This window comes from Elaeis guineensis, chromosome 1 (assembly GCF_000442705.2).
Source record: "Elaeis guineensis isolate ETL-2024a chromosome 1, EG11, whole genome shotgun sequence".
In the NCBI taxonomy this organism is placed as follows: Eukaryota; Viridiplantae; Streptophyta; class Magnoliopsida; order Arecales; family Arecaceae; genus Elaeis; species Elaeis guineensis.
In genome coordinates, this window is record NC_025993.2 from 110063560 (window position 1) to 110207738 (window position 144179).

The window sequence follows — 144179 nt, forward strand, 5'->3', positions numbered from 1 at the left end:
TCGATATACCTCGATAATGTAGAAACACAATTCAATCGTGAAGAGCGCAATGTAGATAGGGAGTGGGCCAATATTGAATCTATATTATCTATTTTTAAGATTAATGTTCATCCCATTGGTGGAAGAAAGTACAAACATATGGATATAAAAGAGCGTGACCTGATGCATTTCTATGTACTAAATAATTACGAAGAAATCTATCATTTTATAGAAAAGTGCATTTACATAATCAACACCATATACTTTTCATAAGATAAAATAAATAATAAGCATGCATTTATTGAAGAGAGTATAGAGATATATTATTACGACAAAGTAATAGAGATATTGAAAAACGATGTCGAAGGAAGATCCCAACTTGGTTTAGACAACATGTAAGCACGATAGCAATTTTATTCAACTTTTTATTACATGTAATATATGCAGATGATTTATCGTAATTTATACATATGCTGCAGCATATAATGTCACTGCAAGAAAAAAAAATTTTATGATGAAATTATTTACGATAAAAATATTTTCATCGTAAATAATAAATATTTATAATGAAAAATAAAATTTATCATAAATAATAAAATATTTATGATGAAAATAATTTTTCATCACCAATATATTTATATTAGCAATAAAAAATTAATTTTATCATAAATAATTATTATTTATGATGATAATTTTCATCGTAAATAATGAAATATTTATTTTAATTTTAAATTTTTAAATATTTTTGATGAAAATATTTTCATCATAAATAATTTAAGTATTTATAAGAAAAATATTTTTTTATCAAAAATAACATTATTCTCAATAAAAAAATTTATCGCTAATATTTAAAAAAAAAATTAAAAATTATTTATGATAAAAATTTTTCATCATAAATAATCAAGTATTTATTTTTCATCATAAATACTCAATTATTTAAGATAAAATACTTTTATTACTAATATTTTATAAAAAAAATTTAAAAATTTAAAAATTATAGATTATTTATGATAAAAATATTACATCATAAATAATTGATTATTTATGATGAAAAATCTTTCCATCGTAAATACTCTATTAGTTACAATAAAAAATTTTCATCGCTAATATTAAAAAAAATAAAAAATTTAAATATTATAGATTATTTATGATGAAAATATTACATCATAAATAATTAAATATTTATGATGAAAAATATTTTTATCATAAATACCTAATTATTTATAATAAAAAATTTTCATCATTAGTATTTGAAAAAAAAATAAAAAATTTTAAAAATTTAAAAATTATAAATTATTTATGATAAAAATATTATATCATAAATAATTAGGTATTTACGATGAAAATATTTTTTCATCATAAATACTCAATTATTTATGTTAAAAAAATTTCATCATTAATATTTAAAAAAAATAAAAAATTTAAAAATTATAGATTATTAGTGATAAAAAATTATTTTCTCATCATAAATATTGAATTATTTATGATAAAAAAATTTTCATCATCAATATTTTGAAAAAAAAAAATTTAAAAAATATAAAAATTACAGTGAATTTATGATGAAAATATTTTATGGCAAATAATTTAGTATTTGCGGTGGAAAGATTTTTTCATTGCAAATACTAGTTATTTATGATGAAATAATTTTCATTCCTGATATTTAAAAAAATTTAAAAATTTAAAAAATATAGATTATTTATGATGAAATTATTACATCATAAATAATTAGATATTTATAATGAAATTTTTTTCATCATAAATATTCAATTATTTATAATAAAAAAATTTCATCGCTAATATTTAAAAAATTAAAAACATTAAAAATTTAAAAATTATAGATTATTAATGATAAAAAATTATTTTTTCATCACAAATATTCAACTATTTATGATAAAAAAAATTTCATCATCAATACTTTTTAAAAAAAAATTAAAAAAATATAAAAATTATAGACTATTTAGAATAAAAATATTTCATCATAAATAATTTAGTATTTATGATGAAAAAGATTTTTCATCATAAATACTAGTTATTTATGATGAAAAAAATTTTATCCTTAATATTTGAAAAAAAAGTTTAAAAATTTAAAAATTATAAATTATTTATGATAAAAATATTACATCATAAATAATTAGGTATTTGTGATGAAAATCTTTTTTTATCGTAAATACACAATTATTTACGATAAAAACTTTTCATCGCTAATATTTGAAGAAAATAAAAAACTTTAAAAATTTAAAAATTATAAATTATTAGCGATAAAAAAAAATTTTCATCGTAAATAGTCAATTATTTACAATAAAAATATTTTCATCGTTAATAATTTAAAAAAAATTAAAAATATAAAAATTATAGATTATTTATAATAAAAATTTTACATCATAAATAACTTAGTTTTTGTGATAAAAATTAATTTTTCATCCTAAATAATTGATTATTTTTGATGAAAAATAATTTTCATCGTAAATACTTCATTATTTACGATGAAATAATTTTATCTCTAATAATTAAAAAATCAAAATTTTAAAAAAATAACTTTCAATACTAAAAAATTAAACTCAAGGAATTTGAGATGATGTAACAAAATTCTTCACCTACAACCGAATCAACCATCTTTAAGATCCAAGAGCAAACCGCCTCAGAAAATTAAATACAAAAAATTTGATTCAGAAAAAATATCAACTTTCAACTATATAAAGAATAAAATTTTATCAACTATTCGATGGACTAAATTATATTATTTACTTCTAAACCATCTCAAAAAAGTTTGGCCAATAATTTCTTATGACAATAAAATCCTATAACATCTTTAAAAGAAAAATATAACTTCTTGAATGCTGTCCTTAATTTGCGGCAGATGATGCACCACAGTAGTCCGATTTTTGGAACCACCAATTGATATCGATTCTCTATCAAAAAAATCAGACTCTATATAGAAATTAAGGCCAACAAATCACCTAAAGATCCTCCTTTTGCATCGGATCTTAAGGGTTTTAGCTGCTCAGATTAAATTTGAGTTTGAATGTCCATTCAAATCTTTCGATCAACTCATGATAGTGTTGCCATCAAAAAAGTAAATCTAATTAATTAGATTTTTTAATTATAAATAAAATTTGATTGGAGTAAAATATCAGAGAACTTGCCTTACTTTTGTAATCAAGGAGAATCAAATTGATCCATATAATGGTTGTCTCATATTTATCTCATTCTTCTGCACAGATCTACAATCTTCATAAATTTTGATTGGTATGAACATATCCCAAGGCTGCTAGAATTTATGAATATACCTGAGAAGGTACTTTTAGTGGAGAAATATTTTTTTATAGAAATTATTTGCGATGAAATTTAAATTTATGTTGCTAATAAGATTATTAACGACGAAATCTTTCGTCGCCAATATTTTTTTTGATAATTTTTTTAGAGAGAAAATTATTTTAGTGAAAAACTTTTTTTAAAATTATTAGCGATCAAAATAAAATTTTTATTGCTAATAAACTTTTTAATGACAAACATATTTTTCATCGTCAATAATTTTTTTTAATTTTTATTGTGGGTATTTTTTTGATAAAAAATATTGATAATAAATATAATTTTTCATTGCTAATAAAGTTATTAATGATGAAAATTTTGTCACTAATAATTTTTAGAGAAAAAATTTTTTGTGGGGATTTTGTTTCTTGACATAAATTATTAGCGACGAAAATCATATTTTCGTCGCAAATAATTTTTTTGGGGGAAAAATTTTTTTGGGGAGAATTTTTTTTTTGATGAAAATTATTGACGATGAAAAAAAATTTCTATCGTTAATAATTGTATTAGCTACAAAAATTTTCATCGCTAATAATTTTCATCAACTCAACGTCCCATCGCGCCAAACCTACTTCCCCCCTCCCCTCTCTCCTCTCTCCTCTCTTCCCTCTTCTTTCCCTGAACTCTCTCATCTCTCCTCTCCTCTCTCTCCCTCTCCCCTCTCCCTCTCTATGCTCTCCCCCCTCTCTTCCCACCAGTGAGATGTCGCTGCCGCCGTCCGTCGTTCGCACCACCATTGCCATTGCCATTGCCGTCGTCATCCACCGGAGGTAAAGTTCTTCAAACCCCTATTTTTTTGTGTTGATCGGGCCATCGAGGGGTGGAGGGGGTTGCGTGGGGAGGGGGGCGGCGGCGCCACAAGGCCGAGGAGGGGGTCGGACGGCGGGGAGGTGGTCGGGGGGCAGTCGGGGGTGAGACGGGGACGGGGAGGGGAGGGGGGCGACTAGCGATGCCACGGGGCCAGGGAGGGGGTCGGGGGGCAAAGACCCCACCGACAGTGCCATGGGGCCAGGGAGGGGTTCGGGGGCTGGAGACGGGGTCGGGGAGGGGGCAGCTGACGGTCAGGGGCGAAACGAGGGTGGGAAGGGGTCCATGGGCGGCCGGAGGCGAGACGGGGGCGGGGAGGGGGCCGTCGGTGCCACCAATCCGGGGAGGGGGTCGGTCGAGGGAGATGGTGCCGAGGAGGGGGCTGCAGGCAGCTGACGACGGCGAGGAGGGAGGAAGGAAAGAGAAAGAGGAGGGGGAAAAGAAAGAAAAAAATAAAAAAATAAAAAAAATAAAAAAGTAAAAAATAAAATATTAATTAAATATTTTATTATTTGATTAATAAAAATAAAATCTGAATCATGATTCGAATTGGATCGAGATTGGAATTCGGGTCGAGATCTCGATTCGGATTGAGATCCAGATCGGGATCTGATCCGGACGGCGTAGGGTCTGTGACAGTGCCAGCACCGTAGGAGCAGGGGCTATGGGGGCGGTGTCGGGTGTGTGACGGCACCGATGCCGGTACTGTAGGATCGGGGGTCGCAAGGGCCGAGTCCGGACAGCACAGGGTGTGTGACGGTGCCGGCATCGTGGGTGTAGGGGCCATGGGAGGCCGAGTCCGAAGCTCGTTTAAGAAAAAAATTATTTAGAAAAAAAATATTTTTAAGTAAATAATATTTTTAAAAAAATAAAAAATTATAAAATAAAATTTTGATAAAAAATATTTTAGAAAAAAATAAAAAACCATCGAATCCTCGGGATTAAGTTTTGTGTTATTATTTTGTATTAATATTATTTTGCATGCTCAACTGCTTATAGTTTATTTTATATTTGTTGTATAAATTTATTTTATATTTATTTCATGCTCAACTACTTATAGTTTTTATTATTATTATTTAATATTATATTCATTTATATGTCAAGAATTGCAGGTATGGCATCAGAAGACAGATGACGACGTTCGCATTTGCTGTCTACCTCAAAGGTCGAGGCGCCTTCACCGATTTCTACTACCGCACCAGTTTTATCATCAAAGGGTCCTACACTGGCAGGTCCCGATGAGACAGATCCGAATGATATTATTATTATTATTATATAATAAAATTTAATTTTTTATTTAGATAGCTATCATATTAATGATTTATTTATTATTATTTTAGATCAGTCTTCACGGGTAGTGAGGCGAGGGCGAGGTCCATCAAAGAATCTCGCTCTAGAGTGTTAGAGATGCAAGCATCCAGAACAGCATCTCCGTATTGAGATCCACCCAACTACACTAGGCCCATTAGGAGATGGTGCGAGCTGTGGCAGACCGAGCTGGACATCATATGCCGCAGCTATGCCCCCGTGATGTTTTTCGATTAGTATCACGTTGTACCAGCTTAGAGAGAGATTTTCTACACTCACTTACAGGTAAAATAAATTATACTGTAAATATTTAATTAGTATGGTATTCTTCTAATATTTGTTATTGACAGAGTATTTTTGATATTATTGATTTTGAGGAGGATCGTGTGCGGCGAGCCATAGACGCTCATTTATCTTTGCATTTCAAGGATTATTGCCATCGCATCCATCAGCATTGGTACCATATGATGCAGAATCATGGAGAGGAGGCAGCACGGCAATGGCCCTATGACAGCATCACTATGGATGATTGAACTGTCATATATTGGCATTACGAGGATCCAGCATATTAGATTACACATCCAAACTTTTTTTTTAAGTTTAATGATTAAATTATTTATTCTTAAATCAAATTTATTATCTACTCATTTGACTGATAACTGTACAGAAAAGATGTGTCAAGAACGCTGCGAATCGAACGAGATAGACCATACCGTATTGTAGGGGTTTGATGTCGTTCACTCATCATATGGAGCAGATGGTAAGTAATTTTTAATTAATATATAATTCTCTAGCTATTTAAAAAAAAATTAATTAATTATTCTCAAATTGCAGAGAGATGCTCAGAGTGGTGAGCTTCCTGATAGGATCGATATCTACCAACGGACCCACCAACAACGGTCAAGAGAGTGGATGACGGGGAGCCAGGAGCTCTTTGTAAGTTTTTTTAATTATTTTTTCATTCACAGTCTGATTTTTATTATAAAATTAAAATAACTATAACTTTAATTTTCAAAACTGTATGATAGACATGAGATCCCAACCTACCCCTGAGGGCTCGATCGCACCCACAGATGACAAGATCTGTGATCAGGTGTTAGGGGTCTAGGGTATGGGATCACTGCTCCCTCATCCTCACACTCATTTAGGACTGACATCCATGCGGCCTACGATGCTCGACTAACGGAGGTGCAGAGGCAAACTATTGAGAATCGACAGCGAGCTCATGAGTTGACTGCACGTATCGACGAGTATCAGTGATTTCAAATCCAAATGATAGAGCGGATGGCACAGATGGAGCAGACAATACAGCTGATAAAGCAGCAGCAAGCCAGTCCGAGCTCTTTCGAGTACTCTTCTTCTCCAGCTCGTTCTCCTTCTGCAGATGCCGATACCTGACTGTCTCTTTATGTAGTTTTTTATTTTTATTTCAAATATCTTATAATTTTAATTTAATATAATAAAATAATAAAATAATAAAATTTATTTATAGATTTATTATGTAAATTTTTATTTTTAATTTTTATTTTTAATTTATAAAAAAATATTATAAATATAAATTAAAAATATATATTCATAAATTATTTTAAAAAAATATGTGTAAATTATTAGCGATGGAATTATTTCTGATGAAATATTGATCTCCAAAAATATTTTACTATGATAAAAAATTGATTTAAATAAAATTTTTAATAAATTTAAAAATATTAAAATTTTATATAAAATTAATAATGATGAAAATATTTTTATCATAAATAATTGATATTTATTAGCAATGAAAATTTATGTCAAAAATTATTGTATTTATGATGTAAGCTTTACGTCATTAATATTATTTAAATTTGATTTTTAAAAAATTTAATATTAAATTAATAGTGATGAAAATATTTTTATCACTATTAATTACATTTGCGATGAAACATTTACATCGCTAATATTTTTATAAATTAGCGATGAAAAATTTTTATTACAAAAAATCATATTTGCGATGAAAATTTTTTATCGCTAAAAGATTTTAAAAATTTAATTTTCTTAAAAAATTTTAATTAAATTAATAGTGATGAAAATATTTTCATCGTTATTAATCTATTATTTATTAGTGATGTTAAATTTTATCATAAATATTCTTTTTTATGATTAAAATTTTTCATCATAAATAGTTTTCAAAAAAATAATTTTTTTTAACAATAAAATTTTTTTTATCGTAAATAATTGATTATTCATGATAAAATTTTTTCATCATAAAATATTATCAATGATGCGATTATTTACGATAAAATATTAGTGATAAAAATTTTATCGCTAATAATTATTAATGATGAAAATAGATTATTAGCGATGAAAATTTTTCATTGCTAATAATCTGTTTTGTTGTAGTGTGTTAATGTATCATAACAAAGAAGATGGTGCAACTGAGGAACTATATGACTTGACTTGCCATCTCGATTCTAGGGTTTCATGTTATAGCTCATATATTGTTGGTGGTATGAGATTTTATACAAGGGATCTTGATATGCAGAGGCAGACACAAAATAGTATACTTTTGATGTTGGAAATCGATGAAGATAATGATATTGAATATTATGGTATTTTAACAGACGTTATACAGTTAAGATATGGGTCAAAATGATTTGTTTACCTATTTAAATGTCAATGATGGGATATTAGCAATAATAGGATTAGTGTTCATAAAGATGCATACTTCACAAGTGTCAACTTTGCGAGAACATGGTACCAATCCGATCGTTTCATACTCGCTATCAAGCAAAACAAGTAATATACCTAAAGAATATAAGATATAAAGGCGAATGATATATTTTATAAAGGATTGCACCAAGAGATGTTTATAACATAAATATTCATTCTAAGATAGAAACAAATAAAGATTTCTTTCAAGAGGAACAGAATACAGCTGACTTAGGATATATAGTACAGCACCGATATTGGAAGCATATCTCCTTTGATTAGGGATGACGTGCAACTTGATAATGTTGATGTCAGTGAATTAAATCTGAACATGTCGAAGGATGATGATGACAATGATAACAACTTCATAAATGATGGTGAGGAAGATTATATATTGGTGGATTATAATGATGAAGATGTTGATAATCCTCCTAATGAAGATATAGACATTGAATAATAATATGTAATTTTTCAAAAAAAATTATATATTTTATATTTTATATATCATTTAGTATCGATATATTTTTTTATCCTTATTATACTATCTTTAATATATTGTTTGATACAGGCATGGCATCAGGAGGATGACCGCACAAGATGGGCCCATGCGGAGATGAGGCAGTCACAACATCTCCTGCGAAGACAGATTGATTTTATATAATATTATTTTTTATATTTAATTTATTTTTATTTTTTTATCATGTATAAATAATTGATTTTAAGCTATGCCACCATAAGGACCATCTGAGTGGAGAGGGCCACATGGAGATGTTAGTACATCTCCATCTGAGCAACAGTCGACTCATCCAGAGGCAGACACATCATCTCCTATCATGACAGATTGATTTTATATATTATAATTTTTTATATTTAATTTATTTTAATTTTTAATCATATATAAATAACTGATTTTATGCTACGCGATCAGGAGGACCATCTGACGGAAGGGATCCATATGAAGATGTCGGTACCTTCTCATCTTAGCATGTGACTACCAAGGCAGGCACATCATCTTCTGTCATGACAGATTGATTTTATATATTATAATTTTTTATATTCAATTTACTTTAAGTTTTTTATCATATATAAATAACTAATTTTAAACTTTTATTTTGCTGTAGCTGATCCTGTCATTAGGTGGACTCATGGAGTCGTCAGAAATGAGAAGCTAGAGGAGTAGAGGAGGGCACATCCCAAGGAAAGGATGAGGGTTGTCATCCCACCAAGATATGTCATGCCAGTTCAGTGCCACATCAGTAATCTGTATGTATACGAAGTTGGCATCATTATTTGAGCATACACTTTCCTAACGATGTTCGATTAGTGGAAAATTTTGAGGCCACAGAAGCAGATCCTCTTTGACCATTTATCAACAACTAAATATAAATTATATTATATTTTTTAAATATAGATCATTTTATTTATTTTATATTTAATTAGATAAGTACTTAATTTTTATTTTTTTAAAATCTTATATGTTGTATATTATTTGTGCAGCACGACTTTGAGATCGAAGAGATTGATACCCCACGCGTGCGGGAGGCTAGCCTTAGGCATATGGGGAGATTGCTTAAGGGATTCAGATATGATCTCGATAGCTACTGGAAGGAGGTCTCCAATACATGTGGGGCGGCGGCAGCGGCACGTGAGACATCCCGCAGGAATTTTCACACCCCGACTGGGATCTCCTCTGTAATAAGTATGAAGACCCTGCATATTGGGTATAACTATTATATATAATAAAAATATGAATTATCGAATGGATGTGCTATAATATGTTTACTAATATCTTGAATGCATTTGCTTATTAGGTCTTTTGCGAAAAGAATGCACAGAATCGATCGAGGCTCACAGTGATGCATTGTGGCAGATCGAAGTCATTTGTATAGCATTAGTATGAGCTGGTAAGTATATATATATATATATCTTTAATAAATTTTTAGAATATGTGTGTATCTGTGTACTTATATTCATAAATTTTAGAGAGACATCGAGATAGGATAGCTGTCCGAATGGATTGACATCTACCAAAGGACCCATCGTCGGGTGATGGGGGAGTAGCTTCCTGGGACTAAAGAGAGGCATGTAAGTATCAATTGATTAAGTTCTATGTTTCAATTTCAGTACAAAGTTTATACTTTTGATTATATTTATTTTTTCTTTAATTAGGAGTGGATGATGGAGATACGATCCCAGCCCACCGCTGAGGGCTCCACCCCATCCACAGATGATGATATCTGTGATGAGGTGCTTGATAGGAAACTCAGTTATATTACGAAATTGAGATATGCGGTTGCGGCCCCCAGCTCCTCTAGAGCATCATATGTTTCTTGTGATGCTCATCTCCGTGAGGTGAGAAGGAGACATGAGGAGGAGATGCATCGAGCTGAGGAGTGTCGTAGATCTCAAGAGGATATGGTGGTCCTACAGCGTGATAATATTGAGCTTAGGTCCTAGCTTGCAGCATTTGAGACGAAGCTCGATGAGTTAGTTCACCGCATGCCTCCCCCATCGCCTCCCGACATCCCTGCTGATACCTATGATGATGACTCCAACGATGATGATATTGGATGTCCTCCTATGATCGGTATTATTTTATATTATTTTTAATCTATATATTTTCATCATTTAGTAAATAAATTATAACTTAATTTTTTAATCTATTGCAGGCCTATGATACGGCTTGGCATGTAGAGTTTTATTTTGTATGGATGTATATATTTTATATGATATTTTATACGGTTGTATATATACTTATTTTGTTACATGTGTGGTTGTAAAAATGAATACAATATTTTGATATATATATATATATATTGTGTTATTGTTAAAGTGAAATAAATTTGATTCCGGCATATGTGTGAACGAAGAAGGTAGTATACATTATATATGTTTGTTTGTGTACAGGTTTACAAAAAAAATTATAAAAAATTATCATGAAAGTAATTTTTTTTATAAAAAGGATAATTAGCGATGCAAGAGAACCATAGGTAAAAATCTTTAATGATGTTAATTAGCATCGGTAAATAAAATGTAACGTCGCCAAAGGACATGCTGAGATGCCGGGTGTGCCACCGTTAGTGATGCTATAAAATATTTACCAACGCTAATTAACATCGCTAAATGGCGATGCAAAATAAACATAGGTAAAGGTCTTTAGCGACGCTAATAATCATCGATAAATATTCATTTGCATCGCCAAAAAATATATCGAGATGCCGAGCGTGCCACCATCAGCGACACTAACTACAATTACCGACGTTAATTAGCATCGTTATTTTGCCTACACTTAGTTTGCATCACTAAATATAATATTAGCAATGAAAAATAAGCGTAAGTAAAATAAGCGTTGCTAAATGACGATATTAGCTCTCCAATTCCGGCACACCCTTTTGTAACGCTACTTAATATTTTTCGATGCTAAACTAGTGTCGCTAATCACATTTGATGACGTAAAATTAACATTACAAAAAATACATTTGGCGATGCTTAATAAGTGTAGATAAGCTACAATTTTTTCGACAAAATTTTTGTATCGCTAAATATATATTTGCCGATGCTTTTTAAGCATAGCTAAATTGACTATTGCCGACACTTTTTTTTTACAAAGATAAATGTAACTAACTATGCTTTAGCTAAGCATCGATAAAACCAAATATTTGCCAACGTTAAAAAATAAGTATCAGCAAATGGAATCAATGACCCTCTTATTTGCCGACGATTTTTACATCTGTAGTTATTTTTTGCAATACTTTTTTTAGATTTAGCTATGTTTTATTTGTGCAGCTAATTATCTTATCTCTTGTAGTTCTTTCATTTGTTCATATCTTCAAAAATTTCCTCCCTGACATGCTCTGTATAATAAATCTTAGCTCTTACCTTTTAACTAAAGACCGCCTAGCCGATTATGTTTCTGAGAAAATAAATTCTTAGTAATGTACAAGCCCTTTAACATCTACTTGCAAAACAAAATTCGTGTGAAAGCCCCAGTGGCATGGTAGTTTGGAAGACAAAATTCATATATTTCACAGAGTCGTTGAAATCTTTACCTCTTTATACAAATAAATCTAGTTTCCAACATACATCAAAGCAAATCCTCTATGCTTAATACACAAAACTTCATAGATTTTAAACTGTATATAAGCCCTTGAAGTTTAACATCTAATTGGATTTTGTGGAGATCCTTCAAATACAACAAATTGGCAAAACTTCTCTCTTTATTGCATCTCAATTTTTTCTTCTTCTTAGAAAGAAACACTTGCTTGATTATATTTATGGGAAAATCCTCATATTTCATTATCCAGCATTATAAACAACAAGTTATAGAACAAGACTCAAACTCAAACCAAATTTATGTGGAAAACCTAAGAGAATAGGTATGCAGTGAAGAAACCCCTATGTTCCACATAGAACCGCTTAAGTTGTAGCATTCATTATACCCTTTATTTTTAACATCTAAAACTACCTAAATGTTGCAAATTTTTAAATTAAGCCTTTTAATGTCTTCACATGTACCCAAAACTTGAGCTGTACCTCCACCCGCTTAGGGCCTGTTTTGTTTGGTGTAATCAGGCTGTCTAAGTGGGCTCAGCTGGAGCCCACATTATGGACGTTGCTTGGGCTCACCCTGTGCTTCGGGTTATTTCCGCCTCAATTGGACCACCAAGGAACTCACTTTAGCTCTACTTCAGGCAACAAAAACACTTGAAGCAAGCTCCTCTAGGTTGAACTGAGTTTGGATACTCATTTATCGGCAACCAAGCTAGCCTTCATCTTGACAAAATGCATTAGTGATGTCAAACTCGTATTTTGGATAATCTAAACTAGATCTTAGCCCATGCTTATCCTCAAGTTTATGGGTTTAGATCCCATAATAGTATTGTGGAGTGCATGGATTGTTTAAAGCTGTTTGTGACTAATGCACATGAGGCTTGCCTAATTAATACAGATCAAGCTTGGTCTATAGATAGTTTTTCTTTGATCCTATATAAACACTCAAAATCTTTTCAATGAATAACCGATGTGGGATTAAATATATACCCGCATGGATCTTCATATATTTTTTCTATTTAAGCCCGGCATCCTTGTCAAACTAAGAATTTTTCATACATCTATTCATAAATACGATAGCCAGTCCATAATCAATCCAATAAACCAATACTGTAATATCTTCTACTTCACATAAGTTATAGACCGGATCTGCTCTAATATCATTTATAATAATCTAAGATCTTATCCAAATAATATCTTTTGACTAATCTTTGAATGAGATTCCAAATTATCACATTTTCTATCCAATCTTTCAAAATTTAATGACTAAAAGAGGGGGGAAAAAATCATATATAACTATGATCTAAAACCATAGAAACGGTCAAGGTCAAAAAAGCACTTACGGGCATCTGTTTTTGTGAAAGACGACACACATCTTAATTTATAATCGGGTTTTTGAGCTCTCCAGACCTTGCTTAATTGGTATATTTCTTTATTGACTCAGATCAATCGGGGAGTTCCTCCTTTCGCAAAGTACGTAAATGAATATTAAAAAAAGAAGTCATTCGAACAAGTTTCAATAACATGATGGATTCACTCCAAGATACAGGTTAAATCTCCCATCTGTTTGATACCCCTTCCTCCACATTCATGCTGGAGGCATCGTAGTCAGGGAACTGCACTTCTAGACGGCACAACTCGTTCAGTTCAATTAAAACCAACAATTCATTCTACCACCAGTTCAACGAGCTATTAAACGCCTGAAAAAATTCTATACCATCCAATCACATCAAAGCATGCAGCCATCATTTCCTAACATGAATTTAATACTTATAATTTATTTTTTTATTTAAATTTTTAAATGATAAAAATATATCTTTTTTAAATTATAACATCCAATAAAAATATTATGACATTCTATATCAGCATTATGACATCCTACATTAAAATCATGACTTTCCGTAAAAAATTATCATAAATTTTTTTATAGATAATTTTGATGAAAATATTTTTATCACATAAAAATTTTATAAATTTTTCGATAACAAAAATATCCGAACATACTGTAAAAAAATTATGATATTTTATATTAAAATTCATAATTTCAACAAAAAAAATATCATAGTTTTTCAGAAGAAAAGAAATATTTTCGTGATTCCAAATTTTAAACAAAAAAATAAAACTACAAAAATTAAATATATATTAAAAAATGATCCAATCAGTCGAAGCGGTATACTCCACATCGAATTTTCTACACGGCGGGCAATGTACAAGGAATTTCTCTAAAGACCTGAGTGAATATTCTAACAAGCTATTTTTAAGACCTTAACTCTATTGAATAGGTACTGCATGCTTATGTTTACTTGTTAATTAACCCTTAATGACTAGAAGCTTCCAAATTACAGAATCATGCTAAGAAAGTAGGGTAAATTTCACATTCCACTGATACAAATTACAACACTTAAAACTCCAATGGCTACAATTTTCTCAGGTGAGTTTCACAGACATGATGTTTTGCAGCAATGGCATCCTGGCAGATAATTTTCATGTTTGTGAGCTTGCAGTAACATGGTCTCTTTTGTCTTTCCATCATTATGAAGTTTCAAGCCCCCAAATATGTGGGGCAAGCTGGATGGTTATGCTGATGGCATGCCCCAGCAATAGCATCCTCGAAGATCATTTTCGCTTCAGTGAGCTTGCAGTAACACACGGTTCCTCTTTTCCTTCTCAATCCCCCCAAATATTTGGGGCAAGGCTCGATGGTTATGTTTGTGGTCCATGAAGCTTTAATAATTCCTGGCAAGACAGTAACAGTATCAGTGATGGCTTTCGTTATATGAGTAAAACACAATGAATGGACACTGATGAAAGTAGGCTACCATATGTATATAATCAATGCTTGACGCTAACAAAACATAGGGCAACTTCAGCTTGGGCTTGGAGCTCTTCCAAGGCTTGTACAAGTTTCTCCCTGCTGATTGATGTTTCACAGCCTTCCTTAAGCAATTTCCTTAACCTTCACACATTTTTAAGGAGCACCGAGAAAGGAACACTCGTCAAATAACTGATATAATTCAAAATAAAGCAAATGAATCATAGGAAAAATAAAACTATCATTTGGAGGATCAAAAACATGGCAAGCACGACTCAAGGGGGGAAGGGGGGGATGCATGTACAAGATCATTTCAATGAACCACGTTCTCGTAGTTTGAAAAACAGCATGGAATTAATTCTTAAAAACAGCATTACATGGCTTCTAAATATTTTGTACAGGTTGGACATACTAATACACTGACAGAGGCAAAACTTGAGAAAAGGATATCATGGCATGACAATTTACACTAACATGTCAGGTGCACTGCATATAGCAGGGTGCTGGAAATAGCTATGACATGAAGTTTGGAATGCCCTGATCTACAAAATACATACACTGATACCAGGCAGGAACTCTAAGATGAGTGTCCCCAGATTGTATGCCATTAGTTGATACCTCCATTAAATACTGTCTATATCTAGAGTTTAGCCTGAATCTGAGGCCCCCTCTTCCAAGAGCATCTTCAGCTCACTGGAATTGTTTGAGCCACCGAAAACATTTCAAAATTTAATGCCACATGTAAAGATCATTAAGTCTTATTCATCTGCCCATCAACCAATATTAAGACCAATGCAGTTAACTCACAGTTAGAGTTGTTATTAGTTTTCCTCTCCTTCAGAAAATTACGATTGCATAAACACTCTAGTGGCACATACCAGTTCATCCAATGTAGGTCCCCTGGTTCTCTCTCTTACTCTCTATCCTAATAAAAATCAATGTTAAAGGGGAAAAACAGAAAACCTTTGTTAAGTCTTCTGTGAACTAATTCTCACTGCATCCTCAACTCTATGCATCACGTCACTAAACTTGAGCTCCAACTACTTGGTACTGGTTTTACAAAATTCCAGCCATTAGCTTCTAGAAACTTCCACTGGTCCAACTTGAGCTTTAACCGCACCTCACTTTCATATATCAACTCTATTATATAATAAAAACAGCAAATGTGGCTTTTTAGATATTAACAAGCCATGCATAAGCAACAGGTGAATAAATACAAGGGCTTACAGCTGAGTTCTAGAAGGCTACTACCACTAGATATTCCATCTTCATATGCCTTTTTTAACATTGTCAGTATACATATCAATATGACTGATATCACAAGGTCCAGGTCCAACAATTAGGTATAGTTTTACCAACAACATATCTGGAAGCAATTCAATCTAAAGATGCAAACACATCACTAGAACACAGACCCAACTTGATAATTTACATGGTACAAAGCTAGATCTTTTGAATCATGTCTAAGTCAAAAGCTCAGTCCTGATATGTCAGTGGCTTAGGGACCAAGGTCCATAATATTGGACTTGACTTGGTCAACTTATTCAGCTCAAATATAGCAACATACTTGTTCAACAAAATTCCAGTGGCCTAAAACTTTTGAGTCAAATTATGGGCATGGACCAGCCATTAGTGCCACAAAGAAACGAAAGAAAAAGAGATCACATTGAAGAAGAAAGTAAAATATGATGATGATGATAATGATGATGATGATTGATGATGATGCTACTCACCCTTGAACCATGGCAGTATTTCCATGACCAGTACAAACTATAAACATAGCATTATCAGGTAATGCTTGGTAGAGTTTTCTGATTTTAATATCTATGCCACTTAGAATATCCTTCGATTCAGAACTGATTCTACCATGCTTTGTTTCTTTCCTGGATGATTTCTTCTTACATGTCAGTAATGATAACACCTCTGCAACTTGAGATTTCAATTTCTCTGCATCTTGTGCTTGAGCCTTCAAATAAGAAATCAACCCTGAAAATCGGGTCCAGATAAAACTCACTTTTTCATTCCTTACCTACAATAACAGATGAATTTTATAGAAACAACTGATGAGACATCCAACAATCACTGAAGCAAATTATTTCAGAGAGTTATATTGTCAACCTCTTTTATAGCCCTGGAAAGAGCCTCATCATCTGAAAAAACTGGAATTGTATTGCATGAATCATCAGAATATCTCTTGAGGATGGATACATCATCAATGAGAGAGCAGGTTTTGCCACTTTGATGCAAAACTGAGACCAGTTTGCTTCGCATAAATTTTGGAGGGGAGCCAAATTCTGGTCCTGGTGCAGCAGAAGTTTTTTGAGGTCAAATATTAATAAAATTGTCTTATACTATTAAAGCAACACCAGCGTCCAAATTGCATTCATGATTCATGAGAAAAGAGTATTCCATTTACAAAAGAACAAAAGCTTTTAAGGCTATACTCACGTAAGAATAAGCATATCAGACAGCAAATATAAGAATAGTTGCTGCAATAATATTTTCTCATTTTTAGCTTTGTTTTAGTTGTGCGGATACTCAACTTTAATGTCTCAGATGTTAGAACCTGTAAAAGCTGATGATGCATTTACATGACTAGCGAACGGTAGAACATTTCCATTAATAGGTGGCTTTAATTCCGTGCGATCAATTTTCCTTTGCTTAAAAAGAGATTCCATGTGTTTCTTGAAATGCTGAAACCTATGCTCATTTATACTAGGGCTACATGTTGACCCCCATCAAAAATTACCTGAAATACAGTGCTTGAACAGATCATTTAAAGGATATACGACAAGCTGACATGGAATGCAAGGATTTTCACCAACACATGGGCCACTTGGAACAGATCATTAAGGTTGTTTTGGAACAGGTACTGGGGGCACAAATTTTGCAGTTCGGTCCCTTGATCAATGTACTGGGAACAACATTAAATGCAAGCTTCCACATAAAACTTAGTAGTCATGAGCTTTGAATATCTATGCCATTAATTGTCCTGAAGGAGTAACAAATGATCCTCTGCTGTACTGGAATTTGAAACGCGATCATTACCTGATGCTATCCCATGTAATTCTCAAAATATACCCCTTAATTTTGAGCAATCCATGTAGCATTGTCTATATTCCAGGCAACAGAAAATTGGAGATTAACTATTGTTATTAACAAAAACAAGGATAATTTAGGTAGGGTTAAAGTTGTGTTATATTATGTGCTCTGGCTGCCAAAGAGATGGAAATGTGACACTTATATATGAAAAATGAAAAAGCTTTACAAAGCTCAACCAATGCTAGGCATCTCATAATTATTTAAGCAATGCTACCAATCTAAGACATCAAACTACTCCTTGTAGTCAATGTTTTTACCACATGAGAGAGATAATTATATGAAAATAACAAATAAGTGAAAACCTCATATCTACTCTAAGCATTGTCAACCTGCTCATGCACTAAGTTCAAAAGGTAACCTGTGACAGACTTGCCTAGGCCCTTCCTGAAAAGTCATATGCCACATATTGCAAATTGCTCTTACACATGCAAACAACTGTTGCATACTTAACAAAGATGCAGATATTACTTAAATAGTATATGAGAAAATGTACTACACCTCTTCATTTGTATAATATGATGCATGAGCACTAACAAACAGATGTCTTGTTCATGGAAATTGCAAAATTGAAACATATACAATTTCAGAAGAAGCTGAGATACAATAACTTTGACAAAATCTCCAACAGTCTTTCTACATTTGCTCGGTAGTGTTCAAAAGAGCAGCTATTACATAATCCTGCAATATCCCTATATGGGTGGGGACATACATTGAAGAATTTGAATCAATTAATGCCAGGAAGCAGAGAAAGATAGGAGGAATCACAAACACAAGCCAGTTGACACGGAAGTCTCAAAATTTTATATATTGCCAATCACCTTTAAAGTGGTAAACCACGAATGTAACCCCCCAACTCATTGATAATAAAAGGGCCCAACCTTACCCCCCTCATAAATAAATAAATAAAATCATGTCTGTGTCAACTTATGGTGTATCCCATGGATACCACAACCAAGAACCTAGAGAACTGTCAAATTACTGTGAAATGACAGGACACAAACATCAGAAAATAGTGCAAACTTTAGGGCCCAACCTCACCCCAGTACCAAAATAAATGAAATCATAACTGTGTCAACCTATGGTGTATCCCATGGACATCACAACCAAGAATCTAGAAAGCTGTCAAAATTATTGTGTAAATGGTAGGACGCAAACCCCAGAATATGGTGCAAACTTTACCATGTCTAATCTTCAGCAGGGCTAGTTCCATTGCGGCTCTTGCATCTTCAATACTGTCATGCCCATTTCCTGACACTTGGATCTGCCGGGAAAGAAATTTCCTAGACAAGACCCGTAAAGCTGTCTTGTAACCACGGGGGTGCTTGTACAAAACAGCAGTATCAATCACCAAATCATGACATGTTTTCAATGCTAAAAGGTCGTTCTCCAGGGAATGACCTACAAGAATTGTTTCTTTGTGAACAAGCTCAAGAAATTCTTCCTGAAAACATAAATCCGGACTACCATCAAACAAACCTGTTTAAAACTTATAATTAAGTTTTTGTCTAGAAGAAGAATACAAGCATGCAGGCATGCATACATCATGCTTGGTAGACAAGCCAGACATATAAGAAACAATTTACCATTTATATATTACAGTAAAAAAGGTCACCTCCAAAATATTAAACAAGAACAAAAAAACAAGTTATTGTACCTGAATATCCTTGAGTGTTGTTGTGACACCATTTAGTATTTCACAGGTAATTCCACTATACCTGCATATCCCAAAATATTGACTTTTACACGAAAAAGATTGATATAAGCCATTAGCAAGATATGTTATAACTATAACTATAAAGATCTCAAGCTCAAATTCTCATGGTTTTATTGACCATATTTACCATGAAAATTAAACCATATCTAAAAGCCAGCCACAAACTATAAGGTTTTCCATGTGGCATGAGATCAAAAGCGCACAGACTCAGATGTCCCTTTACAAAGGCATGAGCTGCCAGTAAATTTTACATAATTAATATGGATGACCCAGATTGAAGGGTGGTGATACAATGCTGCAATATCTAATAATTCCTAAATATCATTTTTTTTCTATTAATTCAATCATCAAAAATAGCAATCCATATGTTGAAAATGCATCAATCTTAAAGTCCTTTCACTTGCAAACACATGGTTCAGACTCTATGATTAAAAGTCACTAGGATAAAAAAAATTATGGTGTATATAGTTTGCCCTAATAAATCCTATGACATGCAGGATTCTTCCTCTTTTTTGCAATGAAATGACAAAAGACACAAATCCTATGATATGAAAGGTCCACATGCGTAACTTATCTACAAAATGATATTCAAAGCAAGCAATTAAGCCAGCATGCATAAATATATTAACACAAAGGAAATTAAGTTCAACTTAAGTGTAAATGCTTCATTTCCTAAAATATGTGCATATGCAGAAGCAAATTTGTTTACCATAATTCATTGTAATCATGAACTATTCTTTTATCATGACAGAATAATTCAGGCAGTTCACAGATTAGGTAAGGAATATAACTATTGGCAGCTGATAAGTTCCATGTTATAGACTTCATGATTCAAAAATAAATGTAATATGCACCTGGTATTATAGTCAAGGATGGCATTGGAAGGCTTAACTAATTTGTCTAGCACAACCTGGAGTGAGAAAAGTAAATCAGTTTCAGTAAGTAAATAGTAAACATTTGGAGAAATTGCTTAAATTCAAAGAATACAGCCAGTCAGAGAATAACACATGCAATGTACTATGTTAGATGAGAAACATACAAGGCCCAATAACACTTGATCATTCGCAGACAATTATAATCATCCAGAGTGAAAACCATTCCGTGATGAACATACATCCAGAGTGGAAGGATCCAGACCATTTAAAAATAAAGAATACCAAGCATACAATACTTGTGAATAAACTGCATTTTTATAAACCGGTAAAAAAAGTGCCAATATTTTGCACTTCAAAAACTTTCTTATAGTTCTAGTGGATTTAGGTTATATGCTATCATTCATACATCATAACTTTACTTGCTACCAGTCACCAGCTAATTCAAAGTCTTTTTTTTTTCAACTTTTTTCATAATCCATGAAGTTGGGTATAATAGCTTCTGAAAGACTTGCCCATTTTTAACAGCTCGAAGATTCAACACATATACTATGGAAGCAAAATATCAGTGGGAGTCTGAAATTAAGGAAAATGTTTGGTAGGTTATATCCACATCATATTCATTTAACATAGTCAACAATATGCATGTGTTGATAATGTGCCTGAGAATTTCATATATTATAGCAGAAATCTTTGACTCCATGTGATGGCTTGCAAACATTGAGCACCTACCACACTTAGAAGATTCAGATATTTTCAAATGATGTAAAAGATCAAATAGCTCATTAAAAGGACAACAACCGGGATAGTCACTCTCTGATATATTAGAATTTCTTTTTCTCATTATTTCAGAAGACTAAAATAGTTCTCCCAGAAGATGAATTGTTCTATAGCAAAGGGCTGATGCTATTAGAGGGCAGGCATTAGTGCAACGGTAAGGTTGCTCTATTGTGACTTAGGTGTCATGGGTTTAAAACACAGAAACAATCTTACCGTAAGTGGGGAAAGTCTGTGTACATTTGACCCTCCCCAAATTCTGCAATGGTGGAAGCACGTGCATTGGGACACTCTTTTTAATGGGTTACTGCTATTAAACTATTCAAGTGTATTTATGCTGCATAGACCCTTTAGACATGTGCCACAAAGAAGAAAATGCAAATTAGAAGCCAGCAGATTGAAAAGGGAATTATTTGGGTTCTTCTCTTTATTCTCCCAAGGACCATTTTACATTTAGAAGCTAAGCGGATCATGGTAGATAACATGGGAGTAAAAAATGTACTGAATGCTTAAGAAACAAATGCAACTGGGAGGGGATGATGACAATGCAAAATAAAAGAAATATTATTTAGTAGTTAAAGCAGCCTAGAAACATCATGATGCCTGCATGGAAAGTAGCACAAGAAGATGAACTTAGATTGGTACGCACTGGAAGAGGAGATGAATTCGTTTAACTCATCTAGGAGAAAAAATGGAGTAACTTTATGAAGATGAATCATTCTTGTTGAGGACTACGTTGATGAAAATATTGTGATTCAGTGGAAATATTTAGGCAGAACCATCGAATCAGGCTTTCTTAAGCAGTTAATGTAGAGTGGACAAGAGGAACATCTGCTGCTTGTGAAAACTAAGATTTCGCCCATTTGAGATGAAGGGTAACATTCTACTCATGTCCAAGTTCAAGCTGTCAAATTTTATTCCTAAAAGAGAATCCTTATCTCATTTTTTCTTCCATGTCGTTACACCCATAAATATAAAAATTGTAAAGAAAATGACTTGAAAAAGTAATAAATTATTCTTCTCATAGAAGTTTTGAGCAAATAGTTTGCAGGAAGCATATATGGTATACACCAATATAACAGTTTTTAGGATATTTTCTTGATGACATAAAGAAATGGGATTACCTCTCCTGCAACATCAACCAATGTCACCCTTGTAAGTTCCAGTCCCTCAACAGTCACACACTGATAAAATTTAGAAAACAAAATCAGGAAACAAGAATAAGACATCTAAAAAAATTTGCTAGGGCTCAAGCATTCCAAGAATCATATCAAGAGAAGCCAACAAATAGTGATTTCAACAATGCTCACAAAAATGTCCATTGGCAATGCATATACAATGCTTAGATGTAGTTTCTTGGTGCCACTGGTCATTTTTCTGTTCTCAATGCAAGTTGCAAATATTGCATATACAAAATATGTTCAAGGATATGTTCCATTCACAAAATTTGGTAAACATGGCATTCCCTTCATTGATATTAATAGTAAAAAAGCAGAATAGTCAGTTGCAATTTTTGAATCTTATCAAATTCAAGCTCCAGAATGATGCCTACATTTGGTGACAAGTATTAATTTATGCATACGTTTATAAAGGGTCAAAATAAAACATGAGCTCATGTGTTTGAGCCATCTACAATGTGAATACTCAATCAGAAATATTTAAAAATCTTAAACTCAAACAACTTAGAATAAAATGGTGTTTTCATTTGGTTGGGCCCTTCATTATACCAGTGCTTTACAAATGTCGCTTGGTAATTTGTAATGACCCTAAATCTGGCCAGTATCCTTAACCTAGCCAATGCTAATCCAAGCACTTGAGGGTTTGTCATAATGCATAAAACATCGGTTTATGATTACTAAACCTACTCTATTGGCTGTGATATCTCATTTCTTTTTACACACTACCTTCTATCATCTTTTTTCGATTTGAATCCATATAAAGGTAATCAAACTTCTGGATCCTTCTTATTTCCAACAATATTGTTAGCAATAGTTTGATAATGTAAGTCAAGGATGCCATTCAGTGTGTACCTGTCATATTCAAGATGATTTAATCTACCTTACATGTAACTGAACCACTGTCCTTATCAATGTAGTATTGCACTTATTCTATCATTTTATCTTTAGGGATACATGTTATTGAATTAATCCAAAGTAGGCTTTGATTCAAATACCCTGGCTTGATAATTGAGAGCTTATCTGTGGTTGGCACCATATATTTAACCCATGAAAGGGTGTTAAAACACACTGATGACCTGTGTTCATTGACTGACATTAATAGCTACATCATACCAAAATTTTAGTTCTCTAGGTGTTTTTAATTAACATCATGGCAAAATGCAGCTCTAAAGGAGAGAAGATAATTTAATTAACAAATTGCAATGCAATTATATGAGACAGAATGCAGCTCTAAAGGATGTTATCGGTAGGCATCAGAGAAATAACTATCTGAATTTAACACTCGATGTTTTTATCTGCAGTTCTATCACCTCATGCTCCAAAATCTTAAGAGTTCTAATAATTGTGACACCTCTCCATGAAAGTCAAAAGAGTTCCAACGCATTGATGCCTTACCATCTCACAGTCAAGTGCAAGAATTTCATAGGGTGAACACCCTAAAGGGGCAGGAACAGTGGAGACAAAACCTGCAGCAAAGGGTAACCATAAAACTTTGAACTCAAAAACTGGACGAAGGAGAGGGGAAAACAAGCTATTAAGTATTATGCAAAGCAGAAAGCCACCTGGTTGACTGAAACAATAGCCATTATCCTCTAGCTCCTGTTTGGAAAGTGTGTAGTATGAAATAGGGAATGGTAGTTCCTTCTGATTTTTCAAAGAAAATGGTTTTTCTAAACCAGAATCACATCAATAATGATATTAGATTGTACATGAATTTCCAAATCAGCATGAAATGGATATAAGAAAGATATGCAAATAAGTGAATCTTCTTTTGCAATATCACTGACCTTGTTTTGAAGATTCATTGAGCATCTGGGAATCCAAATCAATCTCCTCATGTTTTCTTTTCATTTTGCATGTTAGGAGCGCATCGACTGTGTGCATCTCATCTGACACACAACTAGCAGAACACATACAAAAACCCATTAACAAGAAATTGCCAAAGCAGATGCGTGATATAAGTTGAACTATCCTGCAAACTTCATGAAGCATCGATGCTTTAACAAACAACATACCGTAAAGCACAAAACTTATTGCTTTGCAACAGTGATAACAAAAACTATTATTTCATTACAAACCTTAGCGCTAGAACTGGCTTAGGAGTACCACAACTTTCTCTTAGACCAGTAAGTTTGCTGGACTCTGACATGTACAAGTTAGCATCCAAGCCTGGAACATAGAGCAGGATGACTTTTCGTATAAGTGGCTTGTTCTGAGAATCACAAAGACACTAATCAGTGTTGGTATAAACATTCTTGTAAATAGAAAGTGATCTCAATAAAAGTCAGACAGCTGTGTGCAACTACATAGAGCTGTACAATATTTGAAATATAAAAAAAATTAAGGGTAGAATAAGTTTTTCTATAGTGGTATCTTGCACATAAGCAAAAAGTTTCCAATCCAGATTAAGGCAAACAGAATAAAAAGCAAAAAGTAAAATCAAACTGTACGAAGCATCTGATTCTAGTTTTGCTTAATACATAGCTATTTCATGTCATCCTGACTTTCAAGGTTCCTTTTTAGTGTCATTCACTACATATTAAAAGAAAAATGAAAATTTTTAGTGTAAAATTCGCATCATGGTTGTATTAAATTATTAATGTGCCTAATTAAGGAAAGATCTCATTAGACCTAGAAATGGTAAGTCAAATGGGAGATAGGAAAACGTGTTAAGAATTCACACAGTCATGAGGATGGATAACTATATCATGTTGATAGTGTCAAACCAAGAATTGAATGTTGCCTCTGCTTTTCATATTTCTAGATATGTTCGACCACCACTTTCAAATTGTGAACCTCATATAGCCCATAATTCTTCCATTCCCACTACTTGCTCCTAAGGTCCAGCCAACAAACTGGCACTTGGATTCATGTCGATAGAAGTGACTGCAGAATGACAAGGTCTACATTTTATGCTCTATATGATGAATTTTGGTTAAAAGAGCTGCTTAGCTGAATCAACAATGACATCCTTGCCTTCACCATGCATCACCTGCTCCATTCAAATTAAAGATTAAAGCAGGTAGTACCTGACACATGAACTCCCTAAGCTTGGAACAGATATTGTCATAGATCCACTATGTAATATCTGACTACTTTATCGACTGGAAAATGCTCATGTTCATCAATCAAGAATGCACGTGAAGAAAAACAACAGCGTCAAAACAGGTAGCACAAAACAAGAATGCATTGATGAATCATGTCACTAAAGGAACAACAAGCCAACTATGGCAGCATCCCAAACATGGCATAACCTAAGAAAAAGAATTTGAGATAGTTATCAGTTATGAACAACATAAAGTATGAGTATTAAATTCTTAATATTTAGAATATATATTTTGGAACATAGGTACTAGATTCAAGAGAAGGAAAAGGAACGAACACTCATACTTTGACAAAAACCCAAGATGGCATGAGACCATCACCCATGACCCATGTAACAAGTCCTTGAATATCCTGCTTCACAGAGTAAACACCAATCAAACGTTCAATATAAGCAGAAAAAATAAAAACTGGATAGTGCAAAATGGACCTGCAAATTTAATACTGAATCAGCTCCAGGAGTCTTAAAAATAACATCTGCTTTTCCCTGCATGGAACATGAAGTTTTTAGCAAGATAACCACTCTCAGAAGTCAAAAATAATCTACCATAAGGCAGACACAATGAAATGATACACAACAGAGTGCAGTTTGTTCTATAAAGAGCCTTCTAACTCAGGAAGTCCATGCCTTTTTCCCCATCAAAATGGGATAAGATGCAGCAGAGCTCAAAGTTATAAAGACCTTATGGAAGGACTGAGTAAACTTTTATGATCAGCTATCAACATCAAGGATTCTAGTCCCGGTGGGATGTCCCGTGGGACACAGGGAGGGGATACCATCCCATGTGTCGGGATAGGGCATCCCGTTAACGTCCCAGCGTCCTAATCGAGACATATTGGGGCATCCCTTGTCCCAGATGTCGGAACGAGCTGGGACGGTGGTATTTCCCGTTCTATGGAAAAACTGGAACAGCCCCATCCTACGGGATTTAAAACCTTAATTAGCATGATGTCGACCTCCTTTAAAAAAGTCATTAATCAAGGCAACTTTGGACATGAATGTGGCCTATCATTGAACCAAGAAGGTCAGTTGGTGGATAGACAGACCCTTCTCACTAGTTGTAAACTGATGCAACTAGGAAGCAACCCTCCAGAGTCCAGAATCCCCTGGACAAGGGAACGGTCTAGACATAGAGGAAACATGACAACTCTTTATATATTTGAACATAATTCATCTCTGGGGCAACACTTCAATGGAACCCAAAACACAATCCTTCCTGTAGATTTGCAAAAACATACATTCTCTGGTCCACAGTTTACGGCTCATGATTTACCAAAACCTTTTGAGAGAGAAATATGGAGAACCTGTTCCCCAAGGGCTTGCCCTTGGAGGAGATCTACGGTCCAAATCCAGCATATTGCTCAAAAATAAAAATAAAAATAAAAACTTGTTCCAACTTTAGGAACCCTCTTCCTTAGTACAGTTAAACTTTTCATAATTTAACAAGAATCCAATAGAATGCATGTCCATGGCAAGACCATCGATTTTTTCACATCAAACCTTGATTCTAGAATCTAAAAAATCGGCTATTCTTGCTGATATACAATATGGACTCTACTTCGTTTCCTAAATACCATCCCTGCCATTGTTTATGAAACAGTGATGAAGACGATTAGCTGCAACCTCTCTGTTGACTTAGCCGCAACTTCCATCAGTTAGTTAATCACGATTTAGCTAATTGGGAACCATTTCCACGGATGCCTCAAAAGATCTCCAAAGAAACATTTTTATTGATGTAATTTCTTAAAGTCGGATGACTGAAAGCATCCGAGAATCTTGTCGTTGTTCATATCAAAAGAAACATCCAAGAGGGCTTATAAGCGCTCTCTGGTGCTCGTCCCACGAACTCGTTTCTATCTCACAGCATTTTGCTCTACCAACTAAACAAAAGAGACAACTCCAAACCCTTTTACCACCAAGAAAAGGAAATAGAAAGGAGCACGAACGAAACCCTAATTTTTCCACTAGGGTAAAGCTAATGGCCGAAGAAGAAAAGAACGGGAAGAGAGGGTGAAGGGAAAGGAGGCGTACCTCGGGGCCGTAGACATCGAAGTAAGTGGTGGTGTCATCTTCGAGCTTGTCTCCGCTAGGGTTTTCAGGGCTTCTGCGGGAGGACGAGCCCATTTGGGGCGCCGAGAGTTCGAACGTCCGATTTCCGGCCAAGCGAGGGCGGCGGAAAAGGAACTGAAAGAAAGAAGGGGAGAGAGCCATGAGACGGGATTTATATTGGAAAGAAGAAGGGCAGAGGCATTGGTTTTTGAGGGAACCACCTCTAATTGGGCCAGCCAACGTCCGTTCTTGAACTCTTGGGTTCTCTCCTCAAAAGGAAAAAAATAATACTTCTTGTTAGCCTCCGCTTGGTTAATTTTTGGAGTAGGAGTGCAAGAGAGCTACCATGGTGTCCAAGTACTAGGGTTAATAATGATTTTTTGCTTTTTTTTTAATTACAGTAGAATAGACCCATAAATAATCAGCTACGTGATGTAAGATAGCATCTCCCCAAATACTCTTAGAGCATGTTTTGTTCAAGATTGAAATTGAAATTGATATCGAAATTGAAATAAATTGGAATGAGAATCGAAATAACCATATCCTCCGGTCTATTCGGTTCATGAGCGGATTTAAATTGAATTTGAATACTAAGATAAATTTTAAGAATTAGGATATTCTCATTCTTTCTTAAAATTAAAATAGGAATAAAACTCCATCCAACTAGATAGTTAAAATGGGAGTCACTCATTTCCATTCTCATTCGAGAGTATAAATCCTTCCAATTAAATATATATTTAATCCCCAAACAATTATAAAAGCAAGATATATTAGATTACTCATACAACCGTCAAGAGAATTTACCAGCTTCATATTTTTCTCTTTCTTTTATAATAAGAATGCCGGTTTATAGGCTAGCACTTTCTAGTTGTCCTTTTTACCAAACCCCAGCTCACATGAGGATAATTGGTAATTTTGCGATAAGCTAGAGTGGGTCAATTAGCATTTAAAATGACCTTTGGCTAATAAACAAGTCAGCATTCAGAAATTTTGTTCAGGCGTGGCATGATCTTAGCTTGAATGTTGACAGAGAAGACGGGCAAATTTTAACCCCAAGTAAAGATGAAACAAGCTCAGCTGATGGATGCCTTTAAGCCCTTGCATGAGTGATCAAATTCCTGGTTATAGCAGGTTTCCCAGCAGCTGCTTCATTTGAAGGCCATTTGGGAAAAAAAAACCAAGCATCCTGGTTTGAAGGCCATTTGTTTTTTTTCTACGGAAGACAAATTTAGAAACCCTGAAAATGAGAAGATTATTCAAAACCTAATGTTTCATTACTTTGTAATAACAAGAATTTTAAAAAATAATTATCAAGCTGACTCCATCATAACCCAAGCAACTTTCTTTTAATTCTGAAATTTTCTGAATGCAATAAATCAAATTCTTCTGATGTTTTCCTTCATTTTATCACTTTTCTTTTCTATTTTCACTGCAACCAAAACAGCATCCAGGAACAAATTCAAGATTATGAGGGCTGTCCGAATCTTCTGTGATGCATTTAGTAAATAAGTTTAAACAGCCTGATCTAAATATTTCAGATCTGCTGGGCACAGATGCACTTTCCAAAATTTTCAGCTTCCAGTACCAATCAATTCTCCTGCTTTCAGTAATGAAGTTGGTTTACAGAAGGACAGTTCGATCAAGCATGTCAGCCAACCAACAAATATCATTAAATGATACACAATAACAAGCCATGCAAAATCTAATCTTCTAAAAGAGGTATAGAAATTTCCCCCAACTTCCAATTAGATTTACAAAATAAATCCAAGTACTTTTCAGCAATTCAAATACACCTCCAACAAAGGTCATGCCAAGCAGAACAAAATATCCACAAAATGTCTGCCAAGGGAGAAATATTCTCATGTTGTGCGAAGATCAAAATGGATAAAATGATGCTACAATGTGCAAGCACCACCTTGTGCTCTCTGGTACAAATTGCACAAACAAATTGGGTTGAAACCAGCAAGGTAAACCCACTTTGTTAAAACAATTACACCCACCCTGTCAGACCTAACTTGTCCGCAAGATTGTACATGACAAGATCCTGCCAGACTGGGCCAAAGAGTTGCTCACCTCCTATCACAAATGTGAGGGCCCATGATGAGAGGAGCACCGCGAAGACAAGAAATCCTATTGCTGAACGCAGAACATCTGCACAAAATTCTATGATGAGATTTAACATGACAAAAAAGTGAAGTATCAAAGGGAGAAATTCTTAGGAGAAAAATAAGAAAGAAGGCATCCCACACAAACTGAAAGGAAAAGGCAAAAAGAAAAATGAAAATTGGAAAGCATGCACCTTTTTGTCCTTCGATCTAAGATACATGTAAAAGATGTTTTGCTCTTCAATCATCAAAAGGAAAATAAAACTCAAGTTTCGTTGTAACAAAAATGAATGTAATCTTGAAGATCTACATGTTTTCACATTCATTACTCGTATATCTGACTTTTATCATTTAAAAACAGCGAATCATTTCCCAATTACTTTGTTAGTCAGGCCAACCACAAGAAAATGAAGCATGTCAGTCATGCGGGTAGCATCCAAAGTTATCAGATAAGTAACTTTCCCATGAAGCAATGCAGACACCTATAACCTAATCTTGATTATAAGTGAAATAAAACTAGTAGACTCTGAATGCTTGAAGAGTTGATCATTTAAGTTGAATATCAAAGAAAGGCTACGGGCAGGAAAATATGTTTATCAAAGCCATAAGGCTCCTTACATGCTTTTTCTCTGCTCTATGAGGTTTTTCAAAATCAGAGCAAAGTAGTGTCTACATATAAAGGAGGCAGAGCCGCTAACGTAAAAACAAGATTGTAATCCACAACAAGCAACTATATTAAACAGGCTGTCAACAGAAAATCTGAATGAGAGCATATGTGCAGAGTACACAATGAACCCCAGGACTGTAAGATGTTCTAATTGCTAAAGATGCATACATCGAGACAACCAGGCTTATGAAATCAAAAGAAGGCATGTTATCAAAATAATATTGAGGATGCCAGCTCCAACTGGGCATGTATATAACTCTAAGTGCTAGAATTAGGAGCAGGTTTCGCTGTGGATGTAGGTGCATTGTGGCGGATATTTTAAGAACACCTTGAGGAAGTGCTTACAAAGCAGGTGCAGCTTCAAGTTTTTGGACTTCTTAAGTGTTACACTATCCTAGACAGAATAGGAACTGGTAGCTTGTTATAAATGTATCAGTACAGGACCCATCCAGATCCAGATTGATGCAGCAATGATCACAATGCCCATGGATGAATTCCTTGGCTATGCACAGTGAGTTGGAGTTCACTTGAGTAGATTAACCAGGCCACCACTTTTCTTCAACATAAACTCAACTAAAATATGTCAAGTACCTTTGCTTCTTAAATCAATTATTAGAGTGAATGACCAGAAAAACTATAGTTTTTTCTGTAATATTTCTTCCTAGGTTTATCATTGTCCCCACAAAGCAAGACCAAAAAGCTACCATATGAGATTATTCATTGAAAAAGGTGACCACAAAGGCATAATTGTAGATTCCTGCATACAATGATTTAATAAGTTGTTGAACAGGTTTGATGTTTGGCCCATTTACAGAGCCATGTCGTAGCAGCTTCATTTGTGAAATCCAGATCTTCACCTCAGATTAGGAAGAGATCTTTTAACAGTCATATTAGAGGTTCCCTGCTAACTGCTGCCTATTTATGCTTAGGGGTTCCCTAAATATAAACGACTCATGCCCATTGCAAGGACACATATACATATGACTCCCAGATCGTCGTCAATAAAGTACGGGACGGCCTAAAGCTTACTTCATACCAACAGGAAGAAAGTACTATTGATGTCAAGACAACCATTAAAACTATGAAGACCCCCTTTCCTGCAACCATCTCGAAGTTATTCAATAGACCTGTTGCTCATCATGGATGTTTGCTATTTGACAATCCAAGCATCAAGGAGGAACCATGCAGTCATATTAATTATTTCTCATGAAGTTGTGGTATAAGAAAGTTGCATAAGAAATTATTCAATGCACAAGGAAGTTTAGTAGACCCATCTTTATGTTATTCTTCACGCATAAGCAACACAACTGCTACATGATATAAATGCATGAAGTGGTCCTAGTCATCAAATTTGATCATGGAAAAAAGGTATATCAACCAACAATGCTGGCAATGAGTAATCTAAGAAGGTTGACAAAGTTAATATAAAGCTGAAAGGATATGCGATGAGTTCTCTTTCAACATGTGGCATTTATGCAGCCAAACTCTAGATGTATCCAGAGAATGCCTTCGACCACAAGGGTTCGGAATCCTAGAGGATTTCTTCCTGGCCAAGTTGAGACCTGAGACCTATAGTAATGTTCAATCCATGCCAAAAAATTTTCAGTTTTATAGACAATTGTATATCTTATATCATTTTTTTAAAAACATGGTCTTAACCATTTATACAAGTTAAATCAGGATAACTGAATAAGTCATATAGGGGCTAGGATTAGCAAGTTATGCAAGGATTAGAGGCCAATAATTACACTAATTATTTGGTAATCTTAGGTTGGCTGCCTTATTCTTGGCTAACAAGGACAGGTCCACATTTTCATTTTTAAGAGTACGAGGGAAAGGATGCACACACAAACACCATCTTTCTCCTATGAGTCACAATTTTGTAGGGGAGCAGGCTATGTATCAGGCTACTAATGCCATTTGTCATAGTCCCACATCAACTAATAAAAGGAGTGCCACATGCATTTATTAGCACACCCAACAGCTTAAACTTTTGGGATATGAGTCCATGATAGGTGTGTTAGAAATGCAGGCAATTACATGCATATATTTCAAAAACAATTTTGAATTAATAAAACAGCGGAAGGCATCTAGATTAAACCCCTTTAACCTAGCATGCATCAGATCTAATCTGTTAACTACCCGTGCCCGGATCTATGACATACATAATCTGAAATCAAGCATGTACAATCTGAAATTTAAGATATGTAGATCACATCTACGAATAAACTGAGATCATATCTCAATACCTTGTGCAGGTCGAAATATACCGCAGCTGATGATCGTGGATTTGAAGATTCCTTGAGCCGCACACGCATTCGACCTCCACAGATATCCATACGAGGCTCCGATCCGATCAGAGATATGACGATCTCACCGGGGTGCTAGCTCTCTTGCAGAGATCTTCTCTTGATGGCTAATCTGGCTCCTTCAGATCTCTCAGACTCCTCCAGAGAAGAAGGCTATTTTGGAGGAAGAAGTGGTGGAGGAAGAAGATAAATAGGAGAAACATTTTTCTCTTTTCTCTCTTCCCAACCCAAGGCCTAAAACCTAGAACTCTAGGATTTCCTACACGCCAAAAGGAGTCTCCCACACCTTTCTCATGCACAACCTGATTTTTCCTCTCTGATACTCGGTGAAAAGGTTTCTCATGGTGAAAAGAAATCTGGTTGCACACCAAAAAAAACATCCCATTTATGGTTGGCGTCCAAAAGGAGATAGGAATTATCCTTATCAAATAAGGAATCAAATCAAATTCAAACTTGAATTCAAATCGAATTTGAATTCAAACTTGAACTAACTTCCATCCATATCCACACGTGGAGAAAAGGGGGCGACAACATCAGATTTGCATGAAGAAACTTCACGCAAAAACCAAATTAGTGTGAAGAAAAGTCAGCATCAATAAGAAGGGTGGCACAAGGGAAGAGTCCAATCTGCTTTGGACTCTTGGTTGTTTCCAATTTGGTCCCATCCAAATCTCATTTGGTTAGAGTCAAATTAGATGAGTGAACCTAATCCAATTAGGCACTTAAACTCCTCAATTAAATCCTAATCCAATTAGGAATCTATTAAACCCAAGTCCTGATCAAATCAAAAATTAATCTCCCTCAGCGATTAGATCATCTTGTAACCTAATTAGGTCAAACCTAATCGAATCCAATTCGATTAGACTTGATCCAAACCTCATTGCTCAATCAAATTGAGTCAATTAGTAATCAAATTGCTAATTAATCCTCCTATAATTCACTAACTCTTAGTGAATTATTTTATTATAACTTTTGCATAAGATTAATCATCAATCACATTGACGATTATATCTTTCTACGATTCATAATTGTTGATCAACCATCTGATCAGATAAGAACCTCTTTTGTGTGTAACCCCATAGATTCTATTTTATCTGGTACTGAAATATACTGTGATCTCCATCTTAATAGCATCGAAACTCCTTTCGATGGGTTGGAATTATTCCAACTCCGTCCTTCGAGGGTCATCGATCATCAAGACGATGCTCGACAAATTTCACAATCCATAAGTGACACCTAGCAGTATGTAGTGACAACCCAGCAGAATAAAAGTATTGAACCTCTATGTACAGTTACCGTATGATTTAGTCCTTCTATCATGAGTTCCGACTTGACAGAGGTCATGAAAAACTCATCAAATCCCAACGTCAGTCATATGCCAGATTGGTTCGACTCGAATTCACTTGTGAATCCCATAAAAACTCCTTTCCAATATTCAAACTTGCTTCGACCGAAGATTTCTCGAACTCAATCTTGCGAATCATATAGGACTACTCCTTTTCTACCAAAATCGATAGATTCTATCTAGGTGCATCCTACTCCTAACAGCGAACCTGAACCCACTGAAGCCAACATACACCACAAGAACCTGAATGGCTAGGGATCAAGTTTAGGTGCAATCAAACCCAGCAGTCTCATTGCGAATAGCCAATACACCGCAGGTCAAAGGGCCACTCACACCACTACAGCATCGAAAAGACCACTGACGAGTGAGTAGACATTCAAGTGATTTCTCGTGATGGTCACACTCAATATAAGTTATTCTATAACAACCATCTGCACTATCACCCCAATATCTCCATACTGCAGACTCGAGACTCATCTGTCCAGAAGGAAGATGATCCGTGCACCATTCTAACTGAATCGATCACTGTCCTCCGTGATGATCCTCCGATCAGGAGCATTTAGAAACTAACCACTAATGATGTATGTCTCAAATTCTCAACATCTTGAGAATATACAAAATCATCTGTTAATTTCTAGGACAAATCATGGACACATAAAATATGATTGAATAAAAATATCTTTTATTAATAATAAATATTTTACAAATACAAAATTTGGCCCTGAAATTATAAAATATATCAGCTAACAATTGATTTCTAGAGCACACATCTAACAAACTCCCACTTGACCTAAAGCCAATTGGCCATATACCAAAGATCCATCTTCTCAAGGTGAGCTTCGATCTTCTACTGGCTGAAAGGCTTTGTCAGCGGATCCGTCATGTTCTGTGTGGAGTCGACTCTCTGCACCTCGACAAACTTTTTCTCAAGATATTCGCGTATGATGTGGAATCGCCGCTCTATATGCTTGGACTTCTGATAAGACCTGAGCTCCTTAGTAAGAGCTATGGCACCGTTGTTGTCGCAGTGCAGTATAATAGCATTCGATGGCATCACACCTAGCTCCACAATGAACTTCTTGAATCAGAATGCATCCTTAGCAGCTTCAAAGGCGGCAATTTACTCAACTTCCATCGTCGAATCTGCAATGATCGACTGTTTGGAATTCTTCCATCTAATCAATCCATCATTATCCAAAAAAATACACCTCGATGTAGACCTTCTATCATCGACATCAGACATGAAGTCCGAATTGGTGTATCCTTCCACTTTCAGCTTCGATCCTCCTCCAAAGATCAAGAACAAATCCTTAATCCTCAAGTACTTAAGAATGTTCTTTACAGCAATCCAGTGCTCTTCGTCTGGATTCGACTGATATCTGCTCGTGACACTTACGACAAAGACTATATCAGATTGTATACACACCATGGCATATATGAGGCTCCCTATTGCCGAAGCATAAAGGATCTTCCTCATATGTTAGATCTCCTCAGGTGTGTCAAGACACATTTTCTTGAAGAGATAAATGCCATATCTAAGGGGCCAAAAGTCCCCTCTTGAAGTTTTCCATACTGAACCTCTTCAACACCTCCTCTACGTATATTCGCTGTGAGAGTCCTATCATTCTCTTAGATCTTCTCTATAGACCTTTATATCAAGAATGTAAGAAACTCCTCCTAGATCTTTCATGGAGAATTTCTTTTGACAACCATATTTTGATCGATGTCAGCATGAAAATATCATTCCCAATTAGAAGGATGTCGTCCACATATAATACAAGAAACGTGACAGTGCTTCCACTGACCTTTTGTACACACAAGTCTTCTCATTTCTGATGAAATCAAATGATTTGATCACATCATTAAAGCGAGTGTTCCAATTTCGAGATGCTTGCTTGAGTCCATATATGGACCTTTGTAGCTTGCAGATCTTGTGATCACTACCACTGGATGTGAAACCCATAGACTGCCCATATAGATATTTTCTTCAAGATATCCATTCAGAAAGGCAGTTTTCACATCCATCTACCAGATTTCATAATTATAATAAGCCGCAACCGCAAGCAGAGTCTGGATGAATTTTAGCATGGCCACTGACAAAAAAATTTTCTAATAACTAATGTCTTCATGTTGACTATAATCTTTCGCCACCAATCTTGTTTTATAGGTCTCTATCTTACCATCCGAACATATTTTTCTTTTGCAGATCCATTTACATCCAATAGGTACAATACCTTCGGATGAATCTACTAAGATCCAAATCTGGTTGGAATGCATGAAGTCAATCTCTGACTTCATCACTTCCTTTCATTTCTCGAAGTCTACATCTAACATCGCCTCATCATAAATTTTAGGATCATTCCTAATGTCCCTATTTCTCACAAGGAATGCTTTCTCTAAATCCTCTATAAGCATATCTAAGTATTTTTTAAGAGGACGGAAAATCCTACTTGATCTACGAGGTGAAGGAGGTACCACATCTACTAGCTCATAACTGAGTTCAGATTCTTGGACTCGAAACTCTTCAGAGACCTCTTCGAGCTAAATCTTCCTCCCACTGCCTCCATCTTGGATAAACTCTTTTTTTCAAAAAAACAGCATGATGGCTCACAATCACATTGTGATCCTCAAGAAGATAAAAATAGTATCCCATGGATTCTTTAGGATATCCTATAAAATGAGCCCTAATTGACCTAGCCTCTAACTTGTCCGCCTACTGCCGCTTGACATGACTCGTATGGTATGGTAGGAACGGATTTATAAGAAATCCTATTCAAAAGATGAATAGCAGAAAGTAACGCATGTCCTCAAAAAAAAATTGAGGTCTGTGAAGTTCATCATGGATCAGACCATATCTAATAGAATCCAATTCCTCCTTTCGAATATCCCGTTGAGCTGAGGCATCCTTGGAGGTGTCCACTGTGAGACTTTATCGTTATCTTTGAGATAATTCTAGAATTTTTCATTAAGGTATTCTCCTCCTCGATCTGATCGAAGAGCCTTTATGAATTTTTCGATCTGCTTCTCCACTTCACATCTGAACTCTTTGAACTTTTCAAAGGCCTCAAACTTGTGTCACATCAGATATACAAACATATACCGTGAGAAATCATCAGTAAAAGTTATGAAGTAGAGATAGCCACCCCTAACCTGTACATCGAATGGACCACACACATCAATGTGCACCAAGGCTAATATCTCTGTGGTCCTTTCTCCTTGTCCTACAAAGGGCAGTTTGATCATTTTTTCTTGAAGACAGGACTCACAAACTAGATAAGACTTGGAAGTCAATGATCCAAGAAGGTCATCTTTCTTCAGTTTGTTAAATCTGTCCTCTCCTATATGGTCTAGTCTAAGATGCCACAAATATTTCTGGCTAATCTCATCTCTAGGTCTCTTAGACCCTACAGTATTCACTATTTGCTCGTTAACATTAACACTCGCATCCACATACAAATGATAAAATCCATCAATTAAAAAGGCACGTGCAACAACTTTATTTTCAAAATAAATTATGCACATATCTTCATTAAAATAAAAATTATAATTATCCTGTGCCAGTATAGATTCAGAAATCAAATTTTTACCGACTACAGATACATAATAACAATCCTTTAAAATTAAACTAAATCCTAACGGTAATCGCAAAGAATAGATCCCGACGGCTATAGCAACAACTCTTGCCCTATTGCCGATCTAAAGAGTAATTTCATCTTGTTTCAGCCCTCTAACTTCCTCTAGATCCTGCATAGAAGTGCACAAGTGTGCACTTGAATCAGAATTTAGAACCCAACTGGAAGAAGCGGAAACTGTTAGATTAGTTTCAATTATGTCCCAAAATCAATCGTCAGCTTGTTGACGGTTGTGCTCATTCTGTAATTGTATATTAATTATTCAATAATAAAAATTATTAGACTTTTTCATCACAAAATTATGTACATCTTCTTCAATGAACTCCTGTGTTATGATGAAGTCCTTAAGACTATTTAGAATTGATAAAGGAGATTCATCATTTAGTCCTTAAACTTGTTCGCGACCAAATGATACATTATTAATAGGACGATAGTGATATCAAGTGTAGGTCGTTGTGTGCCATATGGATTGATTGTTCTCTTAACCAAAGAGTGTGGAAACACTGATATAGTATGCAGGTGAAATATAAGAGTACATTTGCACCGAACGTGATCAATTGTAGAGCACTCTGCTGTCAAGAGTAGCTCGCAAAGGATGTGGCTATAAGTGTACCTCTGATCTGAGATCACCACGGTGACTTGCAAGCAACTCACTATGCTTTGGTGTAGGACTATCTGAATTTTTAATTCAGTAACGGAAGATTTTTGAGTACAGTCAAATACTTATTAAGTCGGTGTGTGAGTCAAGATGGCATTGATCTCTCCGAATTATAGGAGTTAATGCATCGCTGTATTTCAAATTTAGTAAAACCTTGACCAGGATAATCCATGTGATGGATTTGAAATGTTGAAATACAATGTGGATGACCATTCCAAGATTGATAGTTAAATCTTAGGTGACCTTGAACATTAAAGTCAAAGAGATGAATTATACGGTAACCACATGCCGGTAAGTTCTTGAATATTGTTTTGCAATCTTTCGACCTATTCAGACGTTGGATCCCATTGCTAGATGGTTGCATCGATTAGTTCAGAAAGTTGTTCCCGTGCTACCGGCTTAGGTTCGAACCTATGGGGTCACACTCAAAAGAAGTTACTGTCCAATCAAGTGGCTAATCAACGATTGAGAATCATTCTAGGGTGTAATCGTCAATTCAATTGATGCTTAACCTGATGCAAAAATTGTAATGAATTAATTCACTAACGGTTAGTAAATTAAAGGAAGATTGATAAGCAATTAGATCGCTGATTAAGCTCAATTTGATTGAGCAATGTAATTTGATTCAAGTCTGATTGAATTGGATTCGATCAAATTGACCTAATTGCTAAGGATAATTGATTTCTGATTTGATCAGGAATTGGACTCGATTAAATTCTGATTTAATCAGGTTTGGAACCTAATTGGATTGGGTTTAAGTTATCTAATGGGTCTAATCTAATTTGATTAGGATGGAGACTTAATTGGATAAAACCCTTGAGTCCAAACTAGATTGGACTCCTACCCTAGCCGACCACCCTTGCTCACACCCACAAGTTTCTCATCGCTAATTTCAGAATGGCACGAGAAAATTCAACGACAAAAATATTTTGTCACCCCCTCTACACGTCCCAAAGGATAGGATAATTTCTGGTTTAATTTGAATTCAAGTTGGACTTGGATTTCACTTGAAATCGGACTTTTATCTAAGTTCGAATTTGATTCGAACTTGATCCTTATCTCCCCATCCACACCATCTATAAAAAGGGCTGATTTTTGTTTGACAAAAAAAAGTTGAGATCTGAGATTAAAAAGCATGAGTTAGGGTTTTGGGCATGAGGTCCTAGGGTGGGCAGCCTATCATAGGCGTGTGAGCATAGAGGAGAACTTCCTTCTATTGGATGAGCGTCCTAGAATTGTTCTAGGATTTTTTTGTGAGGAAAAACCAAAGAGAGAAGAGTCTTCTTCCTTTTATCATCAGATCCTCCTCGACCATCTTCGAGTTCTGGAAGGGTCCATTAGATTCGAAGAAGGACGTAAATCAGCCATCCAAAAGGTCTTCACGCGAACTAGTATTTTCGAGAAGATTGATCAGCGTAGGACTTCGAGTGGATCAACCGTAGAGGCCGAACATCCTGTGCGGCTGAAAGCAACCAGCAAGACATCGAGATTCAGTCGCGGTGATCTGCTACCCGCGCTCAGGTGATGAGTTTTGAACTCGTGCTTGATATACATATGATGTATATTGTAGATATGATCTACTACTGCATGTCTAGATGTGATCTTGCATGCTGATTTTATTTTCAAATCTTTGTATGCAAATATAACATGTTATAGATCCTAAGGTAGGCATTGAGATTAGATCTTAAGCATGTTTTATAGATTAAATTGTTTAATCTGTTTTATTCTGCTACTTAAAATTTTTGAAAAATACATGCTATGCGCCTGTCAGTTTTCTAACAGTCCCAACGGCTACAGCAGCAACTCTTGCCCCATTGCCGATTCGGAGAGTAATTTCATCTTCTCTTAGCCCTCTAACTTTCTCTAGACCCTATATAGAAGAGTACAAGTGTGCACTTGAACCAGAATTTAGAACCCAACTGAAAGAAGAGGAAACCATTAGATCAATTTCAATTACGAGCAAATCAGACGTGCCTTCAGAAGGCGCATCCTGGTTGAGGACATGGGTAAATTTCTCGAAACTGGGATCTAATCTCAAGTTCCTGAACCAATCATTGTAATCGGTCCCAGTCAACCTATTGGTGTCAAAAATTTGGACTAGTGGGTGGGAACTCGACATGGTTATCTGCAAAGAGAACAGTTTCTAATTAGATGTTTGTACTTGGTAAATATTTGTTCTAGAAATTTTAAAAACAAACAAAGCTCTCACTATTTTTTTGAATTTTTCATACTCCTCAGGTAGAGAAACAAAAATCTATACGCGATCGATTTCTCGTGGGTACTGTGCTCCCACTGATCATGCGCATCTTACCTAACAGTTATTGATGAAGCACAAACCAATGAGTGGATAACACCTTGTCCATAGCTTTACTAAATAAGATGCAGCAGGTTTGGTCTCTAAGTCCTGTGGCCTCACCTAACAGTTATTGGCATATTTCTTAGTTAAGTCAAATCCACTGTTCACCAGCGGGCGCAAAGCCGTCATTGGGACCCTCACCTAATAGTTATTGGGCCCAAGCCCATCTCTACCCCGGGGCATCCAATGCCAATAGTGATTGTACCTTCCCGATGTAACCGAACCACTGTAACCAGTCGAGGATGATCAATGTCAGGAAGGCACCTGCATCTTTACAACAGTGGAAGACCGCTAAACTTAATATTTAATTAAGAAGATTTAGGTTCAAGTCTCGTCTAAGTCAGCACATCTATTGTTTGACTGATCAGGTTCAGATCAGCACAATCTCATATCTGACTAACCTAATCGGCATGGGTGAACACGAATGACCAAGCAACCATATTCAATCCTTAATCAACCAAATTGGTCAGATAAATAAGATTGATGGGAGGATCGCTGATGCTTGCCTTAGACACCATTTCTGACCAAGCATAGTCCAATTAAAAACCATCGATGAAGCTGCCATACTTACCTTAGATACCAATTGGTCAATTAGAATCGAACAGGTTAGCCTAGTGACTCGGACTCGGACCACTGAGCCAAATTCGGTCTTGAGTCAATCAATTCACATCAAAATGTGAATCGATGCGACCAACTATAACTAAACTCAACTTTGAGCCCCTTTGACCTAATCCTAACCACCATTGATTAGGTTCGATCAACTGCTCAAAATCGACAACGGATTCTATCCTGATCTAATCAATCCCTAATTGTAGTTTGATCGCTAGATCTAATTTATTCAATCCCTACCCAATCTCATATTTTATGCATTAAATTTTAGATCTTAAAATCTTATTTTCAGATCTATTAATCTTAATTTCATATCTTAAAATCTTATTTTCAAATCTTAATTAAGTGTATTATGAACATGGGTTTAGAAACAATTTCTTTACATTGTATCTCATACAATTTTCTATCTACAGACTTGAGTCGACTTACCCTGAAATTGAGTCGACTCATCACACTGAGTCGACTCACTCTGAGACTGAGTCAACTCAACTGTGCCAAACAAAAATCCTTTAGCCTCAGCCTGCATATTTGAGTCGGCTCATCTGCAAACTAAGCCAACTCACCATAATCTCGAGTCAACTCAAACAAAAATCAAGTCGAATCGACTCGATTTTTTGACTCGAATAAAAATCGAGTCCACTCAACAGGCGTGCCAGCCACAGATTTCATATTTTCAAATTTCATATTTTCACATTTTTTTTGCATCATTTAAAGTTCTAATTTAGATGTGAAACAATTTTCAAATCTAAACAACTTTATTATGCAACAAAAATAACAGATCCTAAGATTTTTGGATCTAGAATTTTGCAGAAAATTAAATTTTTTTCATTTCGTAGTTCTTCTTCATGAGACATCACAGTGGCACCCCTACACGCCATAAAAGAATCCATCGATTGGACAAGAGAGGGACTTTAATCCCTGCCATGGTTTTCGAAACCATCTCAAACCGTCCGATTCAGGGCATTCCGAATTAAACCGATGGCCAAACGGCCCGATTCGATCATGAAAACCGACACAGAAAAAAATAAAAAAAATAGTGAACCATCCGGTTCGGACCCAAATCGGGCAGTATGGGGACCGAACCGAACGGTTCGGCCCTATTTCAAACCGAACCGATCGGTTCAATTGTTTTAAGAGAGGAAAAGGCCTAAGAGAAAGCCAAAAGGCTTTTGCTCTGTTATTTCGATGCAGCAGAGACATCTTTCGTCCCTTTTCTATTTTAAGAACAGTCGAAAAACGTGCGATCAAGCTTGATTAGAGGTACGTATTCGATCCTAGCTCCCATTCTTCACCTTCTTTTTTTTTAAAAAATTCATGAAAAATAAAAAAACAAGAAGAAACCATGTCAAATTTTATTTTTTTATTTGATTTTAATATATGTTGTAGATCTATGGAAGATCTACACAATGATACTAAAATTATTAATTTTCGTTAAGTATATAAATTTTAAAATTAAAAATATATTTTTAAAATAAAAATTATTTTAAAAAATAAAATTTAAAAAAAATATAAAATCAGATTATGAATGAAGGTCTTACAAGCTACTTTTGACATAATTTTGGTGTCGATTGATCAACATTTTGATGCATCTTGCGCATAGTATTTTAGGCCTAAATTTCGAAAAAGAAACATTTTATCACTCTCCACGAACTAAGAAATTTATATGTAGCATAAATGATGGGATCCTACATGGGTCTAGGATCAATTTTCATAATTTTTTATTTTTTAATATAATTATTTATTAAAAAAATAATAAAAAATAATTAAATAATTCAAAAATATTAAAAAATTAGGTAAATAAAATCAATCATTTTTACATAGTTATTAAAGTAACATGCTTGTCAATTCTCGAGAATGGATCCATCACAAAAGAAGAAGGATCCCAAGCGTGACATTGGTTGGGAGCATGAGGAGATGCTCTCAGATCGGCATCATTGGAGATGTAAATGGTGTAGCATAGAATTCAAAAAAGAAGGGCTTACATGATTGAAGCAACATTTGAGTAACGGCTATCTAGATACAACTATATACCGTAAGTATCCACAGGAGATCGGTCAGCTCATGAAGAAGTACTTTGCTGATTTTAAAGTGACGAAAGAAAAAAATTTGAAGGCAAAGGTGGACCGTCGAGCAGTCAAGCTACCTTCTTATCACTTTAGGGAGTCAGAGAAAGAATAAGCATCTATTCCATCAGATGAGCAAACACAGATCGATGTTGCCATTCGGACGAGTTTGGATGATCAATAACAACTAGAGGTGCTGGCCAGACATCGATTTGGGCCATCAGTTTATGAGGGCGAGTCAAGCTCAGGGAGCAGTGCAGCTGAGTCTGAGTCAGCACAGATTAGGAGGACTTCTCAGTTAGAGATCCCGCCAGTAAAGGCACCAGCCATCTTGCATCCATATTGGGAGGATTTGGTGGTAGAAAGAAGTCTTCCAGGGAGATTCCAGAATGAGCTACTATTTATGATTTGAATCCACATGTCTTTTCTAGCAGAGCCTCCATGCAACAAAAGATTGATACTATATTGAGAAAAGATAAGAAGAAGGATATGTGGAAAGCTATTGGATTGTGATTTCACTTCAGTCACATCCCAGTAAATACAGCAGACAATTCATATTATCGCACTATCATTTCATCTATACAGGCTGCCGATCCAGTGTTGATTCTCCAGGATTTAGAGATATCCATGGTGAGCTTCTTGACAGCAATAAAAAGGATTTAGAGAAGTAGATTGCCTCTTTTCAGAGCAAATGGCCTGTGTATGGATTGACTATAATGTATGATGGTTGGACTGATCCTACTAGACGAAGCATCATCAACTTCTTGACATATTGTGATGGAAGAATATCTTTTCACAAGTCTGTTGATGTTTCAGCTGAGGTGCACGATGCCAGCTACGTCCTTAGATTGATGGAGGAGGTGATTGATCAGGTAGGGGAGCAAAATGTCATGCAGGTTGTCACAGATAATGGACCACAATATAAGGTTGCAGGAAAGTTGTTGATGGAGCAGCGACCACATATTTTCTAGACCCCGTGTACTGCACATTGTATTGATCTGATGTTGATAGATATTGAAAAGATTCGTAGGATGCAGAAGGCAGTAGAGTCAGCATAGAGCATCACCAGATTCATTTATAACCATATATGGGTCCTATCATTGATGCGGCAGTATGTTGGGGGCGATATATTGAGATCAGACGTCACACGGTTTACTACGAAGTATATAGCACTTGATAGCCTCATTGATGAGAAAGTACAACTGCATCAGATGTTTGTTAGTATTGAATGGCAGGAGAGCAAAATGCTAGGGCAGGCAGTGAGGGCAGCACTGTGGAGAGTCTAATGATGAGACAGTCATTCTGAGGATAGTGGCGGCTATCAAGCCGCTGTATGAAGTGCTCTGAGCTGTGGATGGTGAGCGATACCCTCAGATGGGCTTCCTATATCATGTGATGGAGAGGGCGAAGGAACAAATCAAGGTGGCAGAGCCAAAACATGCAAATGAGTAAATCAGGATCGTCGACGATCGATGGGGCTATCAGATGGGTAGGGAGTTGCACTTAGTAGGTAAGCAGCAAATCAAAAATTTTTTAAAAATTTATATAAATAAACTTAATCAATTATGACAATCTATGTGCATCTTACTACCTAAACCCGGGGTTCCAGTACTTCATACCTAGGATTGGCATGGATGAAGAGCTTTTGTCTGCCTTACGAAATGTCATAAACAAGATGGAGCCCAATGTAGACATCGCGGCTATGTATCCTGAGCAAGTAAGTTAAGTTCAGTGATGTTTATTAGCTTAGCGATGTCTTCAACAAGACATTATAACAAATGATTTTTTTACAGACAAATATTTAGGGAGGGCACAGATTCATTTGGAACTAATGTAGCGATCAGCAGCAAATCAAAGATGAATCCAGGTATATATCAATGTTTATTTTTATATTCAATCTTATTTTTGATCGTGCTGATTTTCAATGATTTTGCAACTGAATAGTGGGTGCATTTTGATGGAACAGCACGACATCTGAAGAATCTTGCCATCAAGATCCTATCCCAGACGATTTCATCGAGTGGATGTGAGCGCAACTGGTCGACCTTTGCCCTTATCCACAGCAAGCAAAAGAACCATCTAAAACAGAAACGCTTTAATGATCTTGTGTATGTGCACTACAATCTAAGATTGAGGCTTAAATTCATTCAGAAGGAAGTTCAGCTGAAGTACTCCGATCCGATTTGCAGTGATTTTATTACTGAAGATGAAGCAGAAGATCCGATGACTGGATAGATTATGAGTCAGCAGCAGGATCCAAAGCTTGATCAACCAGGATCACCTCAACGACTAGCCAGTTTTGTTGCTAGCGAGGCTGGGGTGGACGTCGAGAGGTGGGCAAGCAGGAACATTCCACTTAGACTTCCAGTCGATTTGCCACAGCATTCGGTTCACTCAGAATCAGAGACCAGATGGAGCTGAGATGGTAGCTTTTCGACTGGTCATGGATCTGATGATGGTGGAGGGATCGAAGGACAGGAGACGCAGCCAATTGGTAGTGTTTGATTCACTGATGAGTCTCAGTTCACACACGCCACGCAGGATAGGGACCATGGTGCATGCGCTGGTAGAGCCCGCGATGATACGATTTTATACAGACGACAGGATCCGCGAGATCATTCAGGACATGATGCAGCTACAGATGACCTCGCACATGGAGTAGGATCCATAGATATATCAGGTTCATTTTCATATTCTGGACCTCCTATCTGCAGCCACAACCACCCTATGATCCTTATGGATATGGATACGGTGCATCACAGACATCCTCTAGTGGCTACTATCTTATGCAGCCCGGAACACCTTATGGATCAGATTTTATTGTCAGTATATTTGGATGGGCCCCTTCACAGCCATACTATCAGTTCGAGGATACCGCTCAAAGCCAGGACCTCAATGATACTTCAAGGTTGAGTTATGATCCAGCACGCCAACCTCCTGGAATGAGTGCAGTGGGTTATCATGCTATGTGACTAGAAGGGTGGTCTGATGTTCCTCCTGAATATATAAATGATCTTGATATTTATGCACATTGGCGGTCGACCAGATTCTGATGATCGGTACGTATTTAATATTTTTAAATTTTTTAATTGATTTTAGTATTTTAGGATCCAATGACATCTAATTTATGTATTGATTTAAGTATTTTACAGTGATACAAACATTAATTTGAATACAAGCACCAGAATTATGAAAGTACCTCAAATTTTGTAGTTCGGATATTGCTAGTTATAGTTCGGATATCGCTAGTTAAAAAGTGATCAAAGAATTGCAAGATCATAGATATACTTAATAAAATTGAAAGAGAAAAAGGACTACCAACTTGTCAGGGATGTCAATCTAAACATCTAGCCTCTCCTTTGAATTATTTGTTACTTTGTAAAAAGGTAGCATTTTTTTTGAATACTCATTCTTCCTAAAAACACAATTTGGGATCAAAAAATAATTTTATTAATCAAAATTTCTCAAAAAATAAAAAAAATCATTAAATACTCCTAAAAAAAATGACGTGCCGATCAAACCAGCACGCCTGCCGTATCGTATGTCGGTACAATACCAAATCGATACCATATTGTACCGGCTTGCTTCCTCTTATGATCTGACAGTCTGGTGATGTACCCATTCCGAGTACTGGGCTACTAAGAAACTAAACTAAATATACATATCACATATGTATCAAAATAAATTTCAGATCTACGCATGCTTTTCCATACCTCATATATGAACAAAAATTCAGATCTAACTTAAAACATAATGATCATATGAAAAGCTAAAATCTAGATCTAATCTAATTTCAGATTCATTCATAAATCAGATTTAATTAATTTTAATTCAGATCTAAATCAGGAATCAGATCTATGCATGTCAAAAAAATCCGTAGCTCTGATATCACTATTAAAAATGCAGGCAGTTACATGCATGTATTTCAAAAATAATTTTGAATTAATAAAACAGCGAAAGATATCTAGATTAAACTCTTTTAACATAGTATGCATCAGATCTAATCTGTTAACTATCCGTGCCCAGATCTATGACATACATAATCTGAAATCAAGCATGCACAATCTGAAATTTAAGACATGTAGATCACATCTATGAAAAAATTGAGATCAGATCTCAATACCTTGTGCGGGTCGAAATACACCGCAGCTGATGATCATAGATTTGAAGGTTCCTTGAGCCGCACATGCGCTGGCCTCTACAGGTATCCACACAAAGCTCCGATCTAATCAGAGTACGATGATCTCACCGAGATGCTAGCTTTCTTGCAAAGATCTTCTCTTGATGGCTGATCTGGCTCCTTCAGATCTCTCAGACTCTTCCAAAAAAGGAGAAGGCTATTTTGGAGGAAGATGTGGAGGAAGAAGATAAATAGGAGAAACACTTTTCTCTTTTCTCTCTTCCCAACCCAATGCCCAAACCTAGAACTCTAGGGTTTCCTACATGCCAAAAGGAGCCGCCTACACCTTTCTCATGCACAATCTGATTTTTCCTCTCAAATACTCGATGAAAAGGTTTCTCACGGTGAAAAGAAATCTAGTTGCACGCCAAAAAAAACATCCCATTTATGATTGGCATCCAAAAGAAGATAGGAATTATCCTTATCAAATAAGGAATCCAATCAAATTCAAATTTGAATTCAAATCAAATTTGAATTCAAACTTGAACTAACTTCTATCCATATCCACGCGTGGAGAAGAGGGGGCGACAACATCAAATTTGCGTGAAGAAACTTCACGCAAAAACCAAATTAGCATGAAGAAAGTCGGCATCAATAAGAAGAGTGGCGCAAGGAAAGAGTCCAATCTTTGGACTCTTGGTTGTTTCCAATTTGATCCCATCCAAATCCCATTTGGTTAGAGTCAAATTAAATGAGTGAACCTAATCCAATTAGGCACTTAAACTCCTCAATTAAATCCTAATCCAATTAGGAATCAATTGAGCCCAAGTTCTGATCAAATCAAAAATTAATCTTCCTCAGCGATTAGGTCATCTTATAACCTAATTAGGTTAAATCTAATCGAATCCAATTCAATAAGTCTTGATTCAAACCATATTGCTCAATCAAATTCAGCCAATAGCAATCCAATAGCTACTTAATCCTCCTATAATTCACCAACTCTTAGTAAATTATTTTATGATAACTTTTGCATTAGATTAATCATCAATCACATTGACGATTATACCCTTCTACGATTCATAACCGTTGATCAAACATTTGATCAGATAAGAACCTCTTTTGTGTGTGACCCTATAGGTTCTATTCTATCTGGTAATGAGATATACTATGATCTCCATCACAATATCATCGAAACTCTTTTCGATGGGTTGAAATAATTCTAACTCTGCCCTTTGAAGGTCATCGATCATCAAGACAATACTCGACGAGTCTCATAATCCACCAGCAATGCCTAGCAGTATGTAGTTGCAACCCAACAGAATGGAAGTATCGAACCTCTAGGTGCAATTATCGTATGATTCAGTCTTTCTATCGTGAGTTCCGATTTGACAAAAGTCATGGAGAATTCGTCAAACCCCAACACCAGTCATATGTCAGATTGACTCAACTCGAGTTCACTTACGAATCCCTAGAAACTCCTTTCCAATATTCATACTTGCTTCGACCGAAGACTACCTGAACTCAATCATACAAATCAAATAGGACTACTCCTTTTCTATCAAGATCGATAGATTTCATCTAGGTACATCCTACTCTTAATAGCGAACCTGAACCCACCGAAGCCAACATACACCGTAAGAATCCGAATGGCTAAAAACCAAATTTAGTTGCAATCAAACCCAGCAGCCTTACTGCGAATAGCCAATGCACCGTAGGTCAAAGGATCACTCACACCACTGCAGCATCGAGAAGATCACTGACGAGTGAACAGATATCCAAGTAGTTTCTCATGATGATCACGCTCAGTGCAAGTTGTTCTCTAACAACCACCTGCACTCTCATCGCAATATCTCCATACTACAGACTTGAGACTCATCTGTCTGAAAGAAAGGTGATCCATGCACCGATCTAACTGGATCGATCACTGTTCTCCGTGATGATCCACCGATTAAGAGCATTTAAAAACCAACCACTAATGATGTCTCAAATGTTAGATGTATATCCTAAAAGCCAATTGTTGGCTGACACATTTTTGTTCTATGATACATATTTATACTTAAACTATTGATTTAATCAATAAAGAGTAAGTTTTCATTTTTCATTCAAGTGTTATGTATCTTTGAATCGTCTTTGAAATTGATATTATGATACATATTCTTAAGTGTTAAGAATTAGAGATATGTATAATCGATTCCTAAATTGCTCTCGATCATAGGATAGTCATGGGGACGATGATTCATCCAGATAAACCGGTGCATAGTTCGCTTCCTTCAGGATAGATGAATCTCTAGTTTATAGTGTAGAGACAGTAAACGAAAAGTGTGGATAATTATTAGAGAACAACTTATACTGAGCATGACCATACAAGAGATCATATAGATTTTTATTCGATCGTCAATGATTATCTCGATGCTGTAATTGTGTGATTGATCCTTTGACCTGTGATGTCATAGTTGCTCATAGTAAGACTGCTGTAATTTGATTATACATAAACATTAACTCGATTATGAGTTTTTATAGTGAATGTTAGCTTCAGTTGGTTAAGTTGTGTGAGCAATGTGTGCATTTATATGGGATCTATCGACCTTGATAAAGGTAGTCCTATGAGATTTAAGAAACTGAGTCAACAAATCTATGACCATAACAGTGTGATTGATGAAAAAAAAAATTTATTTGAAATCACTATTAGACTTGAGCTGATCGAATCTATCATATAACTGATGATGAAGTTTGATAATTTATTCATGACATGCCATCTAGTCGGAACTCATGATAGAGAGACTTTATCATACTTTAACTACACCTAAAAATTCTATTTCGGTTCTGCTAGGTTGCCACTACATATTGCTAAATGTCACTGATGGATTGTGAGAGCTCAATAGGATCGTTTTGAATCAATGATCCTTGTCGAGTTAGAGTGAAATTATTATGACCTACTGAAAAGAGTTTTAGTGATATCTATAATAAAAATCATGGTATGTCTCATTACCGAATAGAATTGAACCTATGAGATCACACATAAAGGGAGAAGATGTGGATTGGTTAATAATTGGACTTATGAAGTACCAATTTATATGGATTTAAAAAAATTCTATTGGATTTATGTTAACCTTGCTAGCATCTAGGTGAACCCAATTTCTCTTGTAGTTGGTTTGTTTATATGATAAGCATTAACTAATTCCTACACTTAATTTGAACCTAATTGAATATGATTCAATGGCCTCCAATGCTTGAATACTTAGTTTATGGCTTGGATTAAATCAAGAAAGAATTTTTTAATTTTATTCATTAAGAACCCTTGAAGTAAATTTATGAAATCATGTAAACTGATTTGAGACTTTTTATTGGATCCCATATAATGGGACGCCTAGCATTAGGTGTGAGCATGGGTGAGTTTTGAATGGCGCCCCATTTATTTGGTCTAAATATATTTAAGCTAGGACTTCTAATATGATTAGGAGGAGGAATTCTAATTTGATTAGGACACCCTTATGTTGTCTATATAAAGAATCCTAGCCTTACTTCTCTCAAAATCTCACTTCCTCCCTTACCACCACCCTTACTGTGTCCATCGCCTCCCCTCCTCTCTCTCTAGCCCACGCCCTCTCTCTCTAGACATCCCCTTGTTGGAGCTAGAAGAGAGGTGGGCGGCGTCTCTCTTTGGTGTCAATTAGTTGGCGCCAAGTTGTTGTTAGGTGGTTTCTTCTTCCTCTCAAGTTGTTGGGAGTTAGTTACAACCACTTCTTAATTGTTCTTCTTGATTAGTTGAGGGGTCAAAAAAGATTCTTGACTTCTTCAAGAATCAAGAAAGAAAGATTAAAAAGGGTTCAAGGGTTGATCCCTATCCAAACTTGGTTCAAGCCTATTCAGGCTTTGAGTTCAAATGAGTTGTATCAAAAGGAGCTTATCTAGATCAGTCCTGTGGATATGCATAGAGGCAGGACGCTGGTGCTGCTGATTCAGAACCTACTCAACACTAGATTCAGGGATTGAATTGGATGCAACTCCAGTTACAGATTTGAAGCAAAAGAAAAGCAATTTAGGTATGTGAATTGATTACAGGCTTTCATTTATTTATCCTAAAATCAGTTTATATTAATTTCAGCATATGAATTAGATACATAGATGCTTTCATATGATGAATGCATGCTTAGATTAAAAATATTTTAATCTAATTTCTTCACTGCATTTTGGATTTAGAAAAGTTTTAAAATCTACATGCACTAGCACCTGTAGAAAATCCAACAGTGGTATCAAAGCCACATGTTCATATATATAAAAGTTGCATGAAAGTTTTGAAAATTATTTTCAAAATTCTGATTTTAGTTTATACATAAGATGTATATGTTTATGTTCAGATCTAAAAAATATTTTAGATCTGAATTTTATTCATATATGCGATATATGAAAGCATGCATAGGTTAGAAATTAAATTTCTGCGATCTGAATTTTTCGTTTATGCGATATATGATGGTATGTTTAGATCTAAAATTAATTTTTGAAAAATCTGAAATTTTTCATGTATATGATATATGATTGCAGGCATGTTTTGAAGTATTTCAAAAATCAAAAACTTACTTTTTATGCAATGAATTTAGATCTGAAATTTATTTTCAATGATCTGAAATTAGTGTGTGCATGAATTGTTGGACATGGGTAGTTTTGCATTAGGTCAATGAATTGCATCTTAAGTTAAAATTGGATCATATTGGGTTGAAATCGATGTAGCTATTGATCAAACTGAGTCAAGTGTTGATTTGGGTTAGATCAATTGAGCTTATGATCCTACAAGTGTTGTAAATTGAATTGATTAAATCCCATATGTAGAATCAAGTCAATCTAAAGACCTAATCCGGCTTTATGGATTGAATCCGATTCATCTAAGCTGACTAATTGAAACCAATAAGCCAGTGTCTAAGACAAGTCTCGATCGGTGGTTTTTAATTGGGAGGCTACTCATCTAGATAATTTTGTCTATGGTGAGTTAATGGCATACCCTCCCATCGGTCTCACTTACCTAACCGATTAGATGATTGGATTCATTAGTTGCTAAAACATTTTTGTTTAGCCCATGCCAATTAGATCGGTCATATGATGCTTGATTAGATGAGATCTAACCTAAACCCCTCTAATTAATATTAAGCCTCATGGTCTTCCACCATTATAGAAGTGTGGGCGTGGTACTGGCATTGACTGTTTTCGGCTGGTTGCAGTAGTTCAGTTGCATCGGGAACACGCAACTACTCTACTAGCAAAGAGTTGCTCCAAGATGAAGATGGGGTTGGGCCCAATATGTGTTATCTGAGAGACTCAATGACGGCTTCACACCTGCTTGTAAACGGTGGATCAAGCTTAACTAAGAAATAGAACAATATGTGTTATCTAAGCTCTCATGACTTAGAGACCAAGTCGCTGCAATATGCTTAAAGAAGCATTTGGATAAAGAGTTGCCTACGCATCGGTGTGCTTGTCACCAATAACTGTTAAGCGAGGTGCAAGGCATCAGTGGGACCGCAGCACCCACTAAAAACTTTGCATTGGTCACATCGAGTTTTTGCTTTCCACTCAGGGAGTGTCAGAATCCAAAAAAAATAATGGGAGTCTATTTGCATCTAAAAGTCTCTAGAGCAAATATAAATTTTAAGTATAAATATCTAACTAGAATCTCTACTCTCATAGATAAATAATATCGGCCTCTAATCCACTAACCCGCATCCTTAAAACCAACTGATTGACCGGTACAAATTATAAGGCCTAGCTCAGAAACCTCAGAATAGTCCTGACATCCGAAAAGATTGGATATGTACTCGACCAAAATGCCCCAGCCTTACCAGCCCGTCCTACGACAGAGCAAAAAGCTGCTTTGGACAAGTAGACTGATGATGACCTTAAGGTGAAGTGCTATGTTCTGGCTTCCATGTCAAATGAGTTGCAGAGCCAGCATGAGCACATACCCACTGTCCGTACCATGATCACTCACCTGCAAGAGTTGTACGGTGAGCAGAGCTGAACTGTGCGCTTCGAATTGTCCAAGCGGTTGTTCAATATGAAGATGCGCGACGGACAGTCAGTCTACGATTATTGTATGACAATGATCAAGGACCTAGAGAAACTTGAGAAGCTCGAGCTTAATATGTAGAGGGAATTAAAGATCAATTTGATGCTCCAATCCCTGATCAGTTCATTTGGGTAGTTTATCATAAACTACCATATGAACAAATTGGACTGCAACTTACCTAAATTGGTCAATATGCTGGTCACTGCTGAGGGTACCTTGAAAAGTTCAAAGGGCTCTATTTTTGCAATTGAGCGGGTACCTTCCAAGAGAAAGTCTCAAAGAAAAAAAAAGAATAAGCCTGCAAAGAAGCAGAAGAAGAAGAGCAAGCCTAAAAAGGACACTCCAAAGAAAGCTGTGGAGAAAGAAAAGTATTTCTACTGCAACTCCAATGGCCACTGGAGGAGAAACTGTCCGTCTTATCTGGAGAGCCTGAAGATAAAAAAGGTGATCAACCTTCTGAAGGTATGCTCATAATAGAATCTAACCTAACGATTTTTTCTACTTCTAGTTGGGTATTGGACTCTGATTCGAGTGTACATATATATACTTTAATGCAGGGTCTACTAGGAAGTAAGAGATTGAGAAAAGATGACATAATCCTTCGGGTCGACAATGGAGCAAAAATTACTGCAGAAACTGTTGGAACCTATCCTTTTCGATTACCGTCAGACTTTAGATTAGATTTAAAAGACTATTATTTTATTCTTGTAGCTAGCCGAAATTTGATTTCGGTATCTGTACTAGCACAAGATGGATTTATTTTTTAATTTAATAAAAAATTTTGTTCCATTTATTTATGAAATAAATTTGTTGCATCTGATCTTTTGATTGACAATCTTTATCACTTGCATGTTGATGCTAATGTGAGCTTAAATGAGCAAGTAGTGAGTGCCGTAGGCCAAAAGAGATCTAGAAATGAGTTTAACCATAAGTACTTATGGCACCATAGACTTGGTCATATTGGAGAGGACAGGATAAACAGATTGAAAAAGGATGGGATCCTTGACTTAGTTAAATCTGAGTTGATTCTGACCTGTGAATCCTGTTTTCGAGAAAAAATAGCTAGGTTACCTTTTGTGGGACAAAAAAAAGAGCCACTGAGTTACTACTCTTGGTACATACTGATATGTGTGGCCCATTTGATGTGCAGATCAGGGGTGGTTATAGCTACTTCATTACCTTTACTGATGATCTATCACGGTATGGGTACGTGTTTCTTATGAAACACAAGTCTGAAGTCTTTGAAAGGTTCAGAAAATTCAGAAAAGAGGTAGAAAAGCAAATACGTAAATCCATCAAAGTCCTATGATCCAATCGAGGAGGAGAATACCTTAGTGCTGAATTTCTGGAATATCTTAAGGAGAATGGCATAGTCTTTCAATGGACTCCTCCCAGCATGCCTCAATTCAACGGGATATCCGAAAGGAGAAATAGGATTCTATTGGATATGGTCCGATCCATGATGAGCTTTACTCATTTATCCATATATCTTTGAGGACCTGTTTTACTTACCGCGATACATATTTTAAATAGAATTCCTTCTAAGTCTGTTTCTACCATACCATATGAGATATGACAAGGTAAAAAGCCGAGTCTGAGTTACCTTAAGACTTAGGGATGTCCAGCCTATGTTAAAAAACAGAAAGCTCATAAGTTAGAGAATAAATCAGTTATAGCTCGATTTATAGGATATCCTAAGGAATCTATTGGGTACTTTACTTTCCACATTGCCACAATATGATTGTAAGTTGCAATGTCACATTTCTAGAAAAATAATTTATCCAGGACAGTGATAGTGGGAGGTTAATTGAGCTTGACGAGAATGTCTCTGAAGAGCGACGAGCTATAGATCCCCAAGAACCTGTCAATGATAAGCCAATAGTTAATGTTCCACTTTCACCTCGTGGATCAAGTAGAATCTCTCATCCTCCTGAAAGATACATGGATATATTGAAAGAAGATGTAGAAAAAACATTCCTTGTGGGAGATGGGGATCATGATGATGATCCTAGTACTTTTGACGAGATGATGTCTGACATCGATTCCGAAAAATAGTTAGATGTAATGAAGTCAGAAATTGACTCAATGCACTCAAACCAGGTATGGTCCTTAGTGGATCCACCGGAAGAAATTATTCCTATTGGGTGTAAATGAATCTATAAAAAAAAATAAGTGCTGATGGTAAGATAGAGACATATAAGACAAGGCTGGTGGCGAAGGGTTATAGTCAGCACGAAGGCATTGACTATCATGACACTTTTTCATCTGTAGCCATGCTGAAATTTATCCGTATATTGCTTGCTGTTGCAGCTTACTATGATTATAAAATCTGACAGATGAATGTGAAAACTATTTTCTTGAATAGATATCTTGAGAAAAATACCTATAAGGAGCAACCTCTGGGTTTCACGTCGGGTGATAGTGATCACCGAGTCTGCAAGCTGCAGAGGTCCATCTATGGACTAAAGTAGGCTTCTCGAAGCTGGAATCTTCGTTTCAATGATGCGATCAAATCGTTTGATTTCATCAAAAATAAAGAAAAATAAAAGGGTCAGTGAGAGCGCATTTATCTTCCTCGTACTGTACATCGATGACATCCTCTTTATTAAAAATGATATTCTCATGCTGACTTCGGTCAAGACTTGATTGTTTAAGAAATTCTTCATGAAAGACCTTGAGGAAGCATCCTATATCCTTGGGATAAAGGTCTATAAAGATAAATCTAGAAAGATGCTTGGCCTGTCACAAAAGCTGCACTAGAAAAAATACTGAAGCGGTTCAACATGAAAAACTCCAAAAGAGATTTGCTATCCCTTAGATATGGTATTCGACTCTCCAAGATGATGTGTCCTAATACTTCTGAAGAGATCGAGCGCATGAATAGGATATCTTATGCTTCGGTGATTGAGAGCCTCATGTACGTCATGCTATATACTCAACCTGATATTGCCCTTGCTGTGAGTGTCACAAACATGTATCAGTCGAATCCAGATGAGGAGCACTAGATAGCTGTGAAGAACATCGTTAAGTACTAACGAAGGACTAAAAATTTATTCTTGATCTTTAGAGGAGCACCTGAATTACGGATTGAGGGTTATACAAATTCGGACTTCATATCAAATTCTGATGATAGAAAAACTACATCGGGATATGTGTTCGTATGCAATGATGGTGCAATCAACTGAAAGTGCTCCAAGCAAAGCATCATCGCAGATTCGATCGCAGAGGCCGAGTATATCGCCGCTTCAAATACTGCAAAAGAAGACTTTTGATTCAAAAAGTTTGCCGTGGAACTTGGTGTAATGACATCGGATGTCATACCACTATACTGCGATAACAATGGAGCCATAGCACTTGCTAAAGAAGCTCGATCTCATCGAAAATTAAAGCATATTGAACGATGATTTCATATCATACGCGACTACCTTGAGAAGCCATATGTCGAGGTGCAAAGAGTAGACTCCGTGGATAACATGGCAGACCTACTGACAAAGCAATTGAGCCAGCCCAAAATGGAAGCCCACCTTGAGAAGATGGGGCTTAGATTAATGACCAATTGGCTTTAGTTTAAGTGAGAGATTGTTAGATATATGTCCTAAAAGTCAATTGTTGGCTGACATATTTTTGTTCTATGATATATATTTGTACTTAAACTATTAATTTAATCAATAAAAGATAAGTTTTTATTTTTCATTCAAGTATTATATGTTCTTGAATCGTCTTTGAAATTGATGTTACGATATATATTCTCAAATATTGAGGATTAGAGATATATATGATCGATTTCTAAATTACTCCCATAGAATAGTCATGAAAACGATGATTCATCTAGATAAATCGGTGCACGGTTCACTTTCTTCGAGATAGATGAGTCTCTAGTCTACAGTGTAAAGACACTGAGCAAAAAATGCGAATAATTGTTAAAGAACAACTTGTACTGAGCATGACCATACGAGAGATCATATGGATTTCTATTCGATCGTTAGTGATTATCTCGATACTATAGTTGTATGACTGATCCTTTGACTTGTGGTATCACAGTTGCTCACAGTAAGACTACTGTAGTTTGACTACACATAAATATTAATTCGATCATGAATTTTTGTAATGGATGTTGACTTCAGTTGGTTGAGCTGTGCGAGCAATGTGTGCATTTATATGAGATCTATCGATCTTAATAGAGAGTAGTCCTATAAGATTTGAGAAGGTAAATCCATAAGTCTATGGCAATAGCAGTGTGATTGATGGAAAAGAGTTTTCATTTGGAATCACTATTGGACTTGAACTGATCGGATCTATCGTATGATTGATGATGAGGTTTGACGATTTATTTATGACCTACCATCTAGTCGGAACTCACGATAGAGGGACTGTATCATACTTTAACTACATCTAGAGGTTCTATTTCGGTTCTACTGGATTGCCACTACATATTGCTAGATGTCACTGGTAGATTGTGAAAGCTCAATAGGATCGTTTTGGATCAACAATCCTTGTTGAGTTAGAGTGAAATTGTTCTGACCCACTGAAAAGAGTTTCAGTGATACCTATGATAGAGATCATGATATGTCCCACTACCAGACAGAATTGAACTTATGGGATCATATATAAAAGGAGAAGATCTGGATTGGTTAATAATTGGACTTATGAAGTACCAATTTACATGGATTTAAAAAATTTCTATTGGGTTCATATTAACCTTGCTAGCACCTAGGTGAATCCAATTTCTCTTGTAGTTGATTTGTTTATATGATAAACATTAACCAATTCTTACACTTGATTTGAACCTAATTGAATATAATTCAATGGTCTCCAATACTTGAACGCTTAATTTATGGCTTAGATTAAATCAAGAAAGAGTTTTTTTATTTTATTCATTAAGAACCCTTGAAGTGAATTTATGAAACCATGTGGGTTGATTTGAGACTTTTATTGGGTCCCATATGATGAGACGCCTAGCATTGGGTGTGAGTATGGATGAGTTTTAGGTGGCGCCCCATTTATTTGATCCAAATATATTTAAGCTAGGACTTCTAATATGATTAGGAGGAGGGATCCTAATTTGATTAGGACATCTATATGTTGTCTATATAAAGGATCCTAGCCTTCTCTCAAAATCTCACTTCCTCCCTTGCCACCATCCTTACTGTGTCCATCACCTCCCCTCCTCTTTCTCTCTCTAGCCCATGCCCTCTCTCTCTAGACGTCCCCATGTTGGAGCTAAAAAAGAGATGGGCAGCATCTTTCTTTGGTGTCGATTAGTTGGCGCCAAGTTCTTAGGTGGTTTCTTCTTCCTCTCAAGTTGTTGGGAGTTAGTTACAACTACTTCTTGATTGTTATTCTTCTTAATTAGTTGAGGGATCAAGAAAGATTCTTGGCTTCTTCAATAATCAAGAAAGAAAGATCAAAAAAGATTCAAGGGTTGATCCCTATCCAGGCTTGGTTCAAACCTATTCAGGTTTTGAGTTTAAGTGAATTGTATCAAGAAAAGCTTATTTAGATTGATCCTATGGAAACCCGTAGAGACAGGATGCTTGTGCTGCTGATTCAGAACCTACTCAATCCTAGATCCAAAGATTGAATTGGATTCAACCCCAATTACATTTTTGAAGCAAAAGAAAAGCAATTTAGGTATGTGAATTGATTACAGACTTTCATTTATTTATTTTAAAATTAGTTTATATTAATTTCAGCATATAAACTAGATTCATAGGTGCTTTCATATAATGAATGCATGCTTAGATTAAAAGTATTTTAATCTGATTTTTTCGTTGCATTTTGGATTTAGAAAAGTTTTGAAATCCACATGCACTAGCACCTATAGAAAATCCAACATCAAATTCCCAACATCTTGAGAATATACAAAATCATCTGTTAATTTCTAAGATAAATCATGAACACATAAAATATGATTGAAAATAAAAATATTTTTTAATAATAATACATATTTTATAAATATAAAATTAGATCTTTAAATTATAAAATGTGTCCGTCAACAATTGACTTCCAGGACACATATCTAACAAGATGGTATTACAGCAAGGCACAATGTGTGTCGTAGCCGTATCAGTCATATGGGCCTCTCGTTAGAGGATACCAGCGTTGAGTAGGACCCAAGCAATGGGTGGGTCCTCCTTCTGGAGTAGGAGCTAATCCATGATGAATATGTCAGGAGGTTGGGTAGGGAAATTGTCATCGCCCCTCATCAACTAATAAAAGCAGCGCCACGTAGGTTTATCAACCTTGGCCAGTCCTCCACCCATCAGCCTAAGCTTTTGGGCTGTGAGTCCATGACACATCGCTGAGTCTAATCCAATTCCAATTCAAAGCTATATCTACTGCCACAAGAACAGTCTAAGATCATCCTGAACTACCATCATCCATGCCATCTTTCCGTGCATGTGGTTTGATTAATTAAACTCTTTATGATCAACCCTAATTCTACTAATCCCCTTCCCCATCAAGTTTTGGTGTAGCCCTTTCTTACCACCTACCAAATCATTTCAACCTTCTCTCATCATCAGTCCCTACTTTCATTTTGATAACCACGAATGCACTTGTCAAGTTTAACCATTTCTTTGAAACAAAATTTTCATTCATCTCAATATTTTTTCAGCAAAATATTGTAAAAATAACCAGAAAAAAAATGATATACCAAGCAAAAGTATCTCACAGACCGAAAAACACAATTCGTTGGTGGAAATAAGCATCTCAAGCTCAAGTTCATATTTTTTCTCCTTTTTTGGATAGATAAGCAGAAACCATGATATGAACTCATTTTTCTAAATTGATCCCATTTCAAAGAGATACGAAGAAGAAAGGGAATCAATTCACATTTTGCGTCGAATCTAACCCGGATGGAGGTAAAGAAATGAGAACACAAACAGAATAAACCCAAAAAGGGAGAAAGATAGCTTGCTTACAAGGGCGAATGCGAGAGAAGGAAGACGGAGATGAGGAGGGGCGGCTTCGGAGGACGGGCCAGAAATAGAAGCAGTTGACAGCCCAGAGGAGGGGAAGGAGGGCGAAGCCCCACAGGAAGAATCTACGGGCGTAGGCGACCGATTCCTCCTCCGAGAGGCCCAGGGGACCGTCCACCGTTGGCCATTGCTGCGAGCTGCGGTCACTATCCCCACCTCCACCTCCTCCACCGCCGCTTCCGGCAGCGTCGCGGCGGAGGATGAGACCCGATCCCCCGAGGTGGCGCCGCTCCTCGTCCTCCTCGTGCTCTCCTTGCCCCTCCATTAATGCCTTGATCGATCTCTCTCTCTCTCTATTGAGCCGTTTGGTCTTCTCTGCCCTCGTTCCCACGTTTGGTCTTTTCTGACTTGTCTGAACGGGGAAACGTAACGCATTGGTTTTAGCATGAACGGTAAGGTTTTGATGCGTGATTGTCGGACGGCCTACGTATTTTCTGTTTATTTTATTTTTTATTTTTACAATGGCCGTAAGATAAAAGATTAGGAACAGGTCTACTGCTAACATGGGTTATGAAAAGAAACACAAATATAATCAATATTATACATATTTCTTATATATATAAAAAAAATCATGTTCTTTGCACAACTCAAAATCTTATGGTGATGAAGCAAAAAAATTGCTAACTTTATTCATAATAAAGCAACAATAGTTATAATTACAGGACTAGACAATCGTATAGTCGGTAACTAGAAGTGGAAACGGATCGGATATGAATCGGATCGATCGATATCCATACCCATTTTATATCCATCTCGAGTTGGATTGGGCCAGGTCGAATATACCTGAATCGATCTTATTTCACCTTCTCCATTTCTCATCTCCGCCATCACCCCACACCACACGCTGCCTCATCCCCAAACCCTATAAAATATCATGCTTCCACCAAGATTAAGCTCTCAAAACCTCAAGGGACCAACTCACACCACCACAACTCATATAGAATCCCATATGCTCAAGAAAAAATCCCAATCGAAATCTAAGATCCCTTCAATCTCCCTCAAGTTAGTCAGATGGTCTCTTTTCGGACAGATCTTCGAAAAAGAGAATGAAATGAAAAGAAGCAAAAAGGAAAAAAAGAAACATTAACCGGTGTGGGAAAAGGCCGTATCTTTTACTTTTTTCAATCTTTTCTTCATTTCGATTGATTTTTTTTATGTTTTTCCTGATGTTTCCTCTATTTTTTTTGATCCTCGGAAGTCTCAATCGAGTTGGAGGCTTAGAGCGACCAAATAGGGAGTTTAGATGATAATTAGGATTTTATCGAAACCCTAGCTGTCGAACCGCCGCTGGTAGGGGCAGCGGGTAGTGAGAAGCCACCGAGCCACCACTAAGGGTGGAGGAGAGAGGGAAGGCCTTGAATGTCGAGGGCTCGACAGAGATAAGAGAGAGCAAGGAAAGGGGAGCAATGGACCAACTGTGGTAGTGGGGTGAGAGGGAAGGCTTCAGGGCAGCAAGGTCGTCGACTGTCAGAGGCTTAGCGGAGGTCATAAAAGGTGGAGAGAGAGTGGAGGCGGACTAACAATAGCAGACTGGCAGTGAGCAGATCCGATGGCAGTGGGGACTCGAGGAGAAAAGGGAATAACAGTGAGAGACAAAAGAAATAAGGGTAAGAGGTATGTGTGTATATATATATATAGGGTTGGGTTGGATTGGGACGGGATGGGGTATATCATTATCCATATCTAACCTAAATTCAATTCAGATATTTTTTATAAAACCCATACCAGCCCTAGAATTTAATCAAATCGGGTCACGTCGGGTATCCGATGAGTTGCATCAAGTTGCCACCTCAGTTTTTAAACATTTGGCTTGTCTCTATATGTTTATAGCTAGAGTAATGGCATAAAAATTAACATATCCATGACACTAGCTAGTATAGTTAGTAAAGTTATTGAGAGTTTCTGTCAATGACCTGGATTCGAGTCCACCACAATTGTCTTGCAAGGGGATTTGAATACCAGTATATCTTGAATTAACAAATCAGCATCTACTTTTCACCCCTCATCTTCTCTGGAAGCATTCTTCACGCAGCACAAACCTTCTAGCAAATTGAGGTGTTTCAGCCAACCAGTCACCATACTTTGATCTACGACTACGTTGTCGAGCTCATGTGCTTCATCAATGCTGATATTCTCGGTCTTCTTTCATAGATGGGAATGGTATTCCTTTCCACTATCTACAAAAAAGAAAAAAAAAAAAGGTCATTTTTGGCTGTTACGCAGGTTGAATGGTAATGAGTTGAAGATTCGTTCATAATGCATATCTGTATGCATAGGAATGTAACGAGCAAGTTAATACATTTGTTAATATAGAGCAACTTTTTTTTTCATAAAGTGAATGAATCACAAGGTGGTTCTTTAGGTGTTCTATTTTTTTTTTTTTTCTTTTTTTTTTTTTTTGATGAACAAAAGCCCCAACTAACCACCAGAGTACACCAGAGAAACGCAGGCTGGTTCTACCGGCCAGTGAGAAAAGAATTTTTCGTTGATGGAAAGAAACCAACTCATCCAAGTGTATCCTAAAAGTCGCATGCCAGCACTCCATGACCGACTTGGCTTCTACCTTGTTAAGCCAACTCTCTTCATCATAGAAGTCTACTCCATAGATGATTACATGTATTCAATACAGGCACATTTGGTTAGAGAGAGTTGGACTCTGATATAGAAATGGAAATGGAAGAGTTTCATTCTCATTTTGATTCTAAAAGAAAATAAAAATACCTCCATCCCCACAAATTAAATCCCTGCTCTTCTTTAGCATTCAAATTCTGTTTCAATTCCAATTTCAATTTTAATTATGAACCAAATGTATCAAGGGATATAGATATTCCGATTCTCATTCCAATCTATTGCAATTTTAATTCTAATTCCGACTTCAATCACGAACTGCACCCCTAATTTATGTGATTGTCGTTAAGAAAGGAGCATATGGTGAGAAGGCCTCGCCTCATAAAATACTGAAATGTTTGACAACAAAACAGAAAGACGATGCATGTGCATGGCCAGAGCACATGAGATTGGAATTGGTGAACACATTCCACATTACCGCAAAAAAGACGGTATTAGATATTGCTATTTTCCTTTTGATTTTCTCTCTCCATGGCAATGCATATAAGCTCAAAGTGAAATAATAGAAAACTACACATCAGGAGTGCAAACTCTGTCTGATGTTCTGCATCATGATGGTACTGCTAGAACGTATCATCACTTTGGCATAGTTCAATGTTCTTAATCCAATTGTTTCCTGCTTATAGTTCATTGTATCTCTTCACAATAAATTGAATTTTTGTGAATAGGATAAGCTTTAGCTCCTCATATGTAAATTTTAATATCAAAATCATGTATATCAAATTGAATGATGTTCCATGGTTTTGGTCTCCAAAGGAACTATAAGATACATGTGAAAGAAACATAAAAAGAGAGGCCGCAGAGGACAATGATCAAACACTTAGCATTTTACCAACCAAGCCCATAAACCTCCAGAAGAATTCTTTCTCAGGCAAAGAGATTTTAATTCATCTATTATCACATTACAATAAATCATACAACAAATTGATATATCTACTAAGATGTAGATATGGTCTAGCTTGAAAGCAATACTGGTTAAGCGTCGCACCTGACAATGATACAATATATATAGATATCAAGATTCAAGTGCTATCACATTCAAATTTTAAACAAAGAGCATTTTTTTTTCACAGGGAGAATGTCCGATATTTTACCACAAGGCAGCCAATGCCCTGTGTTCCAGCAACTAATGACAATCAAAATCACAAACCTTGACCTAGCTCGCTACATAATTCAGCTAGACAAGAAAAACAGTGAAGAATGCCCATGCAGGCAGCTTGCATCAACAACCAATATGAATCCTCAACAAAAATGTTGCAATGCCCTGCACATCCAGAACAAAATGCACCCAAGAAGGGTGATGAATTAACAATGGGCATGAAAGTATTCGCATCAGTATTCAAACAAATAAGAAATACAGTAAGCAAAATTGGCTGCAACATGAACAAGCTAGGAAGTAACAATGCATATTATTGAACACTTGGAAGTTGGACTTACTCCTTGTGAGCTGTGAGAGTAAGGAGAGCAAAGAGCACCATTTGACATTGCCCAAGACTAAAGTAGGGATTCCAAGGTCATATTCTCTCATAGTTAAGCTTTTCCGACTGCCAATGAACAGAAAAAAATATAAAAAGTGAGTAAACCAGAAATTAGCACTCACTTTTGCTTCTGCTTGATACATTCATGGAAATAAACTCAAATGTATGTTCCTGTCTGCATACTAGTTTTCCGTAACTTGAAAAGAAAACATCTAAAGGTGCATTATATATACGTACAAGCAAAAATGCAAATAATTGGTAAAACAGGACATTGAGATCTTTAATTTGTAAACGACTAACTGACAAACATATGTTAATTAAAGAGATCACCTCTAAGCCACAACTGAAAGAATTTTTTAAAAATATTATCCCTAACCATTTAACAGGAATTTTACAACTAAAATACTTACTTTTACTGACTGATTAATTAATTAGATAACTTGGCTTTTTACCATTAACTATCCTCTTAATGCCAGGTTTCCATTATTGCATAAAACCCTTTCATGTAAATCAATGCAGAACAGAATATTCTACTAAAAAGCTACATGGTCATCTTAAAATCATGAAAGATACAAATCCCTTTCAAGAACAAAGCTAAAGGACAGCTATGTGTAACAGCTCCCATTACCTCTGTCAAGGCTGTTCAAACCTCTCACTGAGCACAAGACAGGACTAAATTAGCTGAGCATAAAGACATCCTAATAGCAGCCACATGCTGACCAGACTTCTGAGGCAGCATGTAAAGTGACAACTCACTTCATCCCTCTCCATCTCCTATACCCCATCTCAACCCTTCTCTTCTCCCATCATCTTCCTTGATTCAACAGATTGCAAAATAGGAGCACATTTGGAAGAGGTTGTGAAGGAGGTGATTGGAGCAGCTGAAAAGGGAAATTCTCAAGGGATTCTGTTGGCTTCTGAAAAAGAAAAGGAAACCTTAATTCAGTGATTGGATAGAAACAATCGTCTAATGTTTCCCATTTATTACCCAAAACTTTTTCTATTTGAGCTAGGTATTGGAGTCAGGACTTCAGATCTTACAGAGGAAATATGGGAGAAGAGCAATATTAACTAATCAAGCTCTAGATTACACCCTATATAACAGGTTGACCTGGTGGACAGGAACCTTCTAAAATGGTAGCAGGAGGTTGCCACCAGATATCTTTGATTTTACACAGTACTATCAGCTGCCTTCATGAATCTGTTGGTTCCTTTAAACAGTCAATAGAGTATCACATATATTCACCATAGGCAGAAAAAATAACAAATGTTTAACTAGAGCCATCATCAAAGGAACGTGCATAACAGCTCAAGCTGGATGATACAAAATCATAGTTATGCTGTGAAAAATTTTCAGGATGGTAGTCATACCTTGATAAGCATATTAGTAGGCAGCCATGCTGGTGGGGTCGGTATCCCAACCCAAGCAACCTGTCATGTAAAAAATGGGAAGCATGAACAAAATGCATGCCTATCTTATTTTGCCTTAAGCTGGCAGAATTTACATAATAGAAACTTGTGCAACAGTCAGCACTACTTCCAAACAAAATAACTTACGATGGACTCTACCAATTAGAAAAAATCACATAACAACAATAGAGGAAATTTAGGTAAACAAGCAGCAGAAATATAAGATGTAAAGGCAAGAATGCAACAACAATTGGACAATAATTATTTGCTAATCTTTCCTATTTACTTGTCATCAAACTGTTCCTTAAGAAGTGAACCTTTTAAATGATATATTGATCCTTAAGACTTTGTGCTCCAAAGAAACACCTTTGTTGATCCATTCTTGGATCCTGCAACTTCCAAACTCTTACTGACACTGCAGCACCATAATTTAGCAAGCATTTCAGATTTTTAAGTTCATCACCTCAACTTTGATGTCAAGTCTGTAGATCATCCAAAGGTGCCATAAAATATCACTGGATACACACATATATATACACATGTATATAAATATATATTAGAATACAATAAGTGAAAGTGCTTCAGATGGAGTGGTAGCAATAGCTAATGGTAGAAGTAAGTAAAAGATCTTAATGCAACCCATGGAGTGTAATCAGAGCAAGAATAACTTTCTAAAGCAGGTGCAACACCTGCGGCAAAATAAAAGTTATTACAGCTAAGTTCCCCCTAACCGTTTGAACTGGCAATCAATCAAAATCTCTTATGATGGACACATACCAAGTATCCACTAGATCAACAAACAACTCTAAACTCCACCACTGCCACTTTATTGGCTCTTGTTCAAACAACCAACCAGACCTAGCTTTATCCACCAAACCAGTACCTTCTCATAAACTGCCATGGACACCCACCACAGGTTTAAACCAACACACTTGGTAAACAAACTGACACATTAACATCTGATTTTCCAAAAAAATATTAGCATTTCTAGTTTTGGGAATCGCTGTTTTTAGAAGTTAAGCAGGTCAGTGGAGCCCATCTAGGGCAATAAAGGTGCATAGCCCCCTTATTGAGAGGGGGTCCATTAAATGTTAGTCACTCTATGAATTTAGAGAAGGGTGCCAAACCATTACCTTAAAATGGATAGACATAATTGCCTTATGAGCCACTTCTATAACTAGTCAATGACCCAACCACTCAGCAAACTCAACCAGACTCGATAATAGATGTAGATAAGCCCCCAGCTGCATGGTCCATAGGTCCACTTGGTGTGGGTTTAAATTCAATTTCAGCTTCATAATTCATGATTTGTTATTTAAAAAAATTGAGGCTCACCTGGCAATGATACAAGAATTTTTTCAATAGTTTATGTTGGAAGATGAGTGAATATCATAATGAGTTGTCAAGATTATGACTGCTATGGTAAGTATGACCTCAAGGATTTCAAGATCAAATATCATGGTTATTATGGTCAGAATATCATGGCAATTGTGGTCGTAAATATCATAGCTATTATGGTAGTGATTATTATAGATTTCAGGATCAAATTTACCCAATTGTTAAACACAATTGTTTAGCTTCCATATGTGTGTGGATACAATTATAAAGCTACCATAGTAGCTATTCTATTTTAGTCTATTTAAAGAGCTATATTCATGAGAAAAAAAATTATCTTTTATGATTCTTTTTTCATATGGTATCAGAGCCAGCCAACCCTAACCGTGCTCCACCATAGCCACCAGCCATTCTAAAAAATGCCCAGCCACCGCCAGCTGGGTTAGAACATCACCAGCCGCCATCGACCAGGGTTAGAAAACCCTCTGCTACCCCTGTTCAGACCTGCTACAGGTCCTACCGCCACCGACAAGCCCTAAAAGAGGCTCTCTTGCCACCGGCCAGCCGCTGTCCAGCCTCTATCGATTCCTGTTCTGCTACTGATCATCTCTGATCTGTTTTTTCTGTTACAATTAGATCTCGGTTCAGCAATATTGTTTGATCTAAGATGGTGAAGACAGCGATGATGGGATCAATCGGAGACAAAGGAGACTCCTCATTTGGAGCCACAATAGAGAGGAGTAATATTGTTACCGGCACACCTCCCGGGACAAATTATTCCACTGGATCTCTCTTCCACTTAGAATTCACACAAATCTGAAAGGTATAAATTACTTGGAATGGTCACAATCGATCAAGTTGGCCGTGAAAGGTCGAGCCAAGTTTGGATATCTGACAGGTAGTGTAAAAGAGTCCGTTGGAACTAATCCCAATTTTCAGACTTGGATGACGGAGAATGCAGTGGTTATGGTATGGCTCTTCAATTCCATGGAGCCAACCATTGCAAAGACCTATCTATTTCTCTCAACAGCGAAAGAAATCTGGGATGCTGTTAAGGAGACATTCTGATCGAAAAAATTATTCCCAAATCTTCGAGTTGAAGTCCAAGCTATAGCGATCGACATAGAGAGATCGAAATATTACCACCTACTATAATGAGATGGTAATACTGTGGCAGAAGTTGGATCTATATCGTACAGTTGAGTTAAAGGATCCTAAGGAATGTGCAAGGCACAAAAAGAATGAAAATGCTGATAGGATGTATATGTTCTTGCTGGTGTGAACTAAAAATTTGATGAGGCAAAGGAGAGAATCTTGAGTCGGAAGCCACTGCCCTCTATTAGGGAAGTGTTCTTTAAGATCCGACTAGAAGAAAGTCGAAAGAAGGTTATGCTTCATTCATCCTCGTCTCGTGTTACTCTTGGAGCTGAAAATTCAGCCCTTGCAACCCGAAAATCAGAGGCAGAAGGAGAAAAAAAAGCGGCCATGGTGTGACCATTGCAGGAAGCCAGGGCATACTCGGGAGGCTTACTAGCACCTTCACGACAAGCTTCCTAACCAGAAGAAGAAGCCCAATGGGAGAGCTCTTCAAACCACCACTGATAATACTCAGGAGCAATTGATCGAATCTGACTTAGCCAACTTCACGAAGGAACAACTAGAGCAACTGAATCGGTTGTTTAAATTTTCACAATTCTCCACCACTCCATGTTCTCTAGCCCACCAAAGTAACTCAATTGTGTCATTCAATACCTCTTTTGATTTTCAAAATCTTTGGATTATTGATTCTGGAACAACAGATCATATGACTAGTTGCTCTTAGTTGTTTTCATCTTATAGTCCCTGTGCAAGCAATAAAAAAATCAAGGTTGCTAATGGATCTTTTTCGACAATTATCGAGAAGGGTTCGGTCATGATCTCACCTATACTGACCCTCCATAATATCCTTCATGTTCTCAAATTATCCTGTAATTTATTGTCCATCAATACACTTATCTATGATCTGAATTGTCGTGCTAATTTTTACCATTCTCACTGTGAATTTCAAGATCTGGCAACGGAGAGGAAGTTTGGTATTGCTAGAGAAAGAGGACTTTATTTCCTTGAAGATGGATCACGATCTGGTAGACTTGTTCAGGGTACCTGTTTAGAGTCTGTTTCTCTTTCTACTGATCATGAAATAATATGGTGGCACTATAGATTAGGCCATCCGAGTTTTCATTATTTAAAACATTTGTATCCAAATTTATTTTTGAATAAAGATCCATCTTCATTTAAATGTGAAATTTGTACTTTGGCAAAATTATATAGGACTATTTTTCCCTCACAACCGTATAGACCAACAGAACCTTTTTCATTAATTCACAGTGACATCTGGGGACCCTCAAGGATTCCTACAGTTTCAGAAAAAAAATGATTTGTGTCTTTCATTGATGACCATACTAGAATTAGTTGGGTGTACCTATTATAAAAAAAATTGAAGTTGCTAAAATTTTTAAAAATTTTTACCCTATGGTTCATACCCAATTTAACAAAAAAATTCAGATTTTTCAGAGTGACAATGGCAAGAAATTTTTTAATTCTACTTTAGGATAATTTTTATTAGAAAAGGATATTGTTCATCAAAATTTTTGTACTAATACCCCACAACAAAATGGGATTGCGGAAAAAAAAATAGACACCTTTTGAAAATTGCTAGAGCCCTTCTTTTTGTAACTAATGTTCCTAACTATCTTTGGGGTGAAGCAATTCCTACAGCCACGCATCTCATTAATCGCATACCCTCAAAGATTTTGAATTTTAGAACTCCCTTGCATGTTTTCACAAAAAAATTTTCTACCTCTCGAATACCCTCTGGTCTGCCTGTTCGACTGTTTGGTTTCACGGTTTATGTCCATAATTATGACTAAAATCGTGGGAAACTTGACCCGAGGGCCAATATGTATTTGTGGGATATGCACCTACCCAAAAAGGGTATCAGTGCTATGACCCCATTTCAAAATTTTTTTTTGTAACAATGGATGTCTCTTTTTTTTAACAAACTCCATATTTTAACTCTCATCTTCCGAGGGAGAGAGAAAAAGATGTGAGAAATTCTGAAATATTTGAAAATAAATTTATTTTTTTTTGTTCCTCATCATGTGAATGTCCCTATACTTGCATCCAAGAATAAAATTGTTGCTGAAAATGAAAATCCAAACCAGCAAAATGATGCTGAAAGTAAAAATTTTGCAACAAACATTGATAAAAATCCTTCAAATATTTTAAATAATGAAGAACTTGAAGGTTCACTTGTGATCCCACCACATATTCATGATCAGAATGAAAGAAAAGTAAACATAGACAGGCACTTTGAAAAAATCTACTCTAGAAAGGATGTTCTTCAAGGAAAGGAGTCCGAGGCTTCTCTTCATAGTCATGAGTCTGAATTGAAGCTGGACCGAGATTCTTTAAGTAATTCTAATTCCAATTCCAATTCTCCAATTGTATCCAATGAATTAAATCTTCCCATTGCTGTTTGTAAGGGTATTAGAATATGTACTAAATACCCAATATCCAAATATGTGTCCTATACTAATCTATCACCATCTTTTTCAGCTTTTTCCTCTCATCTTTTCTCTTGTAGAGATTCTAACTACTGTGCAGGATGCTCTACGAATTTTAGAGTGGAGGAAAGCCGTGTTAGAAAAGATACGGGCACTTGAGAAGAACAGGACTTGGGAAGTAGGAGATCTTCCTAGAGAGAAGAAGACAGGGATTGTAAGTGGTTGTTCATTGTTAAACACAAATTTGATGGCTTTCTTGAAAGATACAAGGTGAGATTAATGGCAAAGGGGTTTACACAAATCCATGGTATTGACTATATGGAGACCTTTGCATCTGTGGCCAAACTAAACATTGTTTGGGTATTATTCTCATTAGCTGTTAATCTCGATTGGCCATTACAGCAACTGGATATTAAAAATGCATTCTTGAATGGAGATTGGGAAGAGGAAGTCTATATGGCTGCACCTTTTGGCTTTGCTATAGAGTTTGGATCCTGAGTTTGTAGGCTCAAGAAGCCTTTATATGGTCTTAACCAATCCTCAAGGGTCTGGTTCGACAAATTTACTAAATCGTGAAGAATCAGGGATATTGCCAAGCACAATCAGACCATACTATGTTCTATAAGCATGAAAAGAGCAAGAAGATTATTGTTCTCATTGTGTATGTAGATGATATCATCCTAACCGGTGATGATATTGCTGAGATAGAACGATTGATGAGTGGCTAGGCTAAGGAGTTTGAAATCAAAGATTTAGGGTCGGTCAAATATTTTCTTAGAATAGAAGTTGCTTGCTCTCAAAAGGGATTAGTTGTGAATCAGAGGAAGTACATTCTTGATCTCCTCAAAAAAACTAGAATGAGTGGGTGTAGACCTGCAGATACTCTCATTGACTCTAATGTCAAATTGGACGACAGTGAAAAAGACGAGATGGTTGACACTTCAAGATATCAGAGACTAGTGGGAAAGCTGATTTACTTATCTCACATAAGATCTGACATTACATTTGCGATGAGTAGAGTAAGTCAATTTATGCATTCTTTCCAGAAAGCACATCTTGATGCAGTTTATAGGATCTTGTGATACTTGAAGAGTTTCTCTAAGAAGGGTTTGTTTTTCCAAAAATATTTTCAGAGGAACATAGAGGCTTTACGGATATTGATTAAGCAGGTTCTTCAACCGATCAAAAATCCACAATCGGCTACTGTACTTATGTTTGGGGGATCTGGTTACTTGGAGTAAGAAGTAGAATGTTGTATCTAAGAGCGGTGCTGAAGCTGAATATAGAGCCATGGCAAATGGTGTTTGTGAGTTACTTTGGATGCAGCGAATTCTAGGTGAATTACAACTTTTCATAAATTTTTCTATAAAGTTGTACTACGATAATAAAGCTGCAATCAGTATTGCCCATAATCCAGTTCAGCATGACCGCACCAAACATATAGAGGTTGACCGGCATTTTATCAAGAAGAAGCTTGAAACCGGAGTTATTTGCATGCTGTTTATTCCCACTTCGCAACAAGCGGCCAACTTACTTACCAAAGGACTGTCCTCTCATCTTTTCAATTTTTTCATTGACAAATTGAGCTTACTTGACATCTATGCACCAACTTGAAGGGAAGTGTTGAAAGATGAGTGAATATCATAATGAGTTATCAAAATTATGACTACTATGGTAAGTATGACCTCAAGGATTCCAAGATCAGATATCATAGCTATTATGGTCAGAATATCATGGCTATTATGGTCAGAATATCAAGACTATTATGGTAGTGATTATTATAGATTCCAAGGTCAAATTTACCCTATTGTTAGACATAATTGTTTAGCTTCCATATGTTTGTGGGTATAATTATAAAGCTACCATAGTAGCTATTCCATTTTACTCTATATAAAGAGCTGTATTCATGAGAAATAAAATTAATATCTTTTACGGCTCTTTTTCCACAGTTCAAATCATTCATTTTCAAATATTATTTGATTTTTAGAAAGTTTGTCAAATGGTCTGGACTCTGAATCCATCACATGTACAAGAAAACATGAAAAATTCAGAATTTCAAGGAGACGATAAGAGGAGATTACCAATTTAGTATTTAATTTAAAGAAACCTCCATTTAGAAATTTTTCACTCATCTTTTTATATTAGACCGAACTGCATGTGAACTGATTACTTTCATATGAATTCACAATTCAGCAGATCGAGCAACTTAGAACGTAACCATGCATATAAACTATGACAAATCGGAGCCTCATGTACACACTATGAGAGACTTACCCCAATCTTTTGCTCTCTAGAATGATGTCCCACTAGCCATGAGATATCAAAACATTGACGTCCTCTTAACCATCCCATGTGTCTCCCAAAAAAACCTCTTCATGAAGAATTTCATTCTTTCAAACAAAATCCACCCCCGAACTATCTTGATGCCACCTAGCCTTTTCTATTATGTGGATCTTCTAAAACACCCCCTCACAAAAAAAAGAAAAAAAATGTAAGAAACACCAGAAAGATAAGCATATCCAACCAATCCTCAATCTTTAATTTCTGCACCCTAAAAGACACAGATTACTTACCAGAAAGGCCCAATGCTAGTGAAACTGCCAGCCTAATAAATCTCCTCACCTTAAAAATAGATCAGACCTCATTTAGTTGACCTCATTTTCATCTATGTTTTCCTTTTCTTTAGTTTATAACATATCAATTCAACAATTACCCAATGCAAAAACCCATTTTCACCATAGCATAGCTTACTCTTCACACACTAAAAAATCCCGCCATAACTGATATCTCCACATCTTCATCCATAGTCTCCACCTCTCTGACATACCAGAGATTTCTATCCTTCCCACACATTGCTTCTCACAACTCCAATTTGCCATTTCCAGAGAAAGATTCTTAAAGAATCAAAATCACTTCAACCTACACTAAAGTATCAAAGTGCATTGCCCCCCACCCCCAACTACCCTTCAATCCAACCCACCATAATTTTGATCCCCAGCATCACCTCTACCAAAACAAGGCCCCCACTTCACCAATCATCTCCATCAATTCCTTTTCTGATCATGTCAAAAGACTACAACAAGGGAAGACTTCATATTAGTCTGCCCATTATATTTATGACTTCCTATGTCCATCATCCTACTCAACCTGTCAGCACTTTTTGCCAATCATGACAATACAGAACCAGCATAATATCTACTCTGTAGCTCACCTCTGCTTTATCATTGTAGGAGTCTGATGTGCCCCCATGGTTGCATATGCTACTCTCATCTTAGGAGCATTCAAAATATGTAAACAAATTGTGTTTAAAGAAATTCTAACATGCATGAAAACTTATTTTCCAAGACAGCATGCAGCTTGGTTCTTCATAGGATGTTGGGCATATATCATGCACTGAGAAATCAAATTTTGGTCAGTGGATCTGTCACTATTTAATCTGTAATAAATCATATGATAGTGTGTGACAGAAGCAAAGCAGGTTGTAAATGTACAGTCTAGGAATTGTAACTGTTTTGCATGCTTATGCATAGCTAGATGATGCAGTGATAGATCAATGAATACCAGTTAAGATCCAAAATCCAACGCTCCCCACCCTCCCCACAGCCCCGGAGAACACACACACACACATAAAAAAAACAAGAGAAGAAAAAGGATTTTTATTGCCCCATTTTCTCCAAAAAGGAAAGAAATAGATACTGTACATCTACAACAACTGAAAATAATATGCTAATTTTTGCCCAAAGGTGATAATCCAACAATAACTATGCTTTTGAGGAACATATAGTCTTAAATCACTTGATGATGGTAATGAAATAACCAGAAACAAAGAAAAGAAGACAAGTTACTTACAAGAGCATGCTCCCCAGTTTCAAAAATTCGTAGGTCCAAGACCTAAGAGATCAAGCAACAAAGATAGAAGATAGAGGACAAATGATACAAAGAAAAGTAATTAAAAAAGATAGAAAAAGGACACTGCAAGAAAGTCAAGAAAGAGTGAGGATTGATAGATTTTAAATTTGGTAAATGCACACATACAGATTATGGAAACAAAATACAAGTGGAACAAATAAAGTTTTCAAACCAATTCAATAGGTGAAACAGATTGGAGATTACCTCACCACGGTCTTCATATATGTAGTCCAACCCTTTATAGTGAGGTGGATGGCCAACAGATAAATACTGAAACAGATCAACACATGTACTCAGCATATGCACAGAAAAATGAAAACAGAAAATGTGAAGTTGCTCATTGCATGTGATGTTAATTACATCAAACAAAGTTTATAGGTAGAGTTCATGTGTGCCATTAGAATGGTTTATGGAGCTCATTGGTATGTCATCAAATAACATGTAATATTTTACGAAAAGTTAACAAAGTTCAGACCACGTAATGCAGCTTTACTGCATTCTGAAATTAAACAGGACATGACATGAGCATGTACTCAAAATTTTATGTGAATAAGATAGAAACAGACTGATATTTTAGACCTTCTGTTAATCAAGAAAAAAAGTGTCAAAAGAGGCAGGTAAGATGTATAAGGCCAAGACCAGCTGAAGATCATAGCTCTCAGTAACAGAACTCATTCGTCAATTAAATTTAGAGAGATTAAACTACTTAATTGGCCAACAAGCACCGATCATTGTTTGCATATCCTATAATTCAGCTCAGTATGCTAGAAAACAAATACCAAGGAAATAAGTGGACAAACTCAAGCAATGGGATTGACAGAAAATGTGCGGGGGAGGGAGGGAGGGAGAGAGAAGCTTACATTGATGCTATTTAGGTACTTCTCTTTGTCCACACGTACAATTTGCCCTTTCTTCACTGGAAAGAGCAACAAGAACAAACATATTACATTTCTTTTCTGAAAGAGACATCAGATAATAGGGATATAGATACAGTTTTCTGCATGAGGCATTTCGTAACTACAACACAAACATAGCCAAAAAGCTTTATCTGGAATATCTGAGCTCAGCTTTATCAATCTCTTAGCCATTCATTTCAACCAAGGGCTACATGATCAACCAAAATGCAAACTTTCCGCTCATCCAATAACAAAAACAACAGAAACATAAAGAATTAATGATCACCTTCAGCACCAATTTTGTATCACCCAGAGTCCCACAACATAACAACAAGAGATCAATTAATCAAAATATACTCATGAACAGTGAGTTATATATCAAAATTATTTTTTTCCTCCTTAAAATCTAAAATTGGAATAAATAAATCCAAAAATCAAAATACTCTCAAGCCCATTGAAAAAAATTCAAAGTTAAGAAATATGCTATGTTTCCAATTCATCAGTTTTGAGCATGGAAATCTTATGGAATAACAGCGGATGCATGGAATTCTTCACCATTGTGAAAAGCAAGCTTGCAATAATCCTCATGCATACAAAAATTATTAGAAACACTAATATAAGCTAAAGCAAGCTTGTAATAATCCTATCGCATACAACAAATTATTCGAAACACTAATAAGCTACTCCCAAGATTACTATTCAGCAAAAGGCGAAAAAAGATCACCTTTTTATGATAAATAAGTAAGGTAGGGTCGACAAAGAAAGAGAATGGGAATTTTGTGGCGTGACACGAGGTGCAAAAAAAGGTTCTAATAGTCCTTGCACATACAAGATATAATTAGAAACACTAGTATAAGCTACTCCCAAGATTAGTGCTCATGCAAAAGAGAAAAAAAAATCATCTTTTTACGATGAATAAGTAATGTAATATCTATAAAGAAAAACGCATCAATCCAATGGACAAGCTAGCCATGATTCCAACAATAGGGCTGGTCAAGATTCAAGATTTCGTCGAGAGAGACGAGCGGGAAGAAGGCTGAGCTTACTTGAGTACTCGGGCTTCTTTGGCCTGGGAGGGGAGGCGGGGGAAGGCGGCGCTCCGGTGGGAGTCTGGACAAGCTTCTCCTTCTCCGGCTCAGCGGAACTCGCGGCCTTGATCCATGGGGTGGTTCGAGTCGGGGGCTTTCTCACCAGGGTTATAGGGGCGAGGGTAAAGACGCCAGTGGAGGAATGGGAGAAGAGAGACCTGGAAGACGAGAGGAAAGACGCCATGGAAGCCATGGTCGAACGCGGCGAGGGCCCGAGAGCGCGGCGCCCACATCGAGGGGATTTGAGGTTTATTTTCCGCCATCGGTTTCCCTTTCGTTCGCTCGTTCGAGTTTCTCCAGATAAGACACAGAGCGCGAACACTCGCCCCATCGCAGCGTGCGGTCTAATAACCAGGATTGAGGAGACTTTGCCACGTACACCCATTACAATATTTTTTTTCTTTTTATTATTTAATTTACATAAAATTATGTTATGCTAGAATTGGACTTTCTTTTTTTTAATTTCATAGTATTAGGAGCTGAAGGGGTAGGTAACCTACTCCTATTATCTATAGGTCTGAATTAATTTCAGTTGACTGAGGTTTGGTTTCTAGTTTGTTTTCCTTTTCCCTGTCCTGCACCTGAACTTGGCATATTTTTCATTTCTTGTGTCTTCCTTGAAGGGCAAACTGATCACATAAATGACCACCATCAAATTACAAGTCAGTATTTTGTGGGAAAGTACTTCAGATTTAGGAGGTATGTATAAAAATTTCATTACTAGATTTGGTTTCAGCATGCCTGCCGTCAACATGCGACTGTCTGACTCTGATCGATAGAAGTATTGGTTGCGGGCTCTCTTACACATGAACAGCATGGATCAAAGCAAAATTGCAGAAGTAACCACTGGCTTCATTTATGCAATGTATTGTTGTTGTCTCAAATGTTAAAAGCTTGCTGCAAAATTAAACTTTTTCTTTTTTTTTATACAAACACGTGGTCATACCATTCTAATGCGAGAATAGCCCAAAAAGTTAAAATATAAAATATCTTTCAAAATCCGAAGATAGATGTCATCTTGGCACCAAATCCAATCTTCAGTATACTCAACAACAAAACAAGCCATTCAGTCTACAGCACTATTAGCCTCTCGATAAACATGCCGAATAGCCATCTCAATAAAATAGTGAAGGAACCTCCAGATGTCACGGAGAAGTAGGTGAATATCCAGATATTTCGCCTCATCCTAGATCCAAACAATAATAGTGGTAGAATCACCTTCGATGAAGATCTTTTTAGCCTGTAACTCCCGCCTCACGTAGATGATGTCCGTCCAAGCGGCACGAAACTCAACATCGGAGACGGTCGGATCAAAAAGCTGAGACCCTCCATAACCAAAAGCATAACATTCAGACCTCGGATGACAAAGGCCGAACCATCTCTGCCATCTCTGACACTGCTATCAAAATTGATCCTGACAAATCCCGAGGATGGGGGCTCTCAGGAAATGAAAACAACCCTTCGGATCGCTGGAGGTACAATAAAAGAGTCCCAAAAACTCGAGGTGACAAGGCTTAAGCCAACAGTATCGAAATGGCACTACTTTGCAGCTAAGCAGCAGGTTCTCTCTAGTCAAATCAAACTCGCCCTCAGACAGCGAAGAAGATCATGCTCCATCGACTCCTCCCCCAGCCCGCAGACTGAGCAGAAAGTCAGAATCTCCATACCTCTGCCTCTGAGAAGTGTCCGAATCGGAAGCCGATCTCAAGCAATCTTCTAGAGGAAGACTCTGATCTTGGGATGGACAGCCACTTATCAAATCCATGCTGCATCGATCCTCCTATCAAGCATAGATTTGCTCATATCGATGAGGTCCATGATCGAAACTTTAGGGCAGCAAGACTGCCCCCACACCCTCAAGTCCTGATTCTGGTGGACAAGAATCATGATAGCAAGAATTTTGTTGGCAAGCTATCTACCAAACAGACGGATGACCTCCTCAACCCTCCAACCCTTGCCGTCAGTAATGATCAAATCATAGATCCGTAGGTGGTCATCTACCTCAGTGCCGACATAAGTTGGTCAACGAGAGAGAGAAAAACTGAAAATCCAAGTAATCCTAGCTCACATCAACTGAAGTCCCATCACCAATCAGCCATCTGACTCGAGCCACCACTTCAGGGGTACGAGCACAGATCTTCCTCCAAATAAAAGAGTAGTCGCGATCAATCTGAAGGTGGAGCCTCTGACTCCAAGCTCCATAACGAGCCCTCATCACCCTACTCTATAAACAATCAGATTGGATGAAAAATCTAACTGCATGTCTGGATATTATTGCCTTCCTCCTAACCAACAAGGATTGGATCTTAAGACCCTCATCACGTACCAACTGGCAAATCACCTCCCAGAAAAGCAAGTGAAGACCACGATCCCCTTATCGAGTGCCCCGCAGAAAGTTTCGAAACTGCTGCTCTAGACCTCTGAGAGAAGAACATAGCACCACAATATTCGCCAAGAGGTAGATTGGAATGGAGCTTAGGACCGCTTTGACAAAGATGTCCTACCCATCATAGAAAGAGCGTTGGCTTGCCAGCCAACAAGGTAATCTCGAATCCGCTGCCCTATGTGCGGCCCTCCGAAGTCTCCATTTTGTAATAAAAACTCCCAGGTAGATCAAGATCTCAATCTGCTTAGAGATCCATAATCTTTCCTGAATCGCCTGTTTCATCTGAATCCTTATCTGGGGGCTGAAAGTCTGATCAAAGCTCCGACAATAAGCCTCAATAATAGTCGCAAAGTATCTCTCATATCGAATCGAGATCCAATCAATAAGTAAGCAATTATCTAAAAAGAAGATGCGAGAACAATTGGCTCCCAAAACAAAAGTTGACCGGTAAGACTCCAGCTCCAAGAAACCTCATCTAATATACATTCCTACATTGTCTGAAAAACCGTTATCTAATATGGATTCTGTCAATCTTCTAGATGTATGATAGCTGCCTACAGATTATACAAAAAGATACATTGAACCTGTAGCAACTAGAAAAACCATCGCAGGCATCTCAACTCTGGAGGGGGCAGTGTTTCCCAGTTAGCAGTGTTTTTTCTGTTGTGCAACCATAGTAAGATAACATTACAGAATTCCATTAACATCGATGCTGCCGTACTGTGCTCTCAAAAAACAAAAATGCTGCTGAATGGATGTTTTAGAGCCTCCATAATACAATTAGGGATTGCTTTGCAATGGAAAATTCCTGCTCCATCAATCTACAGGAATAAATCACCAATTTACATTTGGGAACTCAATTAATGTCATTAAGCTCCTGATGATGAAACACTGATACTTCAGAGAGGGGATAAAACAGTCCATGATGCCGTAAATGAAACAAAAAAAAGGCTTTTCACTTCTTCTATATCTTCTGAAACAACCTTTACTCTGTACAGAATGTGGGTATGTGATCTTACACTTACAATGATCATGAAGTACAACATATTTTATGAACAGAACCAATAAAATCAGACCACCCCTGCACCATCCCAGCAAGATCAGTTTCATATGTAGCCATCTCACAAATATGCCTTTCAGATTCTTCAATTGCACTTGAATTTGGATGAACTTTCAATTTTTGTTCTGATCTTCCACCAGCAGAAACCCTGATTGCAATGATTTTTTTTTTTGACTGTTTGTTTTTTTACAAATTCCTCCTATAGTCTTCTTGGAGAGTCAAAAGGCGCTGAAGCTTTCAGTGGGGCAACGTCTGGCCAAGGATCCACGAAATTGTTGCTTGGCCTCATTGGATAGAGTGCATAATTGATTGGACTATAGTTGATCGCTTCAGCTGAAAAAGCTGGATGAGGGGGAGAAGGCAAGCAACTTCTATTACACTGTTTGAATTGCCGTAGTGGACTTGAACAGGGCGAAACAGGCAAAGACATATTCATTCTTATGCTGATTGGATCAAAAGAACAGAATTCGTGTGAGTCCAAGAAGAAGCAGGCATTTGATATATCAGTTAAAGGATTCAGATGATGATACCTTGGATTTCCATATCCTGAAGAAAATGCTGAGGGACATTCAGTTGCATGTCTTATCCCATGGTCTCTAACATGTAGTGGAGAAATACTTCTCTTGGAGGAAAACCCTGTGGTGATCTGCATGTGATTCACAAGTTAATGGTGGTAATGCTAAAAATTCAAGCGGTCAGATATAAGTTAGCTATTCAGATCAGATAGATCAGTTGCATAAATTAATGCCTTTGCAGTTGAATTTTCTCCCTTGAAAATAAGTTGAAAGAACAAATATCCATGTTTGGGCAAAAAATACTAATGGTAGTCATATTCTTATTTCAATATCTTAGCGGCAAACTTCAGCTCTTTTGAGTTTGAATAAAGGTAGATAAACAAGGGAGAAGGAAAATGGAAGTGACACCCTCAAATCTTTCTCCATTAAATATATTTCACAAGTCATTAGCTAAAAGAACATGTAAAACTAATTCCCTCTTAAATGGTTGCATCTGTTAAGCATGATATACATTGTTGAACCTTCACCTTAACACAATATCAGAGCTTGGGTTTGGTGGAGGTCATGAGTTCAAATCCCCTTCATGCCAATAATTTATCAGTTTTTCTAATTATCAACAGTTATCCGTTGTTCTAATTCCCTTTTCCTTATCAGCTTAGCCTTTTGGGGCCAATTAGTCAGTTAACAACATCTAAATATACAAAACTATGCAGCAATTCCTCTAATTCTTTCCCCATGAATTTACACTGATGTGAATACCAGATACATTTTACGAAAAAGACTCCTACAAACAAATTTGTGAGAAAAATCACTATTTCACAAAAAGAATTATAAGGTGGCACTTTGCAACCTAGTTACCTAACCAATTAACAAATGCCCATTTGTTTTGGATAGAATAGAGAATCACATTCCATGTCGCTCATTCTAATGCAGGGCAATACCCCCTTCCAACTGAGCTTTGTCATTCTTTTTTCTCATCTCCCCCCTCCTCTCTCTCTCTCTCTCTCACACACACACACACTCCCCACAACATTTTCAGAGACACGGCAAGTCAAGCACCGAGGTATCCCTCCAGCACTCCATGAGAAGGAGGAAATCCGTAAATCTATCGATCCAGCATCCTGTGGCATGCATGGTTATTGTGCTCTTATAATTATGTTAATTTTATATTTTTATGCAGCAGTTCGTTTATATTGGAGCAAATATATATATTGATTAAGATTCTCCCATGTATTGGTTCTCAATAGTTCCAAGTCTCGGATTGTAAATATTTTTTGGGGGGAAGTGGAGAACTGATTAAGACTATAGATTCTAAGATTTGACTGCTTGACAGAATGACATTCCATAAACAGAGTAGAAAAAGAATATAAATAGAATGTATGTAATCAGAGGCCATGAACAGAAAGATCATGCAACTCTTTGTACTAATTCAAGACATAGATGATAGATCCATGGGTTTTGAAAACTACACCTTAGTATGGCTTCCATCAGAAGAAGAAGGCAACAAGTCACTAATCATATTGAATTTTGCAGCTTTTATGGTTGGTTGATCTCGAACAAAAGGGTGATCCATCAGTTGGGCTGCTGTAGGACGAGCTGATGGGTCACGCTGCAAGCATAGCTTTAGAAAACTTTTTGCTTCAGAAGAAAGGTGCTCTGCGATTTCTGGTATATCTTTGCTATTCGCAATTTTAAATATTGCAGCTACCTGTTAAGTGCAACATAACTTTAACTTAGAGGAAAATAACTAATATTTTTTTTTAAAAAAAAAGTTACAAAAACAGTTGATTATAGCCCTAGTACCTCACACATCCGTGTCAGATGAGATCATGTTGTCAAAAGGAAAAAGAGGGGAAAAAATAAGTAGCTCACCCCTTCATACTGGCTCCAAGGAGGTTTTGAAGTTGCCATCTCAAGAATTGTACATCCAAGGCTCCATATGTCCACTGAAAGGTTGTAGCCGTTGCCATTCATGATAACCTGCATAATATTCAATATTTATAAAAACAAACAGTGCTTAGTAATCGAGGCATGAAAAGGAAGAAACAGATCTAGTAAAAGTCATCTGAAATAACTAACCTCAGGAGCCATCCAGTAAGGGCTTCCTTTGAAAGAACGTATTGAAGTGTAAGATGACATCTGTTTCAAGAAAAAATAAGCAAACTGAATCAGAAACCAACTCTTGTATATATAATTTTAAAGATATCACACATACATTACATAAGAGGAGAACAAGGATTATTTGTACAGACACCAGACAATAGCTTAAATGATGACTGGATTTCAAGCTCTAAGTTCATATTTGTTCACCCTGGTAATATTATACTTTTAAACTCTAATTTTGCATAACCTTTTCAAATATAGGCTTATATACATCACCTCTATCTAATGCAAAATCATTCAACAGGAATGAATTACTTCCTTGGATCTGCCTATCAGAATGTTTTAATCTTGGATCAGCATGAATCATGGCTTTTTGCTAGAAGAAAGACCTAATAACATAAAGTCACACATCAAGGTTATTGTCAGAAGGTTTTATTTTTTTCTCCTTCAAATTTCAGATTTAGTGGTGAAATTACTAGTATTTGCAAATGCACTGCAGAAGGTTTTATTTTTTTTCTCCTTCAAATTTCAGATTTAGTCATGAAATTACTAGTATTTGAAAATGCACTGCAATCTTTGGTAACACAGACAGCTACCAGGACTTGCTTACTTTATCTCCACAAAAAGAGTAGTTTTCCAGTTCGTAATGCTGCAGTACTTTGGGCACTAATGTAATTATAAAGAAAAGTTACGAGGTAGCTGCGAAGTGAAGGTGGACCTTACTGCTCTGCTTTTCTCTCATCTTTCTTCCTCCTACTCTTTGTGATATCATATTATACTATCACCAAAAATCTATCTCAAATTCAATATGTCTTCTTGTCATTCAAACCTTTTCCTTCTTTCTATACCCTACTTCTATTTGCATCAGCATTTCCTCCAGTGAGCTCTTGGCTCGACAAATCTGTCATCAGGTTAAAGCTACAGGTAACATCAGATCACGAAGAGGAGATCAGGTTGCCCAATTCCTTCCAATCAGTGGCAAGAAAATTGAGTCACAAATATCAAATTTCATATCCAGGAAGAAACATAAGGCCTTAGGCAATTCAAGAAAGTTTTTTAGATAGCTTGAATGTTAGGCCTCTTTTGCATCACTCAGAATTCCCTTTTTCACCTGCCTGTCCCAAACTTTCTTTCTGATCATCTGATGTAACTTCCTCTAGCCTGGTAAGTTCTGACAGACGAACTGAAGATCAACACATCAGCAGCTAGAAAACATAATTTCCATGAGGCCAACTTCCCTCCTTATCCATGCTGGTAGCTTCTACATACTTGCCTCTGAACAAGAAGAAACATTAACTGCAATAATGGCCCGGTCTCCAACACAACTAAAAATGTATCAAATAAGACAATGACTATTTACTGCTCTTGCCATACCTTGGCCTTTGATGCAATGAAAATATCTGAATATAATTCTATCCTTCTCATCTTATCTTTCTTAACATGCAGTCACTCCGTCGTAACATCATTTTGTCCCATTCCATGAAGTCAGTCACCACCATCTTCTATCACCATGCATCTCATCAGTTGGAGCAAGCAGCAGGGTTTAATTGATATCTCAGCACACAAGTCATTCTCCCATAATTAGACTAACACCCTAGTCTTCAAAGAGTCAGAACCAAACTAATCACCATTATGGGGCATTCAAATGCCTCTTAAAAATGCTTATATGAAAATGTGCAACAGGAGGACAATCTCTGAAACCATATCAGTATTTATTTTCGATATCCTTCCTGCAAAGAATGCAAACCTTTCCCAGGATATCTCTAGATCAATTTTGCCAAAAAACCCTAACAACTGGCTCTTACATGTCCTACCTAAATTAACTTCCTTCCCGATAACACCAGTCTAGCATTTTCAATTTCATACTGAATTGGTTAATGGGGCTTCCCATCTTTATGCTAAAAGCATTCCGATCAGTTTTATTCTATTGTAAAAGCTTAATTACTTGACAAATAAAACTTCATCAACAATACCGGCCAGAAAAACAAAGACCATAGACATTATGTTTGGATACCAGAAAACCACTTGGGAATTACTTTTCCTGGGGAGAAAAATTTGCTCATCCACCACCAACTTTATTTCCAAAATTTGATTCCTGGTTCTCGTTTCTGTCCTGTCATATTAATTTGACCACATTGTGATCATGAATATCCACAACTGCAATAGTACTCTTCAAAAAATTTATCCTACAAAAGAAACCATATAAAGTATGAATAAATTTAAGCTCCTGAAGCTGACATTGTCCTCCACATAAAGAATAAGGTTTTCTCAGCAACTCAAGTAGCTTTTCAGCCAACCTGCTTGCCTGTGAATCAGAGATGCTACACATATTATAAGTTCTCTTACAAATGAGAAGGATTCCCATGGCAATGACAAGCTAGGGTAAGATGAAGTTTGTTTGCTGCTTCCCATGAACAAAGAAGCCAAGGAACACAATTGAGGTCCTTTAATAGAAGCAGAAAATTTTTGAGAAAAATGCGCCGGGAGAGGAGGGTGCAGAAGATTACTATGAATGACTGCTTTATGATGCATTTGATGACCTGAATATTCCACTTATAAATTACTTCAACAGTTCAACTATCAGAAATATATTTCAAGTTGATCAAAATTTACTAGCAAATTGTAACTTTCACAAGTCAAGGAGCTTACATGTTTGGCCATGCCAAAATCAGCAAGCTTGATTTCACCATTAGGGCCGACAAGTATGTTTGCCCCTTTAATATCCCTGCCAGGTAAACCGTCAACTTGCAGTCATCACTGCAGTAACCAACTACAAAAATATTCCTTTTGCAAGTATATATGACTAAAAATGTTTAGCAGCCAAGTACCTATGCACAGTATTCCTCCCATGTAAGTAGGCAAGCCCGGAAAGAATCTGTCCAGTATAACTACGAATTACAGGTTCTCTGAAAGGACCATAGTCCTGAAGCAACTTATGAATAGAACCACCAGATACATACTCAAGATAAACTGAAAGTGTATCTTCAGCCTGTATTAAGAAAAAATGAAAAAAAATATTATTTCAACTCAATCCAAGTCATTTTCACATGGTTGTTAATTTAAAGAAAGAAATTTCTGGAATAACTTCCAGCAAGAAGTTGAAATGCTTAAGAATGGAATCAATTAGGTCAAAATTCCAGGTTTCCTAGATCCGCTTTGGTGAATGTTCAATTATGCAAGATAGCACCCCTGCATTAGGCAAATCAATTATGGGAATGAAAAGGGGATCACATCTTTGGACCTATTCATCCTTGCATTGATTGTTGTGCACCTTCAATCCTACATTTTTTGGACTTATTCATCCTTGCTTTGGTCCTAAATTTATTTATCCTGCCTTAAGACTAACTGACCTGACAATAGAAGTTATAAGATGCCATCCCCATTACTAAGATTAAAGAATTATACTTAATTATTTTTCAGGTCGGATCTAGGTCATCAGTTTCTTTTCTCTTTTACCTCCTTTACAACTTCTTTCTCCATTAACTTTGGTCTATTAGTGCAAAATGCAGCTTGATGGGCTGCATTATTGTTCCATTCTCTCTCTACCCTTGTCATTGAATATATTTTTACTTTTCTTGCATAAAGTGCAGCATATGGAGTAGCACTGAAAAAGAGAGAATATGAACAAACAAATACATATAAATCACTAGGTCTTTGCTACAGAGAAATTACTGAACAGATTCAAATTACCATTTCACTGCTGTAGTACTGCACAATATTTGGATGTGAGAGCTGACTAAGCAAAGTGATTTCCTGTATTCATGAGAATAAAAGTCAACTTAAATCCTATGATTAGATTTTGTCATACAAATCATAAATTCATGTTACCCTATGATAGTAAAGAGTCTAAAGTAATAGAGAAATGGGAATGTGTGTGTGTTCTCTAATAAATTGAATAAGATTTGAAAATTACCTGGCTTAGTTGCTTGAGGCACTCTTTTGAATTTGAGTCATCAGAAATAACTTTGACCTCTTTAATTGCACACATCTGCCCACTCTCACTGCAGAATATGCACCACAAATATCAGCTTGATAAAAGTTTCAGAATTTGAAACCCAATTTTAGAAATCAAATGCACATGTTGAACATGAATGAAGAGATATTTTATAATTTCAGCGAAACATAACAATTAACATATCTACAATGTAAATCTTTGATGGCTCTTTGCTCCTGAAAAGTAAAAATAAAGAAATTTTGCAAAGGCTTTTAAGTTTATTTTCAAAAGATTTCTTTAGCATAATTTAGTGCATGCAAGAAATTTTTCACAACATTCATAACACAAAATTTTGCATCTCACTGAGGAGAAAAGAGATCGAGTACTTGTTAAATCCGAGATAGACATGGCCAAATGTTCCCCTTCCCAATAACTTTCCCTTCTTCCACTGTGACTGATGAGAACGTGTAGAGGAAGAGCTGGGAGAACTTGGAGGAAGGGGTAATGGATGAGGTGGACTTCTCAGGTCATCCTGCTTTTGAGTTGGTGATCCCGGGCATAAACTGAACATGCTGCAATGTCGGGGGGATGTAGGCAAGGGATGGCATTTTCGGCTGGGGGAAGAACCAGGCGTTCTTGTACAGAAGACAGTCTCGCCGGGAGTCTGGAAATGAGTATAAGCATGTGCATTAGACGAACCATCAAAACCATGTATTTGAAACTCTTTTCCCGGAGAAACAGGGAACTCAGTGCGTCTAGGATGCTCCAAAACTGGGCTGCATGAGAAGAGATGCCTGTCTTTGGTCCCACGATGATGCCTCTGTGAATCAGTTGTTGTATTTCTGCCCCTTGGCTCATTGATTGGGTCCGAATATCTAATCATTCAAGCAGAGAGGTAAAAGAATTAATAAAAATCAAACAAAGCAGCATTTGAAATGAAATGATGAAATAGTTTAGACTTCCACAAAGCATGTCCAAAGTACAAAAAAATTACTCACTTGAACCATTTTGATCAATAAGCCTAAGAATCTCAGTATTATAAACTATCCAACGAGTTATGGTGCCTAACTACCTGACCAACTTTCTCATCATACCATACATCCAGATTGGTCTGAAAATCATAATGACCAGACAGAGAAATATTCCACTGAACAAGCCAAATCCTAAAAGACTGATACATAAATGAACAAGAGAACGAAATAAAGAGTTCGAATGCAGTAACAATGAGCCCATCCCCTTAATGTCAATTAGTTCTATGAGCTAGCAGAAAATAGAGAAACTAGAGAAAAAACTTGCATCAGAGCATTAGATCAGAAGACAAACTCATCAACAATTTCAGGATAAGATATTTCCATCAATAGCCACAAACACTAGGATAAAACCCGTGCATCACAAACTTCAGCCCTGATCAATAATCCTTGGCAAAAGAATGAGATAATTTGGATCTCCTTAGAAACCCTAAAAGTAAAAACATCACTTCCTGAGCACAACAATTCCGGTGAAGCAACCAAACACCCGATAAAAACCCAATCTTTTAAAGACAAATAGGTCAGACAACGAAATCAAGCACCAATTTCTGATGCGGAATTGCAGAAATGAACACAGGATCCATCTAATCCATGAAGCAAACATCTAGAAAGACCCAAATAACAACAAATACTCAATCCAATAGACGAAACCCCAATACCTGTAGAGCCCCAGATCCGGGGTCTCCTCTGAAGACCCGGAGGAGCTGGAACTGGACGCCGACGCCGACGCTGACACCGTCGCCGTCGCCACCCCATGGTCGTGGGGCAACGTCGGCAGCGGTGACGAGATGGACGACGGGCGGGGGAGAGGATGCGCCAATCCAATCCCCAGACCACGACCACGGGCACCACCGATGGGCGACGGATCTCTGTTCTTCCCGGAGAGAAGAACCTCATCGAAACTGTTAGCTTTCTCCTTCTTGCTTCCTCTTTGAAACCCCTGCTTCTCCTCCTCCACCACCGCCGCCGCCGCCGCCGCCGCCGCCTCGTCCTTCTTCCTTGGACTCGAAGTAGATTTCGATTTCGATTTCAACTTTCCCCACCACGCCGGCATCCTTGCGAGGAATCACGGCGTAAACGAGAGAGAATGAGAGAGCGAACGAATCGAGAGCAAGAGTTTGAGAGGTAAAAAAGAGTGATTTTTGGGTTAGGAAGAGAAGCTTCGAGGGTGGAGGGGAGGTGACGAGTTTTGAGCTACGGTGGGTGACAGCTCAGCAGACGGCCGGCGGAGTGGGGTTGGGGTTGAGGTTGGGGTGGGGCGGTAAATGGGGAGTAAACAGATGGTGACACGTGGGAGTAGATAGAATCTTCCTCGATAAACAACCCGCATCGATGATATATCCAAGACGGAATAAGATATCCCCCGCGTCCGATACTCCATGCTTGCTTATTGATAATATGTACTGGCTCTCGTGGTAGGGGGCCGGGCGTTATACATGATCCTGCGTGTAGCCTCAAGCATGGTTCTCACCATGTAAGCCAACCATGCGCATGTCACTTGCAGTGTGTCACATGGAAATCATGCTCGAAGAAATGGGCAAAGCTATTTTTTTGTCTTTTATCTCATTCTTATCTCACCTTCATCTTAGATAATTGCTCATAAAATTGTTAAATATTTCAACATTAAAATAAAATTTACATTGATTTCGAATCAAATCTCCATCCCCCATCTTGATAATATAGGAATGACAATAAATTGGATATAGATCGAATCAATTAGTATCTATACTTACTCTATAATTAAAAACTCTATATCCATATTCATTCTATATCCGATCAAATAAAAATGTAGGTCGGATCAGATAGAATGGATAAGAAGAAGTGAATCGGATTGGATCGAATCAGATATATATAAATATTATAAAATAATTATAATTATAAAAAATATATATATTAAGATTTTATCGAATCGGATTTGAAGCGAGACATACTATCAAATCCATATTTTTTTTTGGAATTCATATCCATTGTGGATTCTAATCAGATTCGATAAAATCTAAAGTTCGATGGTGTTGATTTTGGTCGGGATCGAGAGAAGGAAGTTTGACGGATAGTCACAGTGTTTCATGTCGCATTTGATTATACATTATTCTTAATTTTTTTAAAAAAATTTATTATATTTTATCAATTCGTTTACTTATACAAGCCTTCCTAACTTTGATAAATGTTCAGTTGGATTGGATACTTCCAAAAGTGTGCATTGTGATTACCATGCAGCACGGATATACTATTTAGGTTGCTCTTGGACAAGGACAAGAGCATATTCCAGATGTTCTCCTAGAAATGTATATGCTGTCGATAGATCTGACGTCCATTGCCGCTTTCGAAGCCCATCGTATCAATCTTGGTATGACGCCAGGGCAAGCGTCACTTTTTTTTCATTGGAAATGGCACCTTGTATGGATAGGTGTTGTGACTTTATGCACATGATAGTGATGCCAAGTGCAATAGCTACATGGAAGCTTCCATGATCATTTTCCAATACGAAGGCGATATTGTCCGCAGAGGATATCTTTGTAAGGTGTAACTATCACCTTTTAAGAAGAGGGGTGCATTCTTCTTTCTAATGTGAGAGAGATGGATTCATAAGGGTGAGGTGGACTGATATAGGATTAAAAAAAATACAAATATCCACTACATCAAATTTGTTAACCTCATAGCATGGTGATGCTTTATCTCTTGCCATCTTGGGTTCCACAGTAAATCCAAATAATTATTTTAATTTGAAGTTTGATGGATCATGACCAAAAAATTTTATTTAACTACAATCTCTTGATTATGTTTCTTGCACAATGCATAAAAAAATATAAAATTAAAGAAGCTTTTTTTTTTTATATTACATGTTGATTTATAATTGCATCATCATTTACTTTTCTGATACGAGTTTAGATCTTGGCTAAAGTCTAGCTAAGCTGTTAAGATCTTGTAATGGTACTTACATTCAATTCATCGGTTAATTCTTTAGTCATGACTTTTCTGATATGAGCTTAGATCTTGTAATGGTACTTATATTCAATTCATCGATTAATTTTTTAGCCGTGACTTTGGGTCCAAGTGATTGCAAAGCAAGTGCCGGCTTTAGATTCTAGATGCAGGTCAATATAGCAAACACATTTGCAACGGTGGATATGGTGTCACACGTGATGAAATCCAATACATCTTACCTTGTCAGACCAAGAAAATGTGAACATGGAACCTCATGTCAAGTTTTCACTTGATCTCAAAAGCAAAATTAGTATGAAATGAATCAAAAATATATATCAAACTTAAATTAATCCTTCTTAGAAGTATATACTTAGCATCGAAGTTATTTAGTCAGTGCCAATTTTGGCGATTGAACAATCTCATCGGCTTCATTAATTTTCTCATATATCCAAATAAGGATTAAACCTACATCTAAACTTTTCCTCGAACTTAATTGTAAGAGCTACCATTAAGGCTTGCCTAGCGTTATCCGATCTAGGCTAATAAAAAGACTCAAGGATCATGCTTTAATTTCTTGGCATGGTGGTTGCGGACGCGCCTAGAGAGAGGGCACCATCTCATAGCTTTCTGGTGCAGGGAATGTACTGAGGTCCGTGGAATCTACCCTCAATTGAAGCCATTCCGATATTATCATGACGAGGAGCGGTTGGCTCATGCGCTGTCTTGGAAGCACAACGTGGCCACCTTTCTTTCTTTCTTTCGTTGTTTGCTTATAAAAAAATGCAGTCCAAAGAGTACGTACACGTGTCTTAATGACATCACTGCCCTCATCATCCGGGGCCCATGCCCCATGCTGACGTTAGTCTGGTCTCTATTTTTGGAGAAATTATATCCTACATCAGCTCAACGGTACATTGGCACAATAATTTATGACATATGCTTTTTGGCCACCTCAATATAAGATAAAAAAGAAAAGAAAAGAAAAGAAAAAAGAGGATGGATTCAACCAAGCAATCCATTGCGTCTAACGGAATTGCAACCAAGCACCTTACCCCACTCTCTTTGAGTGAATAAAACATAGAAGTAAAGAGGCATGGATGACTCCTAGAGTGGCAAGGCTCTGGAGCTCTCAAATTCGGACGTTAAAGAAGAAAATGTAAAAGAAGAAATAGAACGGAAGAAAAAGAATAAAAGCAACCCTCACGGTCTCCTGTTGATTGACCGAAGCTGATTCAAAACCCTAACCTCGGTTCTAACCTCCCTCAATGGTAAGAAGCTCCAATCCCTCGATCTCAAATACTCCAAGCCTCTATCTCTCACTCCTCCCACGACCTAATAATCCGACCATCGTCATGAAGCTCTACCTCCACATTGGCAATATTGGTGCCGATCTCCCCACCTAAGGCTCGTCATCGTCGTCGAGATGAATGTGGCCGAAGTAAAACTGATGCTGGAGCTTCATCCGAACACTTGCAAAATAAGTCCTCACCGGAGATGACGTTCTTCGGTAAAGATTCTCCAATGCTTAAGTCAGAAAATGAAGAACAATGAAAGGAGAGAGCAAGGAGTCGATTGCGTATCTTGGAGAGTTCCAGAACCTTAATTTATAGAAAAGAAGTTTAAGCCGTATCCATCTCAAAGTCCTGATGATTTTCATATTTGTCGCACAGATTGATTCGGAGAAGACATATTTTTTTTATGGAAGACTCGATCGTGGAGGAGTTCTATTCTATATGGACTTTTCCAATTTGAAGGTGGGCCGGATCTGATGTGGAGATTAGTTTGGTGACGGACGAGCTATGATAGATCATCCATGGTCGAAATACTGGAGTCCATAGAACAGGCTCTTGTCCTCTTGCTAGCTGAAATAGGTTGGTTGCGTACGAGCTACTGTAGGTCATCTGAGAATAAAGTGAAACATGATTAGATCGAGAAATTAGAACTGCGGTCAACTCGATAGATCGTGCCCAATGATCTTCATCTATCTTATGCCTATAATTTAATAGTCATCATCTTCTATAGCTCGACTAATACTGAGGATGTAGAAAAATCGAAACTGAGATATAGATCCACAATGGGCATAACTGCTCCACCACTCGTTGGATTTCCTTCGAGGAATCACATTCTTTCTCTTCGCCCGCTTCTCCAACCACTCCGATGACAACATCATTGGCCGTTGTTTCCTGGCCATTAGATCCAAGATCCTAACTCGGGTGGGCCCTACAGTGCAACTCGAGAATAAAGAGAAAGTCCATGCCGCAGTAGATTATTAGTCTGTTGTATCACTAAACAGGTACACTGGGTGTAGAATATAATTTCTTCAGTTTAATTAGGTGTCAAATCTTCGGAGCTGTTTTATTAGGTAGCAAGTAATTTAATTAAAATCTATTTTTATTTTCAGTTATATTAGTTAGCAATGAAATTGCCACCAATCAGTTTTTTAAGGAGTAAACATATGCGGCGGTGGCTTAGTGCCCGTGCAAAGTTTCCAAATGCCACGTCCAACAAAGGATTGGTTTCATCAGTAGGAATTAACATGGTGAGGAATGGTCAACCATTAAGTTGCCAAGTCAGTGATAAAAAATGATATCATCGCATGGGCATGGAGAACTTTTCATGTGCACTAATTTTTCTGGCAAGCGACACAGATATGCTTTGTGTCAATTGGTATTAGTACTCTCTGATGTATGCATGACGATGGACACCGATATACTTGTGTCGAATAATTGCTGGATATATTTTAGTTAACTATTTGATAAAAAAATATTATGCAGCACTTCAACCTATCTTGACAACTTTGCATTTTTTTAGTATGTATAGAAAAATAATCAGCATTTCATGCACATGTCAGTATTTTAGGCATTGCTCTTTATGAACAATTGCAATTATTCATAGATGGACTAATAATTCTGAACCATTTTGATCTCAAAATAGATTAAAGGTGCAACCAATAATTGTGTCCATCATCCAGGCATTGTCCATTGATGTAAACTGAAGGTGGTGTCACCTTCCATATGGATTCATTCCCCCTTTTTTTTTTCTTTTTTTTTTTTCCTTTTTTTTATTTTTTTGTGTATCGGCTGCCTCACATAATCCATGAATAGATACATTGACTCGCATCAATTACCAAAAGATCTCGAAGATAATCTGGTAATGCAGATGAGGTTTCCAATAACTCAAATCTGCTATGAGCAGCAACAAAAGAAATCACCCAATCAGTTGCTCTGTTAGTCTCTCTAAATACATGCTTGGCTGCACAAGAATATAATAATCAATTTTAATCTCTAACTATCCGATGATAATGGGTGAATAAGCTTCTGTTTAAGTCCTCCTATAGATATAGTAGATTCATTCCTATATCTTTAAATATATTTGTTTCCAAGTATATCCATGGGCCATGGTCCATACCAACAACCTTTTAAATGAGATGAATTAAATAATATCTAATCCATTCTGGTGGCGGCTAGGGAGGTGACAAATGAATTCAAGGGGTCAAGTTTATTTATAACCCATGGTTGGATCTGCAGCTATGCTGCTAGAGAATTAACAGCAAATATATTTGACAGGCCACCAGGCACTTGACAAGTTTGCTGATTCTTGGTGCCTAGGGTGGGTATAGCTAAGTGAATTGATTCACTCTAAATTTAAATTGGATTATAGGTCAAGAGTCTAGGTATGTTGCCCATTGGATCATTATAGTATGCTGGTTGGCTTGCTAACCTAACAAAATATTTGGAGAGACCAATTTGCAAGGCATATATTTCAGCTACTTTATATTATTTTATTACTTAATCTCCTTTTTTTTTTTTGTTTGTTTGTGGGTGGGGGGTTACTAATTTACGCCTTGACTCAGTGTAGTCACAATCTTGATCAGCTTGGCTAGATTCCTAGTTGATGGATATCCGATAGTTAAGCAAATTTAATATTAGACTAACATTTCTTTAAAAGAATAAAAAGCTAGCCAACTTTTTTTTTTTTTTTTGAGGATTGGGTAATGATGGGATTGATAATGCAATCTGTTAGTTGTAGCAAATGAATTCCAGGTTATAACAAATGTTTCTACAAGTTGGGAGATTTGGAGGTAGTCAGATATATATGTATTTAGTGAGAAAAAGATGGAACAAACCATAGTTGTTTCTTCATTCATCTCTAACTCACCATGACAATACCACTTGCTCAGCCTAGTGCCAAGCTAATACAAGGCAATCAAGGTTTGACCAACAAAAGGTTGGATTTGGGTACATGAATGGATTAATATAGCTGAAGATTTTGCTTGTGAACATTTATCTTCCTTCCTCTCTATTTATTTATTTATTTATTTGAAGTCAAAAAGGGCACTTGCAAAGATCATAGAGTATCATTGGTATCATGTGGATGAGAACCTTTATCTTAAACAATGCTATACTTAGTCCAGAAGGTCTTATAGTTAATATACTTGAGTCTCAATCATTAGCACTTATTAGACCGATTTCGCTTTCTTAGATGAGGGTAGTTACAAGTGCTCTTTAAATTTGAGGGATTCGGGAGCTACCTTAATTGTTTTTAATCATTTCTCAACATTAGTTGAAGACTTTCAGAAAGAACAAAGAAAATTAAGTATAAAAAAATGGCTGCCATGAGAGTTAAATATTGAGCTAAGATTGGATAGATCTGGTTGCTTCCATACCATGCTATCTCCTAGTACGTTTTTTAAAGAGATTAGGCCTTACATCGATATCAATATTTATAGGGAATAACGTCCCATGGTAAATCATCATATCTTATACTAACTTATGCAACTAATCAACAAATAATATGCAATAAAAATCTGGGCAGCAAATGTTGGGACTGGAGATCAGTTTTATAAATCACTACTTCAAGTATCAGTGGCCTTCATTCGATAAATTTAAGCATGAGTACCTTAGGTGGAATGGGTACAGATTCCATGGAACATCAATGAATTAGCCCCTCAGAGCATGTACCAAGATAATAGGATGATAAATTGAAATAGATCAAGGTGAAACCATGTAAGATTGCCAAGCATGCATGTCCCCACCAATGCATTATATTGTCTTCTTAGAGAAATTTCCTCACTTCTTTCTGCTTGATAGCTAAATCTGATACAAGATGCAAGTATGCAACAAAGTAGGACATCCATTGATTGCTTCATTTAGACCAAAGACAACCATATGGTCCAAGCACCATCCAAATTGGTTTCCATAGGCTAATCTTTTGTTTATTGAGCACTACTTTCAAAGGCCCATATCGAATGCGATTTGCCATCCATACTTTTGATAAAAGGAGCATTATATTATGAGGTACCAATCATTAAGATCCTAATAATATCTTCATAGGCTTTGTACCTAGCAATCCAAATGGGGTCCCTGCAAGAAGTTGGCAAATAAAGCCTTCATTACTTCCTAACAAACCAACTGGCACCATGTCCTTGTCCAATGCCCAAGGATTATAGCATGACGTTTTGGAATTATGCGGCTGATCGCAATCAAAGACGCATTTCTCGGCACATTCGTCGGCCTAGCAACAATGACTAAAGTGAGATTAAGAACTTGCTTAAGATCTCGCTATAGTCTCATAATGTGACGATTGATTCTCCATCAAATCTTTATTCTTTATAGTTTGGTATTGCCCGTTGGTTTTAAAATTCCATCAACATGTTTAGATTTAGCAAGGGAAGATTCCTAGGTCTCACCCACTGAATACATACTTCGGTGAGGATGAGATTAGGGTAAAATAATCACATTATGGACATATAAAAAGTTATAATAGTTGGTGACACATGCTTCGTCTTTTGTTCCAATACAATTTGTCCTCGTGACTCCCTAAAGGTTTTGGGACCTCTTGGCCTGGCACGGCGCAAAATGCCTGCTACAAAGATGCCATGATTACTGAATGCCATCCTGCATTACAGATCATGTGGACAAAATATTATGCCGGCATAATTTATTTTCCAATATGATTGGCTGTACTCAAACTAGATGGATCTAAACCGTCTATTTTTAGCACGGGAAAAAAAAATAAAAAATAAAAAATAAAAAGAGGATGCCGTGATTCGAAGGGATGCTTCATGAGCATCTAGTGTTTGATGGTGTTTCTTGGCAGGTACATCAACTTAGGAGATGGGCTAAGTCTAGAATGACTTGATCCATAGTCCAACATGGTGGTAGGGTCAAATTGCGAAGTAGCAAAGGAATCAGTTTTGATAAGTCGCCGATACTATATTGGATAATTAAAAAAGAGAGAAAAAAAAAGAAGAAGAAAAAGTAAAAAAAATCACATCGTGTCAAACCTGTACAGTTACCCGTGTCAAAACGAACTTGGCGATTTGAAACATTGAGGAAAAATTGGTGGTCGTTTGGAACATTTGTGACATTTGAATTCATCATGAGCCAGATGCTCGACTTTATGTTTGTTTGACAAGAAAGGGAGTACACCTTCTTAGGAGCCTATGTCATGCATCTGACGCAAGAGTATATGGACTTTGAGACAAATTCACATTGACATTTTTTGATTTAGTTGGTGAGGGTGCACGCCAATTGAGTAGACTTGGGTATGACTTCCAAGTGACATCCAACCCATAACAGAAGTCTGTGACTCATGGGTTAGACATGGGTCACAAAATCTTTGTCTGGTTCCATAGACTTTGTACATGATCCAAAAATAGACCTCGGGTTGGACATGGATCCATTAAACGATGGATCGAATGTTACACTCGAAGCCAATTATCATCAAATCTGGGTAAATCTAGACCGAAAAATTGACCTGCCAACATGCACCGGAACCGGACAGATGGGAGGTAAGTGAGCCCTACCTTGTTGAAATCGGCTCATCGACACCCATAGGACTCAACGTGATCCAACATGATTGTATATGACTTTTCCCAAATTGATTCAATTAGGCTAGATCTGGGCCACTCGGATCGAAGATGTTGCGATCAGCCTCAACTACAAATGGATTTATGATGCCTCCAAACATAGTCATGGTTTTAAATAATGGTGTTATAACTATAGTAATAGTGGTTACAATACTTTCTACCACCTTGTTATAATGTACCGTTGTAATATAAATAATAAGCATTATTTTTACTTGTACCTTCTTTTCAATAGAATATTTTTTTTTTCAAAATTTATTTTTTTCCTAAAAACTCTCACAAAAAATATTGCATCATTCAAAAAATGATATTATTTTTTTTCATAAAATGTAGAGGGAAAGACATCATACTTGGATTAGGTTTCTTCTCACCACTCTGTTGTCAGGATTATTTCTTCTTGATGTTGAAGTTAACCTTCCTCCATCGTCTCTGGTGAGCCTATTCCTGCACAGAGGCCTTAATACCAAAATAAGGAACTCATTGGGGGCCTCTTTTTTTTTCCCCTTTTCTTACTTCATCTTGTATGAAGATCCTCATATCTGGTTATTTTTGAGCAAAAAAATGGCAATCCATTTTATAATTCATTGATAAAAACAATGAAAGGAAAACGATAAGAAAGAAAGGAGATTGCAGGCGATTATATCCAACCCAAATAACAAGGTTGGCCAACTGAAAAAAGACCACCAAATGAATGAACCATCTATCAAAGTTTTACAGTAAGGCAAGTGCAAGTTATTGGTCATGCTGATTAATTGGGTAATGGGAATAGGCTTGGTATGTGGTGGACTGGATTTTACCTAAAAAACGGCTGTGTCTGGGTTCAGACCAAGACCCAAGTTCCCCTCCTCTCCTGAATAGATACTACCAATAATCAAAGATTAGTGGTCCATGGCTTCTCAAAAATAAAAAAGGAAAAAAAGGAGAGATTGGTGGTCCATATATCTACAATCCTATCCACATAACATATGAGATCCTAAGCACCTCACGTTCTTTCGATATCCAATGGGCAAAAGGAGGGAAAACAATGTGACTTGCCTAAACCACAAGCTCCCCTGTCCACCCTCTCTTCAAGACCAACCAGACTACAAAGAAGACCAGGGAGCTCAAATAAGTTGAAATGGCTTTAGAATCCTGTTTCCAAATGAGCACCATTGCCTCCACTACTAAAACTACCAGTGGAGCCAGATTTTTGCATGCCCACCACCCCTTCTCCTACAAGGAAAAGCATAATTTGCCAGCATACAGTGGATTAAAGAGAACTATTTCAGCCCTCTCGACATCGTCGACTCCATCTACATCGATCTCTTTGGTTAATAACCGTCGTAACCGATTCATCTGTCGAGCTAAAAATGCTGTGGATGAAGGTAAATTTGTTGACTCTTTTGCTCTTTCATGTTGGAGAAATGTTGCATCTGATAGTTTCCAAGTGCAACAGAAAAGCTGAGGTGATGATATTGTTTTACATGATATCATGAGGAGTTAGTTTTCACTTGGTATCAGAAGGAACTACGATCTTTCAAGTGCCTTATGTTTTGTTCTTCCTCATTTTTATAGAAACTTTAATTTTTCACATCTACAGAAGGTGGTAGTATACTGTAATTAAGTTTCTTTAAATGATGAAAGAGTTCATTTCATTCTTAAGATACTCACTTAGCTTCTAACTGGAAATACATACTGGCCACACTATGATATTTCTTGATTCGAACCTTATTATTTTACAGCGTTCAAAGATCATAACTGTGATAATATGGGATAATTTGCAGTCCTGGTGGCGAATGATGCCAATTGGGACAACATGGTCATTGGATGTGAGACACCAGTACTAGTAGAATTTTGGGCACCATGGTGTGGTCCATGCCGGATGATCGCACCGATGATCGATGAATTGGCCAAAGACTATGCTGGAAAGATTATCTGCTGCAAGGTCAACACCGACGATTGCCCGAACATCGCATCCAAGTATGGGATTCGGAGCATCCCAACTGTTCTGCTCTTCAAGAATGGTGACAAGAAAGAGAGTGTCATCGGAGCAGTGCCAAAAAGCACATTGTGTGGTATCATAGACAAATATTTGGAAATGTGATCAGGTTCTTAATTGTATGGTCGCATAAATGTAGACCATGGTTGTCATGTTAGATCATGGCATTGTGATTTCATGAAGTTACCGTCTATAAGTCTCTTCTTGTACTCTTATTTTTGCCTTTTAACATTTCTGAAGTTGTGAAAGAAGCTTTATACCTTAAATTTAATCAGTCATATGAACAAAAGAATACAATTCAAACCACTTATTCTAGAGAACAAAGTGGGAATTATATAGCTCCTAGTATTAGCTCAATCATGGTCCTTTTATTAATAGATGGATGGTGTTGGGTGGTCCAATTGGAGGATGGGATTATTAGGGGAAGTGTGTAAATCAAAACATAGCACTATCATGATGCTACCTTTATGTGCTGCATTCATTTTCAAATGAGATGGTTCTAACAAATGCAGTGCATCTCCTAAATCGTTGATGAGCAACTATCATTAAGTTCTTAAATTTTAGCAAATACATGCCAGCTATCAAAACCCATGCATAAATAGTTGGTACCATTATACAGGGTAGCAGCATATCTTGGTTCCATATAACCCACTGCCTATATCTAAACCTTCACACTAAACACACTCTCTTGAAGAAAAAGGGGAGGAATCCACCAATGTTCACTGAGATAATGACAAGCCAAACAACTTTTGGGTGTGCATTAATTTGCACCTAATAATGTGATTGACAGAATTTATTTTAGCAACCATTTGCTGGATCATTGATTCATGCAAACCAAGTTAATCAACAGCATTTGAATCATTCAACATCTTGCTTGGTGGAGTATCTTTCTGCTCCTGCTTCAAACATTTAAAAATTTCAGCACAGATGGCCACATAGTGCCGGACAAAAATGATGACAGTTCACTCAGAGATCTTCAAGAAGTCATTCTCATTTTTTGCTATCATTTAAAATAATCACCTACCCTGTGACTTTTGAACATTTTAATTAAAATAGAGCATATACTTGCCCACAAACCTTTGGAAGAGGAAGAGGTTACAAAAGCTCCACATGAAATGGTGGAGAAAAACAACAGAAGGTGCTACCAGGCAAGGCCTCTGTTCTTCCTGTGGTACAGACTCACAGTTTCCCATTTGTATAACAGCGTTGGCAAAAATGTGCCAAGCATAATACACATTCTTTACAAACAACAGTTAGATGATATGACATTATATGGTAGGAGGATTTGTATGATGTTACTATATATGCCTCTTGAGAGCTTAGTACAGGGAGAGGCATTTGGTGAAGTTAAAAACTTGCATTGTAGCAGTGGTTCTTGGAGTGGTTGCGGTTGCAGGTGCTTTGTGGTCTGATGGTAACATTCCCCGGTGCTCGGTTGAATTTTTGCAGCGTGGATAACGTGCTTTAGTTGGGTTCACAGCCCCAATTTCACTTTTATGGCAAGGACCTAACAATCAAACTGAAGATTGTTTAACTGCTCCAAGCCCACCCCATAGCTGATTTCCCATATCCTGTCGCTGCTGATGTCTCGGTTGTTGGATCCTGAGAGATGTTATTCATTCCAATCCTCCCGTTCATGGTCGTAGCACCATTGCCCATTGGTGCTCTTATCCCACCAGCTGCAGCCAATGGACCAATGCCGCCCGTGCCTCCAAACCCCATACCACCAACAGCTGAACTGTTGGCTATTCCATTCCCAACTGAGCAATTCCCACCACTCAGAACTGAATTCATTCCATTAATGCCCTTCATATCATTCCCTGAAGCACTGACACCATTCAGCTGTGAGGACATCATCATCTCTCGTAAAATTTGCTGCACAGAACTCTGCGATTCATGTGGATGAGCTTCACGAGGTTGCACCATCATCTGTTGCATTGCAAACAAATTTGCAGCTGAACTCGTGGAGCTTAGGTGGGTGGTGTTATGAGTTGTAGGGTTGTTATCAGATGTAGACGGTGCTGGGGATGGAAAAGGTGAAGATGGATTGAGTTGAGGAAGCGAATTCGATGAGCTTAGGTGGGTGTTGTTCACGGTGCTCATTGGGTTTTCTTGCCTGTAATTCATTGAATTTTGATGGAGGAGCCCTACAGTTGTAGTCGCAGATGTGGATGTAGATGATGCAGCATTGACACAGTTATTTGTACTAACACCACCATTGCTAGCAGGACCAAGCTGCTCTGCACTGGCATGAGCAACGCTGCGATCATTGTGCTTCGAATTTTGACTAACTGACTGCTGCTGCTCAGGTTGTGGAGCTTGCCGAGCTTGAAGTCCCGATGACAACGACTGCCTTCGAGGAAAGTTGATCAAACTATCTGAACCAAGCAAGGACAGAATATTTGTTGAATATGAGGGTAATTAAATGCATACATGATAGTATGAAAAGACTAATTTTGATATGATAAAGTTCATTTGTGATTGTCACTAAATTGCAGGATGTATGGCACCGCAAAATAATTAGTAACACTGGAATGTCCATGATACTGAAATTAAAACCATGTCCTCTTAAATCTTATGCTTCCATGGACATGGTAATCAGCAATCTGCACATCTTAGGAAATAATCGAATCCATAGAATGGCCAAACCTACATGGAATTCCCAGTCTACAATAAATGTATATAAACGTTTTAAGTAATTAAATGTGCATGGATCAGATTCCCATCAGTTAATCAATTTCATACTAATGAATATTTTAAAAATATTATTGTAAGTGAATCAACATCAGTCATATATGAAGGATGTAATTTTGCTAAGGAGCTATAACCAAGAGATGGAATCGAGAGAAATCTTACCCATAGGTCCAGTCCCCGTTTCTCTGCTATAGTCAATCAGATCCTTCATACTATTAACCACCTCTGATATCTGTAATTTAATATTATTGCAACCAGAAAAATATAACCAGTTATGGATCAAGGAACAGCGTGATGAAATTTTTATCAATTATGTTGATTTACATAATTAAAGAACATAGTATGACAGCAACAAGAGAATTGTAGTAGAAAACTTCATTAAAACTTGCATATTTAGGAGAAAAATTTGCTCTTCACAATGATTCAAAGTAACAGCAGGAAGAGAGCAGCCCACCTGAAGGCAGCGAACATATCTTTTGGTGTATCCTAAATCATTTACTAATGGCACTTCCAAACCTTTAGCCAACTGACGAGCAGATGCCACAAACCTATAATCACATGCATCTTAATCAGAATCCATTTAACTATAATAGGTCAGCAGTAGAAAATCAACCATCATGAATTCAAAGCATGATACATGTTTGATGAACGTACTCCTTGCATTAAGTAACTGCATGCAAAGTCATTGAAGGGTCTGGTGCATGGTACAAGGTGAAAGGTGCAAAGAAAGCCGCATGCCTTATCAAAGGCATAATTTACATGTATTTAGATGCATGTGTACATATATGTGGACCTGCGTGTATGTATAAATGTGCATATGTACATTTGTATATTTATATGTCTGCGTATGCACATATGTATATACATGCATACATATGAATTATGTAACTACATATGTATAATATTATGTGCATATATACACATTTATTAAACTCATAATATTAAATATATTTGGTAATTTAGAATATGTATATCTATGAGTAGAGCTACTTATGTGGATGCCTCCACAACAGCCATAATTAGGTTGGTCTTGATTGGACGACCAGTGGCCTGCACCAATAATCTGAGCCATTAGATGTGGTCTACAAATCTCTAAACTGCTTTCTATCAAAAAAAAAACAACATGATTTGGAGATTTAGTGGTCAAGAAACATGTATTATTCATGTTTCTTTTTTTTTTTTTTAACTGTTCATTTTTGTCCATTGGACGCATAGATGCTGCATAGACCACGAATTTCCCAATCACATGATTTTGTGACAATACGCAGTTTAGAGATACCCAGTCACATCCAACAGCACAGAACATTAGTGGCTAGGCCATCGATCGTCAAGTCAGGACCAACATTATTGGGTCTGTTGGGTGGAAACTCATCTATTAGCTCTGCTATGTACGTCACATGAACCTTATTAGGTATGCATGTTTCATAGAGTCGAGTTCATGCATCTGATGTGGGTATATTCCAAGTGTCAAATACTTTCAATATCTAAATATTTCTACTTATGGACCTATGTCCCCATATCGTATCAATGACCGTGTTCAGGTGTTAAATGCATATGCTTTAGGCTCAATCGAATGGTCTGGGTAACATATTACATGACAATAAAAATGACACAAACACAACAGATAAGAAAAATTTATAACATCTAAATAATTTCAGTCAAACCCACAAACCACATCACAATACTTCACTAAGAACACCCAAAGGGTCAGCATAGCACACAAAACTTGCAATCAACCAGTCACATACACAGAACATAAATAATCATAACCCTATTCCTTTTCTGCAGCTCGGTGCCTTAGCGAGGCATGCACAATGCATGATTTTTGAGGGCCTCGATGAAGTTGGGTCGCCTTGATGAAGGCAGTGTACCACTGACTGGATGGAGAAACTTTAACAAATGGAAGAGAAACGGATATGGAGGCCATATTGGAAAGATGTATGGAGAGACTACATTAACCATTTCGACTTCATGTCAATAGTGCTTTTCACATGAAATTATCAGGATATTTACTAGCATATGTTAATTTGATTATTTGAAGGCAATGATATTTATTTATGCATAATAATGGCAAGCCATGGAGCTATTATCTTATATGAGTCGTGCGATATTGTCGGGTGATTGAAGTAAACTTGCTTACTTGATTGGAACTGATAATATGACATCGTTGCTTCATTTATAGATGCCACCTTCATTTATCCAACCAAATACAATGTATGGTAGATCACATGTCGACCAACAGATTCATTCCCAGTAATTTATTCATCTCCTCAGTGCACAACTAAACTATTATTTGGACAATTATTTGGAATGTGCACTTGTCTGCGTATATGTCAATTTAAAAATGGATCCAAATTCAGATAGATCAACAAATTTAAATTTTTATCCTTCAAATTTCTTTCATATTTCCATGTGCTGAAACTAGAGGAGTGCTTTGGCAGAAATATACAATGGGTCTTATCAATAAATGAATCAAAGTTCAGTTAAATTAGCAATACTAGGACTTCCAACAACCATATTTCTTGACAAGTTTACACCTATTCTAATGTTAAACCTAACTCCTGCATTCATGAATCATTCATGAGGCTCCAGGTCACCATACTGTCTTGTCTCCACACCAGCCCAAATACTCCCATCTTACACAAATCTGCCCTATTTGGTTTACTTATTACTCTATGGGATAGAAGGGAATTGCACCTTCCAAAACTGGGTGTTTGTAAAATTACATGAACAATAAAAAATCTTTCGACAAATTTGGCCATGCTATCTCTCACATGCATCTCCCTTGCGAAATCTAGTATAATAAAATTAGAAGAATGCTTTGAAGGACTATTGAAATGACGAGAGAGAGAGGGGGGGGGGGGGGGGGGGGGGGAGGCTACGAAAATAAATTATATCAATAGATGCATCAAAATTCAGCATCCATGCGTCTTCAGTTCTTCCCAGCATCGATACTCTCTGAGGTTAGAAGGGTGCCTTGGCACATAAAAAACAAGGACGGTAGTATCAAAGCCATCAACTTCTGCTCACTCAGAATACAAAGTGTCAAATTCAACAGGCTACACCTGCAAGCATGCACTTGTACACTTGTCTTAATTTTAAATCAGCATACTTATCCACATGCACCACATATTAAAATTAATAGCACTGTCTTACAACATGTGACACACACATGAAAACATCTGCATTCCAATTTCAGTTCTTTATTCCACTTGGATACTTGGCCATAATTTTTCCTTTCCTTGCTTCCTATGCATGGCTTTGAATGTCCAACAAAGTTAGGTGACCTACTGTCACTTCATGTTCTCTTGATTTATACTAGAAGATAGTAGCAGATTAGCTGGTATGGTTTAATGCCACTAATAAATATGGCAACAATAATATCAAAATAGAGATGTAGACTTTGATGAAGCAATCTTTGAAATCCAATTCACAACTTACATTACTTGATATAGTCTTAACAGGGAGATATGGTTGACAAGAAAACTATAAAATTTGCTGAAATTTTTAACATTACCAGGATCTGGAAAGTCTTCTTACTTATAACACAACATGATGGAGCCTTGACATGAGTAACTCTCCAATAAAGATAATAAGAAATTTCTGAAACTTAAATAGCGGCCAGCTGATATTATCGTAAAAAGTAGGCTACAGCAGTATGAATAATTTAATGCATGAATAGTGACAAAAGGGAAAATATTAACGGCAGAAACTGGTTGCCAAATTGCCTAGGCAGCAACGAAAGCCTTCAAGCCACAATTGTACATACATTTGATAATATGAATAAGTATGTGCATATATCATATATGCACTCTTTTTTTCATCATATATGGCATCACAAAACCTTTTTCCATACTTCAAGAGCCCAAAGATCAAAATCCACAAGGAGAGAAGAAATAACATTGCTGCAACTGTAGAAAAAAGTAAGCTGTATTGCCATAGCCAGGCAACTAACACCCAGCAAGGACTAGAAGAAGAAGGAAAATGAAGAGTAAGGCAGAGAGGCAGCAGCAAACAGACTGCAGGGCCACAACAAATACATCAAGCAGGAGGAGGATGAGGCAAGCAGAACAAAGGGGAAAATCAGAAAATGAATGGAAAACAAAACCAGATGAAGAAGCAATATCAGATGAAAAGGAAGAACAACAAAGGAAGAAGGAGAAGACGATGATGAAGGGTTTAACAAGAAGAAAAGAATAAAACAAGAAGGAAAACAAAACCAGATGAAGAAGCAATATCAGATGAAAAGGAAGAACAACAAAGGAAGAAGGAGAAGACGATGATGAAGGGTTTAAGAAGAAGAAAAGAATAAAACAAGAAAGGAAGAAAAAAAGGAAAAAACACATACTTGGCACCAGCATTGGTGGCTTCTGTCAGCACCACCATACATCACAGTCAGCTGACCCACCAACAGCCGTTGGTCATCCTACTGTCTGGAGCTGGGTTGGTGGTAGCATCCACTACCCTCAATGTACTATATGGGGTTCAAATAAAGAAAAATAAGGGTCACAGAAACCCTTAAAAAAGTAGGGTTTGAGCATGCTTGGCCTAGGTGGCCTCGCCCAATTTGGTGCCAAGGTGACAGCGTTTAACAACCATGATCAGTGCAGAACAAAGATCCAAGTCATGTGCAGTGTCACCCTTGACTTTTCAGAAGTTAAAATAAATGACTGAATTGGAGCTACTATGCTTTCCTCAAGCCTCAAAAGCTTTCCTAGATGGTCAAAGTTACTAATCGTTTCATACCAATAAGAATGGCAAGCTCTATAGAGACATGCATACACACGCACACACAAACATGTGGGCACGTGCAGAACAACATGCACGCATGCATGCACACACGCATAACACAAAACAAACTGCAATAAGGGGTCTAAACATGCCAGAATTTAGTCAGATACAAGCAAGGTTAGGCTTGGGTCTTTCCTCATTGGTTTCTGTGGTTCTAGATTCATAATCAGATGTTCGATAGCTCTATTATGAATTTATAAAATTACTGATTCTGTCAATATTTTCCCAAGAATAATTTTTTAACATAAAGCAACATCATGGTGAAGTTAATAATTTAACAACTAGATTGTTGATATTTGCAATATCTTTCTTTAATAAGTCTTTAAGTAGTTTCCACCAAATAATAGAAGAAACCTACTATCATGGCATCTTATATAAATTCTGCATCCAAAATTATCTTAAATCTGATGGTGCTATTGAACTTATATATATATATATATATATATATATATATATATATATATATATATATATATATATATATATATATTCAAAATAAAAAAAGTGAAAATGAGGTGTAATCAAAATGAAAAAAGTGAAAATGAGGTGCACATGTTAACTTATGTGCAATTTCTACTAAAACATAACAGCTGATATGAACTTTTGCACATAGATTATTAATGGCTAATTTGTTAAGTGTTTTTATTAGGATCAGTCCACAATCAGGATCAGGCTTGATTGTCTTCTAAGGTCATGTCATGTCATGTCATATCATTGAAAAACCAGACACCATTTATAGCCCTAATTGCAGCATACGGACCTCCCTTAACAGGGTAAGTGATCCTTTTTCATTTACTATGAGTTAGAAATAGTCAAAGTCATAAAATGCATTTGGCAGGAGACATAAAGCAATAGATATTAAATGGATGAGTGAATTTGATACGAAACAGAAGCAATAGACTTACAAATTACAGCTGTTCTGCAAATCCTGAGTAGATAAGCCTGATGATGCACTATGAACAGCAGCGTGATATTTCTGTACCACAGCACCAAGTTGACCAACCTGCACAGCAAAAACATCAACTATTCATCAACCAGAAATACAAAAGCATGCTCGCATGTAAGAATTAAAAATAAAATAGAAGTTTGCAGGCCAATATCCAGAACAAAAGGTTACTTGGTACCTGAGGTATTATCAGTCTTCGAGGAATAAGCTCTTCATGACGTCTAGCGCAGAACTCCCAAGAAGCAATCTAGGAGAAGAACATAAAAAAGGTAAATTGATTCAATAGATTCCAAGGCCAAGAACATAAGCATCTAGGATGCAACACAACCATTTATTCATGTTTCACCTTTAGATCTGGATTGAAGATAATCCTCAGTTGACCATCACGTACCACACGTAATTGCTCAAAGACACTCTCCTGGATCGCCTTAGCATAATCCAGCACAATCTGACCTGATGCATTCTGAGATTCACGAGGCATATCGACATATAGAAGTTCTTCCAAAGTACCGCTTGCATATTTGATTTGGCATAGCCTTGGCAAAACCTCAACAGTAGTTTCTATGAAGCAAAATTGGGAAGAATCAAAAACAAATAGGCATTCCAAGATGGAGCTCAAGGAACAAACAACCACTCTAACCTATAAATTTGTTATAACAACTGAGAGTTTGCTTATACATGCAACTCAAAAATGTTATCTGCCACGATGGGCTTCTAGCAATACGTAACCTTTCTAATGGATAAAATTATGGCAATGATTATAATAACAAAAAATTGATGGTTATTTAACATCCCAGGAAGAACAAGCACAGGAAATCCACATTCCACACATTAGATCAATAGTTTGGAAGTTTTAATTACACGTTTTAGAATGCAATTTGAATTTGGAGGTATAATTCCTCTCTCTCTGTCTCTCTAAATAAAGTCTCTTCTACTTTCAACTGATTAATGCTTAAAAACGAAATCAACACCTGCTTCAATTCCTCTCTCTCTCTCTCTCTCAATCTCTCCTCATCTTTCCACTCTCTATAATTAAATCCCAACTTCTGAAAGGCCCATGATCCCAAACCCCCTGATCACCACCATGGTGGCACCATTGACCACCATGATTCACATCAACACCTTCTACAACTTCATCTATTTGCTCACTCAAGCCATCTCATCAAATCCTCCAACAAACTCCTTGTCATCACACTAGTGAAGCAGCATACAGCAATTTTGAGGGTGGAGAACAAAGGTGAAGCCAGCATTGGATTATGGGCAGGACTGTAGGAGGCAAATGTCAATACAGTATCAACCTGGGTGGGGTTGAGAGAAGGGATTTGTGACTCCCCCCCAACTTTCAAGAAAAAAAAAATCCAGAAAGAAAAACACATGCACATGCACACAGACACACCAAAAGAGAGGAAAGATTTACCAGCATTGACAGCTGTCTACAACATAGACTCAAGTATGGTGTTTGCTTTTGAAGCCAGGTAAAAATTAAAGATCACTAAAGTGGGGACATGCATGGAACTATATTAGTTGCGTCCACATTTTTGAAGCCAGAAACAATAGTTATTTATACAGTAGCAAGATATATATAATTTCCACAAAGTGCAGTCTGCCAGCAACATAATTAAATGATGATAAATATGATATGTGATAATTCTTAACTAGAATAGTACATACCAAACCCACGTCCAGGCTTACGGTTGCATATTTCACAATGCCATGAATCCTGTAAAATTGTACATAAAATTCAAGAGCATGTAAAAGAAAATCTATGTTTGATCAGAAACTCTAAAATTAATACCACTAATGACTGATATTAAATTGAACTGGATTACTACATACCACTCAATGGCATTGTCAACACTAAGTACAATTACAATAATTGGCAAGTATTAAAAAAAAAAAAAGAAAGAAAGAAAGAAACCAACCAAGAACACATATAAACCAAGTGCCATGCGATACCAAGGTTAAGTTGGTAGCTAATCATACCTGAGGAAGAACACCGGTAGTTTGGCGACCACTTCCGTAAAGAGAAACACACCACCTCTTCTTTGCATTGGGAGCAAAATACTCAGCAACAAATTTTCTCCAAAATTGAATATTGTTATCCTGCACTCAGCATAGGGAATAGATGAGGCTTGAGAATAGAAATATGCCAACTTATCTACACCCTGACATAATGAGATCTGAATCAAGAGCAACAGAAATCACCTCTGGCCTATGTCGCTGGTAATACATATAATTAGTCAATCGCTGAGCACACATTCCAGGCTCATACGTAGCCTGTTTCACTTGGGGTCTTACAGGAAGAACTTGTTGATGAAGCTGCTGTTGCAACTGGCTTCTTTGCTGAGGTAGGTTCTTGAGCAACTGCTGCTGCTGCTGCTGCTGCTGTTGCTGCTGCTGAATCTGCAGCATCCGCTGCTGTTGCAAGAGACTCATCTGTGCAGCTGCAGCCTGGGAAGACTGCTTCAACTGCAAATATTGCTGTCGCTGCTGCTGCTGTTGCGGAAACATTGATGCATCTGAATGTTGGGGTTCCATCTTAACAGGCCCCAAGCTTCTCAAAGGCTGCAGTTGTTGTGGCTCCATTTTCACGGCAGCCATGCTGCATAATGTTTGTAATTGTTGTGTCGAACCATTTTGATCTGCCAGACCCATCTGTTGCTCCAACTTAACAGGTCCCATATTGCCCACATTACCTGACCCTCCTTGAAGCTGCTGTTGCTGTTGCTGGCTGTGAGGAACAGAGAACTGTTGCTGCAAATTCTGCCCTGCCTCAAGCTGCTGATGCTGTGGGCGGTCCGATCCAAGCTGGTTTCCAGAAAGATTCTGGAAGTGCTGCCCCTGAGTTAGGCCGGACGAAGAGGTGAAGGAGAGTTGATCAGGCTCTGCAGAGCCTACCATTGCAACAGCACCCCCAAGGCCACCTCGCTGTTGGAGATTCGCCGGAGGGGCACCAAGCCCACCACGAGACCCAGGCGGTCCATTTCCAAACGACTGGTTAAGGAGAGACGAGACATTGGAGATATTTCCAAGCAAACCGTTGCTGTTGAACTGAGTGCGAGGTGAGACAAGGGACGACAATGGCGGCTGAGATGGGAGGGAACCGGCCTGGGATCCTCCAAGTAAGCCGGAATTCGACCGGAGAAGGGAAGGGGAGACCGATTGAGCCCCACCAATGGGATTCGGAGGCCCCGAAGGCACCATTTTTAACAGGACCGAGGGAATGGAAGGTTTCCAGACCAGAGGAAGATCAAAATTCTAGTTAAAGCAACATGGTTTCAAGATTTGGAACCCCAGATCCAGACTGCCATACTATTTTGGACTGGAAAGAAGGAATCCTTGTGCTAAAAAACACAGGAGTATAAGCAATTTCGAGTGATGGAAGCAAAATCCAAGCAAGACGCTTTGCTTTCCAGCATCCTATTCAATCTCTTCTCTAAATTTCCCAACAAAAAGTCTCAGATATCTCACTCCATGCCCCACTTGCCCCCAGTTTTGCAAGAATGTCAAGAAAAAAAACGTATAGGAAGAAAGAAAAAAAGGGATCTTTCTCCAGAAACGGAAACCAGGCAAGCAAAACACAGCTGAAAATCCGATCTTTCCTCCCCTAAACACCAAAACAATCGCTTTTGTCACCCCTCCCAGTGATCTTTTCCTCTTTCCACGCCGAAACCTGAAGTAAAATACCTCTATTGATTCCGAACCCAGAAAAATCACTCGAATGGAGAGAAAAAACCCAAGTAAATATAGACAAAAACCCTCCCCAAGTCCAACGCCTCCATACAACTCACCGCGACCTTGCGCAAATCCGACAGAGCTCCAGCAATCCAACTGCACGAAGATTCGCTAATAACGGAACCAAACAAAAAAAGAAGAAAGAAAAGAAGAAAAATCACACAACGTCAAAAAAAAAAAAAAAAAGCACAACGCTAGAACTCACCCGAGATCCTCCGTTCTTCTTCGTTAACTTCTACTACTGGTCCAAATTCTAGGGTTAGGTTGTCTCCGAGCGACTACGGTCTTTTTTTCCTCCCTTTCCTGGCTTTATTTTTACTTCTTTAAAATTATATTAAAAAATCATTCTTCTCTCGCTTTCTCCTTTTTTGAGAGAGAGAGAGAGAGAGACTCTGTCCTTACGGACGTCAAAATTCCCTTAGATTTGATTATATTCTCTCATTCCTTTTTTTCTGCTTCAAAGAAGTCAAAGGTTCTTCTTCTTAGATATTAAATAAAATATAGCTGGCATCATGCCATCATCCATCAAGCTGACCCATCCATCCACCATCTCGAGCCAAAAAAAAAAAAACAAAAAATTAGCCCAATCATCTCGTGCCAACTGGCATAGATATTTCTTTTTGGTGACAAGATGGGGTCCATAGCATTACAGCCATCTGTTAGGGTATCAGATAAACGGTTGATCAGACGCTCGCATAGAAATATGCGTGCAAGCGCTTGCAAGGACTGTAGGTGCGGACGGCGGGGTTGGTGTGAGCCGTACGATGGGCAGCCAGCGCGATTCTCGAGGCGGGGATGCTTGGTCCGGCGGTGGAGGGCGGTTATATTCTAACACCTGTAACAGCTAACATATTCCTAGTTCTAAAAAACCTTACTTGAGCCATTCCAGACTAAGTTCTAATGCCCATAATTTTTTATTATTTTTTATTTCCTAGTTTTGAAGAACCTTATTTGAGCCATCCAAACTAAGGTCTGATGACCAGAAGTTTTTATTTTTTATGGGAATAATTAAAAAAAAAGGAAGCAGAAGCTTTCCAATTTATTATTATTTAGATGGTCACAAAACGACTATAGACCGGTACAAACCCGGCTCCTTTTTTTTTTGTTTTTTGGTAACACAAGTCCGGCTCCTTTGTGTAATTTAATTCAAACAAGCTTTTGGCTTCCAAATTGTAGAACTCTCACACCTGAACGCATGTTCACCAGCAATGTTTTTATTTTTTTATTTTTGTTTATTTGAACAGCGCTTTATAAAATCCTTGGATAAATATATTTATTTGTCTATAAAAATTCCTGAGAAGGCAGTAGTCGTCTTCCACAATGCCAAATCTATGTGGTCCGTGATATCCAATCTGTCCTCTCTTAAAATATGTCTGATTAGTAAGAAGGCGTTATTAGATTTCAATCTCTAAATATCCAGCATCAATGGATGAGCCCCCTTTTGATCTTATACTCCTATGGTGATCCAAGAGATAGTTGTTCTTGAATCTTTTTCCAAAAATCATAAAATCAGCATGTAGAATAGTGATGGCAAATACCAATTCCTCCTGAATAGCTCTTATTTCACTGTTGAGGACAGCTAGAAATACCAAGGTACCCCACGGATTGGTACCAGGTTAGTATAAGATATCCCAAAAAAAATATTTTTACATAAAATAAATTATTTAAAAATTTTTAGTTGCTGAAAATGATCAAGAATTATCTCTAGATAATTTCTATGCCGAGTATGCTCTTATTTACTAATTAAAAAAATAATTATCAAGAATAAATTAATTTTTTTTTATTTTTTTTGAAGTAAAAAAATAAAAATAAAATAAATTCAATGCATTGTTGGAATCCATATGGTATATTTGAAGCAGATCAATCTTCTCATTTTTCTCATAATTTTTTTGATCTCTAGAAATAAAATATAAGGCTAATGCCAATGGTTCATCACAGAATAACTGGTTCATTGGGTCAGAATCACTAACTACTATTAATAATAATATAATAAAATAAAAAATAAAAATTATTTTTTTTATATATTTTTTTCATTTTCATTACTCTATCGTAGGTGTTATGCACTTGATCAGATAATATACAGGATAGAACCAGCCAGAAGTGCAGATCTGGAGTTCTGAATAACAAAACGTACACCACCAATCTAGCCTCCGTCCTCCATCGGCAATGTCAATGACAAGACCAAGCCAAAATGTTTTTCACAATAACCAAACCACCCATCTATGGGTTTAGCAATCGCTGACCGTCAAATTTTTCAATCAAACGTTTCTAGATGTAAGGCCGACAGTGGGATGGGCTGAGGTGGATCCGTTCCACGAACACCTGCTAGGTCTAATAATACCGTGACCAGAATCTTACACTGCATCAAATTCCCCCCTTCCAAGCTCTTTCTCTCTCGAGGTAAGCTCACCGGGACGGAGAACATCCCAACGACCAACAAAATATAATTACGAAAAGGCAGCTTGGGACTGAAACTTGAACTGCAAGCATTTTTTTTCTAGAAAAAGGAAACGAGGTTCACGTATATCATGATCCATGTCTCGTCATCATCATCATCATCATCATGGCATGATATGGCGTCCACATCCATGAGAGCTGGTCATCGTACGGGTAGTTGCCGTCACCGCAACATCGCCGTCATGGTCCGTTCTTTCCGTAACGGCGACGGTTGCTCCTTCGGTTTCGTGTAGTCCTGGACACGGGGGTGAGTCCGTGTACACGAGCGGCCGATCGAGGAAGCGGTCCACCGATCGGAGGGACGGCATAAAGGGGTTGGGTGATGGATTGGAAAAGTGCGGCAACTACCGGCTTTCGCTTCTAGAAGGATGAACGCATGGCATTGTCGCGCGCGCAGATTCTCCTTGGATTTATTTTAGATTTTAGAGTACTGCTTTGGGGCCCAACTTTGGAACAAAACAAGTCCTATGCCCCATTACAAGTTAGGATTTAGGCGGTTTTCTGGACTTGGTGTATAAAGTACCAATCTCCTCCTAACACATTGCATTGAAGCTTTCCCTTGATGGTAAAGTTATACCATATTTTAATTTTTAATATATAAAAAAATTGTTATCGTGCATTATTTTATGTCCCTACTTGCCACATGGCGCCGGACAATGAACATTTTTTCAAGGATTAGGATGCAAGGATCAATGTTGAGATTGGTAATAATCTTAATCAGAAAAAAAAAACATAAATCATACTAATAGATGTGCCTAAGACCATATCCGTGAATTATGTCTCCGAGATCAGCAAAATCTCACGTATAGTAGATCAAGCTTGGTTATATCAGTACGTAAAGAATGCATCGTAATGGATATTCATAAGCTTTCACATATATGCGTTATGTGTTTTACGAGCATGGAAATTTGTGATCCTCATGCAATGCACCATTTTTTGTGTCACATAATCTCCTAATGCCACATAAGAGGATCTTAGTATGATTGCAAGTAAACATGCATGGAACCATTGTTACATGTGAGTTTTTGTCCAAGATTCTTCCACAATCAATTTTATTTATTTATTTCTTTATTTATTTTAAGTATACGTATCCCTTGTGGCTTGAATCAATCACTATATGATTGCCATCCAACATATGACCTAGTAGTACTTTGAGCAGTAATCGCTGCCCAAAACTGTGGAAGGTAATTTTAATATGGCTTTTCACAAATCGATTAACGGCTACTTGCATAATAAAGATTTTATCTTAATTTAACTCAAGCTCCAATGGCTTAGCATACTTAAATTTGAATCCACAAATGGCCATCTCATATGAGGAAAAAGAATTGGAAAACTCCTATCCACTTAACCAAAAACAGAAATAAAGGTTTCCATGAAAGGTTTTGCTTGTTGTCACACTTCAGAAGACCACAGATATATCTTCTTTTTTTTTTTTGCTCAATATCTCCCTAGATACAGAAATCTAGATGCTGGAAATCTTCAGCAAGATATTTGGAAGTAGACTTTCTGAATGCCTTTGAGATGATATATGCCTAGTGGCTCTGCTTTGTGACAATAAAAAGCATGGGCTATAATGCACTCATGTTGAGATCTATATTTGTGTGATGAGCAAACCACAAGACTATTTGTTATCAAAGGAAGACAGTGGCAATTGCATTGGCCATTTTGTTCGTTGATCTTACATCACACTACATACATATAGCGATAAGCTTAGGATCGAATCAATGAAGCCAACTTCATGCTTCTGTTGTTTTCATAAATGATTTTCGCCGCGATACCTAAAAGGCCTTGCTTAGATTTGGACACTCTGCCCTGCCAACTGAATTCCTGAAAACATTCCACATAAATAGACTAGCTTGACTGTAGCATTCTTCTAAGGTCTAATCCCTGTAAATACCATTTCAACCAACCAAAATCTATCAACATTGGAGTAAACCATACTTAACACTGCAGCTTCCCTTTCCGTGGTGCCATGAACACACTTGCTGAGATCTGGCTAAGCTCATACCTTATCATTGATGATGCCCTCTCTTGCATCCTAATCAATTCCTTCTATCATACCCGCAAATCTAAGAAGTCCTCTGCAGTTTGCTTGTTATCTTTAAGTATCTCAGCAACCAATTGATATTTTCAACAAGTTTAGTGATATATTCTGTCAATGGCTTTCCTCTGATTGTTGTTGTTGGACCAATAGGAACTGAATAGGAGGCTTATTCAAACATTCCCACCATATGATTCGGAGGAGAATTGCAAGTGTTAGACAATTCTGCCTTACACATGGTGCCACCATTGGATTATACACCTCACAGATCTCAAAGCACTCCGAGCTCCATATGAATTCTTCTTTCATGCAAAAGATACATGTTTGATGAGAAATAAGAAAGAATATCGAAAATTCGCATGGCTTAAGCTGAAGCAACTATTTTTGAAAAAAAAAAAAGCAATCACTGGAGTGGGAGAGTCGGAGATGACATCATGTAAGTAACTAGTGCTTCATAAAAGATGCTTATCTCTTATGGTTATATAGATGAAAGTCTAACTATGGAACTGGCAAATTTCTATTTTTGTTGGATAAAGCCTTCCCATGTTGATATTATTGCATCTCTCTTAATATAGTCAATTATTACAGCGAATCTAATCACAATTATGCATATCAAACACAATGATTCAAAGTGTTTTGTCTGCCTCTTTAGAGGCCTAAGGAATTCATTTCAAGGCCAAAAAGCTTTTGAAAACAACTTTTGGAAAGGAAAGGAGGCAAAGATAAATCCATGGATGTCATAAGCAAATATATAGTTGGCCCTCGGATCACACATCCTTTGGCATAGATGATTACACATGAGCTGCATACTATGTCTTGTTGTCCATGCTTACGCTAGGCTGATAGACCAATGAATAATTAAATTAGAACGAGTGAAAGGTTGGTAATGGTCCATTTTATTTGAGGTGAACAAAACGCAATAGCTTCCAATATAAATATCCGAATTTAACACCTCCAAACCTTGGAATCTACCGCCACCGATGGGCTAAAGGATTGATAAAAGCTTCGAGCCATCTCTTTTGTAGACTTGGCAAAGAACATTCATGTGACAGTGGCCACCTTTGGTGAGGAAAAGGATGAACACAATATTGTTTGGAGTTGGAGATTAGATCTTGTCGAAATAGATCTAAATAAAACGAGATACTTAGTGCCCAAAATAAGAAAAAATAAAGACGTTTGAGAAGATAGAGAGAAACTAAAACACAAAATGCATAGATATATGAGATTTGGACACAAACCTTAGAGCGTGCAGAATATCCTAATCCCTAATACACTCCATGTCACTTACCTATCTAAATCGATGCAAAACAAAATATATCAAAATTGGATCAGGTTTGTTGTGGCTAATTCTCTATTACGCACGTTGCTATAAAAGAATACCTGCAAAAGAAGTCCGCACTGATCGAAATTGTGTCCGACGAAGACCCTCCGTTGCTTAAATCAGTGAAGAGTGGTGAACAGCAGATAAAGTTTTTAGAAAGGCAGAGTTTTAACCCAGAAGTCTCTTATCAATGCTGTTTATTTATTTATTTTTATAGACGAGTTATTGGTAACCATTTGTATCGGTTAGGCATGTGGGTTCCACTTATTTCGGTACTATGTGGTCGTAGGATGGACAGTTATACCTACTACTGATCATGTTATGTGGTCATTATGCACTTTCTGCACTGGCAGTTTTCGATATACCGACTATACGTCAGTAGTCTGAGTGTGTCGACAGTATGTCGATAATTGTAGAAATCCGAATGACCATCAGTCGATAACTCTCATATGTCGATGGTCATCGATCATGAAGTCGGTTAAGTTGCCATGGTTGAATTATATTTGCCAGAAAAGTTGAGAGTAGCCGATTGTTGGTCGGCCTACTAATTGATAGTCGGTAGTCTGTGCCTATCAAGCCGATTGAAAGTCGGGTGATGTGTTGTAATTGAGGTGGAACTCGTTCTGTGATGTAGCTTTGATAGTTCATCGTCCATAATTGATAGATATCTAATCGACCGATTGTGAATCGGAGAAGCAGACTGAATTATCCCAACAGTTGCCCCCCACTCTCAAGTTCAAGATGGCCTGACATATGGATTGGTGCATGGCTTGACACGTTGGACGAAAGGGATTGTTACGTGCTATCTTGAGCCCCGATTCGACTGCAAACATTAATAATTTCTTTGAAAAATGAAGAGACTCCAGCCATTTTATCGCTTTGATAATCGTGAGATTATCATTGGGATGTCGATTCGAGAAGATGGTTTGGCGTCCGGAGAATCCGATTGATTTGATTCTGACTAGCCGATTTCGATCACGTATCTGAATGTCATTGGCTCTAAGCCGTTCACACGGATAGAGGTGAGGTGACATGATCTGATGGTAGGTGTGTTGACCCATCCGATCGATGGTCGATTTTGATGTCGCCACATGTCAAAATTCGGAGTAGTCTTGATTTGAACAATTTCATCTCGACTGTTGATGGGCTCTATATATACAATGTCGCTTTCATTTAGATTTTCTGCTGCATTCTGAGAGTCCAAAGGTTCTTGTTGTAGGTGCTGATATTCCCATTGAGTTTCAAGTCGAGAGCCAGGGTTTTCAGGTCTTTGTTTAGCTTTCAGGATAGACTTCTCCTTCCTTCTTCCTTCTTCCTTCTTTTGCTTTTTAGATTTTTCATCATTTCTAATGGCTGGTAGTGGTAAGAAGGATAAGGCTAGGGTAGAGGATGATGGACCTTCAGGTAGAGTACCCATCTTTCAGTCCTCTCAGAGTCGACGATCGATTGGTTCGGTTGGTGACTCTCTTTCGAGCCCGACAGTAGAGGTTTCCTCTCTGATCAAGCCCACAGTCATTCGTCTTCGGGAGTATTACCACATCCCGGAGTAGTTTCAGCTGTTCGTGCCAGATCCGGATAGTCAGGTGATTTTTCCTTTTCCAGATTAGATCGCTTTTTATGTTGAAAACTTTTGGATTGGACTTCAATTTTCGATTTTGGAGTTCATTCGAAATATTCTTGATTTTTACTGACTCTGCCCGACCCAACTTGTGCTGAATTTCATTCGGCTTCTTATTACTTTTACTTTATTGTGTCGTATGATCTCGACTGAACCTAGGCCTTCCCTCTTTCATGCTTTCCTTGTTCTTCACCCTCATTCGATGGTTGAGGACTGGTGGTTCTTCAACCCGAGAAAAGATTTATCTTTCATTACTGGTCTTCCATCCTCCATCCAAGATTGGAAGACGTAGTTTTTTTTCGTTTCCTTTTCTTCACCTTGAAATTTTTTTTCCACTTGGGAGAACCCGAGAACAAGCCCAAATGAAAATAGTTGGATTAATGAGATCGATCGAAAAGACTTCCTGCGACTGAAGGACATGGAAGTCTCCTTGAAACGAGAACTGTTGACAGAGCAGTCTCTTTACGACGTCAGACTTAATTCGGTGCTTGCCATAGGTATAATATAGTTGATCTTTCATTTCATCATCATTTTTTATTTGGCTTCAAATTTATAACTAAGTTGTCTTTTACTTGCAGCTATGCAACGTACAGCATGATCGCTGACGGATGAAGTCCGACGATTTGCCACCAAGAAGAGGTGTACTACAAGTGCTGGTCCTTCCTAAGCTCTGAAGAAGGGTTGGACAGATAACCTTTCGGTAGTAATGAACCAGACCGACATTCCATCGGTAGTTGTCATGGAGGTTTGGGCTGAGCCAGTCATCGCGCTGTCAGCCCCAACGATGCTTTCATTGGTTGAAGTGCCTTTGGCATCTGAGGAGCCGGACGACCGTGGCGAAGCTGTAGTTGTCGCAGCACCATCGGCCAAAACTACATCAGCCAATGCAGAGCCGATGGCAGCGCCCGAACCAGAACTGATTGAGATGGGACTGATGCAATCTCGGGCACCTTCAACAGTCGAATGGATGGCGGGGTCAAGCGATCGGCTACCCACTGGAGAGCTAGGGAAAGCACCGGTAACTTCGGTCGATGATGGATCGTCGACAGACTTCATAGAGCTTTTCGATGTCCAAATTTTCATCGGTGAGTCGGCTTTGATGAACCAAAAGTTGGCCAAATAACTTATTGAGGCTACACTTCTTTCGACCAATAGAAAAAGTAGAAAGAATCGGACGGTATCCGAGATATTCTCATCCTTCTACCCGACAATCCTCAATATAAGTCAGTATTTTACTTTTCAATTATCTTTTAACTTATGTTTCTAACTAGTTTTTCTTCTTTTTAGCTGGCGCACGATATGTCGGCGCTAGAGAATGATTATCGAAAGATTACAGACTTCCATCAAATGTGGAGCGATAAGGTTTTGGTCATGAACATCGAGAGAGCTGCTGCTGTTGAACAACTCCAGACGGCAACTGAATGGGAGAGGGCAGCAGTTGAGCGAGAGAAAGAGCTTCAAGAAGAAATTTCTTGCGCTAAGGTCGAGTTGGAGTCAACCAGAGCCGAATTGGAGTTGGCTCAACAAAATATTAAGTCCCTAGAATTCAGATCAAGAGCAAGAAGCACACGATCAACCGGCTCCAGAGGGAATGTGATGGCTGTATTGAGGAGCTAGAGAATAAACATGGAAGGTATCGAGCCATCGAGGAGAGGCTGGCACTGACCGATGTAGAGACGACTTCCACTAAAGAGGAAGCACAGTTGGCAAAGGATGCTTTGAGTCAGACCGTCGAGGATTTTAGAGAATCACAAGATTTCAAAAATAAAATCTTTGAGGGTGGATACATCTCCTATTGCATTGGTTATGAAGACGGTAGGGATGCAGTCTAAAGACTCTATCCGGACTTGGACCTAAGCAGCATCGTTGCTCTTGGTTCAGAAAAAGAAATTGCTAAAAAGACTACTGAGGAGACTGCGCCAACTGAAGGAGTTACACCGGCTGCACCAGAGTCTACTCCTGCCATTGATGAAGCTGTACCGGAGTCAGCTACTACCGAAGGCCACAAAATCGAAGCCATGGCGGTTACCGACACAGTTGAAGAAGAAACTAACTGGTGATCGGTATAAATATCTTTTCCTTTTTTTCTTGTAATTGAACAATAGTCTAATTTTTGTAATTGGATGGTGGGTCCAATTTTGTAATCCTTTTACCAATGAATGAAAAGATAAAATTTTTTCTAAGTATGAGATTCCTTTTCAATCTTGATGTATGTTGTTGTCGATGTCATTGAATATCAGTCGGATTACCGATTATCAATTGGTGTGTTGAATGTCAATCAGTAGTCATAGTAGAATAATGTGTCTGCTAGCCAGATATCAGCCAACTTAGCTTTTAGATAATTTTTTTTAAAAATATTTGATAGATAGTTACGAGCTGAATATCCTTCGACTGACTGAAGTTAAGTCGGTATATTTTCTACTCAATCAGAGTCGAGTCGATATAATATTTAATTCTGTCGTAGTCGAGTCAGCATATTATTTCACTTAGTCAAAGCTAAGTCAGCATGAGTAGTCATTCGACTTGAATCGATTTCTATAGTGGTTGATCAAGATGTGGTCGGTACAAGTTGACTGACTATTTATCGGTCCAATATCATTTTTGTAGATAACTGAATATTTTAAAAAGATCTAGAATCCAGATATTTTATTCTAAATATGTCGTACATGTGAACAACTTTACTGATAGTATATTTTTAGATTATCGATATTCTAAGTTCGAGAAATAGTTGCTCCATCAAGAGTTTTTAGTCGATACACATCCGAACGAAGTGTTTTGATCACCTTGTACGGTCCTTTCCAATTTAAAGATAAATTTTTTTGATCTATAGATTTTGAAACTTCTGTCTTCTTCAAGATCAGATCTCCTGGATGGAAGATCTTTGGCTTGACCTTCGCATTGTAGTACCAAACTATTCTCTGTCGATATGCTATCATCCAAACATGAGCTTACTGTCAAACTTTTAGGAGTAAGTTTAGATCGGTTCTTTGACATTCAAAATTACTTAGCTCATTATATTATTCGACTCTCACTAATGGCAATCTGATCTTCAGTGAGATCACTACTTCTGTTCCGTAGCTCAAGTTGAATGGTGATTCTTCCGCTAATATACGAGGAGTTATCCGATATGCCCACAAGACTGGATATAATTATTTTACCCAGAGGTCTTTAGCTTCATTCAATCTGATTTTGAGATCATATAAAATTATTCAATTTATCACTTTCACTTCACCGTTAGATTGTGGATGACCGATTGAGGTGAGCTTGTGTGTAATATAAAATTTCGTATAAATTTTTTTAAAATTTTAATTATCAAATTATCAACTGTTGTCGGTGATAATGGTGTGTGGTAAACCAAATCTATATATGATTGATTTCTGGATGAAGTCTTCCATCTTATTTTTAGTGATTTGTGTCAAGAGTTTAGCTTCCATCCATTTGGTGAAGTAATCTATGACAATCACTATAAATTTTTTCTGATCAAACGTCAGAGGAAATTGATCGAGTATGTCAATTTTTCATTGCACAAAGGGTCATGGTGCAATGATTGATGTCAACTGATTGACTGACTGATGTTGTATGTTGGCATACTTCTAATATGGTTCACATCTTTAGATAAATTCAGCTACATCTTTCTTCATAGTGGATCAATAATATCCTTATTGCAAAACTTTATAAGCCAAGGATTCACCCCCCAAGTAATTTTCACAAATCTCTTCGTGAACTTCTCGGAGTGCATAGTCAGCGTCTGTAGATTTCCAACACTTCAGTAAGGAAAGAGAGAACAACCGCTTGTAAAGTTATCCATTTATCAAAACATATTGTGAGGCCGTCCACCTTAGTCATTTGACCTCTGAAGAATCTATAGGTAAAGTTCTATCAATCAAGTATTGGATGATCGGGTCTATCTAATTTGGTTCATTATTAATTTGTAGCACTTCTTCAACTTTGTCAATACTCGATTATTCAAGATATTCAATAAATGTTCGATCGAACAAGCTAAATGAGATAATTATAAGTCGAGAAAATACTTCTGCTCGAGCATTCTCTTTTTTTGGGATATGAGAGATCTCAAAATATTTCAAGATTGATGTAAGATCTTTTACTTTCTGAAGGTACTCCATTATAATAAGGTCTCGGGCTCCAAACTCGCTCTTAATCTATTCGATGATCAATTGTAAATCGGTAAAGACCTTCAAGTTATCTATATCGAGTTTTTTGATAATTTTTAAATCGACTAAAAGAGCTTCATACTCAACTTGATTATTTGAGATTTTAAAATTAAACCAAAGAGCATACTCAGTCATGATTTTTTCGAAATTGATAAGGATGAGGTCAGCTCCACTACCTTATGTGTTGGATGCTCCATCAACATATAACACCCATACCGCCTCAGAGATTTCAATTTGCTTCAATTTGCTATCGAGTTCATTCTCAGGATTATCATCGAACATGGTGCACTCGATGATAAAATCGGCCAAAACTTATGCTTTTACTGATGATCGTAGGCGATATTGAATATCAAACTTATTGAATTTTATTATCCACTTCGCCATTCGATCAGAAGATCAGGTTGGTACAAAAATACCTTCAGTGGTTGATCTGTTAAGACAACTATCAGATGTACTTGAAAGTACAGTCGAAGTTATTATGTCGATATGATCAGAGCATAGATCATCTTTTTTGCTCTCGAGTATCGTACTTCAGCATTGTAGAGTACTTTGCTGGTATAATAAATCGATCGTTGAATTTAATTTTCATCCTCTTGGATAAGTACCGAACTGACTGGCTTTGTCGAGGTCGTCAGATAGAGATATAATGTTTCTCCTACCTTCTATTTTGTGAGTAATAATGGAGATGTTAAGTATTTTTTAAATTTTTGAAAGATTGCCGGCACTCATCTGATCATAAAAAGTTTTTCGCTTGTTGCAAGGTCTTAAAAAAAGATAGACATCTTTCTGTCGATCTTGAAATGAATCGACTGAGTGCGGCAATCCTTTCATTGAGTTGCTGTATCTCTTTCTTAAAATTCGGATACTTCATATTAATAATAGTCTTTAATTTTTTAGAATTAGTTTCGATTCTTTGTTGCAATACAAGAAATTTAAAAAATTTTTCAACAATCACTCCAAATGCATACTTAGTTGGATTCAATTTCATCTGGTGTCATTGAAGTGTGTCGAAGATTTTTTCTAGGTCCCAAATATGATTAGAAGTTTCGAAACTTTTCATCAACATATCATCACGTAGACCTCCATGTTATATCTGGTTTGTATCTTGAACAGTCCATTGATTAGCCGTTGGTAAGTTTCTTCGGTATTCTATAAATCGAATGGCATCACTTTGTAGCAGTAGATGTCTTTATCTGTTATAAAGGCAGTATGCTCCTCATCTTTGGATACCATCCAAATTTGATTATAGCCCGTGAACGCATCCATAAAGCTTAAAAGTCGATATTCTGAAGTTGCATCAACTAATTAGTCGATCTTTGACAAAGAAAAACTATCCTTCAAATAAGCTTCATTTAAATTAATGTAGTCAATGCAGATTCTTCATTTTTTATTAGTTTTTTTCATCATCACTATATTAGCAAGCCAATCTGGATAGCTAGCTTCTCTTATAAAGTCAACCGTGAGGAGCTTATCAACTTCTTCGACGATAACTTTCTGCTTTTCAAAAGTAAAAGATCTTTTCTTCTGCCTCATCGATCTAACTTCGGGATCAATGTTCAACCGATTGGTTATTACTTTTAGAGAAATCTCTGGCATATCAATTGCCAACCAAGCAAAAATGTCAGCATTTGCTCTTCGCAGGTTCACCAGTTATTTTTACTCCAGATCAGATAATTGCAATCTAATTTGGACTGTCTTTTCAAGATCATCTTCTCTTAGTAAGATAGAAACCAATTGTTCAACTAGTTCATCCCTTCATTTTCTTTCTGATTCAATTTATCAACTGACAAAAAATCTTCAGATTGACTATTCTTTGTAGAGACCATAAAGCAACGTCGGATAAGTTATTAATCTCCATGCATATCTCCAACTCTATTTTTTATCGAAAAGTAGAGTAATAAATGGTATGTTGATATTATCGCTTTCAAGGCATTGAGTTTTGATCATCCAAGTATAGCGTTGTAAGCTGAAGGAACTCAAACAATCATAAATATTAAGAGAATGGTACTTTATTGAGGATCTGTTACTGCAATTAGTGAAAAAATATTTTCTCCTTCTATGGTGACTATATCTCAAGTGAAACCGACTAATGACATCAAAATTTTTCTGAGTCGGTCAGTCGGTAGTTGCATTCGAGAGAATATCGAGTAAAATAGAATATCGTAGGAACTTTCATTATTAACTAAGATTTTTTCTTATATCATAATTCGCTAACGTCGTCGAGATGATGACAGCATCATCATAGAGAGTCTGTATTCTTCGAACATCATTTGCCAAAAAAAAGATTATATTATTGTTAAGTCATCGCTTCTTTGCCAACTCTTCTTCAGAAGTTGCACTCCAATCCTGTTGGAAAATATGTCGTAAAGCCAACCATCTAAGTGGTAGATGATTGGAATTAGTAGATGAATTATCTAATAATAATAGTTATTTGGCAGGTTCATCATAAAAGTTCTATCTTCTTTAAATAAATTCTTAAATTATGATGAAGTCCTAAGAACCACAATCAATCGATAAAAGAGGATTTATTGGATGGTTCTTAAATTGTTTACGATCAAATGATAAGTTATTAATAAGGACGATAACTTATCAAGTGTAAAAAAGAATTTATCAGATGGTTCTTAAATTATTTACGATCAAATGATAAGTTATTAACAAGGACGATAACTTATCAAGTGTAGATCGCTGTATGCCATATGCGTTGGTTGTCCTCATAATCAAGTGGTGTGGAGACATTGATATAGCATCCAGGTGAGATGTAGGAGTACATCTGCATTTAACGTAACTAATATAACACTCTACTGTCAAGAGTAGTTAGCTAAGACCAATGGGTATAAGTGTCCCTCTGACCTGAGATCACCACGGTACTTGCAAGCAACTCACTGTGCTTTGGTGCCAGACTGCCTGTATTTTTAATATAGGTTTGAAAAGAAGTTGGTGTGTGAGTCAAGATGAGATTGATCACTCCTGATTAACTTCAGGAAGAGAATATCTCGCTGTGTTTCAATTTAGCAAAATCTAGGTCTGGGTAATCCTCGTGAGAAGTCACGAGATTTGCAAAATTTTGAGACACAATAGAGATGACCTATATGAGTGTTGACAGCATACTCGAAGTCGTCTTGAGCATTATTGATCAAAAGGATGAATTATATGGTAACCATGGGTCAGAGTTTTTAGAATGTTGCTTTGCATACATTTGACCTATCTGGACGTCGGAAATCATTGCTAGATAGTTACTTTGACTGGTACAAAAATTGGATCCTATGCTACCGACTTAGGTTCAAACCTATAGAATCATACACATGAGATGTTGTAACCTAATCAGATGGTTAATCGATGATTGAGAATCATTCTAAGGTTAAACGATCAATGTGATTGATGTTTGACCTAATGCAAGTGTTACAGGAGGATCGATTAGTAATTGGATTGCTAATTGGCTCAATCTGATTGAGCAATTGGACTGAGATCAAGTCTAATTAAATTAAATTCAATTAAAATTAGTTTAAATTTAATTAAATTAAGTCTAATTACTTTATTGGATAAGCCAATTACAAGGGATAACAAGTCTCTGTTTGACTAAGACTTGTATGCACCTAATTCCTAATTAAGTTAGGATTTAAATCAGAATTAAATATAGTTTAATCTAATTTAATTGGACTCTTAGTTTGATTAGAATCATCATTAATTAGGTTACAATTAATTTAGATTGGGTTCAAAGAACTTGACCTAGTCCACATAAGAATCCTAGTTAGACTAGGATTCTATCTCTTCTCTTGCGCGAACTAAGAAAGCCTACTCCCACTAATTAATTTCTAGATATTTTTTGTATGATATCTGCATCTAAGGATAGTGATCTCACACCACTTATTCTAGAGATTTGAATCAGATATGATTTGCTTCAATATGAAAAGTGATTTGGTTTATTATGGAAAGTAGTTTAGGTTTATTTCTTTTTTGAAAGAGTCCCTCTTCACAAGAACTCTTCCCTCCTCTCTTGCGCCAACTTTCTCTAAGCCTATCCTTTCATTTTGTCGCCCCTTTTATGCTTGATTTCATGCTCTCCACGAATTAGATAAGGGAAGGGGCATCCAAGAGTTGGACGCCCCATGGATTCCTTGTTAGACTAGGTCTTATGACCTAGTTCACCTTATAAAAGGTTACCGCCCCATATGATAAATATAAGGAGTCTAAAATTTATAGTTTTTGATAGAAAAAGCAGAGAAGAAAGAGGATGGCATGGGTGGTTTGAGGTGCCAATATCCTTGGAGGAGAGTCTTCAATCAAGAGATCAAAAGTTGATGTCTTGTAGAAACAAAAGGTAAGAGAGAAGATTGTTTTCTCTTATTGTTTTCTTTTCATGTTATTTTTTCTTTATTTTTATATTTTTTATATGATAAAAATATGAGAGAGAAAGAGGGATGGCATGGTGGATTCATGTTCCAATGAGTTGGGGCATGGTGATTTAATTTTAGACATGATCTGATCATATTCTGATGAGAGAAGAAGAAGAAAAGAAGGTCTTCTCTTAAGGTTTCTTTTAGAACCCTTCTTCTCCATAAATCATGAAATTTTTTTATAAAAAAAATCAAATATCATAAGATCTAAAAATTTGAGAAATATCTAAAGAAGAAGGTCTTCTCATATCCTAGCATAGAGATGTTCTCAGGACATCAATCGTTGATGTACTGAAAGAGAAGATATGTCTTCTCTTAAGATCCTTTTCTTTTACATATTATTTTTAATTTTAGGGAGGTCAAAAGGTTTGACTTCTTCCTTATTCCTCCTCATATTCTTCATCTCTTGAAATATCTAAGAGATTCAAAGAATATTTTTAGATTAACCATCCGAAGGGATCTGCAAGAAGCTAGCACTTCGAGCGGATCTTCGTTCGACGAATCATTAATTTTGTTGCAGCCTCGTGTGGATCACCTGTAGAGGTCGGATATGTATGCGGCTTCAAAGACAACAAAAAAAATCAATTATAGAGTTCTCGACCCACATGAAGGTAAGAGATCTGATATCTTCTCTTATCTAGATGTGATCTAGATTTTAGATCTAAAACTGTTTTAGATCTAGAATATTGATTTGGTCAATATCAAAGTTTTTATTTTCTGATTTATAAATATAATATGATATGTTATAGATCCTAATTATAGGATTTAGTAATCTGATTATATGTATTTATATATTAAATTATTTAATTTACATATTCTGCTACGTTATATTTCAAAATTATTTTGAAATTCATACATGAAACCTTACACCTTTTTCAACAATGGTATCAGAGCATCTAGGTTCTTTTATCACATGTTAATGATTACATTAATATAAATCTAAAAAATAAAATAATGATCGTACGGACTGTAGGTTGTCCTGCTGTAAGGTTTACCCCTTACAGTGCAAAGATTATCCTGGTACGTTGCGATCTAAAAAATTTAAAAGAGTTTAAATAAATCTTGTCGTGAATATTTTAGATTAGGTCTATTTTATTTCATGAAATTTTATGTAATATACATAGATTAAAATCAGCCAAGAACAAGATCTTGCGAAGGTTCTGTTTGCTTATCGGGCCAGCTCGACCAGCAATCCAGCTTGACTGAAAAGTTGGCTCAATTATTTTTCTGACTGATTTTAATTGTTAGTATTTGTTAGTAAAATAAGAAGACCCATTTTTGAAATGAGTCAACCTATTTAGTTAAACAACACTAAATTGTATTAAATCCTTCAAAAGTTGAAAATGATTTTCAAAATACCGAACCCTAACCCTCAGCCATGAACTTAATTAAAAGAATTAAGTGATTGTTTAGGATCTAGGTTTATGATTTAAAGATCCTAAGATAATTTCATAAAATATGGGTTAAAGGGTAATAGGTTAGCTTTGATCAGGTCATTAACTGGGTTAAATTTAGGGTTAGATTAAATATGGACTAAGTTAAGAAATTGATCAAACCTAATTAAAAGTTAATTAGGATTAGATCATTTTTATAGATCACTTCAATAGTTGTAGTTGATCAAAGTCCATATATCTAATAAATGGACACTGATTGTGGCTCAGCGACTGAGCCCGAGTCTTTAGGCAGATCAAATCAAAATTGATAAATCAGTTGGTGTCTAAGATAAATCTGATCGATGGTTTTTAATTGGAAGCTCGCTTATCTGGCTATTTCTTATGGTGTCTAAGGCAAGCTTTGGTAGACCCTCCCACCGATCATATTTACCTGGCCAATGTGGTTAATCAGGTCTTGATTAGGTTGCTCATTGATTCGTGCTAACCCATATCACATAGGAAATCAGTGAGTCTGATTTCATTCAGTGAGACTGATCTAGGTGCCCATGGACCAAATTTGATCCTAGTTCTTGTTAATGACTTGAGAAGTCAGTGGGAGGACTTGACTTGATGAAGTTAGTGGGAGCAAATTGATCCATATCCTTTCTATCCTTAAATCACTAATAATTTTAAATCCTCTAAAATTATTAGGTCCCTAAAATGACAAAGTTATGGAGATAACTGAGTCATAGCCACCCATTAAGGTGTTTGATAATGGGTCCATTAACTCAATAATCATTGCAGATCCAAAGGCCTGGTGCTTATTGACTAATGAAATTATCACTCATCATATGATGACTTGAAAGTGTCTCTCTAATGGTGGTTAGGTTAGCCAACCAAAATTGGACTTAATCATTCGTTGGTTAGATGCACCAAGTATGGTTATGTTAATGGTTGGACCTAACCGGATCCTTACAGTGGAGGCCAAAGCCTACTTATTAGGTTTTTGAGGTAAAATTAAATTACTCGAAGTTGTTTAGAGAAATAATTGGTTAATGAACCTACCTATAGATACAGATGGGTTGGCCGATCAAAATCGAGCTTGTCTGTAGTCTATGTGGATTTTAGTACCTACTAAGAAATTAATGTAATTTTTCGAATTGGAGGTAGAGGCTACCAATTTGAACAAAATAGTGGGAGAACCTTAAGACTAAAGTCCAAGTCTCTAGGCTTAAAATAATTCATATACATTAGGTCATTGTTCTCTTTTCTCAAAATAAGGGTAAACCTTAATTGCTCCAATCACTGTTAGACAGTGATGACTTATGGGACTCAACTTCGTTAATTAGTATCGAAAGTTGAATTTGGTTCAGTAGTACGAATGAGTTTGTATTGAGACTTCTTAGTCCAGTCAAAATAATTAGTCCAAAATCGATCCAAATCAGGCATGTTGCTTCTACTGTCAGAAGCAGGGTCATAGGAAGAAGAATTATCTTGCTTCCTTTGACCATAATAGGCTGAATAAGAGAAAAGAGCAAGAGTTGCTCATCAAGGATGTTATATAATAACACCTTAAAGTTTCTCTATGAAATTCTACTACCTAGGTATTAGATACCGATGGTCTTATGTAATTTTTTGCTGGGACTACAAGTAAGTGAAATGTTTAAAAATTATGAGAAATTCTTGAATGTTAGGGATGGAAGTCTTATTCCAATCCTAACTTTAAAAATTATAGAGCTTATTTTTAAATATTATCATTTAGAGTAATTGTTACTATTGTCCATTATTTATGATGAATGTAATCTTTGTTGACCTTTTGACCAAAAATGATCATCATTCATTAATAAAGGAAGATTATTATGATATTATTATGAATAATGTTACAATAATATATGGACAAGAAGGAAATGACATTTAATATTTACACAGTCTATTAAATATAATGTACACATCCAAGTTAGATAATGTCCTGGATGTCTATCTTTGGCTTAGTCACCTTAACAAGAACAGGATAAATGGATTAGCTTGAGAGGAAAATCTCACAATCATTAATAGCCTGTGAGTCTTATCTTCTTGGAAAGATGATAAAGTCACCTTTTAATGAAAAAAGTGAAGGAGCTGATAAAATTTTAAGTCTCATATATAGTGATGTATGTGGACCTGTGAACTTAAGTGTCAGAGGAAGATATTAATATTTTATTACAGACGACCTATCTGGGCATGGGTGCGTCTAGCCTGAATCATTTGAAATGTTCAAATGATTCAATAATGAAAGATTGAAACAAACTGGATAATGTGTTAGAACTCTTCGATCAGATCGAGGAGGCGAATACTTATCTAGTGAGTTTGCGACATATCTAGGAGAGAATTGGATTCTCTCTCAGTGAATTTTTTTTCAGAACAAAGTGTATCTGAAAGGAGAAGTTAAACTTTGTTAGACATGGTTCAATCCACAATAGGGTTCACTTCTCTACCTGTTTCAGGATTGTGCTCTTGTGTGATTACCTGTTTTACTCTGAAAATATACTGAGTAAGTCTGTTGTGCAAATTTCATATGAGATATGGATCGGACATGCACCTACACTCTCACACTTTTGGATTTGGAGTTGATCGGCCTATGTCAAAGGTTTGCATACAGATAAACTTGATTCTTGATCCAATAGGTGTTTAAGGGTTACTAATTCTATCATGCTGAAGAACATAAGATGCTCATCAGCAGTAGGGCATTCTTTTTGAAAAGGAGTTCCTTAGAGAAGGAACTGATGCCTATCAAGTTGAACTTGAAAGTTTGACTGGTAGAAAATGAACCGACATAATCTAGTAAAGCTACAAAATTGAATTTGATTAGATCAAACTTTGAGCCCATTAAAGTAACACCTTTAAGGAGATCTGGTAGAGTACCGCGTTAGCCGAACAGATACTTCAGTGTCTAGGTCTGAGATGGTGATCCTGTTGATCTCGATGAGATTAACAAAGATCCGATCACCTATAGGGATGCAATGCAGTGGTCTAACTCTGAGAAGTGGTTTGGAGCCATTAAATCCAAATTGAAGTCCATGAAAATCAATAGTGTATGAATACTAGATGATTCATCTCAAGGGATAAAATTCATTGGGTGTGAATGGATTTTTCAAAAGGATCAAAGTAGTGCAGACGGGAAGGTGGAGACCTATAAAGTCCATTTCGCTATCATCCCAGAGTTGGAACATACATTTTGAACATATATCTTTGTTATGAACAAAGAGGAACCCTGCATTTATAAGTGGGCAAAATATTCTGTAGTGTTATTTTTTGTATTGTCTGTGGATGAAATTCTCTTAATTGGGAATGGTATTCTAGCATTATAAGGAATAAAGGTTTGGGTGCCATCTAATTTCTCCATGTTCAAGATCAGATATGGTATACTCACTAATGGTAGTAAGTAGATACCAATCTGATCTAAGTAAGAATCACTGAAAGATTGTTCAGACAATCCTTAAGTATTTAGAAAATACTAAGGTTTAGTGACTCAAATATAGAAATACTGACTTTAAACATGAGGATATTTTGATTTCAGTTAGATCAAGATGACAACAAGAAAGTATCAGATCGTATCCTAATTGTAGGAGCAATCTATTGAAAAAGTTCCAAGCAGGATACTTTAGCCTACTCAGTTAGTGATGTAGAGTACATCGTAGCAAATGATGCTACCATATATGCTATGTAGTTGCTGAGCTTCATTAGCAGGTTGGGAGTAGCATCCTCCATCGATGGTCCAGTCCTATCGTAGCTCTAGAGCCATAAATCTGGCTAAGAAACTGAAGGACCAGCATACTCTGTATTGCTATCACTTTTGATTTTAGATCAGGTGACATCGATCTTGGGAAGATCGATGAAAAAGGAGAACTTGACCAACTCATTTGCTGAGATCTCGGAACTAAGAAGTTCTACGAACTCAAGTGAAAGATAGGATATTTGATATCATTCTGATTGGCTTTAGTACAAGTGGGAGTTGTTAGAAAATGTATCCTAAAGCCAACCATCTAAGTGGTAGATGATTGGAATCAGTATATAAATTATCTAATAATAATAGTTATTTGACAGGTTCATCATAAAAGTTCTATCTTCCTTAAATGAACTCCTAAATTATGATGAAGTCTTTAGAACCACAATCAATCGATAAAGAAGGATTTATCGGATGGTACTTAAATTGTTCATGACCAAATGATAAGTTATTAACAAGGATGATAACTTATCAAGTATAGATCGCTGTATGCCATATGTGTTAGTTATCCTCGTAATCAAGTGGTGTGGAGACACTGGTATGGCATCCAGGTGAGATGTAGAAGTACATCTATATAGAACGTGACCAATGTAATACTCTACTGTTTAGAGTAGTTAGCTAAGGCCAATAGGTATAAGTGTCCCTCCGATCTAAGATCACCATGGTGACTTGTAAGCAACTCACTGTGCTTTGGTATCGGTCTGTCTGTATTTTTAATATAGGTTCGAAAGATTTTTGGGTACAGTCAAGTACTTGTGAAGTCAGTGTGTGAGTCAAGATGAGATTGACCACTCTTGATTAGCTTCAGGAAGAGAATATCTTACTGTGTTTCAATTTAGCAAAATCTAGGCCTGGGTAATCCTCATGAGGAGTCACGAGATTTGCAAAATTTTGAGACATAATAGAGTGACTTATATGAGTGTTGACAGCATACTCGAAGTCGTCTTGAGTATTATTAGTCAAAAGAATGAATTATATGATAACCATGAGTCAGGATTCTTAGAATGTTGCTTTGCATACATTCGACCTATCTGGACGTCGGAAATTATTGCTAGATGGTTACTTCGACTAGTACAGAAATTGATTTCTGTACTACCGACTTAGGTTCGAACCTATAGAGTCACACACATAAGAGGTTGTAACCTAATCAGATGGTTAATCGATGATTGAGAATCGTTCTAAGATTAAACGATCAATGTGATCGATGTTTGACCTAATGCAACTGTTGTAGGAGGATCGATTAGCAATTAGATTGCTAATTGGCTCAATTTGATTGAGCAATTAGACTGAGATCAAATCTAATTGAATTTGATTCAATTAGAATTAGTTTGGATTTAATTGGATTAAGTCTAATTAGTTTATTGGATAAGCCAATTGTAAGGGAGAACAAGTTCCTGTTTGACTAGGACTTGTATGCACCTAATTCTTAATTAAGTTAGAATTTAAATCAAAATTAATATGATTTAATCTGATTTAATTGGACTCCTAGTTGGATTAGGATCATCATTAATTAGATTACAATTAATTTGGATTGGGTTCAAAGAACTTGACCTAGTCCACATAAGAATCCTAGTTAGACTAGGATTCTATCTCTTCTCTTGCGCCAACTAAGAAAGCCCACGCCCACTAATTAATTTTTAGATATTTTTTATATGATATCCATATCTAAGGAAAGTGATCTCACACCACTTATTCTAGAGATTTGAATCAGATATGATTTGGTTCAATATGGAAAGTGATTTGGTTTATTATGGAAAGTGGTTTAGGTTTATTTTCTTTTTGAAAGAGTCCCTCTTCACAAGAACTCTTCCTTCTTCTCTTGCACCAACTTCCTCCAAGCCTATCCTTTTATTTTATCACCCCTTTTATGCTTAATTTCATGCTCTCCACGAATTAGATAAGGGAAGGGGCGTCCAAGGGTTGGACGCCCCATGGACTCCTTGTTAGACTAGGTCTTATGACCTAGTTTACCTTATAAAATGTTGCCGCCCTATATGATAAATATAAGGAGTCTAAAATCTATAGTTTTTGATAGAAAAAGTAGAGAAAAAAGAGGATGGCATGGGTGGTTTGAGGTGCCAATATCCTTGGAGGAGAGTCTTCAATCAAGAGATCAAAAGTTGATGTCTTGTAGAAATAAAAAGTAAGAGAGAAGATTGTTTTCTCTTATTATTTTCTTTTCATGTTATTTTCTCTTTGTTTGTATTTTTTATATGATAAAAATTTGAGAGAGAAAGAGGGATGGCGTGGTAGATTTATGCTCCAATGAGTTGGGGCATGGTGATCTAATTTTAGACATGATCTGATCATGTTCTGATGAGAGAAGAAGAAGAAAAGAAGGTCTTCTCTTAAGGTTTCTTTTAGAACCCTTCTTCATAAATCATGAGATTTTTTTATGAGAAAAATCAGATATCATAAGATCTAAAAATTTAAGAAATATCTTGAGAAGAAGATCATCTCATGTCCTAGCATAGAGATGTTCTCAAGACATCAATCGTTGATGTACTGAAAGAGAAGATCTGTCTTCTCTTAGGATCATTTTCTTTTACATATTATTTCTGATTTTAAGGAGATTATAAGATTTGACTTATCCCTTATTCCTCCTCATATTCTTCATCTCTTGGAATGTCCAAGAGATTCGAAGAATATTTTTAGATTAACCATCCGGAGGGATCTGCAAAAAGCTAACACTTCGAGCATATCTTCTTTTGACAAACTTTCGATTTTGTTGCAGCCTCGTATGAATCACCTGTAGAGGCCGGATGCGTGTGTGGCTCTAAAGACAACAAAAAAAAATCAATCGCAGAGTTTTCAACCCGCATGAAGGTAAGAGATCTGATCTCTTCTCTTATCTAGATGTGATTTAGGTTTTAGATCTAAAACAGTTTTAGATCTATGGTATTGATTTGATCATTACCAAAGCTTTTATTTTCTGATTTATAAATGTAATATGAAATGTTATAGGTCCTAATTGTAAGATTTAGTAATCTGATTATATATATTTATATATTAAATTATTTAATTTATATATTTTACTGCATTATATTTTAAAATTATTTTGAAATTCATACATGAAACCTTGCACCTTTTCCAACAAATCCTTCGATCGCTCAAAAATCATGTTGATAACTCCTACCGTTGATCGATTGTTGATCATTTCTTTAGGTCTCGTCAAAATTTCTCGAGGTAGCCACATCGAATCAGGATCTCTATTTCATCCCTGAGCTGAATACATTGTTCAATATTATGACCGTGATCATGATGAAATCGATAATACTTCTTGTTGCGGCTCCTTGATGGTACTTTCATCGATGGAGGATGATGAAGATACTCTTCTCCTTCGATCTCTATTAGGATCTACGCACAAAGAGCAGAAAGAAGAGTATAGGGGTTATACCTACTGTCATAATTGTTCAGTCTTGGACTGCGTCAGTGGAGCGAAGCTCTTTTATTGGTTGTTGATCGACTTGATTCGATTGGAGCTGCATCTTTTTTTTGCTTTTTTTTTTTGATCTTTTTCTTCTATCTGACGTCGGTCAGAAGTACTCTTATCTGTATGAATATACTTATATGTGCGCTCTAAAAATTCAGCATAGATCCGAGAGAGAGTTTTATCTAGAGAATAAGTAAATCTGGATCCCTTCATACCTCTTTTCATGGCCGAGATGGCTATATTTTCATTGAGGTCTCTGATCTCAAGTATAGCCATATTAAAATGAGCCACGAAGTTTCTCAATATCTCTGTCTCACCTTACTTGATGGAGAAGAGATTGTCTGATGTTTGCGGCACCTTTCAGTTAGTTCTGAAATGGGCCACGAACGACTGTTTGAGCTGCTCAAAAAAATTTATACTCTTCGATTGGAGCCCAGAATACCAGGCTCGAGCAGCCTTCCAAATGGTAGCCGAAAAGCCAATAAATAAGAGGGTGTCGGTCACCCTCTGTATCATGATGAGAGCCTTATAACTCTTCAGATGGTCAATCGAGTCTGTGGAGCTGTCATATGGCTCCATCTGCGGCATCTTGAATCGGGACGGGATCAGCTCATCCAAGATACGCTGGGAGAGAGTTTGAGCGATGTAGAAGCTGAGATCGTTGGAGGACTTCCGATCTTCCATTCAGAGTCAAATGAATTGGTGGATGATTTTTTTGAATTTACGCTCGTAGTCATCTAGCCACCGTTGCTGAAAAAATCTTGGGATAGAATCTCCTGAAGAACTTGAGGATTGAGAAGTGGAAGGTCCACATGGCCTCTTCCCCTTCTTGATACTATGTGCATGGGAAGAAGAAGGAGATCGCCGTGAATGATGAACGGTATGGTGAAAATGCTGAGAAAGTGAAGGCTCGACATGATGATAATATTGAGACGATCGTCATTTTGGAGATGGAGAAAGAGATCATCATGGGGGATGGCGGCTATACTTGGATGGCACTGAATGCGCCATCGGTTTCTCCGTCAGTGGTTGATGCTGCTTCTGTGTTTATTGTTGTTGGAGGCTATATATCATCTCCATCAATACTTTCATGTGCTACATTAAAGCAGTAATTTGAACGTCCGTAGTAACTACAGGACACGAAGAACTGGTTTCTACCATTGGAGGTGGAGAAGGAAGGTCTTCCCGATGGGAAGATTGTCTTGCAGATCCTGTGGAGTTATTTTAAACTTTAATTTTTATCATGATTTTTTGTTATCTCTCCCTACCTGACGTGCCAATCTATTGCAGCCAATCCCTTATTGCGCCCATTGTCGGAGAAGAAAACATGCAAAAGAAGTTCGCACCGATCGAAATTGTATCCGATGGAGACCCTCCGATGCTTAAGTCAGTGGGGAGTGATGAATAGCAGATAAAATTTTTAGAGAGGCAAAATTTTAGCTCAGAAGTCTCTTACCAATGCTGTTTATTTATTTCTTTTTATAAATGAGTTATTGGTAACCGTTTGTAATAGTTAGGTACGTGGATCCTGCTTATTTCGGCGCTATGTGGTTGTGGGATGGATGATTATATCCACTACTGATCATGGTATGTGGCCATTATGCATTTTTTTGCACTGATAATTTTTGATATACCGACTATACGTCAGTAGTCTTAGTGTGTCAACTGTATGTCGGTAATTATAGAAGTCCGAATGATCATCAGTCGGTAACTCTGATATGCCGATGGTCATCGATCATGAAATCAGTTAAGTTGCTATAGTTGAATTGTATTTGCCAGAAAAGTTGAGAGTAGTCAACTGTTGGTCGGCCTACAGATTGATAGTCAGTGATTTGTGCCTATCAGGTCGATTGAAAATCAGATGATGTGTTGTAATTGAGACGAAACTCGTTCTGTGATGTAGCTCTGATGGTTCGTCATCTATAACCGATAAGTATCTAATCAACCGATTGTGAATCGAAGAAGCAGACTGAATTATCCCAATAAGATTTGTATGGACCCCACCCCTCCACTATCTTTAGAGATCTCATAAAAATTTTCAATTATTTTTTTTTCTTCAAATTTATAGAATGGAATCATGCAATAGGATGGATAAAAAAAAATTTAAGACACTAATTAGCAAATTTGCCTTGCAATATAAACAAAGATTTTGTTAGGTATGATGCTGAAGTATTTTTTCTATTTGCTCAAAAACTATGCAAGTAACATTATTGAATGGCACGCTGCATATATTCTTTTTATATAAAGAGAAAAAAATCTATTCAAATTTATTATAAAAAAAAAGAGTACAGAAATGATAAAAAAAACTCTCATACAGAGAGAGGAAAAAAAACTCCCATCAAACCGAAATTCAAATTTCAAAAAAAAAAAAAGATTTCGTCCATCCTCCCACCGACAAAAAAGAAAAAGTATCGATCGTCGGAGGAGAGTGAAACTACAAGTTCCAAAAGAGGAAGGGGTACTGACGATCTTTGGACACCTCCTTCTGACCTTTGGATACCACCAAATATGTGATAATCATGTTTGCGATATACACACACCAGATATACTAGATAAATGCAAAAGATAAAAAAGCCCTTGAACCAAAATGAGATAAATATTATATAAATGGTGTCAATATTTGATTAAGCAAATTTTCCATCAAATCATAGTATCTTTTGAGAAAAATCAAAATTGTATAACTCTTTTCTTCTTTTTTTTTTTTTGATAGAAGTTTAACTCTTTACAAATGAACTCAAAACCTTACCTTATAGCAAGCATCAAACTCACCAGTGAAACTGATTCTATTCCAAAACACAACATATAATATTAATAGATTACTTAAAGATTACACAACAAGGAGGCGCAAGATCTCGCTATCTCTTAATTATATTATAACGAATGAGTTGGAGCGTTTGCATCTACCACCTTTGCCTTTATAAAATTTATAACAATTTTTCAATCAAAAAAAAATATATATAATAGGTTCGTCCCAAAATTTTGTCATCCTATTATTAATAGCTTGATTGAAATAAGCTAAGTTTTTATTTTTTAAATTTTTTCATCTTGTTATTAGTAGCTCGAAAAATTTTTTTGTGTACCACAGATGATGTAGAAAATCCGACATGGAGTGCACCATCTTATCCGATTGATCTACATAGTCACCACTTTTTAACACGCATTTAATTCTTACAGATCATCTTTTTTATTTAAAAATTTTATATGATGAAAATACCTCTGTCTTTGATTGTGACACCTTTTTACAAAAATTATAACATCCCTTTTAAAAAATTATGATACCTCTGTCCTTTAAAAAAAATTATGATATTCCTTCTTAAAAATTATGACATCCCTTCTTAAAAATTATGATACCTATCTTTGAAAGAAAAGGTGTGTCATAATTTTTATTAAGAGGTGTCATAATTTTTATGAAAGGATGTTATAATTCTGTGAAGGAAGGGTGTCATAATTTTTATGAAGGAGTATCATAATTCTGTGAAAAAATATTATAATTTTTTTGAAAAAAAATATAATAATTTTTATGAAGAAGTATCATAATTTTTTAAAAAAAATATTATAATTTTTAAAAAATATTTTTTATTATTTAAAATTTTAAATAAAAAAATAAAATTATAAATATTAAATATATATTAAAAAATAATAAATATATAATTTAATAGAATAAAATGATGTGCTTCGTATCAGATTTTCAGCATCATGGCTGGCGCACAGAAAACTTCTCTGACAGCTCGATTGAAATAAGGTGAAGTATGTCCCCGTCCTTTGGTAAATTAAATTTATCAAATCATTCTTGAATAAATACGTTGATATCATCAGAATATTTTAAACAAGCCATCTGTGCCCACGGATCCTGTGTGTGCTTGGCAAGCCCACTCGCCCCCACCACACCCAAAGCATCGTCGTCATCCACTGCCACGTGTGCAGAAGCACCGGTACGTTCTTTACACGTGTATGGTCATCCTTTCCTGGTCGACCGACACGCGTCCGTAAAGAAGCGGCCAACTCCTCTATTTAACCATCTCCTTCGTGGGAGCTTAATTGCTAACACGGACGCGGTGGACCGCTTCACGTTGATGTGAACTATTCTTCCATCTTCCGTGCTCTTCTCTCTCCTTCTCCTTCTCCTTCTTCTCGCTTCTGCTTAGATAAAGAGAGGAGAGAAAGGAAACAACATGAAGAAGACGTCTCCACGTCTCAAGATCGAGAGGAAGTCTTCAATAGAGAATGAGCCTCGCACTCTCACGCTTGATCAGCTCCAGTATGCAAGGGTAGCCATTATTTTTTTTTTTCCTTCTTAATTTGTTACAACTAAATAGATTACTCTTAACTAGTTTGCCTACCTATTTTATTTTGTTAGATATATGGTTAAGCTTCCTTGTATCCTTTTATATGGTTTTGGTTGCATCCCTGAGTTAGAATTTGGTATTTTGGATTCTCCCACTTAATTGTTGCTAATGATCTTTGGGCAGTCCCTTTTTAGATTGCGTATGTTGTGATATATAGTATGTAGGTATGTGAATTTTTTTGGTAGATAGATGCATATATAATTGTGGTGTCTGCAGCAGATAAAGATTATTTTTTTTTTTCTTGCTATGTTGCTTATTCTCTTTTAGTTGGAAGTTGGCAGGGTGGAGAACTGGATCTTGTTGTACTTAATATCTCCTAGGGGGTTGTTTCTTTCATCTTTGGTGAATGAAACAAGGTGGACTTGCTCTTTTTTATTATTTTTTTAAAAAAGAATATTTTTTTTGGTTTTTATTTTTGCTTTTTTTTTATTGATTAATGACCTCTTGATAGCCTATTTTGTTAATTTCTTGGTCATATCATATATACTGTAATGCTTCTTCTTCAGAAAGAAGCAAATTGGGGATGGTTCTTACTAGTGACTTCTATGTGATCTATCATCAGATTGCCCACTTTTATTTTGATAGCTATACTTGGCATGACAGTAGATGCACTGAAGTAATTAACTCTTCTTAATTTTTATTCTTTTCCTTTGTTATTTCAGGAGGAAGCATTGTGTGTGCTAAGCACCAAAACCATAGAAGAGGCTCTCAATATCTTCACAGAGGTGAGAGTCATATGTGTCATCTTATATCAAGATTATATAAAAATTTTGCCTAGTTAAAAACTCCAAAGAAGATTGTTTAGGTAATGAATCATGATCATGTGTTGGTTTTTCAGGGTCTGAAGCCAGTGCCCAGAGCAAGGGATGACATGGATTTGGATGATAATGCCGAAATGGTGGATTGCACAGAAATGGAGCTTCTTAACCTCCCCTTGCTAAAGAGAGAGACAGTTTCTGCTCCTTTTTAGCTAGTCTTTGTGCATATGATTGGTCCAAATTTTCCTTTGACCTCCTTAACTAAGTTTTTTTTTTTTTTGAAATTTAAATTTTTGTGTCAATTAGGTATGTTGAGTGGTGGTGGAGTAGCTTATATGGTATCCTTTATATGGGGCTATGGAAAAAATTCTGGGCCTAATTGATCTTATTTGCTTTTAGTTGTTACTTGTATAAACCTAAGAAGCTTCTGCACCGTGTTGTTCAAAGAATTTCTAATGATGTCTACCATATCTTTTACCAGCTATAGTGTTGAACAAGGACCTATAATTTGGCAGTTTTTTGTGTGGATCACAGGTTTATTCTCACTTGGTTTGGCTTGTGAATCCATATCACTTCAAGCGTGAAACTCCCAATGATCTCAAGGATGTGTTCAGAGACTTTCAGATATACCAGTCACTCCTGTATTGCACTGGACTAAATGTTACAATAGAGACTTTAATCTGATATGAATAACTGTCATAACAGGATGGTCAAATAGGACCAGGGAATCTTTCAAGTTGCATGTAATCATTTTTCTTGTACCCAATGGTTGCAGTTCTTTTTGGTCTGTTCTCTCTTGCTTCTGGGTCTCCTATTCCATACTTTTGCTCTTCCTTGGAAGTCTGGCATGCTAAAAAATTATGGATACTATATTTTATTAGAATTTGATGTCTCGAGATTCAATCTACATTGAGCCCACAGCGGGATCCGTGATGATGAACAGAGTTCAACAAGCTCAAGATCAGCACAAATGAAGTCCAGATGGAGAAGATATGTTCGAAAGAAGTTCGAAGCAGATGGCATGGCCCACAAGATGGTGGAGGCCGCAGCAGAGCGAGCGCGCACGGGACGCACGGTGCACGGCCCAGGCCCAGGCAGGCGCACGCGCAGGCACGGCCTGTGCAGATTTCTTAGGCGGTCCACATGTGGTGCATGGATCGGTGGTCCATGGGAGCTGTAATGGACCAATGGGACATTTTCCGCTTGCTTCTCGCAGTCCATCATGGACCAACAGCATTTCAGAGTCGTTTCTCACAGTTCACAGTACTATTGTATGGATCAGGATACGGGATTGTACAATCGGATGGTCGTGGGATGTTGCGGTTTTGATTGGACGATTTGAGAGATTTCTTTGAGTTATAATCAAAGTCTAATTCCGATCTAAGCACTGTTTGATGCGTTTAAAAACATGTGAACATACAGTGGCTCATAAAGTGGTTCGGTAGAGATCTGAAATCATGGTAGACGCAGCCGAGAGCGAGTTCAGTAGCAGCAACAGATCGAGAGGCACCAATAGAGAGCAGAGACAGAGATGCTTCAAGTAGACTGTCAGGTAGCAGACAGCGATCGCTTCAAAGATTCAGGAGGTTTTTCTAGAGAGAGGATTTTTGTAAGGAAGAGCTTCTTGTGAAAGAGATTGGATGAACGAGAGTTGAGGGTGTGATCTCCTCTTATAATTTTTTTTTCTTATATAAATCTTACATGCCCCGTGGAGACGAGTCTTTTGGCTGATCTATATATTTGATTGTTTCTGTTTTTTGTTTCTTCTTTTATTCTTGCTGCACCAATACATGGTATCGAAAAAGTCATATGATGATGGTGTCTTGGCCAGACATCCCCAATATATTTCACTCTTTCTTTCCTTAAATTTTTTATAAATTCTATCTTGTATATTCTATTCCATGAATCTATTCTAGAATAAAGATGGGTGACTTTTGTACTCATGCACATTACTCTCCTTTTTACTCAAAACAAAAAAAAAAAGTTACATGCAATCAAAGTTACAGAGGAAGGATCAATGGCTTCCATTTTATATATTAAAAATTATTGAAAATATAATGATCGACGAAAGATAGCTAAAACAAAATTGTACACAATTCTTTTCTAAATAATAAAATATTAAATTAAAAATATCAAAAAATAGTATAGAATCGAGGCACGCCTAAAAACATAGTCCTAGAAGTGATATCGCCTCCCCCTCATATATGAAGCTACTGGTGGCCGCTCTCAAAGATACAATAATTTGATGGATGACTACTCATTCTTTCTCATTAGTACGGTTTCAAAAAGACTAGATGTGAAGTGAAGAAATTTTCAGAATTTAGCAAAATAGGAGAGCAAAAGAGTAGTAGAAAATAATAAAATCCATACCTCTTCTTCTTCTTCTTTCATTTTAGCCAATATACAGATCAACTACAATGGAGAGAGAATAATCCAATAGTGAAAGATGGCTGATCAAAAAAAAAGCGCTAAAATGACTTGTCTAATAAAAGGAGCCAAATAAAAAAGCTACAATGGATGGATCTGGATACTTCTCAAACTTTTTAAGTGAGCTCATTGGGCCTTGTTTTATGTGAACCAATCAACTAGAGCAAGATATGAATG

General features: G+C 36.7%; 7 protein-coding genes and 2 pseudogenes across 12 annotated transcripts; 4 read left to right on the forward strand and 5 right to left on the reverse strand.

Moving 5' to 3' along the window:
• Nucleotides 1–14408: 14408 nt before the first annotated feature.
• LOC105038490 (small RNA degrading nuclease 5) lies at nucleotides 14409–27984 on the reverse strand. 2 transcript variants are annotated; one of them, XM_010914303.4, is made up of 16 exons: nucleotides 27967–27984; nucleotides 27728–27880; nucleotides 26126–26182; nucleotides 25984–26049; nucleotides 24672–24805; nucleotides 24381–24493; nucleotides 24156–24263; nucleotides 23989–24059; nucleotides 22540–22599; nucleotides 20621–20676; nucleotides 19707–19767; nucleotides 19232–19493; nucleotides 17069–17250; nucleotides 16684–16979; nucleotides 14958–15094; nucleotides 14409–14874 (listed from the first exon to the last, which is right to left on the reverse strand). In XM_010914303.4, exons 2-15 carry the CDS (start codon nucleotides 27818–27820, stop codon nucleotides 14971–14973), a joined length of 1683 nt encoding a protein of 560 aa, XP_010912605.2. In that variant the 5' UTR covers nucleotides 27821–27880; nucleotides 27967–27984; the 3' UTR covers nucleotides 14409–14874; nucleotides 14958–14970. The 2 variants fall into 2 exon arrangements, with proteins under 2 accessions (XP_010912605.2, XP_029118403.1); XM_029262570.2 differs by lacking the exon at nucleotides 27967–27984 and having other exon boundaries at nucleotides 27728–27930.
• A 1469-nt stretch (nucleotides 27985–29453) lies between these two features.
• On the reverse strand, nucleotides 29454–60995 carry LOC105038491 (probable gamma-secretase subunit PEN-2). Its single transcript, XM_010914309.4, has 2 exons — nucleotides 60591–60995; nucleotides 29454–29896 (listed from the first exon to the last, which is right to left on the reverse strand). The coding sequence occupies exons 1-2, from the start codon at nucleotides 60910–60912 to the stop codon at nucleotides 29736–29738; spliced, it is 483 nt and encodes a 160-aa protein (XP_010912611.1). The 5' UTR covers nucleotides 60913–60995; the 3' UTR covers nucleotides 29454–29735.
• On the forward strand, nucleotides 44206–45058 carry LOC140858569 (uncharacterized; annotated as a pseudogene).
• LOC140858567 (uncharacterized) lies at nucleotides 45347–46542 on the forward strand (annotated as a pseudogene).
• Nucleotides 60996–64284: 3289 nt separating the features above from the next.
• Nucleotides 64285–77293, reverse strand: LOC105038492 (NAD(P)H-quinone oxidoreductase subunit O, chloroplastic). Of its 4 annotated transcripts, XM_073259502.1 has the most exons (8): nucleotides 76895–77293; nucleotides 75813–75868; nucleotides 75157–75222; nucleotides 74893–74934; nucleotides 66125–66184; nucleotides 65382–65670; nucleotides 64713–64819; nucleotides 64285–64539 (listed from the first exon to the last, which is right to left on the reverse strand). In XM_073259502.1, exons 1-6 carry the CDS (start codon nucleotides 77265–77267, stop codon nucleotides 65560–65562), a joined length of 708 nt encoding a protein of 235 aa, XP_073115603.1. In that variant the 5' UTR covers nucleotides 77268–77293; the 3' UTR covers nucleotides 64285–64539; nucleotides 64713–64819; nucleotides 65382–65559. The 4 variants fall into 4 exon arrangements, with proteins under 4 accessions (XP_073115603.1, XP_073115607.1, XP_010912612.2 ...); XM_073259506.1 differs by lacking the exon at nucleotides 74893–74934; XM_010914310.4 differs by lacking the exon at nucleotides 65382–65670.
• A 2820-nt stretch (nucleotides 77294–80113) lies between these two features.
• On the reverse strand, nucleotides 80114–89217 carry LOC105038493 (mitogen-activated protein kinase kinase kinase 3). 2 transcript variants are annotated; one of them, XM_010914313.4, is made up of 11 exons: nucleotides 88622–89211; nucleotides 87321–87809; nucleotides 86914–87001; nucleotides 86691–86753; nucleotides 85829–85989; nucleotides 85650–85725; nucleotides 82977–83036; nucleotides 82770–82877; nucleotides 82369–82605; nucleotides 80913–81028; nucleotides 80114–80825 (listed from the first exon to the last, which is right to left on the reverse strand). In XM_010914313.4, the coding sequence occupies exons 1-11, from the start codon at nucleotides 89014–89016 to the stop codon at nucleotides 80582–80584; spliced, it is 2037 nt and encodes a 678-aa protein (XP_010912615.1). In that variant the 5' UTR covers nucleotides 89017–89211; the 3' UTR covers nucleotides 80114–80581. The 2 variants fall into 2 exon arrangements, with proteins under 2 accessions (XP_010912615.1, XP_010912614.1); XM_010914312.4 differs by having other exon boundaries at nucleotides 80114–81028; nucleotides 88622–89217.
• Nucleotides 89218–98777: 9560 nt separating this feature from the next.
• On the forward strand, nucleotides 98778–99948 carry LOC105038494 (thioredoxin M-type, chloroplastic). Its single transcript, XM_010914314.3, has 2 exons — nucleotides 98778–99119; nucleotides 99519–99948. Exons 1-2 carry the CDS (start codon nucleotides 98873–98875, stop codon nucleotides 99836–99838), a joined length of 567 nt encoding a protein of 188 aa, XP_010912616.1. The 5' UTR covers nucleotides 98778–98872; the 3' UTR covers nucleotides 99839–99948.
• Nucleotides 99949–100708: 760 nt separating this feature from the next.
• Nucleotides 100709–112266, reverse strand: LOC105038496 (transcriptional corepressor SEUSS-like). The gene is given in 11 exon segments (XM_073259524.1): nucleotides 100709–101332; nucleotides 101334–102111; nucleotides 102590–102659; nucleotides 102882–102975; nucleotides 108124–108221; nucleotides 108343–108411; nucleotides 108511–108725; nucleotides 109836–109884; nucleotides 110148–110267; nucleotides 110370–111995; nucleotides 112105–112266. Coding segments are annotated over 10 exon segments (2577 nt in total). The 5' UTR covers nucleotides 111369–111995; nucleotides 112105–112266; the 3' UTR covers nucleotides 100709–101247.
• A 28254-nt stretch (nucleotides 112267–140520) lies between these two features.
• Nucleotides 140521–142089, forward strand: LOC105038497 (uncharacterized). The gene is made up of 3 exons (XM_010914320.2): nucleotides 140521–140739; nucleotides 141480–141542; nucleotides 141656–142089. Exons 1-3 carry the CDS (start codon nucleotides 140644–140646, stop codon nucleotides 141785–141787), a joined length of 291 nt encoding a protein of 96 aa, XP_010912622.1. The 5' UTR covers nucleotides 140521–140643; the 3' UTR covers nucleotides 141788–142089.
• Nucleotides 142090–144179: the final 2090 nt, after the last annotated feature.

Coding starts and splice junctions, on each gene's coding strand:
- LOC105038492 (XM_073259502.1), bottom strand. CDS start 77,267: ATGGGGCGAGTGTTCGCGCTCTGTGTCTTATCTGGAGAAACTCGAACG. Junction 74,935..75,156: donor TATATGAAGACCGTGGTGAG/GTAATCTCCAAT, acceptor TTGATCTCTTAG/GTCTTGGACCTACGAATTTT. Junction 65,671..66,124: donor CTACTAATATGCTTATCAAG/GTATGACTACCA, acceptor TTTCTTTTTCAG/AAGCCAACAGAATCCCTTGA.
- LOC105038497 (XM_010914320.2), top strand. CDS start 140,644: ATGAAGAAGACGTCTCCACGTCTCAAGATCGAGAGGAAGTCTTCAATA. Junction 140,740..141,479: donor ATCAGCTCCAGTATGCAAGG/GTAGCCATTATT, acceptor TTGTTATTTCAG/GAGGAAGCATTGTGTGTGCT. Junction 141,543..141,655: donor CTCTCAATATCTTCACAGAG/GTGAGAGTCATA, acceptor TTGGTTTTTCAG/GGTCTGAAGCCAGTGCCCAG.
- LOC105038490 (XM_029262570.2), bottom strand. CDS start 27,907: ATGGCTCTCTCCCCTTCTTTCTTTCAGTTCCTTTTCCGCCGCCCTCGC. Junction 26,050..26,125: donor ATTCAGTATTAAATTTGCAG/GTCCATTTTGCA, acceptor TCTGTGAAGCAG/GATATTCAAGGACTTGTTAC. Junction 24,494..24,671: donor AAGCCAGTTCTAGCGCTAAG/GTTTGTAATGAA, acceptor GTGTTCTGCTAG/TTGTGTGTCAGATGAGATGC.
- LOC105038491 (XM_010914309.4), bottom strand. CDS start 60,912: ATGGAGGGGCAAGGAGAGCACGAGGAGGACGAGGAGCGGCGCCACCTC. Junction 29,897..60,590: donor CTTCTCTCGCATTCGCCCTT/GTAAGCAAGCTA, acceptor AATTTTGTGCAG/ATGTTCTGCGTTCAGCAATA.
- LOC105038494 (XM_010914314.3), top strand. CDS start 98,873: ATGGCTTTAGAATCCTGTTTCCAAATGAGCACCATTGCCTCCACTACT. Junction 99,120..99,518: donor TAAAAATGCTGTGGATGAAG/GTAAATTTGTTG, acceptor GATAATTTGCAG/TCCTGGTGGCGAATGATGCC.
- LOC105038493 (XM_010914312.4), bottom strand. CDS start 89,016: ATGCCGGCGTGGTGGGGAAAGTTGAAATCGAAATCGAAATCTACTTCG. Junction 87,002..87,320: donor GTCTATCTCGGATTTAACAA/GTACTCGATCTC, acceptor CATATTCTGCAG/TGAGAGTGGGCAGATGTGTG. Junction 85,726..85,828: donor GGGAGGAATACTGTGCATAG/GTACTTGGCTGC, acceptor TTTACCTGGCAG/GGATATTAAAGGGGCAAACA.